At 42.4% G+C, this 144179-nt stretch overlaps 4 protein-coding genes and 1 long non-coding RNA gene across 16 annotated transcripts in view; 1 reads left to right on the top strand and 4 right to left on the bottom strand.

The window, feature by feature from the left end:
* Positions 1-10776: 10776 nt before the first annotated feature.
* Positions 10777-38332, bottom strand: tnr14 (Tumor necrosis factor receptor superfamily member 14). Of its 5 annotated transcripts, none has more exon segments than NM_001141866.1 (9): positions 10777-11066; positions 11164-11199; positions 15968-15987; positions 16276-16427; positions 17784-17868; positions 17994-18152; positions 23567-23692; positions 23890-23976; positions 37836-37928. In NM_001141866.1, coding segments are annotated over 9 exon segments (720 nt in total). In that variant the 5' UTR covers positions 37867-37928; the 3' UTR covers positions 10777-11042.
* Positions 38333-67500: 29168 nt separating this feature from the next.
* Positions 67501-114422, bottom strand: LOC106572813 (tumor necrosis factor receptor superfamily member 14). 3 transcript variants are annotated; one of them, XM_045696417.1, is made up of 9 exons: positions 114280-114422; positions 104795-104948; positions 103875-103971; positions 103502-103783; positions 103303-103390; positions 68864-69048; positions 68351-68385; positions 68159-68207; positions 67501-68017 (listed from the first exon to the last, which is right to left on the bottom strand). In XM_045696417.1, the coding sequence occupies exons 2-9, from the start codon at positions 104822-104824 to the stop codon at positions 67965-67967; spliced, it is 819 nt and encodes a 272-aa protein (XP_045552373.1). In that variant the 5' UTR covers positions 104825-104948; positions 114280-114422; the 3' UTR covers positions 67501-67964. The 3 variants fall into 3 exon arrangements, with proteins under 3 accessions (XP_045552373.1, XP_045552374.1, XP_045552375.1); XM_045696418.1 differs by lacking the exons at positions 103303-103390; positions 103502-103783; positions 103875-103971; positions 104795-104948; positions 114280-114422 and adding exons at positions 69185-69272; positions 69384-69665; positions 69757-69862; positions 70369-70485; positions 74859-74990; XM_045696419.1 differs by lacking the exons at positions 67501-68017; positions 68159-68207; positions 68351-68385; positions 68864-69048 and adding an exon at positions 102948-103174 and having other exon boundaries at positions 114280-114418.
* LOC123727362 (uncharacterized) lies at positions 72034-74852 on the bottom strand. Its single transcript, XR_006759340.1, has 2 exons — positions 73974-74852; positions 72034-72978 (listed from the first exon to the last, which is right to left on the bottom strand). It is a non-coding gene; the product is annotated as an uncharacterized lncRNA (long non-coding RNA).
* A 4771-nt stretch (positions 114423-119193) lies between the features above and the next one.
* On the top strand, positions 119194-126843 carry LOC106572811 (G2/M phase-specific E3 ubiquitin-protein ligase). 5 transcript variants are annotated; one of them, XR_006759339.1, is made up of 7 exons: positions 119194-120134; positions 120362-120477; positions 120596-120771; positions 120925-121041; positions 124176-124354; positions 124553-126023; positions 126378-126843. XR_006759339.1 is itself a non-coding variant. In XM_014147305.2 (4 exons), exons 1-4 carry the CDS (start codon positions 120062-120064, stop codon positions 120992-120994), a joined length of 495 nt encoding a protein of 164 aa, XP_014002780.1. In that variant the 5' UTR covers positions 119198-120061; the 3' UTR covers positions 120995-121717. The 5 variants fall into 5 exon arrangements, 2 of the variants coding, with proteins under 2 accessions (XP_014002780.1, XP_014002779.1); XR_006759338.1 differs by having other exon boundaries at positions 119199-120477; positions 124553-124739; positions 125919-126023; XR_006759337.1 differs by having other exon boundaries at positions 119194-120477.
* Positions 126844-142309: 15466 nt separating this feature from the next.
* LOC106572817 (tumor necrosis factor receptor superfamily member 14) overlaps positions 142310-144179 on the bottom strand; it is an 8906-nt gene continuing 7036 nt past the window's right edge. For both annotated transcript variants that reach the window (XM_014147321.2, XM_045696411.1), the window contains exons 3-7: positions 144054-144153; positions 143832-143957; positions 143546-143701; positions 143347-143434; positions 142310-143211 (exon numbers count right to left, since the gene is read on the bottom strand). In XM_014147321.2, coding sequence (XP_014002796.2) covers positions 143022-143211; positions 143347-143434; positions 143546-143701; positions 143832-143957; positions 144054-144153 — 660 coding nt within the window. In that variant the 3' untranslated portion in view covers positions 142310-143021. The remainder of the gene's footprint in view (positions 143212-143346; positions 143435-143545; positions 143702-143831; positions 143958-144053; positions 144154-144179) is intronic.

Raw genomic sequence — 144179 nt, 5'->3', positions numbered from 1 at the left:
TCTGGAAGATAGCATTTTAAACTAATAAAATCAAAAATGAAAACCTATGCTGTGTATTCATAAAACCTACAGAAGTAGTTAACAAAATTATAACCCAAATATTCACATTTCAAATAAAATTATAGTAATTATGTGGGACCATTTTGTGAGTAAGGTGGCGCCCCCTGGTGTGTTTTTAGTCTGTCTTTAAAGGTGTGACACCATACTCTAGATAATCTAGGTCAGCGATTCCCTGACTCGGTCCTGGGGACCCCAAGGGGTGCACATTTTGGTTGTCGCCCTAGCAATACATAGCTGACTAGAATTATCAAAGCTTGATGTTAATTATTTGAATCAGCTGTGTCGTGTCTTTGGCATCATTAAAACGTTAGACATGTTTATCAAATAACTCTCTGTAATTATTATTATGCGATTAAACTGATTCATCGTGTAACTGTAATTAACTAGGAGGTCGGGGCACCAAGGAAAATATTCAGATTACAAAGTTAAAATTTTCCTAAAATAACTTTCAGATATCATAATATCTGATCTCTGAGTCTTCTGATTTACCTCACGTCAATCTCATTCCAAACATCTTACATTTGTTGGTTATTTGCATGAACCCAGTCTTCACTATGAGTCATCCATACATCAATTGTCTTAAAATCATGTATTTACTAATCTAAGTAATTCACAGAAATGCATAAACAAACAGATATGGTTACAAGGAAATGATAGGAGAATGTGCCCTAGTGGGCTAAACCGGCATGGCAGCTTGTTAGACAAAAGGGGAGTGGGGGTCAGGTGAGAAGGCACTACAGAGTTGATAAATATTAACAATTGAAATGCTAACCCTTTGCACATGAACGCTCACTCATTCGGGAACAATTGCAATCAATATATATATATTTACGCTCAGTGTGTCGTCGGGATCTTTGTTGAAAAGTTCTGTTCTGTTGGAGAGTTTTGTCCTCGCGTTCTCTCTCATCCCAACATATTCCAAATAGCTTTATCCTTATTCATTAATTTTATACAACCATTAGATGTAAGTCTCACAACTGAGGCTTTTATATAAACAGAGCCATGGTAATGTGGCCGTATTGTCTCTCATGAGTTTCACAAAATTGTACCAAACGGACCAGTTCGTAGCTGGATTCTTCACCGATCTTTTATACCTTCTCCAGAACATAAATGTCGTTCGGTTCCCCAGTCCTGTGAGGTGGAAGAATTCCTTTGTCTCTCTATGAAAACATACTGTGGCCATGAGGCGGGACATTTTCTTAGGAATTTACGACCGATCAAACAGGGCCTGAGTAGGGGGAGGTAGGGGGATGGTACATAGAAAATCCAGAGGGCAACGTCATGACATACCCCCCCTGGTGGTTTGGATCTTGTTTGTCCTGCAAGTTACAAATCACCATAAAATCATGACCACGTGATGTCCTGTTTGTAGATCATCGTTGCAGTCCCCTCTGGTGGTTGAACTTGGTAGGCTCTCTGAAAGCGGAGCAGTCCACCACAAGGATGGACCACAAGGATGGGCAGTGATGTCCGGTTGGTGGTCGCTGTTGCGGTCCCCTCTAGTGGTGTACCTTGGTAGGTTCCCTGGAAGCTGCAAAGTACCCCAGGAAGGGCCAGGGGATGTCCTGGTTGGTGATCACGTCACCCCGCTCCTCCGCACACTCCACTGGCTTCCAGTTGAAGCTCGCATCTGCTACAAGACCATGGTGCTTGCCTATGGAGCTGTGAGTGGAACGGCACCTCCGTACCTTCAGGCTCTGATCAGGCCCTACACCCAAACAAGGGCACTGCGTTCATCCACCTCTGGCCTGCTGGCCCCCCTACCTCTGCGGAAGCACAGTTCCTGCTCAGCCCAGTCAAAACTGTTCGCTGCTCTGGCACCCCAATGGTGGAACAAGCTCCCTCACGACGCCAGGACAGCGGAGTCAATCACCACCTTCTGTAGACACCTGAAACCCCACCTCTTTAAGGAATACCTGGGATAGGATATAGTAATCCTTCTAACCCCCCCCCAAAAAAAAGATATAGATGTACTATTGTAAAGTGGTTGTTCCACTGGATATCTTAAGGTGAATGCACCAATTTGTAAGTTGCTCTGGATAAGAGCGTCTGCTAAATGACGTAAATGGAAATGTGATCGCCGGTGCGGTCCCCCCCTCTGGTGGTTTACCTTGGTAGGCTCTCTGACAGCGGGCATGCCGCCACAAGGATAGGCCGTGGGTGTCCGGATTTGGGGTCGCCGTTCCGGACCCGTCGTCCAGACTGGAAGATCTGGGCAGTAACTTAGGCAGATGTTAACAACGCACACACACTCATGAAATATATATAATTAAATTCATTCCCCAATGAGCGGCGTTGTGGCACTAAGTGATGGTTGTATGGGGACTTTGTTTATGGCTCTATCACTTCCTAAGTGTCAAAGGAACTGAACCGAAAAGGAATGAAAGCATAAACAAAAGATATACAAAATATAGTTCTCACACAAAAATCATCTAATTGGACTGTATTCTATATACGTCCAATGTTCTGACAAAATGATTATCATGGCATTGTCTCTAATGCCATATCTAGGGTTTTCCTACTTGGTGTGTTGCTTAGCCACTATCCTAAGTTGATAACTATATGATAAGTCTACAGCTGTAATCCACTAGTTTTGGGCAGTCTACAGGGATGACCTATGTACTTCTGGGAATAAAACTGGTGAGTGCTGTAGAGTCAAAGGCCTAGAAGTAAATGTTCAACTTTACTAAGGCTGGTATATTGCTTGGGCCCTTAAGTGGTCCTAGCATAAATCCTAATTGGATGTTCCGTTGTGCATGTGCGTTTATGCTTACACAATCGCGCATGTCAAGGGAAGAAAACCAAGTATCCTGGCAGATTACAATTTGTTCAGAATGAGTCTGACATAGTCAGGTAATTTTCAGGTCAATGCCTGGAGGTCAGTCAGAATTGATGTCAAGGGAGTCTGTAGTAGTTTTTCTACAAGTCACTCTGTCTTCCACTATTGTAGTGGCGATAAGTATGAAGTCTATGTTATCCACGGAGGAGCTAACCTCATGACGGAAGTAGTCTTTAAGTATTGGAAGAGTCATACGTGGTGTGATCATGGTTCATGACTTCTAATAATTTTCCTCCTGAATGGAGGGTCCTATTTATTAGTGACATGTGTTAACCATTGGAAGAGTGCACTGGAGATTCCCCTCCACGTGTTGCACTCTGAGTGACTCCTATGTCGCTGTTGTCAAGGGTAATTTGATTGGTTAGGTCTCTAACCTTCTTATTGATTGTTGCTGGACTGACTGTTGCTGGTATTGGTACTGGTACTCAAGGGGATCAGTTATCTTACTGATTTATTCTGAAATATTATCTAATGGAACACATGATTGGAGCATTTTACTAGTTGTATTGTAGTTGAACCTACACATGGCAAGGAATGATTATCGTTGCCATTTGTTTTGGAGGTGGACAAGTCCACTGGACTTCCTTTACGACCAGTGTGGTACACCTCAGTACTATCTTAGATGTGTTCTAAGATAATCCCTGTCTAGGGGCCTGTCTGGTCCTCACTGTTCTCATTGGGGAGTTTACAACTAGATTTGATTTATGCTCTGGCGGCCTCGTACGGTGTTGTCCGTAGTCTCGACCCCCCCACCGGCCTCGATGAGGCTCATCATGGGTCTGGGCTACTATTCCCCCCCTTTGCGTCTCGGGACCCCCCCACCAGCGGGTGGTGTTGGTGTCCGAGGCGCAAACAAAAAGTTCAGACCCTATGTACGAGTTGTCAGTGACCGTGTTATTATGAGAATGGCTGTAACCTTTCAACCAAATCTCCTGGTGTTTGTGCTTCAAAGCACTCAGTGGCTGTCGAGGCATGTCAGTCACCACCGCGTCCGCGTGTGGCAACCTCTTCAGTACCTGCAAACTGAGACGAGGATATCGGTCTGTGATATCGCAAAGTGTTTCACCAGTGGGAGTCATCGGGTCAGTTGCTGGACTGACGCCATTAGTGTCATTGTAAGGGTTGACAGTCCCCCACAAAGCGGAAGGTGTATCATCGGAAGCAGAGTATACTCTGCGCATCAATGTTTTTCTTGCTGAGACGGCCGCAGTGCTTGCGGAAGTGTCCGAAGGGCAAGAGAAGTTCATCTCAACTACCGTATTGCACGACTGCAAGGAGGAGTGAAGTTGCTCATTCACAGAGACAGCTGGCTCGAAATCATGAAAAGAATGGTCAATCAGATTGGCTGATGGAATGTGTCGAGATATCGTAATATCTCCTTGGATCGGATTCTGCACCAAGAGGTTTCTAAACGTCTTTTTCCCAAAGGGTGCTTTCGACAGATACCCTTCGTGAATGACTGCGTTGCAGCTAGCGTTAGGGGAAGACAGTGTGGTCAGTGGAGAAGGCACTGTGGCCTGTGACCATACCTGGTTGGTTTTCCAATCCATCAATGGGAGTAATCGATCCATCAAGTCTGCTCCAAGAAGCAGGGGTACAGTTTCAAGGCTGGTAACATACACAGGGTGAACGAGCGATACGTCCTTAAACTGTAGTTTCAGCATGACTCTCAATGTGAGAGGCGAGGTAGTCTGAGTGACCCCCCCGAAGTGTAGTTTCGCATCGTTCCACTTTTAACCAACGTTTAGTTGGCTTCAAAGCCCTTTTGAGATCATCAAACAATGTTTGAGAGATGAGTGATATTGTCGCACCCGAATCTATTAGCGCATGACAAGTTAAGCAGTCCTCCAGGACTGTTTCCAGGTATGGCCGTTTAGATTCGTGGTTAGTGGACATATTCCCCACAAAGTGGAGTGGTCGTTCGCAACGACGTGATGTGCCATTTCTGTTCAAGGTGGAAGCAGATTGACTTTTCCGATTTTGAGTGGGCTTGGCTTTAACGAAGCGTTTTACTTTTTTCTTCGCAACTTTTGTATCAGAGTCTACAGACAAAGCCCGGGGGCTTGTTTCTTGATCAAGTGGGCCCTGGATAGGGTCTTGAATGAGAGCGGGAGAAATTTGAACTTTAACGTCCTTGCTATGGGTGTTAATTTCTGCGGACCTGGTGTCCGGTAATTCCCCGTCTAGTCCTTGTGACTTATCTTTTACCCTTTTCTCAAATTGTTCTCGCTTTAGTTCTTCCCGTAGTGGGACTTCTGGAGAACATTGGTCTACGTTTTGATCGTCCTTCAACCCTTTGTTACCCTTGTGCTCTGACACTTTGTGTGGGTTAGGTGCAGGAACGTAGCGAACAGGTCGATTGTAGCGGTAGTCGTTTTGAAGGCGTTTTGAAGGCGTTTTGAATACTTTACAGTTATTTCGACCGCGGCGGTTATTGGAATCATGGTTTCGTGGTAGAAACTGTTGTTGTGCGTCATCTCTCGACGCTCCAATACCTGATAATGCACCCTCTAACTGGAGTGAGTGCTCCTGGTCAAACTTCAAAACCAAGTGGTCAGGGCTCTTAGTGTTGCGAGCTTTTGATGCCTCAAAAGCTGTGCTTGCAAGCTCTCTGAGTTGTAAGATAGGCAAGCCAACGTGGGCTGCAGGGCCCAAGTAGGTAATGAAGGTGGGGTACATGTTCGACAGAAACATATGTTTTAATGGTAACAGCTCTTCCATTCCTGTTTCCGTGAGTAGGCCAAAGTAAGCTGAAAGAAATCTATGATAGAAAGTTTGTGGGTGTTCGTTCCGAGCTTGTTTGACCGTGTTAGCCAGTGAGCTATCGTGTTTGCGAGTCGCAGAACCACTGAATTCTAATTTCAAAGCTGTGGCAAGTTTAGCGTAGTCATTTAGTACGTGTTGCTGTTGTAGGCGAATGAACCTCGTCACGTGTCTATTCGACGTTCGCTTCAACAGGTAAACCCTGTCAGAACCCGTAGCATTCGGGTAGCCACCCAACGCGTCCTCCATGTCAGCTAGGAACGTCTCAGTATCGTTTGGCTGACCTGGAACGGGGTCAAAGGTGGGGAAATTCTTGACTAGTTTGTCAAGGTATTCCGCGTCAAGCGGGCGGAGAGGGTTGGCTTCATCCTGTGGAGAGATTGGGGCTGAAAGGCCAAGAGGAGAAGCCAAGCTTTGGCTTTGTTGGCCAAGAGGCTCCATATTACTCAGTGCCGAATGGCCAAGAGGAGAAGACTGAGGGACACATGATGGAGGCAATGTCTGAAACCTATCGTCTTCACTCCTTTGAGTACCGGACTCCGGTTGCTTGGATGGATTGTCATACTGTAGAGCGTGACCATTCTGGACTTCCTCCAGATGGTACCTAAGGGTGGTATTCTGCTGCATTGCAGAGTCCACTTGAGCACTTAGAGTACCGATTTTGGACACGTGAGTGGCACACCTGCTCCTTTCGGTCTCAAACTTATCTGTCATGGTTTGCAGATAGAGGTCTCGAGTACGGAGCGAGAGATTCAGTGATGAGATTTCCTCTGCTTGCTTAGAAATCAATATTTCCATCCTCATCACCTGAGTTCTCTCATCATTCATTTGGTCAGCGACTTCAATAAGTTCTGCTGATTTGTCATCCAACTTAGTCATTGTGTTCATCAACTGATCGTCTTTGGTCTGCAGAATTTGGAGTAGAACATTGTTACCTTGAGTAATGTTCAACAAAACTGCCTGCATGTTATCAAATTGCGCGCTCCTGTTTGTAGATAACTCGACAGATTTATCTAGTTTGGAGTGGACTACATCGTATTTAGTTTTGGCTAAATCGAGTTGTTCCTGCAGATGACGATTTTGGTGGAGAGTTTGTGCTCGTTCATCGTCATAAGTATTTGCAATTACTTTTAATTCTTCCGATTTCAAACGCAGTTCCTCGGCTAGCAGAATGTTTTCATTTCCTGCTTTTGTCAATAGTTGCTCAGTTCTCTCCACCTTTGCCCTCATGTTAGCCATGTCTTGCACGTGCTTCAGCTCTGCACTGTGGTATTGGATCGATGCCAACCTTTGATGGCGATACATAAGTGCTAAAGTGGAGAGAACCGTCACAAAGCCTGTGTTTGATGGTTGATTTTGGAGAGCGTTCGCAATTTCGGCTGTGTTTTCGCTAATGTCATAATTAGGGTTGGTATCCCTGCTGAGGTCAGAGATCAATCCTTTTATGGGTGGAGGTTCACTAATTAACGGAGGAGTGGTGACCACCTCCTTTGGTAGCTTGCACATTATTGGAAAAATGTTCCTATTTTTTTTTCAATGTTTGGGTTTGGAATTCATTGGAAGCTGCAAAGACAAGTTTAATCTATTTATAGATGTTGACGAACCATCAGTACTGTACCAGTAATGTGGAAGTTGGACGTGAATGAATTTGCAAAAGCAAATTGAATTAATTAATCAATGCCAATGATTAATCCTACCTGGGTAGGCTATCTGGGTATTAAACTTGAATTAACCTGAGAGGTTGCTTCATCCAGGTTAATATGAGAAGTTTTAAAAGTGTCTCATTTGATTGGAAGAACATTAAGGTATGTTCAACAATTTAACTTATTCAATTAAATGAGACGATAATCCATACAATCTCCATTGATTGGATTTCATAAGTGTAAACAGTCGATCAAATGTTGGGAACACTCCCCACTACGGTACACTTCTTCCTTGGGCCCAAGCCACATGGGATTCCCGCTGGGGCGGGACTTCTGTCAGTACTGGATTACTGAATGGGTTTTGCAAAAACCAAATTTTACTGATTGATCAATTTTAATTATAAATCAAACCTGTATAGGCTATTTGGGATTTAAACTTTAATTAACCTGAGAGGTTTATTCATCTAGGTTAATGTGGGAAAAAGATTACAATGTCTCATTTAGAAAACTCATCAATTTGGATATTATTTAAAAGATCCACTTGAGAATGTAAATCTGGCAATTTCACTTATTAGTTCAATTGAATAAGACATCGATATCCGTCTGGATATCATGAGTAACGACTTGAGTGTCACCTGACTAATTCTTCTTGAAGTAAAGTACTGGTGACACTTCAGAGGACACTCCTGGCACACGCTGAAATCAAGCGGAAGGTTCCGCAAGGCGGAGGACTTACCATGTGGCACAAAACAAAATGGCTGTTTTCCCTTTTGTTAGTTTAGCATCTCGTGTAAACTAATCCTACTTTATGCCTGAAAAATGCACAACATAGGATTCCCTTGGCAAGGGAAAGGTTTTACGCATAACGAATTATGTTCAAACCCTTTTCGGCGATATTTGACGATGTTTTAACCGGAACTCGCGGCAAACAACGAAATGCACCGTGGTCTACTCGCGTGGAAACACGAGAGAGACAGAGAGATACTTATCACTGGTCAAGCAAATCTCTCCTAAATTTCAATCGGCTGGCTTTTTGTCCTCGCTCGAGAAATTAATAATAACCTAGCCAACACGCGTCTGAAACGTGCGAGGCAGAAATAGCCCAGCGTTTGGCCAAACACGCTATTTCTCAGATAGCTTTATCAGCCCTCATACAGAACTGTATAGCTTATGCTACCCACTGACTACGTCAGAGCACAACACGGAGGCGATTCTCCAGAGCACACACGCACCAATAATTCCGGTCTACAATTCCCATAATGTATATAATAAACTTGGTATATTATGTAATCTGCTTTTCAATTTTATATAGGCTGAATCAAAATGAAAGTGTCATCCTATTTTAGATTCCTCGCACGGGGGCTCCAAATGTCGTGTCTTTGGCTATGCCGGATTAAGTGATATGACATGCTAACCTATAAAATTCTTTCTCTGTAATTAATATTACCTGATTAAGCTAATCATGTAAATGTAATTAACTAGAAAGTCGGGACACCACGGAAGAGTGTTTATAGAGCCGTTATCTTCCGAATAAACTCTTAAAGACCTATTTATATTTTACATCGATAGCAGTCAATATTAACCCTTATCTTATTTTCAGTCTCATAATGAACGTTGTAAATTGTTGGCTATCTTCACGAACCCTGGCTAACAAGTTGAATCAGCAATACAAAATTGGGTTTAATTATTTATTTACTAAATACCTAAACTAATCACACAGAATTACAAATACACAGAATACAAATGATGTCATACAGAAAACGTCCCTGGTGGACGGAACCTGTATGATGGCTGGTTACACAAAGGAAAGGGGGTTGGGCTTGAATGAAAGAGCGGGAAGACTTAGGAACAAAGAAACAGCAGCTATGCTATCGTAAATACATTATCTTATGCATTACTAAATTACCGCCCATTTGGAAAAGGAAAATGCAATAAATATTTACTCTGAGCTGCGCTTCGGTATATTGGTTGTAGATGCTGGCCGGGTTGGCCAACAGATCTTCCTGTCCTCGGAAGAATGTCTCTGGTGGTAAATTGGATACGTGATCCGCCGTCCGTCCTTTCCTAGCCCACGTCTACAGCGGCCGCTGCTAACTCAACGGCTAGGAAGTATCACTTCTGTAGTGAATAAGCTCAAAGTTCATACCACTCGCCACCAAAGCTCATGCCGAGGTTGGCTTAGTTCTGTACTTGACATGTGTGTCCTTCTAACGTAGAGGCTGCAGACCTCACGTACTGGAACATGTGGTTATCTTTTCGTCAAAGGCTTATATAGTGGAGAGGGGGAAGGATGTGTTTCATCGTTTATAACCCCTGTCTCTTCACAGGGGCGGGCCACTGATCATGCAGGGCACTTTCCTTATGAAAACCCAATTCTCTTATTTGGAAGCTAAAATTACATTTAATCTCCTAACAAACAATTTCAATATCAAACATTTCAATTGCATAACAATTCCATGTGACTCTGATAACTAGGTGTATACTTTCCCAGGTACAGATTATGTCATCCTGTCATCAGTCATAATGTCTCAGATGACAACCGAACTGACATCCATACTCATTACGTTCCAAAGCATATTTCCAACTGGTTTTATTACCAAAATATGGTTCCTTTTCCCCATTTGTTTGATGTTCCCAGACTCTCTATATTTAACACAGGCTATTCAACAGTCCTTCAGTAGGGTCAGAAAGAGAGGGGAAGGGAGAAAGGTATTTATGGGGGGGTCATAAACCTTACCAACGTCATGACACTATAAAGGGCTATAAACACATCAATATAAACAAACTTAAACATTCACTTTGTGGAGAGAGAGAGACAGAAACCAATTACTTGGATTGACAAAGGGTCAAGATTTATGGCACACGCTCTCTATCCAGCTTTGTGTGAGAATCTTACAGGCTGAGGGGTGGTAAATTACTTTGTGCATGAGCAAGCTCCAAGAACTTTCTGCGATGACTCTAGCTTACCCATGGCAGTGCAACAAAACATCTTCATAAAGGCTACTTTGGAAAACGCTGTGGTAGAGTGTACATGCAAAAGACTGTTTACCAATAAAACAATTTAAGAAAAAGTAGAACTAAAGGACTCTCAGACCATGAGAAACAAGATTCTCTGGTCTGATGAAACCAAGATTGAACTATTTGGCCTGAATGCCAAGCGTCACGTCTGGAGGAAACCTGCCACCATCCCTACAGTGAAGCATGGTGGTGGCAGCATCAAGCTGTGGGGGTGTTTTTCAGTGGCAGGGACTGGGAGACTAGTCAGGATCAAGGGAAAGATGAACGGAGCTGTTAAGAAAACGCTCCCCATCCAGAGCTTGAGAGGATCTGCAGAGAAGAATGGGAGAAACTCCCCAAATACAGTTGTGCCAAGCTTGTAGTGTCATACCCAAGAAGACTTGAGGCTGTAATCGCTGCAAAAGGTGCTTCAACAAAGTACTGAGTAAAGGGTCTGAATACTTGTGAAAATGTGATTATTTCTGGGCTTTTATTTCATACATTTGCAAACATTTCTAAAAATGTATTTTTGCTTTGTAATTGTGGGGTATTGGTGTGGGGTAAAAACAATTTAATACATTATATAATAAGGCTGTAACGTAACAAAATGTGGAAAAAGTTGGCGGGGTCGGAATACTATCCGAAGAAACTGTAGCTAATTATGTTTTTAAATGATCTGGTCAATATTCTTCGTCAGACTCCTTGCTTTGTCGTCCTTGACCAGTTGAGGTATAGTTTCACTATGAAGCTCTTCGACCGCCACTCTGTTAATTTCAAAATATTAATGATGTTACTTTTTATGCATACTATGTCAGCATTAACATTATCATTTGGAAAAAGAAAGGCAAATGTTTAACTTACAGTGAATGTTTGAAAACCTGTTTCCTCTACAGGAAGCTACAATATAAATATAATTCATTAACCACTGCTATAAAATACATTTGGTACAAGGTGCACTATGGCAGTGATTTTCAACTGGTTTTGCCTCGGGACCCATATTGAACCAGGTTGTGTGAGACACAACCCAATATTCACATCGCCAAAATACAATCTGGAAAACTATTTGTGATGCTATATTGATAGTAAATGTAGAAATTACATTACGAGGGAACAAAAGTCCCACCTCTTTCATTTTGGCCATATTCTTGATGAAGAACTGTTAATAAACTCACTGGTTTGAGACACAAAATCAACCAACATAGCACTGCTAATAGCTCTAAATTGAAAATACTGTGTTTGAATAAACATTTCAGAGATTCAATTATATTTTATATCTACACACTTTCTACCTTGTTTAAGTTGTGTACATTCAGACTGGAGTGTGTGTGTATACATACACACGAAGTCGGAAGTTTACATACACCTTAGCCAAACACATTTAAACCCAGTTTTTCACAATTCCTGACATTTAATCCTAGTAAAAATTCCCTGTCTTAGGTCAGTTAGGATCACCACTTTAATTTAAGAATGTGAAATGTCAGAATAATAGTAGAGAGAATGATTTATTTCAGCTTTTATTTCTTTCATCACATTCCCAGTGGGTCAGAAGTTTACATACACTCAATTAGTATTTGGTAGTATTGCCTTTAAATTGTTTAACTTGGGTCAAACGTGTTGGGTAGCCTTCCACAAGCTTCCCACAATAAATTGGGTGAATTTTGGCCCATTCCTCCTGACAGAGCTGGTGTAACGGAGTCTGGTTTGTAGGCCTCCTTGCTTGCACACACTTTTCCAGTTCTGCACACAAATTTTCTATAGGATTGAGGTCAGTGCTTTGTGATGGCCACTCTAATACCTTGACTTTGTTGTCCTTAAGCCATTTTGCCACAACTTTGGAAGTATGCTTTGGGTAATTGTCCCTTTGGAAGACCCATTTGGGACCAAGCTTTAACTTCATGACTGATGTCTTGAGATGTTGCTTCAATATATCCACGTCATTTTCTTTCCTCATGATGCCATCTATTTTGTGAAGTGCAATTGTCCCTCCTGCAGCAAAGCACCCCCACAACATGATGCTGCCACCTCTGTGCTTCACGGTTGGAATGGTGTTCTTCGGCTTGCAAGCCTCCCCCTTTCTCCTCCAAGCATAACGATGGTCATTATGGTCAAACAGTTCTATTTTTGTTTCATCAGACCAGAGCACATTTCTCCAAAAAGTACAATCTTTGTCCCCATTGTTAGGATTGAACTGGCTATTTGTTTGCATAACCTATATAAAATATAACAGAAGCTATGCTACAATATTTTAAATGTACATACAAGGGGGTGTAGGGGTTTTAGAGAACTGTGCAGAATTGTGCAGTCACAAGATAAGTCAACTGCTAAAGACAATAACTACACCCGGCAACAGGAAGTGCGTCACGAGGTTGGGACCAACCTGCATGCTAACGATAGGATGAGTAAGGTTAAACCATGCTCATCCTCCCTCTGATAGGCCAGCAGTGAGCGGGAACTATCTCTGTCAGAGTATATAAGGGAGAACAAAGGATGTGTCGTTCTCTTCTCTGTTTTGCCCTGCGTGGTGTTACAGTGAGACCGTATATACGAACATCATATTTACCATTCAAGTGTTTGCATTAATTAAAGTACAAAGAAATCAGAAGTTACTCTGTGCTAACTATTTTGTTCTGATACCAGATTCGAATTGACACCATGTGCAGTTGCAAACCGTAGTCTAAGTGTATGTAAACTTTCGACTTCAACTGTAAGTATTCAGACCCTTTTCTATGAGACTCGAAATTGAGCAAATGGGCATCCTGTTTCCATTGACCATCCTTGATGTTTCTACAACTTCAATGAGTCCACCTGTGATAAACCTCCCTGAACAAGGCCCTTTTCCTCCGATTGCTCAGTTTGGCCGGGCGGCCAGCTCTAAGAAGTGTCAGGCGGTTCCAAACTTCTTCCATTTAAGAATGAAGGAGGCCACTGTGAACTTGGCAAATTTCAATGCTGCAGACATTTTTTGGTACCCTAATCCCAGATCTGTGCCTCGACACAATCCTGTCTCGGAGCTCTACGGACAATTCCTTTGACCTCATGTCTTGGTTTTTGCTCTGACATGCACTGTCAACTGTGTGACCTTATAAAAAAAGAGGTGTGTGCCTTTCTAAACCATGTCCAATCAATTGCATTTACCACAGGTGGACTCCAAGTTGTAGAAACATCTCAAGGATGATCATTGGAAACAGGATCCACCAGAGCTCAATTTCGAGTCTCATAGTAAAGGGTCTGAATACTTATGTAAATAAGGTATTTCAGTTTTGCAAAAAAATCTAAACCTGTTTTCGCTTTGATTATGGGGTATTGTGTGTAGATTGATTCAATTATTATTTTCCTCTTCAATTTTAGAATAAGGCTGTAACATAAAAAAGTGGAAAAAGTCAAGGGGTCTGAATACTTTCCAAATGCACTATGTATGTATGTATGTATGTATGTATGTATGTATGTATGTATGTATGTATGTATGTATGTATGTATGTATGTATGTATGTATGTATGTATGTATGTATGTAATTTCTCGATTTTCTTATACACATTGTTGGGTCAAACCCTAACAACATTCAAAACCTATTTGGGTCGCGACCCACCAGTTGAGAATCGCTGCACTATGCCAATTAAAGATTTAGTACAGGGCTCCCCAACCCTCTTCCTGGAGATCTACAGTCGTGGCCAAAAGTTTTGAGAATGACACAAATATTAAATTGTCACAAAGTCTGCTGCCTCAGTTTGTATGATGGCAATTTGCATATACTCCAGAATGTTATGAAGAGTGATCAGATGAATTGCAATTAATTGCAAAGTCCCTCTTTGCCATGCAAATTAACTGAATCCCCAAAAAACATTTCCACTGCATTTCAGCCCTGCCACAAAAGGACCAGCTGACATGTCAGTGATTCTCTCGTTAACACAGGTGGGAGTGTTGATGAGGACAAGGCTGGAGATCACTCTGCCATGCTGATTGAGTTCGAATAACAGACTGGAAGCTTCAAAAGGAGGGTGGTGCTTGGAATCATTGTTCTTCCTCTGTCAACCATGGTTACCTGCAAGGAAACACGTGCCGTCATCATTGCTTTGCACAAAAAGGGCTTCACAGGCAAGGATATTACTGCCAGTAAGATTGCACCTAAATCAACCATTTATCGCATCATCAAGAACTTCAAGGAGAGCGGTTCAATTGTTGTGAAGAAGGCTTCAGGGCGCCCAAGAAAGTCCAGCAAGCGCCAGGACCGTCTCCTAAAGTTGATTCAGCTGCGGGATCAGGGCACCACCAGTACAGAGCTTGCTCAGGAATGGCAGCAGGCAGGTGTGAGTACATCTGCATGCACAGTGAGGCGAAGACTTTTGGAGGATGGCCTGGTGTCAAGAAGGGCAGCAAAGAAGCCACTTCTCTCCAGGAAAAATATCAGGGACAGACTGATATTCTGCAAAAGGTACAGGACTGCTGAGGACTGGGGTAAAGTCATTTTCTCTGATGAATCCCCTTTCCGATTGTTTGGGGCATCCGGAAAAAAGCTTGTCCGGAGAAGACCAGGTGAGCGCTACCATCAGTCCTGTGTCATGCCAACAGTAAAGCATCCTGAGACCATTCATGTGTGGGGTTGCTTCTCAGCCAAGGGAGTGGGCTCACTCACAATTTTGCCTAAGAACACAGCCATGAATAAAGAATGGTATCAACATATCCTCAAAGAGCAACTTCTCCCAACCATCCAGGAACAGTTTGGTGACGAACAATGCCTTTTGCAGCATGATGGAGCACCTTGCCATAAGGCAAAAGTGATAACTAAGTGGCTTTGGGAACAAAACATCGATATTTTGGGTCCATGGCCAGGAAACTCCCCAGACCTTAATCCCATTGAGAACTTGTGGTCAATCCTCAAGAGGCGGGTGGACAAACAAAAACCCACAAATTCTGACAAACTCCAAGCATTGAATATGCAAGAATGGGCTGCCATCAATCAGGATGTGGCCCAGAAGTTAATTGACAGCATGCCAGGGCGGATTGCAGAGGTCTTGAAAAAGAAGGGTCAACACTGCAAATATTGACTCTTTGCATCAACTTCATGTAATTGTCAATAAAAGCCTTTGACACTTATGAAATGCTTGTAATTATACTTCAGTATTCCATAGTAACATCTGACAAAAATATCTAAAGACAATGAAGCAGCAAACCTTTATGGAAATTAATATTTGTGTCATTCTCAAATCTTCTGGCCACGACTGTACTGTCCTGTAGGTTTTCGGTTCAACCCTAATTTAGCATATCTGATTCAGCTAGTTAAGGTCTTGTTGAGCAGCTAATTAGTAGAATCAGTTGTGTTAAATTAGGGTTAGACTGAAAACCCACAGGATCGTAGATCTCCAGGAATAGGTTGTACTGAAAACCCACAGGACCGTAGATCTCCAGGAAGAGGGTTGGGCAGCTCTGATTAAGTACAATCACTAATCATGCCTTTACTATGACATTCAAATGATTTCAGTCATTCATTATTCAGTATAGTTACTGCAATGTGCATAATATGGAAAACTACTACAGTACTACTATAATTAAATGATATTCCACCAAATAAACCTACATTTGCTACAGTGCTGTACATGGTTCATAAGTCAAATCTAAGATTAAAGAATAGCCTACATTTGAAAGGAACTCAAATATATAGAAATTTACCTTAGGAGATGGTTGATTTTCTGAAAACATAGCAAAAGGAATTGGGTTAACAAAGTAATGCACAGTTAATAGCCTAGAGATCTGTAAGTAATAAATTATGTTAGAAAAGTGTGAGAGGGCCAGTAATGTACAGAATGTGGGGAGAAGGGTAGAACATGTTAAACTAATCTTTAGTTTCTTTACCTGAAAACAAATCAAAAGTTATCCGTTTGTTAGGAGCGAAGCAAAACCCACTCATTAACTTAATTATTCTAGTACACAGAAATGCAGAAGGAACCGAACATGGTAATAAATAATGAAAGACTAACCTTTAGTTACAGACAAAACAAAAATAATGACTACAAAAAGGAAAACTGAAGATGGAACTAAGACAATGACTCTATTCCTTAGTGATTTTCTGCAGACAACATCTCTTGTTTGACTTCCATCTTCAATCTTGTATTGTCCAATGGATTCACAACTAAAAAGGTGAACAAATAAAAGTTGTTTAAGGCAGTTGAACCATTATCATATTAGCGATCATCAAACATTGTTTCAAATGTGTATATATATAAAAATTACAGACAAATCTACGAAGGCCAAACGATAATATCGGTGAGTGTAAAGGCTAGAGGTATTTCATTTCAATACTATACATTACAAATGTTTCTCAAATAAAAATGTGTCACTATTCCTTAATTTGGGCATGTAAAACTCAGTGATTTAAATGATGGGGTAACAATGGTATTATTGATCATCCTCATAACAATTGTTGAATGCACTGTTTTCCCTAATACATTACATTTACGTCATTTATCAGACACTCTTATCCAGAGTGACTTACAGTAGTGAGTTCATACATTTTTCATACTGTTCCTCCATGGGAATCGAACCCACAACCCTGGCGTTGCAAGCGCCATGCTCTACCAATTGAGCCAACTGAACCAGTATTGACAAGTCAATCTAATGTATTCTTGAAGTAAATGGAGCAATAAATAATTGTTATTAATTATAAAGCCTTGTTCACATTGGCAGTTTGAAATGACTCAAATCTAATTTTTTGCATATCCGAATCTTTTTGTTGTTGTTGGTTATTATGCAGTCTGAACAACCAGAAAGCACATGGAATTGGATATTTCAAGCCACAATCGGCTTGATTGTAGGTGGTTTGAAGTCAGATCCAAATCTGATTTCTGTCCATGCGACATGTCTGAATGGTCAAATATGAGTTAATGCCCTCAAGTAGTTTTTAGACTTATTTGACATATTTTGTTGCTTAGATACTCTGTTGACAGTTTGACATGAATATGTGGTAGCTAAATAGTTAATTGTTTACAAACAAATGTTCTAGAAAGTTAAACAGCTACCTAGCTAGTTGACTGCTGTGACTAACCAAAAAGGACTAATTTTGAAAGTTTGATCATCTTGTCCTTTGAGGCTTTAAGTGTTTTTACACTATGATTTTGAATATTCAAAGCAACTGGGAAACGCCCATGGTGACGCATTGTTGTCACCTTAGGTTGTTACATAACTTCTGAGTGATGGGAAGCAGGAGCACCACCAATCAGACTGCACCACTGCGCAGTGTGCATACACCCGTCATTACGATGACAACTAGCTAGCCATGTCTGAACACACACACATCCGATTTGGTCACTTGTAACTTAGTTTGGACAGTCAGTATTCCAAAACAGATTTGAAAAACAAAACTGATTTAAGCATTAAGGCCTGCAGTGTGAACAAGGCTTAAAACCCCATATTTTTGCATAGTCATCCAGATGAAACCAGCCATTGTCAATGTCTCTAACAAATAGGAATGAAACCAGCCAAAACCTACTCAGTCCAAGCAGTGCAGTTCACACCATGTTGTGAGTAAGAACCATGCTGACACTCTTCACACATGGTATCTGTTGTTTTTGTTCCTGCACAGGAATAACATAGATTAACATGTAATATGCTGTGAGTAATTCCTATTGACAATAACAGTTATGAAAAATAAGGGTATTTTATTAACTTTACTTCATACTATATATACACACACACATACCCGGTACTTTAACTCTCTGTCCAGGTGAGCAAAGTGTATGTCTTAGTGCAAAGGTGCACTCGTTGCCAGCTGAGGAGCTGGTACAATAATATCCATTTTGAACATGACAAATGGAGTTACTTGTAGAAGTACACGTCATCAAAATGAACAGACCTTGTCCTGGAAAACATAAAAGTAAGGAAGTTTACAAGGGACTCTTTTTATTGCAAGGATTTGCCTTATGTGGTGCATGAAAGGAGTCTTGGGAAACTAGCCTGAAAAAGATCCTAATGAATAAACAAAGAAACATGCAGATATTGTGTACAAGCCTCATTAGCAAGGTTTCCATTGAATTGGAGACAGATTTTCATGTGAATATTGTAAAATCTGCATAAAGCAAATATGCGCATTTTCCCACCAGTGGTGTTTCCACCAAAAACGGACTTGTTGCAGATAAATATCAGTGCTTGATGCCGTAGTGCACATAAAATGTTTCTTTTTTTTGTTTTAATGTACTGAATAAAAATATAAAGTTGAATGGGTTTCCATTGCATTTTCAACTCTACCAATATTTTCGTCACAAAAGCTGTTGCGTTAAATAGCAAATGTGCTTTCTCTGGTCTTCACACTTGCGCTCTAGCTACAGCATGTAGATACAGTGCAGGAAGGCTGTGCAGGTAGGCTAGTCTACATAATGAGATTATTATGGATAAGAGCGAGAATAGGTGTATTTATCAAACAGCAGTCAAGCATTGATCATCATGTCACCAGAATCAGACCCTCATTATTTATTGGAAAGGTGCATCAAGATCACTATGCACTTTCACCACCCTGTGAAGTTCATCAGAACTTATTTAATCTGTATAAACTGCATGCTTTCCCAAGTCGTAGTGGGAGGACCACACACCATGTCATCACGTGACTCCAAGTTTACTTCAATATGATTATAAAAACAATTAATTTTACAGACACAAAAAGATCACACCATGTCAAACAAACAAATTATCTGTCAGTATTTATAAAATTGTACTGAAACTTCCTGTTTCCATCACAGCTTGTGATTTTTTTAAATTTATTCTGTGGATGGAAATGTGGTTAATGACATCCTGAGATGTGGTTTGGTCATGGTTTTGAATTTGCATACCATGTTTTGCAACATTTCTGTGATACATTCTGGTTGTTTAGCATGGAAGAGAAAATTACATGCAAGTTCACTGGTGACATTACATTTTTTTTGTCTAAAGAATCATCACAAAGAGGCTTCGACACAGGGCCGGTTCGAGGCATAAGCGGTCACTTAGGGTCCTAAGCCGCTAGGGGGCCCCCAACCCACCAAAAAATGTACAAAATATAGCTGACTGCAGTACTGTGTAGTGTAACCGACTGCAGTACTGTGTAGTTACTGCAGTACTGTGTAGTGTAACAGACTGCAGTACTGTGTAGTGTAACAGACTGTAGTACTGTGTAGTGTAACAGACTGCAGTACTGTGTAGTGTAACAGACTGCAGTACTGTGTAGTGTAACAGACTGCAGTACTGTGTAGTGTAACAGACTGCAGTACTGTGTAGTGTAACCGACTGCAGTACTGTGTAGTGTAACCGACTGTAGTACTGTGTAGTGTAACAGACTGCAGGTCTGTGTAGTGTAACAGACTGCAGTACTGTGTAGTGTAACAGACTGCAGTACTGTGTAGCGTAACAGACTGCAGTACTGTGTAGCGTAACAGACTATATATATATATATATATATATATATATATTTCTCAGCTGCTCATATTAAACACAGCTCCGCTATAAAACCAAAGTAGCCTACCAGGCATCACTGAAAAACAGACCAGCGGGAAAGCGCACGGCCTCCATTCACTATTGGAGTGCATAGATTTTTTTCCACTGCCCCTGTTCCTTCCCATTTGATAATGGGCCATTACATAGCACAACTAATTTGACATATTAGTAAAGACAAGATTAAATTGAGAATAGTCTGATGGGTGAAAATATGATCACTTGATGAGAGAACGGCTGTGCAGCCTGAGGCAAGAAACAGCACAAGCTTTTTATTTGCTACTTTCTCAAATCATCAATAGCCTATAGTCGCATCATCCAGTCCATATGTTTTAAGGTTTGTATCATTCACAACTAAAGTTGCCAAATAACTCTAAATCTAGCATATAGGACCTGTTTCAAATGATCACTTTTACGCTCAACATAGCCACTTCATACGCACACTCTCTCCGGAATGGGAAAATGATTCATTCCATTTTATTCAGCTAAGTTCAATTATATTCTTCTTACTATAAAATAATATAATCTAAAACAATGGCATGGGACGTATAAGCATATCTTGTCAGCTAAATGAACAAGCCTAAAGCCTATGGTATGGAGCATAGCCAGCCAGATAACGTACAGTGCCTTTGGAAAGTATTCAGACCCCTTCCATTTTTCCACATTTTGTTACATTACAGCCTTATTCTAAAATGGATTAAATAAATTTAAAAAATCCTCAATCTACACACAATACCGCATAATAACAGGTTTCTAGACACCCTTGAGATGTTTCTACAACTTGTTTGGAGTCCACTTGTGGTAAATTCAATTGATTGTACATGATTATATAAGGTCCCACAGTTGGCAGTGCATGTCAGAGCAAAAACCAAGCCATGAGGTCGAAGGAATTGTTCGTAGAGCTCCGAGACAGGATTGTGTCGAGGCACAGATCTGGGGAAGGGTCCCAAAACATTTCTGCACCATTGAAGGTCCAAAGAACACAGTGGCCTCCATCATTCTTAAATTGAAGAAGTTTGGAACCCCCAAGACTCTTCCTAGAGCTGGCCGCCCAGCCAAACTGAGCAATCAGGGGAGAAGGGCCTTGGTCAGGGAGGTGATCAATAATCCAATGGTCACTGACAGAGCTCCAGAGTTCCTTTGTGGAGATGGGAGAACCTTCCAGAAGGACAACCATCTCTGCAGGACTCCACCAATCAGGCCTTTATGGTAGAGTGGCCAGTCGGAAGCCATTCCTCAGTAAAAGGTACATGACAGCCAGCTTGGAGATTGCCAAAAGGCACCTAAAGGACTCTCAGACCATGAGAAACAAGATTATCTGGTCTGATGAAATCAAGATTGAACTCTCTGGTCTGAATGCCAAGCGTCACGTCTGGAGGAAACCTGGCACAATCCCTATGGTGAAGCATGGTGGTCGCAGCATCATGCTGTGGGGATGCTTTTCAGCGGCAGGGACTGGAGACAAGTCAGGATCGAGGGAAAGATGAACGGAGCAAAGTACAGAGAGGTCCTTGATGAAAACCTGCTCCAGTGTTCTCATGACCTCAGACTGGGGCGAAGGTTCACCTTCCATTAGGACAACAACCCTAAGCACACAGCCAAAACAACACAGGAATGGCTGAAAATAGCTGTGCAGCGACACTTACCATCCAACCTGACAGAGCTTGAGAGGATCTGCAGTGAAGAATGGGAGAAACTCCCCAAATACAGGTGTGCTAAGCTTGTAGCGTCATACCCAAGAAGACTCAAGGCTGTAATCGCCGCCAAAGGTGCTTCAACAAAGTACTGAGTGAAGAGTCTGAATGCTTACAGTGGGGGAAAAAAGTATTTGATCCCCTGCTGATTTTGTACGTTTGCCCACGGACAAAGAAAGGATCAGTCTATAATTTTAATAGTAGGTTTATTTGAACAGTGAGAGACAGAATAACAACAAAAATCTCCAGAAAAACGCATGTGAAATGTTATAAATTGATTTGCATTTTAATGAGGGAAATAAGTATTTGACCCCCTCTCAATCAGAAAGATTTCTGGCTCCCAGGTGTCTTTTATACAGGTAACGAGCTGAGATTAGGAGCACACTTTTAAAGGGAGTGCTCCTAACCGCAGCTTGTTATCTATAAAAAAATACACCTGTCCACAGAAGCAATCAATCAATCAGATTCCAAACTCTCCACCATGGCCAAGACCAAAGAGCTTTCCAAGGATGTCAGGGACAAGATTGTAGACCTACACAAGGCTGGACTGGGCTACAAGACCATTGCCAAGCAGCTTGGTGAGAAGGTGACAACATTTGGTGTGATTATTCGCAAATGGAAGAAACACAAAAGAACTGTCAATATCCCTCGGCCTGGGGCTCCATGCAAGATCTCACCTTGTGGAGTTGCAATGATCATGAGAACGGTGAGGAATCAGCCCAGAATTACACGGGAGGAGCTTGTCAATGATCTCAAGGCAGCTGGGACCATAGTCACCAAGAAAACAATTGGTAACACACTACGCCGTGAAGGACTTAAATCCTGCAGTGCCCGCAAGGTCCCCCTGCTCAAGAATACATATACATGCCCGTCTGAAGTTTGCCAATGAACATCTGAATGACTCAGAGGACAACTGGTGAAAGTGTTGTGGTCAGATGAGACCAAAATGGAGCTCTTTGACATCAACTCAACTCGCCGTATTTGGAGGAATGCTGCCTATGACCCCAAGAACACCATCTCCACCGTCAAACATGGAGGTGGAAACATTATGCTTTGGGGGTGTTTTTCTGCTAAGGGGACAGGACAACTTCATCGCATCATTTGACGGGGCCATGTACCGTCAAATCTTGGGTGAGAACCTCCTTCCCTCAGCCAGGGCATTGAAAATGGGTCGTGGATGGGTATTCCAGCATGACAATGACCCAAAACATACGGCCAAGGCAACAAAGGAGTGGCTCAAGAAGAAGCACATTAAGGTTCTGGAGTGGCCTAGCCAGTCTCCAGACCTTAATCCCATAGAAAATCTGGGGAGGGAGTTGAAGGTTCGAGTTGCCAAACGTCAGCCTCGAAACCTTAATGACTTGGAGAAGATCTGCAAAGAGGAGTGGGACAAAATCCCTCCTGAGATGTGTGCAAACCTGGTGGCCAACTACAAGAAACGTCTGACCTCTGTGATTGCCAACAAGGGTTTTGCCACCAAGTACTAAGTCATGTTTTGCAGAGGGGTCAAATACTTATTTCCCTCATTAAAATGCAAATCAATTTATAACATTTTTGACATGCGTTTTTTCTGGATTTTTTGTTGTTGTTATTCTGTCTCTCACTTTTCAAATAAACCTACCATTAAAATTATAGACTGATCATTTCTTTGTAAGTGGGCAAACGTACAAAATCAGCAGGGGATCAAATACTTTTTTCCCCCACTGTATGTAAATGTTTTTTTGCAACAATTTCTAAAAACCTATTTTTGCTTTGTCATAATGGGGTATTGTGTGTAGATTGATGAGGGGGGAAAACGATTGAATCCATTTTAGAATAAGGCTGTACCGTAACAAAATGTGGAAAAAGTCAAGGGTTGTGAAAACTTTCCGAATGCACTGTACAATAGGCCAGCTAATATTCTGTTCTTCCAAAATACATTTTCTTCATATCATAATGACATCATTAACATGACACAGGCCATGGCAAAATGTGTAGAATTGTAGGAAATTAGCTTTAAACTGCAATTTTTGTCCAATAGCAAAATGAATAGAATTTCATGGCAACCAAATCTCACTTAGGGCCCCCAAAATACCTGAAATATTATGGGCCCCAAAAATGTTAGGGTCCCTCATAATACCTGGATCACAAGGACTGCAGGGAAAGCACTTGGCCAAGCCGTTAGCTGCATTCATGTAGGTCTGTCCTGTACAGGGTATGCAGGACGTGCTGGACTCCAATGTACAGTCCTTGCGGACAACTAAACCTAATAAAATAAAACAAAACATGCCAGTACATTCTACATGCATTTACAATTTAGTGTATTGTTTATAGTTTGATAACAAACTATGTTTAATTCCTTAACAATGTAATATAATTGTGTGAAGTTTAATTTGCATACAATAGAACTAAAATAAATGTATATTATGTACAGTAGTGTAAACAAGTCCTTGATGCCCTTACCTTTTCCACACATTGGACAGCACTGACCAGTGTTAGATTTGTACTCTGCAGGGCCACACTTGTTTCCAGATGCAGGTATGATCATGTCTGGGTTAGAAAGTAGAAAAATTAAAGAAAAATCATATCTTAGCTTTGTTTAAGCAATTATCTACCATTACTTCCATATATTTAGAATTTATTAAAAAATTGAATAGGGGAGGGTCATGTAATTTGTAAATCGATGAAATGTCATATTGCTCAGGGTTTGAGAATTAGTTTATTATTATAGTCTCTCATGTGTGCCTCATGATGCCCATCTTCCCTGATTCTCTGCTGGGCAATATCAAGTGTGCCTAGTGTGGTCTCAATCAAATGTTCCATAGCCTATACTATAGGCTATATACCTAGGCTATAGAAAGAGCTTGCTCGGTGAAGCACAGGGCAAAGTGATATTTCCAAGAAAATGTACTTCCTTCCTGAGTTTTTGCACTGCTGGGATGGTGTATATAAAACTAGGCTACACTGCATTACACACTGCAATGGATAGGAGTTCCCTGGCCTGCCCTGCTCTTGCTGATGTAAACCTTTTTCTGATGCCTAACCAATGACTGTGCTGTGTACAGTGGAACTTCAGGAGGCGAGTCAACATCTGTGTGCGCAGACTAGACGACAGATGTCCCGCTCAGTTTGAGACAGAGCGTGAAGATGACAAGGAGGATTTGAGTTTATTTTTACAGGGACAGTGCACATTAATGTTTCAGTAAAAGTGCCGGTTTTAGCCAGCCGGCTAATTCTCAACCGCAGTCCCTGGGCAGGTTATTAAAAACAATTACAATACAGACAATCATTGAGCAGTGAGCACACGCAGAGCAACATAGGACAAGCAAGACGTAGCATGCAGACAGAGCAACATAGCACAAAAAGCAACAAGACAAAATCCATAAAAGCAACAGTGTCTGCAGCAATACACAGCTAGGGATTATGTTCACAAATCTGATTGAGCTTTAGCCATGTCTTCATGTTTTTGTGAAAGTGTGATAAGTGGTGCAGTTACAGTTGAAGTCGGAAGTTTACATACACCTTAGCCAAATACATTTAAACTCAGTTTTCACAATTCCTGACATTTAATCCTAGTAAAAATTAGGTCAGTTAGGATCACCACTTTATTTTAAGAATGTGAAATGTCAGAATAACAGGAGAGAGAATGATTTATTTCAGCTTTTATTTCTTTCATCACATTCCCAGTGGTCAGAAGTTTACATATACTAATTAAGTGTTTGGTAGAATTGCCTTTAAATTGTTTAACTTGGGTCAAACATTTCAGGTAGCCTTCCACAAGCTTCCCACAATAATTTGGGTGAATTCTGACCCATTCCTCCTGACAGAGCTGGTGTAACTGAGTCAGGTTTGTAGGCCTCCTTGCTCGCACACACTTTTCCAGTTCTGCACACAAATTTTCCATGGGATTGAGGTCAGGGCTTTGTGATGGCCACTCCAATACCTTGACTTTGTCCTTAAGCCATTTTGCCACAACTTTGAAAATATGCTTGAGGTCAATGTCCATTTTGAAGACCCATTTGCGACCAAGCTTTAAATTCTTGACTGATGTCTTGAGATGTTGCTTCAGTATATCCACATAATTTTCCCGCCTCATGATGCCATCTATTTTGAAGTGCACCAGTCCCTCCTGCAGCAAAGCACCCCCACAACATGATGCTGCTACCCCCGTGTTTCACGGTTGGGATGGTGTTCTTCAGCTTGCAAGCATCCCCCTTTTTCCTCCAAACATAATGATGGTCATTATGGCCAAACAGTTCTATTTTTGTTTCATCAGATCAGCAGACATTTCTCCAAAAAGCACAATCTTTGTCCCCGTGTGCAGTTGCAAACCATTGTCTGGCTTTTTTATGGCGGTTTTGGAGCAGTGGCTTCTTCCTTGCTGAGCGGCCTTTCAGGTTATGTCGATATAGGACTCATTTTACTGTGGATATAGATACTTTTGTACCCGTTTCCTCCAGCATCTTCACAAGGTCCTCAAAAGCCTTCCTTAGGTCCAGAAACACAGCCCCAACAACGCCCCCTTTGTCCATCTTGGACTTCACATTTTGCAGAAGAAAGCAGTTGGCCCTTTCTGTGGAGCGTTTTGCTCTGAAGCCAAACTGCATGGAGTGTAATGTGAAGGGGCTGTTGTTGAGGTGGGCAATCAGTTGCTCTGCTACACACTTTTCAACAACCTTCGACAGCACAGGATCGGAGGTAGCTTTTAAAAATGTTATTCCCAATCCCAATCCCAAAGGGGGCGTTGTTACTGTTAACCATGAGGTTCTCATCACAAAATTGTCCAAGTTCAACTTTTCCCCCGATGCCTTGAGATGGATGAAATCATACCTTGAAGGCAGAACTCAGTGTGTCAGAGTGAGCAATGAGCTGTCGCCCACTCTTAGCTATGATGTGGGCGTGCCCCAAGGGTCAATACTGGGGCCCCTCATGTTCAGCTGCCAAGCTACTCTTCCTGGGGTCCAAAGCTTACTACTGATGTAATGGATTTTAATACAAATTAAATGGACTTGATTATATAAAACAATCTATAATGACGCTTTAGTCCGCAATGCTTTGTGCTAGAAACAAGCTGTAAAATGACGGAAAGACGTGACACTGATGCATATGGGATATGTTTAGTTTGTCTCTGACATTCAGAGGCTGCACTACAACTTGATATACCCGAGGAGCAGTGGTGTAGTGCAATTTCTTTTTAGGTGAGGGAGCACCCAAAAAAATATGTTTATACCGACAGATTGAATATCATAATAGGTGTATAAAATGCCTCTTCCAATTGCAACATCTGCTATACTGTATGCCCACACATCTTGTCAAGATGTTATATTTTTAATACTCTCAATAACAAAGTTAGACATACCTAATTTCAAAGTAGGCCATTATCACTGTCAATCGTGAATTCAATTCTTCACGTTTTACTGGTGAAATGTCCAAACTGCATGCCAATCATTTGATCTCAAATCAGTTTCATTTGAATATGCATTTTGATCTTCTTGAATAACTTTACGAGCAAATTAAAGCAGATGGTGTTAAACTATTAGCATTTCTTGTAGGCCTATTTTGTTTCAACCAAAGCTTGCATGGATCACGCTGTTGAGTTTTGGCCGCATGAGGAAAATATTTGATTATTCAGCTTCAGATAAGAAATGACTGGGGAGGTGTGTTTGGTGTAACGTATTATAGGTGTACCATGCTACAGTAGGTTTATATGCTAGTCAGATCTGCTATGTAAAATACTAATTAGTCATTGTGTTCTTGTCAGACATTGATTCAGCTTTGATCTAACTTCACTAAACAAGCACCATTGTGAGAAGTGATTATCTTCTATTTGTAATAATAATAATAATAATAATGTGATGAATAGGACTATTAGATGTAGGCAACAAATTGATGAGGGTTATTTTGAGCAATTTGAGTGCCCTTTGAATCGTGGTGCTGAAAGGACAGGAATGGTCAAGTATTGTTCTGGGTTTCACTGCGCAAGGAGTTTTATGAACATCATGGCAGACATGCGGTGAATTTGGATCCTAGATCTCGTTGGTGTGATGATAAGGTTGATGCGGTAGATCAGTTTCAACTTTCTATCGATGGTTTCGAACAACCTTCGGAATCAGAGGTTCAGAACTAGACATTCATCCATGTTTCTCAAACGTCAAATTTCGAAGTTGTTCCAAATGTCAAATTTTGAAAAGCAACTTTCTATCGTTGGATTTGAACCTTTGTCTTGCTCACATTGAGGGAGAGGTTGTTCCGGGATGCCTACAAGGCCCTCCCCCGCCCTCTGTTCGGCAAATCTGATCATGACTCAATTTTGCTCCTCCCTTCCTATAGGCAGAAACTCAAACAGGAAGTACCCGTGCTAAGGACTATTCAATGCTGGTCTGACAAATCTGAAGATTGTTTTGATCACACAGACTGGGATATGTTCCGGGTAGCTTCCAAGAATAATATCGACGAATACACCGATACGGTGACTGAGTTTATCAGGAAGTGTATAGGAGATGTTGTACTCACTATATTAAAACCTACCCTAACCAGAAACCGTAGATAGATGGCAGCATTCACGCAAAACTGAAAGTGCAGACCGCATTTAACCATGGCAAGGTAACTGGGAATATGGCCGAATACAAACAGTTTAGTTATTCCGTAAGGCAATCAAACAGGCAAAATGTCAGTATAGAGACAAAGTGGAGTTACAATTCAACAGCTCAGACACGATATGTATGTGGCAGGGTCTACAGACAATCACAAACTACAAAGGGAAAACCAGCCACATCGCAGACACCGACTTCTTGCTTCCGGACAAGCTAAACACCTTCTTCGCCCGCTTTGAGGATAACACAGTGCCACCGACGGGGCCCGCTACCAAGGACTGTGGGCTCTCCTTCTCCGTGGCTAATGTAACGGGAAGGGTACCTGGGGAAGGGTACCAAAACATGTCTGCACCATTGAAGGTCCCCAAGAACACAGTGGCCTCCATCATTCTTAAATGGAACCACCAAGACTCTTCCAAGAGCTGACAGCCCGGCCAAACTGAGCAATCGGGGGAGAAGGGCCTTGTTCGGGAGGTGACCAAGAACCCAATGGTCTCTGACAGAGCTCCAGAGTTCCTCTGTGGAGATTGAAGAACCTTCCAGAAGGACAACCATCTCTGCAGCACTCCACCAATCAGGCCTTTATGGTAGAGTGGCCAAACAGAAGCCACTCCTCAGTAAAAGGCACATGACAGCCCTGAATGCCAAGAATCACATCTGGAAGAAACCTGACACCATCCCTACGGTGAAGAATGGCGGTGGCAGCATATGCTGTGGGGATGTTTTTCAGTGGCAGGGACTGGGTGTAAAGATTCTGAATACATATGTAAATGTGATGTTTTGTATTTTTTATACATTTGCAAAGATTTCTAAAAAACTGTTTTTGTTTTGTCATTATGGGGTATTGTGTGTAAATTGATGAAGGAAAAAAAACAATTGGAATCAATTTTAGAATAAGGCTGTAATGTAACAAAATGTGGAAAAAGTCAAGGGATCTGAATACTTTCCGAATGCACTGTAAGCATCTGCCTCTGATTCCGGAGGTTGCAAATTTGAATCCAGCGATAGAAAGTTGTTTTTCGGAATTAGACGTTTGGAGCAACTTAAAAATTCTGTTTGACAAACATTAATGAATGTCTAATTCTGACGCGAGACTAAGCCTCTGCATTTGTGAAAAACAACTTTAGTCGCTGGATTCTAACCTTCGGAATCAAACCACAACACCCTAGCAAAACCGAAACCCAATTGAAGGTAACAGCACTCACTGTTGCCCCTAGTGGCCAGTTTCCACGTCATCTGCCGACGTCCTCAGAAATGGCTGGATGTCGAATACTGACTTGTAATCACGTGTGACCTGGCTGATTAAACAACATAGTAACTCTAAATCAGCCAGGTAGCCTATACTATTATTATTTCAATGCTATTTAAGAAATCAATTGTGAAGCATTTTGTGCCACACAACAACCGCACTTCAACAACATGCCTATAAAAAAATGTAGCATTTAGGCTGTATACATAAAAAATTACTTAGAATGAAATAATGAAACGAAAAAATGCCTTAGTAGGCTGTACAGTCATTCTACAGTGCCTTTGAATTCACTTTTAGAAACACGAAATTAGTCAGTCTTTGGTTTGTAGATCATGTGGTGAGCTACACTACCGGTCAAAAGTTTTAGAACACCTACTCATTCAAGGGTTTTAATTTATTTTTACTATTTTATACATTGTAGAATAATAGTGAAGACATCAAAACTATGAAATAACACATATAGAATGATGATCAAAGAAATGTTAAATAAATCAAAATATATTTTATATTTGAGATTCTTCAAATAGCGACATTTTGCCTTGATGACAGCTTTGCACAAAGGACAGTTTCTAAAACTGCATATCTAAGGCTCTGGTCTGTCCTAGGAGTGAGGGTAAACAGTAGGCATGTCCTCTGCTATCCACTTTATGTTATTATAATTTTGGGTATAAGGGAGTGTCACTTTTTTCAAGTGCTCAGGGAGGGTCAGGTAAAAATATATTTTACTGAAGGGGGGGCCATCCATTTTAATTTCAGGGAGATGTGACTTTCTCCAGGTATCCTTCATTGTAAATGCAGTACCCTTCAAGCATTTGGACAGAGAAGTATAAATTGTTTGGTTATTTACTATATATAGTGAATTCGGAAAGTTTTCAGACCCCTTGACTTTTTCCACATTTTGTTAGGTTACAGCCTTATTCTAAAATGGATTATAAAACATGTTCCCTCAAACTACACACAATACCCCATAATGACAAAGCAAAAACGTTTTTTTTATTTTTTAAATATATAAAACTGAAATATCACATTTACATAAGTATTCAGACCCTTTACTCAGTACTTTGTTGAATCACCTTTGGCAGCGATTACAGCCTTGAATCTTCTTGGGTATGACGTTACAAGCGTGGCACACCTGTATTTGGAGAGTTTCTCCCATTATTATCTGTAGATCCTCTCAAGCTCTGTCAGGTTGGATGGGGAGCGTTGCTGCACAGCTATTTTCAGGTCTCTCCAAGATGATAAGATGACGCCGAAGAGGGTGGCTGACGTTTTACATGCTCCTAACCAACTGTGCTATTTCATTCGTTTTCACGTTGTTCGTAACTTATTTTGTACATAATGTTGCTGCTACCGACTCTTATGACCAAAAAAAAAAAACTTCTGGACATCAGAACAACGATTACTCACAACAAACTGGAAGAAACTTTTTCCTTTAACGAGAAAGTAATATCTTATGTTTTACCGAGTCGTGGCTGAACGACGACATTAAGAACATACAGCTGGCAGGTTATACATGCAAGAGGAGAAAACAGCAGCCTCTGGTAAGACACGGGGCGGGGGCCTGTGCATATAAACTCAACAAAAAAAAGAAATGTCCCTTTTTCAGGACCCTGTCTTTCAAAGATAATTCGTAAAATCCAAATAACTTCACAGATCTTCATTGTAAAGGGTTTAAACACTGTTTCCCATGCTTGTTCAATGAACCGTAAACAATTAATGAACATGCACCTGTGGAACGGTCGTTAAGACACTAACAGCTCTTCAGGCGGTAGGCAATTAAGGTCACAGTTATGAAAACTTAGGACACTAAAGAGGCCTTTCTATTGCCTCTGAAAAACACCAAAAGAAAGATGCCCAGGGTCCCTGCTCATCTGCGTGAACATGCCTTAGGCATGCTGCAAGGAGGCATGAGGACTGCAGATGTGGCCAGGGCAATAAATTGCAATGTCCGTAACGTGAGACGCCTAAGACAGTGCTACAGGGAGACAGGACGGACAGCTGATCAACCTCTCAGTGGCAGACCACATGTAACACCTGCACAGCATCGGTACATCCGAACATCATACCTGCGAGACAGGTACAGGAGGGCAACAACAACTGCCTGAGTTACGCCAGGAACGCACAATCCCTCCATCAGTGCTCAGACTGTCCGCAATAGGCTGAGAGAGGCTGGACTGAGGGCTTGTAGGCCTGTTGTAAGGCAGGTCCTCATCAGACATCACCGACAACAACGCCGCCTATGGGCACAAACCCACTGTCGCTGGACCTGATAGGACTGGCAAAAAGTGCTCTTCACTGATGAGTCGTGGTTTTGTCTCACCAGGGGTGATGGTTGGATTCGCGTTTATCGTCGAAGGAATAAGCGTTACACCGAGGCCTGTACTCAGGAGCGGGATCGATTTGGAGGTGGAGGGTCCGTCATGGTCTGGGGCGGTGTGTCACAGCATCATCGGATTGAGCTTGTTGTCATTACATGCAATCTCAACGCTGTGCGGAAGACATCCTCCTCCCTCATGTGGTACCCTTCTTGCAGGCTCATCCTGACATGACCCTCCAGTATGACAATGCCACCAGCCATACTGCTCGTTCTGTGCGTGATTTCCTGCAAGACAGGAATGTCAGTGTTCTGCCATGGCCAGCGAACAGCCCAGATCTCAATCCCATTGAGCACATCTGGGACCTGTTGGATTGGAGGGTGAGGGCTAGGGCCATTCCTCACAGAAATGTCCGGCAACTTGCAGATGGCTTGGTGGAAGAATGCGGTAACATCTCACAGCAAGAACTGGCAAATCTGGTGCAGTCCATGAGGAGGAGATGCACTGCAGTACTTAATGCAGCTGGTGGACACACCAGATACTGACTGTTACTTTTGATGTTCACCCCCTCTTTGTTCAGGGACACATTATAAAATTTCTGTTAGTCACATCAAATCAAATGCATTTATAAAGCCCTTCTTACATCAGCTGATATCGCAAAGTGCTGTACAGAAACCCAGCCTAAAACCCCAAACAGCAAGCAATGCAGGTGTATAAACACGGTGGCTAGGAAAAACTTCCTAGAAAGGCCAGAACCTAGGAAGAAACCTAGAGAGGAACCAGGCTATGAGGGGTGGCCAGTCCTCTTCTGGCTGTGCCGGGTGGAGATTATAACAGAACATGGCCAAGGTGTTCAAATGTTCATAGATGACCAGCAGGGTCAAATAATAATGATCACAGTGGTTGTCAGGGGTGCAACAGGTCAGCACGTCAGGAGTAAATGTCAGTTGGCTTTTCATAGCCGATCATTGAGAGTATCTCTACCGCTCCTGCTGTCTCTAGAGAGTTGAAAACAGCAGGTCTGGTACAGGTAGCATGTCTGTGGAACTTGTTCAGTTTATGTCTCAGTTGTTGAATCTTGTTATGGTCATACAAATATTTACACATGTTAAGTTTGCTGAAAATAAACTCAGTTGACAGTGAGAGGACGTTTCTTTTTTTGCTGAGTTTATGTGAGAAACAGCTGGTGCACGATATCTAAGGAAGTCTCGAGGTTTTGCTCGCCTGAGGTAGTGTGGTCAACATCTTATCATGAGATACTCTATCTACCTAGAGAGTTCTATATTTTTCGTAGCTGTCTACATACCACCACAAACCGATGCTGGCACTAAAACCGCACTCAATGTATAAGGAAATAAGCAAACAGGAAAACACTCATCCAGAGGCGGTGCTACTAGTGGCTGGGGACTTGAATGCAGGGAAACTTAAATCAGTTATACCGAATTTCTATCAACACGTTAAATGTGTAACCAAAGGAAAAAAATATTCTAGACCACCTTTACTCCACACACAGAGACACATACAAAGCTCTCCCTCGCACTCCATTTGGCAAATCTGACCATAATTCTATCCTCCTGATTCCTGCTTACAAGCAAAAATTAGCAGGAAGCACCAGTGACTCGGTCTATAAAAAAATGTGGTCAGATGAAGCAGATGCTACACTACAGGACTGCTTTGCTAGCACAGACTGAAATATGTTCTGGGATTCCTCCGATGGCATTGAGGAGTACACCACATAAGTCACTGGCTTTATCAATAAGTGCATTGAGGACGTGGTCCCCACAGTGACTGTACGTACAGCACATACCCCAACCAGAAGCCATGGATTAGAGGCAACATTCACACTGAACTAAAGGGTAGAGCTGCCGCTTTCAAGGAGCGGGACTCTAGCCCGGAAAGCGTATAAGAAATCCCACTATGCCCTCAGACGACCCATCAAACAAGCAAAGCGTCAATACAGGATTAAGATTGAATCCTACAACACCGGTTCTGACGCTTGAAGGATGTGGCAGGGCTTGAAAACTATTACAGACTACAAAGGGAAACCCAGACGTGAGCTGCCCAGTGATGCGAGCCTACCAGACAAGCTAAATGCCTTTTATGCTCGCGTCGAGGCAAGCAACACTAAAGCATACACGAGAGCACCAGCTGTTCTGGATGATTGTGTGATAACGCTCTCGGTAGCTGATGTGAGTAAGACCTTTAAACAGGTCAACATTCACAAAGCCGCGGCACCAGACGGATTACCAGGATGTGTACTCAAAGCATGCGCGGCTCAATTGGCAAGTGTCTTCACTGATATTTTCAACCTCTTCCTGACCGAGTCTGTAATACCTACATGTTTCAAGCACACCACCATAGTCCCTGTGCCCAAGGAGGCGAAGGTAACCTACCTAAATGATTGCCGCCACGTAGCACTCACATCGGTAGCCATGAAATGCTTTGAAAGGCTGATCATGTCTCACGTCAAACGCATCCTCCAGGATACACTAGACGCGATGCCAGGAAAACAACCTTTCCCTCAATGTGAGCAAGACAAAAGGAGCTGATCGTGGACTACAGGAAAAGGCAGGTCGAACAGGCCCCAACTAACATTGATGGGGCTGCAGTGGAGCGGATCGAGAGTTTCAAGTTCCTTGGTGTCCACATCCCCAACGAACTAGCATGGTCCAAACACACCAAGACAGGCGTAAAGAGAGCACATCAAAACCTTTTCCCCCTCAGGCGACAAAATATTTGGCATGGGTCCCCAGATCCTCAAAAAGCTCTACAGCTGCACCATTGAGAGCATCCTGACCGGTTGCATCACCGCCTGGTATGGCAACTGCTCAGCATCCGACCGTAAGGCGCTACAGAGGGTAGTGCGTACGGCCCAACGCATCACTGGGGCCAAACTTCCTGCCATCCAGGACCTATATAATAGGCGGTGTCAGAGGAAAGCCCATAAAATTGTCGGAGACTCCAGTCACCCAAGTCATAGAATGTTTTCTCTGCTACCGCACGGCAAGCGGTACTGGAGCGCCAAGTCTAGGACCAAAAGGCTCCTTAACAGCTTCTAACCCCAAGCCATAAGACTGCTGAACAATTCATCCAATGGCCACCGGACTATTTACATTGGACACCCCCTCCATTTGTTTTGTACACTGCTGCTACCTACATGTACAAATTACCTCAACTAACCTGTTCCCCAGCACACTGACTCAGTACTGGTACCCTCTGTATATAGCCTCGTTATTGTTATTTTCTTACTTTTTAACTTTAGTTTATTTGGTAAATATTTTCTTAACTCTTCTTGAACTGCACTGTTGGTTAAGGGCTTGTGAGTAAGCATTTCACGGTAAGGTCTACACTTGTTGTATTCAGCGCATGTGACAAATAGTTTGATTTTAATTGTTCGATCGGGTTCAAGTCCAGGCTCTGGCTGAGCCACTCAAGGACATTCAGAGACTTGTCCCAAACCCACTCCTGCGCTGTCTTGGCTGTGTGCTTAGGGTTGTTGTCCTGTTGGAAAGTGAACCGTCGATCCTGACAAGTCTCCCAGTCCCTGCCGCTGAAAAACACCCCCACAGCATGTTGCTGCCACCCCTATGGTAAAGCATGGTGGTGGCAGCAACATGCTGCCAGGTTTCCTCCAGACGTAACGCTTGGCATTCAGGCCAAAGAGTTCAATCTTGGTTTAATCAGACCAGAGAATCTTGTTTCTCATGGTCTGAAAGTCTTTATGTGCCTTTTGGCAAACTCCAAGCAGGCTGTCCTTTGCCTTTGACTGAGGAGTGGCTTCTGTCTACAATAAAAGCCTGATTGGTAGAGTGCTGCAGAGATGGTTGTCCTTCTGGAAGGTTCTCCCATCTCCACAGAGGAACTGTAGAGCTCTTTCAGAGTGACCATCAGGTTCTTGGTCACCTTCCTGACCAAGGCCCTTCTCCCCCGATTGCTCCGTTTGGCCGGGCGGCCAGCTCTAGGAAGAGTTTTGGTGGTTCCAAACTGCTTCCATTTAAGAATGATGGAGGACACTGTCTTCTTAGGGAACTTCAATGTTGCACAAATGTTTTGGTACCCTTCCTTAGGTCTGTGCATCGACAAAATCCTGTCTCGGAGCTCTACTGCCAATTCCTTCAACCTCATGGCTTGGTTTTTCTATGACATGCCCGGTCAGCTGTGAGACCTTATATAGACAGGTGTGTGCCTTTCCAAATCATGTCCAATCAATTGAATTTACCCCAGGTGGACTCCAATCAAGTTGTAAAAACATCTCAAGGATGATCAATAGAAACAGGATGCACCGGAGCTCAATTTCAAGTCTCATAGCAAAGGGTCTGAATACTTATGTAAATAAGGTATCTGTTTTTAATACATTTGCTAAAATGTCTAAAAGCCATCATGACAAAAATGAAAAGAGGTTGTGTGTAGATTGCTGACGTAATTGTTTTATTTAATCAATTTTAGAATAAGGCAGTAATGTCACAAAATGTGGGAAATGTCAAGGGGTCTGAATACTTTCCGAAGGCACTGTATAGTTCCTTATATCGTTCCATGCTGTTCCCAATAATAACATTTAATGGACACAGCAATTTAATATAAAGATAAATAATCTCCGCAATAATTTACCAAATGGCCCTTTTCCTATAATAATAACTCAATCACTGGTCCTCAGTGCTGAAATAGCAGCTGCATCTGCTGATTACATGGGACAAGGGGTACCTGATCAGTAATCGTAAATCCATCAATGCTACTCTGAGACACTTTGAATACAGGCCTACAGTAGATCTTTCCTAAATTGTAGGTGTCTAAGTGGTGGCCTGGCCTGTCATTTGGTCTCTGTAGCCTCAGGACTTTCGCTCTTAATCTGAATGTTTCACCCTGCTCTCTACCTCTTCATTGTCACCCTGTCAAATGATGTCATTCTCTGACCCCTCCTTCCCTGAGCCCATGCCCACAACAGACAGAACAGCAACAGCAGAATTAGCATAATCAAACATTGTATACAAAATAGCAGGGGGAAACACTTAGAATATATAACACATGGCAAACATATATTAGAACAAATTAAATACATAATAGGCTACAGAACATTTATCTTGATGGGAAAACAGCAATGTGTAAAGTGGTTTAAAAAAAAAAAAGATGACTTTGAATACATTTAAGATCTACAGCGAGCTCTTTTCAGTGGTTTCACTTTGTAACGGGTCCACTGCTTGGCGTTTGAGGAAACTGTGACATCTTCGGACGTATTTTTGTTTTTACCATGCATCATTGGGTGTAGCTCTGCATGACAGCTAACCTGTAGTAACCTCAACCGGTCATCCGGTAGGTGGACGAGAATAGCCAACTCTAAGGTGTCATAGTTGTATAACGACTGACGAAATCATGTGATGTGATTGAAGTTTTCAGATACAGCCTAGCAAGACGTATCCAGTCTAGATGCTATTACTTTCACTTACCGAGTTGGAGCAGTACAGCACAGTACAAAAGCCATACACGTGATATTGACATTGTTCACGTAATCGGACTAGTCGTCGCTCTCTTGCGTGCCGTTAGACACTTTATAAATATTTAACACAAGTCTGAAACTATCACGTACTGAGTAGCTACAAGCTAACGTTAGATAGATACGTGTATTAATTAGTATGTGCCTTTCGTGTATGCCTAATAGCAAATATGTTTAATGAGCGCATAGATTGTTTCCTTATGTTTGAACTTTTTTATATATATACATTTATATAACGACAGAATATTTGCCGTCCACGTTTAGACTAGTGTCTTGTCAAATCTATAAAACAAGGTGTTCACTGCTCAGGCAAACGCATGGCTACTATTTCAATCTCCTTCCGCCCATATTCTTCAGACCAGTCACGAGTCACACCCGAGAGACAAAACGTTTACGAGGGTGCGCTCTGCACGTTCGTAAATTCAGGGCGTTGTCAGATCACCCCATACCATTGCAATCAGTCGACATAATCGTCAACTATCATCAGAAATCAAGCGATATGAATCAGACGTTTCATATTGCAATCAGTCGACATAATCGTCAACTATCATCAGATATCAAGCGATATGAATCAGACGGTTCATATATTGGTACTGTATTGAGAATGACACAATAACGCGAGATCACATTTCCAGCATGTCCGACAACCAGAACTCCATTGCCCGCCATAGGACGCAAAATGGTAATTAATCAATAATAAGTGAGCATTGCATTTGCAACTCCTAAATTAATAAAAACATTTAAAACATAGTTTTAAAGGTCACCTCTGAACGAGCTCCGGAAACTGACAGGCATGATACACTAGCGCAGGATGCTGCGCGGTGAAACAACGCTTGACATTCATTTCGATGGAAGGGAAGCGGGGGACCTTTGGGCGGTGCGAAGGTGGGGTGGGAGGCGGTGAAAAATATCAACTTTTCCAAACTTTATGCAAATGACCAGGCGATCGCTGGGCGATGACCAATCATATCGAGTGGTTCCCATAACGAAATTATACTATGCCACCTAAGGCTGGAGACGTTCTTCAGCAAAGATGGCTAACAAAAATACTAGGATGGAAGCAAAAGTGAATATAATGTCATAACTACTCATGCAAATGTACAGTTGACAGGAATATGTTAGTTTATGTAGAGACAAATGGTTATGCATATTTTTTTATCATAAAGTTAATTTACAAAATCGGGATTTTGCAAGATAGCTGGCTAGCTTGATGGGTGTTGTGACATGAGTATTACATTGTAATTCTGGTTGTTTAATGTTTTAGTGACTCCTGAAACAACCAGCAAACCAGGCAGTCATCTTGTGAAACAGTGGATGTAAAGAATCTAGCTGGCTAAATCATTTACTGCAAATTGAATGTACAATTTTGTATGCTTGCCTTGCAGATATTTGCCATGCAATGCAGATAGATGAAATAACGTAGCTAGCTATGTTCTTGCTTATTGTGCAGTGAAGGATAACAATACCTGTATGCCTATGGATGTGCAGCTAGCTATCTAGCTAGAAATCAAAGGGAGACAAACTGGGAATTGAATAACTGCAGTTGACATAGCTAAGTAAATGGAAGACTACTTTTATTGCAATGTGGATGGCTCTTAAAAGAGCCTTTGGTTGTGCATAGTGTAGTCTATGGTGTTGCCAGGGAACAGCACCCTCTTCGAAGAAGTAGGAGGTGAAGATCTCCCGCACACGGATTGCCTCTCTTGCTGCGTTGTTGGACCCCATCCTTGAAACATCCTGCAGAGTAGCAGGCTTCTCCTTTGGCAGACTGCGGCGAGCTGCAGATCCCCTCCTGGTCCTCGTGTCCATCCTCATGAAGTTATGCAGGACACAGGTAGCCTTCACACACCTGAATTCCTCCAGGAGGCAGTCCCAGATGGCCCTGATCACCCAACCTTGCAGTGCCCTACACGTTATCTGTAGGCAATCATTTTGAAGAAATCTCCAGTTAGAAGGTATCTGTAGGAATATGGAAGACAATGTAATTAGACTTTTACATCACCAGGTCATTGTGTATTACTAAAGTATAATATCCCTGATAAGAAATCATGATAACATTTTATTGATAGATGCATGTACACACATATGTGCATGTGTAGCATGTGACAATAACAGTATCATATCAAGGATAGCAACACAAATGAATACATAAATACCACTTGAAGCTTGATGATGAGTTGATCATTTGAATCAGATGTGCAGTGCTAAGGCAAAAACAAAAATGTGCACCCCTTTGAGTCCCCAGGACTGAGAATCACGCTCTTCATATGTAGACAGGCTTTCATAGCTCTCTTTATCTGAGGACAGAAAACATCACAAGAAACAGACTTCATTATATTCAAATTACACCGCACAGAATATTATGTTACTATTATGTCTGTCCTCACTACTAGAGACAGTAACTACACAAAAGTACCTGCCCTATCCAGAACAGTCTACTCTCTCACTTTGACAGTTGGGGCTGTTTTCCTTTCACCCTCCTCCATGGCTGTTAGCTAGCTAACTACAAATGCATTTGGAGCTTGTTTTTTACAGTGATAAATACATCAAGATTTTATTTTATTTCACCTTTATTTAACCACGTAGGCCAGTTGAGAACAAGTTCTCATTTACAACTGCAACCTGGCCAAGATAAAGCAAAGCAGGGCGACAAAAACAACAACACAGAGTTGCACATGGAATAAACAAACATACAGTCAATAACACAATAGAAAAGTCTATATACAGTGTGTGCAAATGAGGTAAGATTAGGGAGGAAGGCAATAAATAGTCCATAGTGGCGAAGTAATTACAATTTAGCAATTAAACACTGGAGTGATAGATGTGCAGAAGATGAATGTGCAAGGAGAGATACTGGGGTGCAAAGGAGCAACAAAAAAAAAACAATATGGGGATGAGGTAGTTGGATGGGCTATTTACAGATGGGCTATGTACAGGTGCAATGATCTGTAAACTGCTATGACAGCTGATGCTTAAAGTTAGTGAGGGAGATATGAGTCACCAGCTTCACTGATTTTTGCAATTCGTTCCAGTCACTGGCAACAGAGAACTGGAAGGAAAGGTGGCCAAAGGAGGAATTGGCTTTGGGGGTGACCAGTGAAATATACCTGCTGGAGCGAGTGCTACGGGTGGGTGCTGCTATGCTGACCAGTGAGCTGAGATAAGGCGGGGCTTTACCTAGCAAAGACATATAGATGACCTGGAGCCAGTGGGTTTGGCGAAGAATATGAAGAGAGGGCCAGCCAACAAGAGCATACAGGTCGCAGTGGTGGGTAGTATATGGGGCTTTGGTGACAAAACGGATGGCACTGTGATAGACTGCATCCAATTTGCTGAGTAGAGTGTTGGAGGCTATTTTGTAAATGACATCGCCAAAGTCAAGGATCGGTAGGATGGTCAGTTTTACGAGAGTATGTTTGGCAGCATGAGTGAAGGATGCTTTGTTGCGAAATAGGAAGCCGATTCTAGATGTCATTTTGGATTGGAGATGCTTAATGTAAGTCTGGAAGGAGAGTTTACAGTCTAACCAGACACCTAGGTACACCACATATTCTAAGTCAGAACCGTCCAGAGTAGTGATGCTAGACGGGTGGGCAGGTGCGGGTTGAAGAGCATGCATTTAGTTGTACTTGCATATAAGAGCAGTTGGGAAGCCATGGAAGGAGAGTTGTATGGCATTGAAGCTCGTTTGGAGGTTAGTTAACACAGTGTCCAAAGAAGGGCCAGAAGTATACAGAATGGTGTCGTCTGCGTAGAGGTGGCTCAGAGAATCACCAGCAGCAAGAGCGACATCATTGATGTATACAGAGAAAAGAGTCGGCCCGAGAATTGAACCCTGTGGCACCCCCATAAAGACTGCCAGAGGTCCAGACAAAAGGCCCTCCGATTTGACACACTGAACTCTGTCTGAGAAGTAGTTGGTGAACCAGGCGAGGCAGTCATTTGAGAAACCATGGCTGTTGAGTCTGCCGATAAGAATGTGGTGATTGACAGAGTCGAAAGGCTTGGCCAGGTCGATGAATACGGCTGCACAGTATTGTCTTTTATCGATGGCGGTTATGATATCGTTTAGGACCTTGAGCGTGGCTGAGGTGCACCCATAACCAGCTCGGAAACCAGATTGCATAGCGGAGAAGGTACGGTGGGATTCAAAATGGTCGGTGATCTGTTTGTTAACTTGGCTATCGAAGACCTTAGAAAGGCACGGTAGGATAGATATAGGTCTGTAACAGTTTGGGTCTAGAGTGTCTCCCCCTTGGAAGAGGGGGATGACTGCGGCAGCTTTCCAATCTTTGGGGATCTCAGATGATACGAAAGAGAGGTTGAACAGGCTAGTAATAGGGGTTGCAACAATTGCTGCAGATAATTTTAGAAAGAGAGGGTCCAGATTGTCTAGCCCAGCTGATTTGTAGTGGTCCAGATTTTGCAGCTCTTTCAGAACATCAGCTATCTGGATTTGGGTGAAGGAGAAATGGGGGAGGCTTGGGCAAGTTGCTGTGGGGTGTGCAGAGCTGTTGACCGGGGTAGGGGTAGCCAGGTGGAAAGCATGGCCAGCTGTAGAAAAATGCTTATTGAAATGATCAATTATCGTTGATTTATCAGTGGTGACAGTGTTTCCTAGCCTCAGTGCAGTGGGCAGCTGGGAGGAGCTGCTCTTATTCTCCCTGGACTTTACAGTGTCCCAGAACGTTTTGGAGTTTGTGCTACAGGATGCAGATTTCTGTTTGAAAAAGCTAGCCTTAGCTTTCCTAACTGCCTGTGTATATTGGTTCCTAACTTCCCTGAAAAGTTGCATATCGCGGGGGCTATTCGATGCTAATGCAGTACACCACAGGATGTTTTTGTGCTGGTCAAGGGCAGTCAGGTCTGAAGTGAACCAAGAGCTATATCTGTTCCTGGTTCAACATTTTTTGAAAGGGGCATGCTTATTTAAGATGGTGAGGAAAGCACTTTTAAAGAATAACCTGGCATCCTCTACTGATGGAATGAGGTCAATATCCTTCCAGGGTACCCGGGCCAGGTCGATTAGAAAGTCCTGCTCGTTGAAGTGTTTTAGGGAGCATTTAACAGTGATGAGGGGTGGTCGTTTGACCGCAGACCCGTTACGGACACAGGCAATGAGGCAGTGATCGCTGAGATCCTGGTTGAAGACAGCAGAGGTGTATTTAGAGGGAAGGTTGATCAGGATGATATCTATGAGGATGCCCGTGTTTACGGATTTGGGGTTGTACCTGGTAGGTTCATTGATAATTTGTGTGAGATTGAGGGCATCTAGCGTAGATTGTAGGACGGCCGGGGTGTTAAGCATGTCCCAGTTTAGGTCACCTAACAGTACGAGCTCTGAACATAGATGGGGGGGCAATCAATTCACATATGGTGTCCACACATATGGTGTCCAGGGCACAGCTGGGGGCTGAAGGTGGTCTATAACAAGCGGCAACGGTGAGAGACTTGTTTTTGTAAAGGTGGATTTTTAAAAGTAGAAGCTCGAATTGTTTGGGCACAGACCTGGATAGTATGACAGAACTCTGCAGGCTGTCTCTGCAGTAGATTGCAACTCTGCCCCCTTTGGCAGTTCTATCTTGTCAGAAAATGTTATAGTTAGGGATGGAAATTTCAGGATTTTTGGTGGCCTTCCTAAACCAGGATTCAGACACGGCTAGGACATTCGGGTTGGCAGAGTGTGCTAAAGCAGTGAATAAAACAAACTTAGGGAGGAGGCTTCTAATGTTAGCATGCATGAAACCAAAGGATTTTACGGTTACAGAAGTCAACAAATGAGAGAGCCTGGGGTGGGGAATGGGAGTGGAGCTAGGCGCTGCAGGGCCTGGAGTAACCTATACATCACCAAAGGAACAGAGGAGGAGTAGGATAAGGGTACGGCTAAAGGCTATAAGAACTGGTTGTCTAGTGCGTTCGGAACAGAGAATAAAAGGAGCAGGTTTCTGGGCGCGGAAGAATAAATTCAAGGCATAATGTACAGACAAGGGTATGGTAGGATGTGAATACAGTGGAGGTAAACCTAGGCATTGAGTGACGATGAGAGAGGCTTTGTCTCTAGAGACACCATTTAAACCAGCTGAGGTCACCGCATGTGTGGGAGGTGGAACAAAAGGGCTAGCTAAGGCACATTGAGCAGGGCTGAAGGCTCTACAGTGAAATAAGACAATAATCACTAACAAAAACAGCAATGGACAAGGCATATTGACATTAGGGGGTGGCATGCGTAGCCGAGTTATCATAGGGTCCAGTGAGTAGCTAGGCGAGCTGGAGACACGGTGATTCAGACAGCTAGCGGGCCGGGGCTAGCAGGCTAGCAGAAGGGCCTTAGGGGGACGTCGCGACGTAAGAGTTTGTTGTAGCCCCCTCGGACGGTTACGCCGGCAGACCAGTCGTGATGGATCGGCAGGGCTCCGTGTAGGCAGTAAAAGGGTCCAGGCCAATTGGCAAAATAGGTATTGTAGCCCAAGAAATTGGCTGATGGACCTCTTCAGCTAGCCGGGAGCTCTGGGCTAGCTCCAGGCTAACTGGTGTTTGCTTCGGGACAGGGATGTTAGCCAGGAGTAGCCACTCAGATAGCAGCTAGCTAGCTGCGATGATCCAGTAGCGGGCCGCAGCTAGCAGATGGGCCTTCAGGGGACGTCACGACAGAGGAGCCTGTTGAAACCCACTCGGGCGGATTATGACGGTAGACCAGTCGTGATGGATCGGCGGGGCTCCGTGTCAGCAGTAAAAGGGGTCCAGGCCAATTGGCTAAATAGGTACTGTTGCCCAAGGAGTGGCTGATGGACCTCTTCAGCTAGCCGGGGGATGGGTCTAGCACGAGGCTAGCTCAAGGCTAACTGGTGCTTGCTTCGGGACAGAGACGTTAGCCAGGAGTAGCCATTCGGATAGCAGCTAGCTAGCTGCGATGATCCAGGTGAAAAGGTTCAGATCTGAGGTAGGAATCTGGAGATGTGGAGATGTGGTAGAGAGGAAGCAGTCCGATATGCTCTGGGTTGAATCGCACTGTGCAGACTGGCAGGAGTTGACTGGGCTGAGGTTAGCTGATGACCGCTAGCAGTGGCTAACTTACTACTAGCTAATAGCTAGTTAGCTGGCTAGCTTCTGTTGGGGGTTCCGGTTCTAAAGTATAGAAAATAGCAGATCCATACCAAATTGGGTGAGGCGGGTTGCAGGAGAGTATGTTGAAATTGAGGTTAAAAATATGAAAAATATATACGAACTATATACGAAGACAAAAAAAAGATATATACACGGGACACGACAAGACAAAGACGTCTGGACTGCTACGCCATCTTGGAGATTGACAGATAGCTAGCTAATATGAAGTTAGGTAGCTGGTGATATTCAATTCACTTAGCTAGCTATCTATACAGTATGTGAAGTTGGCTTGATAGCTAGCTAGCCAACTAGCTAGCTCATTTAGAAGCTCATTTGAGTTAGCCTGCACTGTATCTAGTTAGCTAATAATACTTTTTTTTTACATTTTCGAAATGTATTTACTTACTTGAATAGGTTCTCCCAGCCATGTGGACAATTGGAAACAGGGCAGCAAAGTTTGTTTGTCACCAGAGCGTTTTAGAGTATATTACTATTGAACTATGTACCCATTTAATAACCTGACCATACAAACTTGCTATGCTGAATTCTTGACGCACAATCAAACATGCTGATATATGCTGCCAGCACACCCACAAGTGAGTCACAACTAAGCAACACACGGCAATTTACCGCTATCTAGTGTATTTGACACTGATACCCCGTGGTCGCGTTGCTAGCCCGTGGGCGCGTTCCAGGAGCGTCGCAGGTCTACACGGGTGTGTTCCAGGTGGTCTTCATTGCTTCATAATTTCTGGGTGTATTACAACGGATACTTAACATAACAGATTACCATAATTGATTCAGATTATTTGATGATTTATTGGCCTCTACTTTTATTTTTTACAAATCCCAAATCACTATTGCAGGGCTGACAAACTCTGTTCCTGTTCCTGGAGAGCTATCATCCTGTAGGTTTTCGCTCCAAACCCAGTAGTAACTAACGTGATTCAACTTATCAACGAGTTAGTTAGGTGCGCTAGATAAGAGTTTGAACAAAAACCTCCACTCCCATTCAAACCCAGAATTTCTCCAGACTTCCAAGATGAGATTTGGAAGGATGGCCCGCGAGGGAAGTGTTGAACATATCACCTTGCCACATACTGGTTGTGTTCCTGCCTGATTACGTTGAAGACGTTGCATTGCATCAACCAATGGCTGTGTGTCACATTATCGACTGTCGGTCATTACATTCCTATATCATATGAGGTGGTTAGCTGATATGTTAAACACCTATCCAAGCTTTCAACCTCAGGAGGCTGAAGACGTTTGACTTGTCACCTAAAACTCTCACAAACTTTTACAGATGCACAATTGAGAGCATCCTGTCGGGCTGTATCACCGCCTGGTACGGCAACTGGACCACCCACAACCGCAGGGCTCTCCAGAGGGTGGTGCGGTCTGCACAACGCATCACCGGGGGCAAACTACTTGCCCTCCAGGACACCTACAGCAGCCGATGTCACTTGAAGTCCAAAAAGATCATCAAGGACAACAACCACCCGAGCCACTGCCTATTCACCCCGCTACCATCCAGAAGGTGAGGTCAGTACAGGTGCATCAAAGCTAGGGCCGAGAGACTAAAAATAGCTTCTATCTCAAGGCCATCAGACTGTTAAACAGCCATCACTAACACAGAGAGGCTGCTGCCTACATACAAACTTGAAATCATTGGCCACTAGGGTTGCAAAGGGTCGGAAACTTTCCGGTAAATTTCCGGAATTTTCCTGAAAATTGTCCATGGGAAGTTAAGCCCTGGAATTTGGGGAATTTTGCTTTAATTCATCAAAAAAGTTAGCTTATAACAGTGAACCTTTTTTGTGGGATACTCATAAGGCAATTCTAGGTCATATTTTGGTTAAACTTTCCCAAATTCAATGGAATTGCAACCCTCTGCATGCACAGTGCATTCTTCCATCACATGTACAGCTGATTCTTAAGATCTTGCACACTAATGAGATGCTATTGAGCCCACACTACTACGCTGTCTGAGCCAAGGACTACATGCTTTCTGGTAAGTTTTAATTACAATACTGGGTGGGGTGAATATATTTTATATGACATACATTATTTTTTGTTAACTAGTAAATAGTAGCCTACAGCAAAGTGTGTTTAAATCATTTTTAACTTGTTAACAATTTCTGCTGGTTAGTTTTTGCTGCAATGTGGGTTTTAGCTTGCTTGAGCCTGCTAGCTGAGGAGTGTTAATTCACGTTTCCATACATGTTTCAATTTGGTCATTGCTCATCCATATACACTGATCAAAAAAATAAAGGCAACACTTAAACAACACAATGTAACTCTAAGTCAATCACACTTCTGTGAAATCAAACTGTCCACTTAGGAAGCAACACTGATTGACAATACATTTCACATGCTGTTGTGCAAATGGAATAGACAACAGGTGGAAATTATAGGCAGTTAGCAAGACACCCCCAATAAAGGAGTGGTTCTGCAGGTGGGGACCACAGACCACTTCTCAGTTCCTATGCTTCCTGGCTGATGTTTTGGTCACTTTTGAATGCTGGCGGTGCTTTCACTCTAGTGGTAGCATGAGACGGAGTCTACAGCCCACACAAGTGGCTGAGGTAGTGCAGCTCATCCAGGATGGCACATCAATGCGAGCTGTGGCAAGAAGGTTTGCTGTGTCTGTCAGCGTAGTGTCCAGAGCATGGAAGCGCTACCAGGAGACAGGCCAGTACATCAGGAGACGTGGAGGAGGCCATAGGAGGGCAACAACCCAGCAGCAGGACCGCTACCTCCGCCTTTGTGCAAGGAGGAGCAGGAGAAGCACTGCCAGAGCCCTGCAAAATGACCTCCAGCAGGCCACAAATGTGCATGTGTCTGCTCAAACGGTCAGAAACAGACTCCATGAGGGTGGTATGAGGGCCCGACGTCCACAGGTGGGGGTTGTGCTTACAGCCCAACACCGTGCAGGACGTTTGGCATTTGCCAGAGAACACCAAGATTGGCAAATTCGCCACTGGCACTCTGTGCTCTTCACAGATGAAAGCAGGTTCACACTGAGCATGTGACAGACGTGACAGAGTCTGGAGATGCCGTGGAGAATGTTCTGCTGCCTGCAACATCCTCCAGCATGACCGGTTTGGCGGTGGGTCAGTCATGGTGTGGGGTGGCATTTCTTTGGGGGGCCGCACAGCCCGCCATGTGCTCGCCAGAGGTAGCCTGACTGCCATTAGGTACCGAGATGAGATCCTCAGACCCCTTGTGAGACCAATTGCTGGTGCGGTTGGCCCTGGGTTCCTCCTAATGCAAGACAATGCTAGACCTCATGTGGCTGGAGTGAGTCAGCAGTTCCTGCAAGAGGAAGACATTGATGCTATGGACTGGCCCGTTCCCCAGACCTGAATCCAATTGAGCACATCTGGGACATCATGTCTCGCTCCATCCACCAACGCCACGTTGCACCACAGACTGTCCAGGAGTTGGCGGATGCTTTAGTCCAGGTCTGGGAGGAGATCCCTCAGGAGACCATCCGCCACCCCATCAGGAGCATGCCCAGGCATTGTAGGGAGGTCATACAGGCACGTGGAGGCCACACACACTACTGAGCGTCATTTTGACTTGTTTTATGGACATTACATCAAAGTTGGATCAGCCTGTAGTGTGGTTTTCCACTTTAATTTTGAGTGTGACTCCAAATCCAGACCTCCATGGGTTGATATATTGGATTTTCATTGATTATTTTTGTGTGATTTTGTTGTCAGCACATTCAACTATGTAAAGAAAAAAGTATTTAACACGATTATTTCTTTCATTCAGCTCTAGGATATGTTGTTTAAGTGTTCCCTTTATTTTTTGAGCAGTATATTTATATGTACATATTCTTATTCCTTCCCTTTACTTAGATTTGTGTGTATTAGGTAGTTGTTGTGGAAATGTTACATTACTTGTTAGATATTACTGCACTGTTGGAAATAGAAGCACAAGCATTTCACTACACTCGCAATAACATCTGCTAACCATGTGTATGTGACCAATAACATTTGATTTGATCTGATTTGAGATCTGGTAGGTGTCTGCAATGTAGTCAGGCAGGAATGCCACCCACATGATATAGCGGAGCGGTATAGCAATCTAATGCCCGACTACGCAGTCGATGACGTGGCATGCTAATTACATGCTATGCAACTATTGGTTGATGCAATGCATTATCTGCAATTTGGTCAGGGCCTGGAACATGACTCTCAACTAGCTGACTCAGGTATGTTCGGTTAAGGTTCGACTGAATACCCACAGGATGGTAGATCTCCAGGAAGAGATTTAGGTAGATCTGTTGTAATCTATGTAAGTATTAGGTCGTATTTATTGTTGCGGACCGTAACAGACTTCCCTTTCTCAATGGAAAACTAAAAACATGCGTTTCTTATAGGTAATATTCATTCTGTTTGGTGCCTATTGAATACGACCCTGCACTGCCTCCAAACAAGTCCCAGGCTTTTGTGGGCACACTGCCCCACGACGGCTTGTTTGCACTTCAATAGTTTCAGTTTTGTTTTTGTGTAGAGAGAAGTCTCACGCATTGGCCGACCCAGATTCTACTTTATTAATTAAGAAAGACTGCCACTGCTCACAGGAAAGATCAAAAGGAATGATGTACTGGTCGTAGTCTCCCATTTCATCTGTGTGTAGTGTCTTTAGATTGGTCTGTTACACTGGTCGCAGCAAGACTCTTTATTGCCACACAATCAGAGTTGGTGGTAATTGCTTTTGGTACAACATGATAGGCAAGAACTCTCACAAGGTTTTAGTTTGAATGTATTTGTAGACAAGTAGAACATTTTAATGCACAGTGTGAATTGCATTGACTCTTGAATTCCAAGAGAATTATACAGCTGTGCCAGGAAAATAACCTCTCCCTCAACGTCAACAAAACGAAAGGGCTGATCGTGGACTTTAGGAGACAGTAGAGGGAGCACGCCCCCATCCACATCGACGGGATCGCAGTGGAGAAGTTCCTCGGGGTACACATCACTGACAATCTGAAATGACCCACCCTCATAAACAGTGTGGTGAAGAAGGCACAATATCGCCTCTTCAACCTCAGGAGGCTGAAGAAATTTGTCTTGGCCCCCAAGTCCCTCACAAACTTTTACAGATGCACCATTGAGAGCATCCTGTCGGGCTGTATCACCACCTGGTACGGCAACTGCACCACCCGCAACCGCAGGTCTCTCCAAAGGGTGGTGCGATCTGCCAAACCCATCACCGGGGGTAAACTACCTGAAGGCTGTCTAGGGTTGTAATTGGTAGATAACCTCTGTGCACGTGTTGTCACGCAACTGGGACATGATTCGACATTGGGCTGACAGAGAAGAGACAGTGAGATGCTGCATTTGTAAAACGTTACAACATAACAGAACCTTGATTCTTGATTTTCCATATCGCGCTAAAGCAAACTCGAATATACACTGCGTGCACAATTATTAGGCAAGTGAGTATTCTGATCTTATCATTATTTCTATTCACATTTTCGAACTCCAAACCATATAAACTTGAATGCTTATTGGATTTAATCATTTTCAGGTGATATGTATTTGTGTAATGAGGGAGGGTGTGGCGAAAGTGAATTACTATAAGGTGTGCATAATTATTAGGCAGCCTCATTACCTCTGGTAAAATGGGCCAAAAAAGAGATTTAACTGACACTGAAAAGCCAAAAATGTAAAATGCCTTTCAGACGGATGCGACGCTCTTTAAATAGCTAAACTATTGAGGCGTGACCACCGGACAATCAAACGTTTTGTTGCGAATAGTCAACTGGGGCGCAAAAAAACGCATGGGGAAGAAAAGGCGCAAATTAACTGCAAAAGACTTGAGAATAATTAAACGTCAAACTACTAGGAACCCATTATCCTTCAGTGCCACCGTATTCCAGAACTGCAACCTACCTGGAGTGTTCAAAAGTACAAGGTGTCAAGTGCTCAGTGACATGGCCAAGGTCAAGAAGACTGAAACAAGACCACCACTGATTAAGATTCACAAGTTGAAGCGTCAAGATTGGGCAAAGAAATACCTGAAGACAGATTTCTCAAAGGTTTTATGGACAGATTAAATGAAAGTGACTCTAGATGGACCAAATGGATGGGCCCGTGGCTGGATCAGTAATGGACACAGGGCACCACTTTGAGTCAGGTGCCAGCAAGGTGAATGAGGGGTACTGGTATGGGCTGCTATCATTGAGGATGAGGTAGTTGGACCTTTTCGGGTTGAAGATGGACTGAAACTCAACTCCCAAACCTACTGCCAGTTTCTGGAAGATTCTTTTGTCAAACAGTGGTACAGGAAGAGGTCCTCAGCATTCTAGAAGGCCATGATCTTTACACAGGACAATGCTCCATCATATGCATCCAAGTACTCCACTGCTTGGCTAGCCAGCAAAGGCCTCAAAGATGCCTGAATAACAACCTGGCCCCCTTCCTCACCTGACTTAAATCCTATTGAGAACTTGTGGGCCCTTCTCAAACGTGAGATTTACAGTGAGGGAAGACAATACACATTTACATTTTACATTTTAGTCATTTAGCAAACACTCTTATCCAGAGCGACTTACAGTAGTGAATACATACATTTCATAATTTGTATATATATTTTTTTTTCCGTACTGGTCCCCCGTGGGAATCGAACCCACAACCCTGGCGTTGCAAACACCATGCTCTACCAACTGAGCCACACCTCTTTGAACAGCATTTGGGAGGCTGTGGTTGCTGCTTCACCGAAAATTGATTGTGAACAGATCAAGAAACTGACAGACTCCATGGATGGAAGCCTCATGGCAGTTCTTGAAAATAAGTAAACAATGGGATAAATACACTGGGGAAAATCAGCGACACCTGGAGGGGGTGAAGACAATCACAAGGACAGGTGAAATAGATCAGGGTGTGACATAATGAGCATTACAATGGCTAATTATTAATTAACCTATAGGGGCTAGGGGGCAGTATTTGCACGGCCGGATGAAAAACGTACCCAATTTAAACAGGTTACTACTCTGGCCCAGAAAATGGCATATGCATATTATTAGTAGATTTGAATAGAAAACACTCTGAAGTTTCTAAAACTGTTTGAATGGTGTCTGTGAGTATAACAAAACTCATATGGCAGGCAAAAAAACTGAGAAAAATTGAATCAGGAAGTGGGAGAATTTAGAAATGTAGTTTTTGTTTAGAATCCCTTGGAAAACTACAGTGACATAGGATTTACGTTACACCTCCTAACTCTTCCATTGGCTGTCAACAATCTTTATGAACAGGTTTCAATCGTCATCTGTTACCGGGCAGATCATTTTCGCTCAGTCAATCACAGGCCAGTCTGAGGAGAGGTGTCTTATGATGCGCGTACACGTGACGTCATCATCTTTTTATTTTTCCTCTGGGATGAATAGCTATTGCCCGGTTGTAAAATTATCGCAATTTTACGTAAAAAAATACCCTAAAGGATTGATTGTAAACATCGTTTGACGTGTTTCTACAAACGGTAATGGAACTTTTGAACATTTCGTCTATGGATTTGCGTCCACGCCACATGGCATTGTAAGGTGTTCTGGGTGGGTCAACAAAACGGACGTATTTGGACATAAATGATGGACTTTGCAGAACAAATGAACATTTCTTGTGGAAGTGGGTGCCCATCCGAGTGCATTCCGCCGAAGATCAGCAAAGGTAAGTAAATATTTAGAACATATTGTTACAGATTTGTCGACGCCGTGGTTGTAGGCTAACTGTATAGCTTAGCATTGAAGGCTAACTGTATAGCTTAGCATTGAAGGCTAAGTTCTGTAATCAGAATATTGAACAATGTGCTTTTTCCGTAACATTATTTTGAAATCTGACAAAGTGGTTGCATAAAGGAGTAGATTATCTCTAATTCTTTAAATAATTGTTATAAAAATGTTCAACGTTTATGAGTTCTTCCGTAAATTAAATGTGCCTATTCACCGGAAGATATGGGGAGAAAACATTTTCTGAACGCCACGCGCCAATGTAAAAATTGGGTTTTTGGATATAAATATAAACTTGATCGAACAAAAAATGCATGTATTGTCTAACATGATGTCCTAGGAGTGTCGTCTGATGAAGATTGTCAAAGGTTAGTGCTTCATTTTAGCTGTATATCTGGTTTTGTGATGGCTATCGTGCTTCGAAAATGGCTTCTTTTTTTTTCTTTGCTGAGGTGCTATGCTAAAATAATCTAATGTTTTTCTTTCACCGTAAAGCCTTTTTGAAATAAGACAATGTGATTGGATTAACGAGTTGAGTATCTTTAAAATGCCGTATAATACTTGAATTTTAATTTTGAGATTATTTTGTTTTGAATATCGCGCCGTGCTATCTCACTGGTTGTTGTTCAACCAATCCCATTAGCGGGATTGTAGCCTCAAGGACAAATTACAACTAGCTGTTTATTAATACTGTTAGGGAAAACTGTCTGCAACTACAAAGAATTAGTGTTTAACAGAATAAATGAGAAATAAATTGTTTTATTCATTACCTTACAGTCAGCATCGTGAGCATAGGCATGAACGGCTGGCACTGCAAATGTGGTGTCCACCATCAGATCGGGACTGTTTTTCTAAATGTCAAAATAATCGAGTGTAGGAGCAGTTATTTTGTGCATTTTTGTGTAAAATATTACTCATGGTTACAAAGCAGGTATGGAGCAATCCATTTCAAGCCATTCATAAAAACGTATCAAGCGATTCATGAATCTCTTACTACAGGGTGATGGTTAAATATTAGATACATTATAATAGCTAACATAGATTGATTTATCAATTTTACCTGTAAATGAGGCTTCAGCCCGCATGCAATGTCATAGTGAAGAAACATTGTGATGTTTTGTCCCTGCATTGCTTTCAGGTCCCCCAGCAGGAACACAGCATTTGCAAGCCTGAAATGGCAGTTCAACATCAGTCATTGTAGCCAATGTTATATATAACTAAAATACATCAGCTACACATCTGAAGCATCCATCCAATGACACATGGGATGAACTGCCCTGACTAAGACAGACACAAAGTTGTTGTAGAACAGACTTCTGTAGCTGCAGATTTGAAACTAAACTATTAGGGAGATATTTCATTGCACAAGTTGTTAGAAAACACAAAATCAACTCTGTGCTTGGCATGACAGATTTTGCCACATTTACCTTTCCACTGCAGGGAACTGTAACTTTTATAGAAACTGAACTGTATGTACATGATCAACATTTTTGAGCGAGAAGCAATTTTTTTAAGCCAGAAGTTGACAGGTTTGTTGACATAATATAAAATACATTACCTTCCATAACTCCAACTGGTGGATAATGTTGGGAGTGCTGTGTGTTCTCATAGCACAGGTGGCACAGAAATATTTATCTGAGCCACAATCCCCACAGCGCCATAGCTCAGCCTCCTCCAAAACTCTACACACACTGCAGATGGCGTTGGAAGGAAGGCATTCCAGCTCCACTGCAGGCATGTGGAGTAACTCCCTCGACCCCTTCCAGGCCTCAACATCCGCTGCCTTTTTTTTAATGCTGGTGGAGGTGGTGCATCACTGCAGCTGGGCACATCTTCGACTGCAGAGGGAAACAGCTCTGTTCTCCCAGTACTCCCTAAAAATTGTTGCTGAGTGGACTATCCTGGTTAAATGAAGTTGAACAGAACTGAACAGAGCAACTTTCTCACCAATCCAAGTTGATGGCAGTGGTGTACGCGCTATCACGCCTCTAGTCAGGTCTCTGTAAACCAGCGTGGCACTTTTTCTTCTGAAAGATGGCATCTGTAATGAAAAACAAGACAATGACAACTAAGTTTGATTTATCTAAATTAAGATATAATATTAATTACATTTAAATTATCTGATACATAGGACACAATTATCTACTGTATCAAAATGCATGACTAGTGGAGTTACTTTGGTTACACTAAATTATTTTCTTATAGGGAATCTAAAAACAGTTATTGGTAGGAAGTTGTGCTTCGCATGGACATTAAGTGATCTGAAATGGCTCCAGAGACAGGTGATGACACATCTTTGAGCTTTAACAAGCACGGGACAGGAATATTTTGGGCATCTTGGCTAATGGATGATTATTGTTGGAATTGTTTTTAATTTACCATCTAATACTTGCCTAGTGCAGTGGTTCTCAACCTTCTTTGATCATTGTAAACCCAATCACATCTTGCTCTGCCCATAGTGCCCCCAAAGTACCCTCTCATATGCATTTTAAAATGTAGGCATATCATATGAAATGAGTCTAAGTACCCACTTTGGATATTGGTTCCTGGTTATATGAATGGTGTAAGCAATGGCTAGAAAGAGTTTAAATCCATGCGAGAAAGTGTACTAGTGCACATTTCGGGAAAAAATATGGAGATTTAAGACCGAGACAGGAGATGCAGCCAAATAAATAAAACAGGAGATGACACCATGCCATGGTTCCCGGGAAATTTAAGCCAAAAGGAATGCTAATGCAAAATGTAAAATATTTTCAGATCAAATTGCACTCAATAAATACTCTTCCCTACTATGGGTCATATTAGCGCACTATCCCAGGGTAAAAACACTTTTTAAAATCCATTACATTAGCTTTGTAAATCACAGTTTAAAAAATAATGTGATTATGTACCTTATATGAAGGGAAAGGACGTCTTAACAATAAAGACGAAAATTACCACCACCAATGTACATGGGGTGTAATAACAGCTGTGGTTGATGCTTCAAATAAAATACAATTTTATGTCACATGCGCCTAATTATTTTTTAATTTTTTAATTGCGCCGAATACAACAGGTGTAGACCTTACAGTGAAATGCTTACTTACAAACCTTTAACCAACAATGCAGTTTTAAGAAAAGTAAGTGTTAAGTAAAAAATTGAAAATAAAAGTAACAAATAATTAAACAGCTGCAGTAAAATAACAATAGCGAGGCTATATACAAGGGGTACCGGTACAGAGTCAATGTGCGGGGGCACCGGTTAGTCGGGCTAATTGAGGTAATATGTACATGTAGGTGTTAGGGACAGATGTTCCGCTAGCGGAACGCCTCACCAATATCCAATGGTATAGAGTGGCGCGAATTACAAATACCTCAAAAATGCAAAAATTTCAATTTTTCAAACATATGACTATTTTACACCATTTTAAAGACAAGACTCTCCTTTATCTAACCAGATTGTCTGATTTCAAAAAGGCTTTACAACGAAAGCAAAACATTAGATTATGTCAGGAGAGTACCCAGACAGAAATAATCACACACCCATTTTTCAAGCTAGCATATATGTCACAAAAACCAAAACCACAGCTAAATGCAGCACTAACCTTTGATGATCTTCATCAGATGACACCACTAGGACATTATGTTATACAATACATGCATGTTTTGTTCAATCAAGTTCATATTTATATCAAAAACCAGCTTTTTACATTAGCATGTTTTGTTCAGAACTAGCATACCCACCGAAAACTTCCGGTGAATTTACTAAATAACTCACGATAAACGTTGACAAAAAACATAACAATTATTTTAAGAATTATAGATACAGAACTCCTTTATGCAATCGCGGTGTCCGATTTTAAAATAGCTTTTCGGTGAAAGCACATTTTGCAATATTCTGAGTAGATATGCTAGCTATTTTGACACCCACCAAGTTTGGCACTCACCAAACTCAGAATTACTATTAGAGAAATTGGATTACCTTTGCTGTTCTTCATCAGAATGCACTCCCAGGACTTCTACTTCAACACCCAATGTTGTTTTGGTTACAAATAATCCATAGTTATATCCAAATAGCTGCGTTTTGTTCGTGCGTTCAAATCACTATCCGAAGGGTGACGCACCGGCACGTTTCGTGACAAAAAAATTCAAAATATTCCATTACCGTACTTCGAAGCATGTCAAACGCTGTTTAAAATCAATTTTTATGCGATTTTTCTCGTAAAATAGCGATAATATTCCAACCGGGAGATGTTGTATCCGTTCAAACACTGAAAGAAGAAAAATGGAGTCGTCAGATGCACGCGCGCGACAGTGTCATTGTTCTCAGAGGTACCACTCTCCAAAACCCCTACTGTTTTTCGCCCAGAGACTGCAGAGTTATCATTCCACGTTCTGGCGCCTTCTGAGAGCCAATTAAAGCCTTAGAAAATGTCACGTTACAGCAGAGATCCTGTATTTTCGATAAAGAGGCTACAAAAGGCCAAGAAATGGTCAGACAGGGCACTTCCCATATAGAATCTTCTCAGGTTTTGTCCTGCAACCTGTTGGGGCTAGGGGGCAGTATTTGCACGGCAGGATAAAAAACGTACCCGATTTAATCTGGTTACTACTCCTGCCCAGAAATGAGAATATGCATATAATTAGTAGATTTGGATAGAAAACACTCTAAAGTTTCTAAAACTGTTTGAATGGTGTCTGTGAGTATAACAGAACTTATATGGCAGGCCAAAACCTGAGAAGATTCCATACAGGAAGTGCCCTGTCTTCCTCTGACACCACCTGGTGAAGAGGTCCTGGATGGCAGGCAACTTGGCCCCAGTGATGTACTGGGCCATACGCGCTACCCTCTGTAGTGCCTTGCGGTCAGAGGCAGAGCAGTTGCCATACCAGGCAGTGATGCAACCAGTCAGGATGCTCTCGATGGTGCAGCTGTAGAACCTTTAGAGGATCTGAGGACCCATGCCAAATATTTTGTCTCCTGTGGGGGAATAGGCTTTGTCGTGCCCTCTTCACGACTGTCTTGGTGTGTTTGAACCGTTATAGTTTGTTGGTGATGTGGAACCAAGGAACTTGAAGCTCTCAACCTGCTCCACTACAGCCCCATCGATTTAATGGGGGCGTGCTCGGTCCTCCTTTTCCTGTAGTGCACAATCATCTCCTTTGTCTTGATCACGCTGAGGGAGAGGTTGTTGTCCTGGCACCACACGGTCAGGTCTCTGACCTCCTCCCTATATGCCAAGCCTGGGCAATTATTTTCCATGTAGGGCCACATTAGAATATACACTGCTCAAAAAAATAAAGGGAACACTTAAACAACACAATGTAACTCCAAGTCAATCACACTTCTGTGAAATCAAACTGTCCACTTAGGAAGCAACACTGATTGACAATACATTTCACATGCTGTTGTGCAAATGGAATAGACAACAGGTGAAAATTATAGACAATTAGCAAGACACCACCAATAAAGGAGTGGTTCTGCAGGTGGGGACCACAGACCACTTCTCAGTTCCTATGCTTCCTGGCTGATGTTTTGGTCACTTTTGAATGCTGGCAGTGCTTTCACTCTAGTGGTAGCATGAGAAGGAGTCTACAACCCACACAAGTGGCTCAGGTAGTGCAGCTCATCCAGGATGGCACATCAATGCGAGCTGTGGCAAGAAGGTTTGCTGTGTCTGTCAGCGTAGTGTCCAGAGCATGGAGGCGCTACCAGGAGACAGGCCAGTACATCAGGAGACGTGGAGGAGGCCGTAGGAGGGCAACAACCCAGCAGCAGGACCGCTACCTCCGCCTTTGTGCAAGGAGGAGCAGGAGAAGCACTGCCAGAGCCCTGCAAAATGACCTCCAGCAGGCCACAAATGTGCATGTGTCTGCTCAAACGGTCAGAAACAGACTCCATGAGGGTGGTATGAGGGCCCGACATCCACAGGTGGGGGTTGTGCTTACAGCCCAACACCGTGCAGGACGTTTGGCATTTGCCAGAGAACACCAAGATTGGCAAATTCGCCACTGGCGCCCTGTGCTCTTCACAGATGAAAGCAGGTTCACACTGAGCACATGTGACAGACGTGACAGAGTCTGGAGACGCCGTGGAGAACGTTCTGCTGCCTGCAACATCCTCCAGCATGACCAGTTTGGCGGTGGGTCAGTCATGGTGTGGGGTGGCAATTCTTTGGGGGGCCGCACAGCCCTCCATGTGCTTGCCAGAGGTAGCCTGACTGCCATTAGGTACCGAGATGAGATCCTCAGACCCCTTGTGAGACCATATGCTGGTGCGGTTGGCCCTGGGTTCCTCCTAATGCAAGACAATGCTAGACCTCATGTGGCTGGTGTGTGTCAGCAGTTCCTGCAAGAGGAAGGCATTGATGCTATGGACTGGCCTGCCCGTTCCCCAGACCTGAATCCAATTGAGCACATCTGGGACATCATGTCTCGCTCCATCCACCAACGCCACGTTGCACCACAGACTGTCCTGGAGTTGGCGGATGCTTTAGTCCAGGTCTGGGAGGAGATCCCTCAGGAGACCATCCGCCACCTCATCAGGAGCTACTGAGCCTCATTTTGACTTGTTTTAAGGACATTACATCAAAGTTGGATCAGCCTGTAGTATGGTTTTCCACTTTACTTTTGAGTGTGACTCCAAATCCAGACCTCCATGGGTTGATAAATTGGATTTCCATTGATTATTTTTGTGTGATTTTGTTGTCAGCACATTCAACTATGTAAAGAAAAAACGATTTAATAAGATTATTTCTTTCATTCAGATCTAGGATGTGTTGTTTAAGTGTTCCCTTTATTTTTTTTAGCAGTATATTTTTTCCATCGCAGGCCAGAATCATATTACAGGATTATACATCATGTGTATGACTGTGTTGACAGATATATCTACTGTAAATCACATCCAGATATGCTACTTATTTAACTTTTTTAACATGCACAGAAATAAACCACATCCATGGGACCAGTACGGGAAACAAATGTATGAAATGTATGCATTCACTACTGTAAGTCGCTCTGGATAAGAGCGTCTGCTAAATGACTAAAATGTAAATGTAATGTTCTCCTTTTGGTAGGTATTTTCATTATTAAACATGCAATGAACTACACAGAGGTAAAAGTACACTGTTCATTCAGCACCACGGACAGAACTCTTGTTAATGGGTATGCACACAGAACAATGCAAAAAAATGCCAGTGGATGGTCTTTGAACAGCAGGAGGGGGTTTCAAAGACTCATGCAACTTGTTGGGCCCAAAGGCCTTGACACCGTTCACTTCACACCTCAGTACTAATTGAAGTTGTATCTGTTCTGCCCTAGCAAGCCTGGCAGCCTTAACTCAGCATTCAGTCCCCATAAAGTAAAATACATCTTTGTAATGTACTTTATTTGTAATGTCAGTGAAGACACCTGCCAGTTGGTCAGCACATGCCCAGAGCACACGTCCTGGTAATCCTTCTGGCCCCGTGGCCTTGTGAATGTTGAGCTTTTGAAAGGTCTTACTCACGTCGGCTACGGAGAGCGTGATCACACTGTCGTCCGGAACAGCTGATGCTCTCATGCATGCCTCAGTGTTGCTTGCCTCGAAGTGAGCATAAAAGTGATTTAGCTCATCTGGTAGGCTCGTGTCACTGGGCAGCTCGCGGCTGTGCTTCCTTTGTGGTCTGTAATAGTTTGCAAGCCCTGCCACATATGACGAGCGTCGGAGCCGGTGTAGTACGATTCAATCTTAGCCCTGTATTGGCGCTTTGCCTGTTTGATGGTTCGTCGGAGGGCATAGCAGGATTTCTTATAAGCTTCCGGGTTAGAGTCCCGCACCTTGAAAGTGGCAGCTCTACCCTTTAGCTCAGTGTGAATGTTGCCTGTAATCCATGGCTTCTGGTTGGGGTATGTACGTACAGTCACTGTGGGGACGACGTCCTCAATTCACTTATTGATAAAGCCAGTGACTGATGTGGTGTACTCCTCAATGCAATCGGTAGAATCCCGGAACATGTTCCAGTCTGTGATAGCAAAACAGTCCTGTAGTTTAGCATCTGCTTCATCTGACCACTTTTTTATAGACCAAGTCACTGGTGCTTCCTGCTTTAATTTTTGCTTGTAAGCAGGAATCAGGAGGATAGAATTGTGGTAGATTTAACAAATGGAGGGCAAGGGAGAGCTTCGTACGCATCTCTGTTTGTGGAGTATAGATGATCTAGAATTTTTCTCCCTCTGGTTGCGCATTTAACATGTTGATAGAGATTAGGTAAAACTGATTTAAGTTTCCCTGCATTAAAGCCTCCGGCCACTAGAAGCGCCACTTCTGGATGAGCGGTTTCCTGTTTGTTTATTTCCTTATACAGCTGATGGAGTGTGGTCTTAGTGCCAGCATCCGTCTGTGGTAGTAAATAAACAGTTTTTGATGTCTCGTTGGTAGGATATTCGTGATCGTGCCGTGTCTAATTTATTGTCCAATGATTGTACGTTGGCGAGTAATATTGACGGTAACGGCAGCTTTCCCACTCGCCTTCTGCGGATCCTTATGAGGCACCCCGCTCTGTGTCCTCTGTACCTGCATCTCTTTCTCTTGCCAATAACAGGGATGTTGGCCTTATCGGGTGTTAGCAGTATATCCTGTGCGTCCTGCTTGTTGAATAAAAAATCTTTGTCTAATCCGAGGTGAGTGGTCGTTGTCCTGATATCCAGAAGCTCTTTTTTGCCATAAGATATGGTGGCAGAAACATTATGTACAAAATAAGTTACAAATAACGCGAGAAAAAACACATGCCTGCTTGTTGTAGTACAGTATCACGTGTGTGTGTGTGTGTGTGTGTGTGTGTGTGTCTCTGTGTGTCATCTCCCCTCATCCATTCCTCAACTGTTTCTGGGTCCATTGTCATTGCTGAGGCTGCTTCCTAGTTCTACCAGTGTCTCTAGGGAGGGCAGAACAGAGCGGCTCAGCTGCCATCTACTCGGCCCTCTCCGGCCCCCCAGGCATGGCCTGGTACGGGCAGCAACTCAAAACCCACAGCCACTCCTCCACTGCAGGCTACTCCTGCCTCTGCCTTGCCGCCTAGACCAGCACCCAGCACCCAGAGTCCACCACCACCACCTCACAGCCCGGCCCAACGCAGCCAGGCCACTGGGGGAAATAACAGAAGACAATGTCGTCAATAAAACAATAACATGCCACTACAGAGACGGACAGAGAAGAAGTCAATAAAGGACCGGGTAATGTTCAGAAGGCACAACATGTAAGAAAACACAGTGAAACAGAAGTTAGAATACTATCTGAACTTGTGCAATATAAATTGCTTGTTTCGCTTTTTTTTCCCGTTGTAACACATTTTGTTATGGTGTGTGCTCTAATGAACACAATCCAGCTTCAATAAAGAACATCAATAGATGACTGCATCAAGAGGGTTGAGTTCAGGTGGATGACAATGTACACATTGAAGATAGTGGTAAGCCTAATGTAATGAATACAGATATGATTAATTGCTTGACCTTCTTGGCAGAGAGACACAAGATAATATCTAGACAATTAATTTCTATCTGAACTTCCGACAATGTTGTTCTCTGCTGAACACACACTCACGCTTTACAATGACAGACAGGTGAGCGACTACACCCACATAGAACAAGAAAAAACCAAACCAGGTTATCCCAATCCTTTGGTGTGTGTGTGTGAATGTATGGACAGTGGAGGAGGTATATATATAAAACCAATTCTAACACCATTTCCCCTGTTTAACAATGTAAATATGTGTCATTACCCATATATCTAGCTATTAGCTAACCAAGCTAGCCAGGTTAGCTAGCTTATCATCATGTGAACAGAACTAGTGAGCATTGCATTTTGATGAGCTTTTTTATTTAATTGAAAAATATATATTATTTGTTGCAAACTGACTAAGTAGATATCTATTCAGCTATCTATCTATACCCATTTCGGAGGATCCATTGATCTCATCAACCATGTCTTGACAGCTGTGTCACAAGCTAAATGCCAAACATGTAAACAAAGAGAGCTACTGATTTCGGTCACACACACACACGCGTCCATATATGGCATTGCGTTGGCAGCCTTATTGGATTTTCTGAGAAGCCCCTGACTGCAGTGTGCAGTTTAGGGCCGGGCTCAATGTGTGCAGAGTCAAACGCGTTTAACCCAAACCCTTCTCGTCTCCTTCAAGGTCACCCAAGTTGAAGTTCACGTCGAAGGTATCAACGTCAACGAAAGCGAATCTTAATCGAACCTAACCTACATAGAAAAAAATATAAACCATGGAAGTAAGTGAGACTGTCATTATGCATAATGTACTTTGTAATATTCATGTTATACCAGTGCAGTGGTATATTTTTATATAACCAACTACCGCACCGATGTTAGCATAGTGTTAATTAGCACCCATTTGCACGTGACCTAGGTAATTAGCAATTGCACCCTTTTGCACGTGACCTAGCTAATTGCTTAGAATGAGGGAATCTTATTTGGACAAATTTGCCTACTTGAGCAGTAGGCAAATTTAACATGTACAGTTATTAAAATAAAATAACATGTACGTTATGTAATCGATTTGATCGTTGATTTTCTGTGTTTCTTCAATGTATGCCTTGTTGTGTTTGGCTGGCTCTAAATGTGTATCGTTAATGCCGACAGCCATTCCCTTAGTTACACATAGCGAGTCTACACAGCCTATATGTACAATAATGAAATGAAATGCCTATTGCTTATTTTATGCCTTTATTATTATCATACCTTTTCATGTCTATGCTCACATAGAGACACGGTAGTGTGTTATTGGAGGGCGAGAGTCCCAAAATTAATAAATGCAGCAGCAGTCAACTTCATCACTGCCCCTTCTGCACATATAAGGCTGAACAATATACGATCAACAACCACATCAAAGGTCATGCTTCAGTCAGGCACAGAGGTACTATTTCTTTCTTTGTTTATTGAATATATTTGACGTTCACGTTTTTTGATTTGCCCTATTTTTTCAGTTACATCAGTGAATTTAATGTAATTGTATAACTTGTTACTTTACTGTTATTCCTCTCTTTCTGAGTTCACAATCATAAAGTGTGGCTTCAGTTGTAGAAATGCGACACACTTTCATTGTTGCTATTGCTACAGCAACAATAATCAACAGAGCACCGTTTCTGAAGCACCAGACATACTATCAGCATCCAGAGGCCCCTCAAGAGCACCCAGAGGCCCTTAAACAGTCCCCAGAGGCCCCTCAAGAGCACCCAGAGGCCCTTAAACCATCCCCAGAGGCCCCTCAAAAGCACCCAGAGGCCCTTAAACAGTCCCCAGAGGCCCCTCAAGAGCACCCAGAGGCCCTTAAACAGTCCCCAGAGGCCCCTCAAGAGCACCCAGAGGCCCTTAAACCATCCCCAGAGGCCCTTAAACCATCCCCAGAGGCCCTTAAACAGTCCCCAGAGGCCCCTCAAGAGCACCCAGAGGCCCCTCAAGAGCACCAAGAGGCCCTTAAACAGTCCCCAGAGGCCCCTCAAGAGCACCCAGAGGCCCTTAAAGAGCAACCAGTAGCATCCTCTGCATTCCATATACCTCTAAATCACCTGGTCCCAACATACATGGAAAGTCAAGAAAAGTAATTGTTACTTGTCCACACTGCAAACTGAAGTTAAATAAGAAAAACACATTTACGAAGAAAGCATACAGTACACATTGCTTTGAAACAGTGTCCAATAAAATATTTTTGGCATGTGAGTGCATTGATGTGAGAAATATTGTGTTTGCAGTTGAAAATAAATGTTCTGGTTCAGAAACATGTTGTGAAACATACTTGGGCTAATTCAGTTCCAACTGTGTTCAAAACTGTTATGCATGCTGGAGTATTAAAAGCTGTTGAATTGTACTTTTTATTTACTTTCACATACACTGTGTTCACAGAAACATTGCTCGGATCTTGTCCCCTGGACCTTGGACCTTAAATTATTCCACTGAACTGTACCATTTGATTGTCATTCCTTTATTGAAAATTGTACCTTGTTTACACCACAGGATCTACCAAAGCAAGATTTCTCAAACAACTGTGGGGTGTTTGTTTTGATGGTAAGATGCTGGCTATTCAGTATATCATATTAGTCCTATTTTCTGTTATAACATATGAAAAGTTTCTGTGCTTGCAGCATGCAAAGCACACTATTGTTATTGCTCATACTTTTTCTTGTTTATTATTCTTGACACTTTTCTGGACCTATTTCCTAAAGTTTTTACACTACATACACAATGGGGATCCATAATAAATACAAAAATTGAGCCTGGCCCCCATGTTAGACTCCGCCTACATTGAGCCCGGCCCCCACGTTAGACTCCGCCCACATTGAGCCCGGCCCGAACTGCACACTGCAGTCAGGGATACTTGGATTTTCTAGCCGGTGTTGTCCCTGGAACCGGGACCACATTATACCTCATATCCGGTATGGTAAGATCGACCACCAGATGGTGTCAAAAGTGTTTATTAAGACCTAATTTTGAAGAGATTGGTGTTCTTTTATATTTTGATCGTGTACATACACGTTACCAGAGGGTTATTCCAGAAAGCCGGATTAGAGATCTGTCAAACCAGAACTTGTGCAACCTCAGAATTTCTGGCTCCATCCAGAAAGAGAGCCTGATCAGAAACCATAGCAACAAATGCTCTGAAGCAAACCTGCTAAGCACTAGAGATTTGTTAATGTCTCTGTTGCATTCCCTGGCCATCAAGCTGTCCATATAATCAAATAGGATTTTTAGAGAATTGCAGGTACAGTAGGCTATGGTCAGTGACTGCCAGCGATTCTTTGCTAATCTTAAATGAATAAACCTAGACAACATGATAAAAATGATATATTGCCTAATTCATCCCGCAGATGATTTTCCAAATGTCATTGGGGATATATGTCCCATCTATAGCACCATTCAAAGACCCTCTGGGCCAAATGAAGGAGACTACGTGATCAGAAAATATTTTCACAGCATAAACAAAGAAGCAGCTATTGAATACTGTAGCCTACGCTTTCACCAAACCAAATCATTTTCAAAAACAGTCATTCAATTCAATGATCTTCCTTACTTCTTTTGTCAGATGATCTGTGACTCCCATTGGTTTAGAACTAAACAGTGAACACATTGTTGCCCGTGTTGTCATGAAAAGCACTATGAATTCAATACATTATTATTAATTCTACATAGGCTATGGAATAGGCCTACCATTGCAATTGTGACATAGGCTACTACCACTTACATATTAGGCCATCGCCTTGACACTTAATATCACCAGCATTGCAATAGAGGTACTTTATAAAATGAAAGCATTATTACTAAATCACCCATGTGTGTAAACTAGGTCTATTAGTTATTGTGCATTTACTCTGTTTGCAATTTTCTGCCAGGCAGATGTATTATTGTGTTTACCCCCCCCCCAAGTATGTTGTTACAATTGAGTCTTTTGACTCCATATCTATTATTTTTTCTGTCATCGACATGAGGACCTTTTGTTCATGTTGCGTGCCAATTGTCAAATCAATCAATCTGCGCTTCGTTTAGCCTAATAACTTAAACGAGAAGCTGCTGTTCTGGAACCAAGAAATCCTGGACTCCCTAATCTGGTTAAAACAAGCCGGATATGTTTAAGAAATCCTGAATTTGTTAAACCATCTTCCTGGATACCCTTCTGGTATCCAGAATATGGACTTGGTCTTTTACTAAATAGGGCTATTTTCTGTATACCACCCCTACCTTGTCACAACACAACTGATTGGCTCAAACTCATTAAGAAGGAAAGACATTCCACAAAATTAACAAGGCACACCTGTTATTTGAAATGCATTCCAGGTGACTACCTCATGAGGCTGGTTGAGAGAATGCCAAGAGTGAGGCAAGGCAAAGGGTGGCAACTTGAAAGAATCTCAAATATAAAATATATTTTGATTTGTTTAACACTTTTTTAGTTACCACATGATTTCATAGTTTTGATGTCTTCACTATTATTCTACAATGTAGAAAATAGTAAAAATTAAGAAAACCCCTTTAATGATAGGTGTGTCCAAACTTTTGACTGGTACTGTACGTTTTTCCAACAGTACACTATGATCGATAATGTCAAAAGCCTCACTGAAGTCTAACAAAACAGCTTCCACAATCTTTAATTATCAATTTCTCTCATCAAATCATCAGTCATTTGTGTAAGGGCCGTGCTTGTTGAATGCCCTTCTCTATAAGCGTGCTTAAAGTCTTAATTTATTTTCTGTAAAATACCATTGTATCTGCTCAAAAAACTGTTTTACAAAAGTTTACTAGGGTTGGTGACAGGCTGATTGGTCGGCTATTTGAGCCACTAAAGGGTGGTTTACTATTACTATATAACTTTTGCTTCCCTCCAGGCCTGAGGGCACACACTTTTTTGTAAGCTTAGATTGAAGAGTTGGAAAATAGGAGTGGCAATACTGTCCGCTATAATCCTCAGTAATTTTCCCTCCAAGTTGTAAGACCCAGGTGGCTTGTCATTGTTCATATACAACAGTTTTTTCACCTCTTCCACACTCACTTTACAGAATTCTAAATTACAATGCTTCTCTTTCATCATTTGATCAGTTATACTTGGATGTGTAGGTTTGGTGTTTGTTGCTGGCATGTCATGCCTAAGTTTGCTACTCTTGCCAATGAAAAGATTATTGAATTAGTTGGCAATATCAGTGGGTTTTGTGAATGAGCCATCTGATTCAATGAATGATGGAGCTGAGTTTAACTCCAAAGCTTTTTACTGTCATTCTTTATATCATTTCTATTTGTTTCATAGTATAGTTTCTTCTTCTTTTTGTTGTGTTTAGTCACATGATTTCTCAATATGTAGTAGGTTTGCCAATCGGTTGTGGAGACAGACTTATTTGCCATTCCTTTTGCCTCATCTCTCTCAACCATAACATTTTTTAATTCCTCATCAATCCACCGGGATGTAAACATTTTTACAGTCATTTTCTTAATGGGTGAGTAAGTGGAGTAAGAGATTTCATAAATGTGTCAAGTGCAGCATCTGGTTGCTCCTCATTACATCAGGCATAAGGGTTAACCTAATTCTCTTAACCTGCTGCATGAATTCTTCTAAACTGCTTCCAGTCGTAGCTGTGTCGAAGTGGCATGTTTTTAGGGAATCTCAAGTGCATTTGCATTCACAAACGGTTGTCTACAATCAGCAGAGTTAGAAGAGGAAGCGCAACACCCAACTTCCTCATTTTCTCTTTACATTACAGTTAATGATCTAAGCAGCCCAGACCCAGCTGCTATTGCATTGGTGTCTCAGGGAGAACCACCCAATTAAGCAGACCCGAACTAACCATTTTGCTGTCAGTGTCAACTATTGGCCCAGTTGAAATTCTTTCAATGTGCATCCTTCCAGGAAACACATGTGGAGACAATGCACCTGTCCAATCAGTGAGTCTTCAAGGAAGGATGCACTTTTTAAAGGAATGTCAACATAATCCTTCTCATTTGGAATCTCTAAAGAAATTTCAACATTTTGGGAATTTAGTCAATAATACACATCTGAAATATCACATTTTGCTTTCTTCAATTGCATTTGTACAATGTAATAATGTCATTGGGCCTAATTCTATTAATTTTATTGCAATTTTATTAATCCCAAGAGGGGACATTAGATCAGTCACCAGCAATACACTTACAGCAACAATAGGCTGAGCACTGATGGCTGGTGCACCACCATCCAAAGACCAGGTGCAGTGTCTTACAAAATCTCCTTTGTGTTTTAGTTCTTCAACTGACTTGGACTGACCATTGAAAATATGGACATACCTGACCTTTCCTGGACAGAACAGACCTGGCTTGTAAAGTTTCCATCTTCGTCCACAGTATTGGAAGATAAAAAATTAAATAAAAAGTTACGTTTTAGGGTTTCAGGTTGTCTATCGAGGTCATGGGCTTTTTAATCTGTACACCACAAAACAAATGTGCCAACCTCCAACATTTATTTAAAAATGGAGTCTAGATCACATTTACTATGTAGTGGACAGAAATGGTGCCCTAATGCCTAGTCTAGTTTTCAAGCCAATGAACCACATATTAGACTGGATTGTTTTGATGAATGTCCTGATGACTGTCCTGGAGGCTTGAATCTGGTAAGAATAATATTAATAAGAAGTCAAGTTTATGAAAAAATATGTAAAGTAATAAATAATAAATATTTTTGGTTCAAATCTGTCTGAAATTCATGAACTCAAGCTACTGCCATTCTGATAAGTTATAGGCTACCTTACCTGTTCTTGTTCCCACAAACAGCATTGATGTTCCCTCTGTGTCTGATACCTAGTAAAAGGAAACCTCAACTCAATAAAACATTTAAAAAAGTGCTACCCTCGGGGTAATACAAATTCCTGTCAGCCATCTCCTTACCACATTGAGTATGATAGAAAATGCTGTGGGTATTGGGGGGTTATTTATTGACATACCTGTGTAGGGCTTTGTATCTCTGGAAAGGTCCTCTCTGTAAAGGTACAAGAATTAACATTGAGACAAAAATAACTTTAGAAATGGATAACATACACTGTATGGCATTTTCATCTTGTGTGCTCTTGTATTTATTTGAGTAATTTAGCAGATGCTCTTTTCCAGAGCGACTCAATGAGTGCATACATTTTCATACTGGTCCCCCGTCGGAATCGAACCCACAACCCTAGCGCCATGCTCTACCAGCTGAGGAACACGGGAACTGTACCAGCACACCCTGTATATAGCTACATTCTTGTGTATTTGATTTGAATCCTCGTGTTACTATTTTGTATTTGTTTTTTAACTGCATCGTTTGGAAGGGCTCGTAAGCAAGCATTTCACTGTAAAGTCCGTTGTATTCGGTGCATGTGACAAATAAAATGTGAGTTGATTCAGTGTTGAATGTTTCTCACTTGTTCATCTGGGCAATTAAAACAATAAATGAAACTGTACAATTCCCAAAATAATCTCACCAGATACAGGAGCTTTTATTTTTCTTCTAATAGCTACTGCCGTCACTGCTGATATCACAGCTAGTACCACCAACCCCACTACAGCAGGTATTATTACAGTCATGGAAAGGGAGGTCTGTGGTCCACATTCAGAGTCGGACCAATGAGTTCCAGGTTTAATTTGCTGACGCTTCAAGGTATCACATCTATAATAAGAGAAATAGACCACTGGTAAATCAACAATGTGGTCATCCAACTTTCAGTTTCACATTTCTATGTTAATATTGTAGTGTTTAGCTTATATTTTGAAGGAAATAACCATTATACATGAGCCATACTTACTGTGTGTGTGTCTGGCAGGATGTTAATGATCCATCTGAATAGGTATCACCAGTACAGTCAGAACACACAGTATCTGTAGATGTTGTTCCTGCACCAACACAGGGTGAAACTCATTAAGGATCCTGACTTGAGATGTGCTTAACTCACGACTGCATAAATCATGTACTGATGTCAATGGAAGATTTGCATGAAGACATACCTGTGTGGCTGATGTATTGACCAGGTTTACAGCTGCTGTGTCTCTGGGCTGCTCTACAACCATCCTTAGTTGGGTCTAGACAGTAGAACTCCTCCAGTGTCCCACAGATTGTGTCTGATGAAGGTGTACATGACTGCTTTACCTTCAAACCAAATCCAGGGTCACAGTTTGTACACGGTACGCATGCCGTAAGACCATTGGGTTCATCAAGGAAAGTGGAGTCGGTACAGGGGACACAGGAAGTACTTGTAAATTCTGTACAGTGTTTATGTACCCGGTTTCCTGTGGGATAAAGGTCAGTGTCATGGATTGATTGATATTGGAATTTATTTTCTTCATAATAATCCATATAGTATACAGAGCTGGTCCTTACCTGGAGAACACATAGGACAGCATTCATCACCTGTTCTGTACTCTGCTCTACCACATGCAATAGAGCGCTCAATGGTTAGAAACACCAAAATGATTGGTAGCTCTATCTGTAAATAGAGAACATGAAAACATATCATCACTGTTTAAAAATATGTTTCAGTCTATTTTGTACAGCAATGGTTTCATAAAACCAGTACATTAGAGTCAATGCGGCAGGGTGGGGGGGGTCACACATAGGAAAAGCGGGGTTGAAGAGTTTGGGGTTAGGGTGGAGATGAGAGTTGAGATTGAGGAGCGATTGACAGTTTCAAGTTGAGATAAATCATATTTAATGTTTTCCATGTTTCCATTTGCTTTTTCAAGACCATCTCCCTTCTGGAAGATTTGACTATGTTCAAAGACCAAAAAAATCTAGACAATTTTCAAAACAGGGTTTATAATTAAAGTTAGAATTTGACAGAAATTGTGTATACTCTTGAGCATACTATCTGGTGCCAAGTGTGCCTACAGCTGTGGTATGAAAGGTTGCCAAGCCACTAGGTGTACACAACCGAAATGTTTAACATACTATCCATTTCGCTTTGAAACTGCGCAGTGGTTCTCCAATCCTCACCATCTCACTGGAATAAGGGCCACCACCATGGATTCTTAGGAGTTTTGAATTATAACAATGGCACCATCCCTGTTGTCTTCAATCTTAACGTAGACCTTGAGTCACGGACTAATACAACTATTGGAAGACAAGGGAAAAGGTTTAATACACAATATTAAAATACACAGCACAACAAACGAATGGTAAGATCTGATTAATTCGATTGAATGCAATTTCATCTTTGATGGTAATATTATTGTATTTCAGTGTAATGTGAACCAACATTTTCAGCCTGGACAGCCTCTATTTACCTGTCTTTTGACGAATCACTATCGTCTGAACGAACATCGGCTAGCACACGCATTTCAACACTTGAGCCAGTGGGTACATTAAACATGCTACATTACAGTCAATGCAACATTCAGACTGCAGCAAAGGCGCCGGCTTCCTCCTTTACCAACTTTGAAAACGAGCAGGGTAAACTTTTATTCTTTTTTAAAATTAAAGACGGGTCAAATATGCCTACAGTAATAAAACAGTTTCCACAAACAGGCAGCATTTCGTAAGCAGTCTCACAAAAAGGAGGGCTTATTGTCCCTGTCTCAAAAACACAACTCTATCACAACGTAATAACAATATGACCTAACCTAATAACATGACCAGTCACCTTACATTTACATGTTCGTAATTTAGCAGACACTCTTATCCAGAGCGACTTAAATGTATGGCTGTCCCCAACTAAAAAAAATCTTGGTCGACCAAGAGTATTCTGTTCTTCGACCAATTGATTGGTTTGAATTTTAAAACGTGTATTTTTCCAAATATAGACATATCCTATGTGTTTAAATCACACATGTTTTATATTCACTGAGCTTGTCTGATCCTTTAAGCGCATTGTTTGATGAAATAATTAAGATGCAAATGACTAGAGAGAGTCCGACCAGCAATTGATTTGATTGTGCCGGGCCAGTATCAGACTTGCTGCTCTGTGGAAAAAAAAATTAAAAATCAGCGAGTGACTGTGTGACTAGCACCCTTCGTCTCCTTCTCCTCTCTGCTGCAGCAACCACCAGTGTCTATCGCACTGTTTGTGTTGCTGAAGCTGCAACATAATTACAGACATTTCTGAATGAAATGTTCTGTTACCGAAATCCTTTATTTGTTTAGGAAAAACCTTAAACCCTCGCTTAAACCCCTCGCCGTATGCTGTGTGATGACATAAAGAAATGAATGATACAGTAGCCTATATAAGTATTGAAATATAGGCCTAAGTAAGTTACGGTATTAAGACTAAACAGGAAGCGCTCTTAGGCCTACAGCTCAATGGTGGCTATACAAGGCTGCTATACTAAGCCTACTAATGATTTAAATATTTATTTAACCTTTTCTTTAACTAGGCAAGTCATTTAAGAACAAATTATTATTTACAATGACGGCCTGCCCCGGACGACGCTGAGCCAATTGTGCACCACCCTATGGGACTCCCAATCACGGGCGGATGTGATGCAGCCTGGATTCGAACCAGGTACTGCAGTGACGCCACTTGCAGTGAGATGCAGCGTCTTACTTATTATTATTATTATAATGATCATAACAATAGTAATAACAATAAGGAGATCAAGAAAAAAAGAGGGTTATTCTTTTTCTGACAATTTGGAACACTAAAAAAATTATACCAGAGGCTGGTCAAATGAAAAAAAGTGTAAAGCCTTTATTACAGCAAAGCAAAGATAAACAACAAACACTCAAACAGGCAACAAAAGCAGGATTTGTCTTATTTCTGTAGCTATACATGGATGATTTATAAAGCCAGACACATTTAACAGTTATGCTATTGATTATAGACCTAATTAATTTGGGGTTTCCTCTCTCCTCACTTTTCTCAGACAATAAGGCAAGGGCTGTTTCCTCTTCTCCTAACTCCGCTGCTGCCTCCGCCGCATTGTTCTCAACACCAATATGCTGGTTAACTTAGCTATTATGCACATAGCAAAATGGTCTAGGAAAAGGCGCCAATTCAACAGCGCACTGGTGTGTTTCAGAACACAGGACAGCGACCACTATCCAACGCAGGAGAAGACACATTTGTTATAAAGTAACATTATTTTTATTAGCATTGCACCATTGTTCTTAGGTAATGTAACCATGTACAATTTCAGTAGCAGATGTCTTAGAGTGATGGACTGTGCCATCCCCACGGCCTCCACAATGGATTAGTCCACTCAGACAAGCGTGAATCAGACAGGTGTCTTGTACACCATAATAAAGAAAATATTTTTGCTACTGTTCGACTAAAGAAATCTTGGTCGAGCAACAGCCTATCGACCAAACAATCGACCACACTGGGCAATGGTGTAGAGACTGGACAATACATATTTAGCACAATCCCCTCAAGTTGGCAGGTGCATTTCTTTCCTCAATGGCTTTACTTTTCATAATTGAACTGTATTTACAGGTTTTGACTTCAGGGTTGACGTACACGGGGGAATGTGCCATGTTTGAGGCAAGGATGTGTAGCCCATTTTAATGTAATGAGCTATGGTTTACAGTAAACCGATGGCATGGTTGCACTGTCCCTGGCCAGCTGTGCATTGCATTTAGTCTCAATGATGGACTTTCAGAGAACTCCACCTGGGGAAAAAGTCAAAAGAGAAGTGAGTTGGACAACACAAGTAGACCTAATATGTATTTCAATACACCATAAGGGACACAAAGAAAAGCTAATGAAATGGATTGTCCATACAATTCCATAATGTATTAATTTTGGCTAAAACAAAGCAGAACAATGCAAAAAAGGCACCGTAACGATATTAAAAACAAAACTTGGAGGTTTGATTATTGCATGGATTTTCAGTAGTGATTCGTTGTTTTTTTAATACTACAAAGTATTTGTATTATAAGACGGGCCCAAATTATGCCATTTGGGTCTATTAAATTAACTGAAAATCCATAAACCATTTGCATTTCATCAGTGCGTTTAGCAAGCCGATTTGAAATCATGTCGCTAACTGAAACAGGCTGAACTTGAAAATAAAGGGATGTCATTTCAGAGAAAGTGGCTTGATTATTGTAACGTTACTATTCTGGATGAAAATGGCAATTGTGTACATTTTATACACATATACAGTACCTTCCATTTGTGGATTGCGCGGTCGTGGCATCCTAGAGCACTACTAGAACGCATACTACCACACTTGCCATTTGAGTCGTGCATTCAAGCGCATTTCTAGCTTTTTCAAAAGTAGTCATCCAAATTTGCACTAGAAGCAGCCATACTCAATTGATACCCCTACTTACCTAACTGACCAGCAAACTACCTGAATTATGTAAGGATCATTCTTTCAAATTGAGCAAAACGATCTTGCCCTCATACCCTACCTGCCTGCCTCACATTGAACCACGATGACAAACACAGCCACCACAACATGAAACATTGGCTAACTAACGATACTTGGCTACGAAGATTGTATGTAGCAAAAGCTGAAAGGATTCAGTAACATAGTTTATTTGACAATGTTAAAATAGCAACGTTACACCTTTGTCAACCTACGACGTTACGTTAGCTAACTAACAGTAGCTTAATTACCTAGCTAGAAATAAAACGCATACTGTATACATAATCTTACCTTGTACATCGTGAATGTAACCCTCGATCCAGTTACTGTAACCTTTTATTTGGACTGACTTGGACAGTGTGACTGGCGTCTTCATCTCCCCATTTATCGATATAAATTGTAGCCGGAAATTCCCTCATGTACTTTCTGTATTGATTTGTTGTTAATAAAAATTACAAATAAAAAAATATATAAAAAAATTGTAGCCGGAAAGAGGTCCACGGCATTGTTGTTTACACTGGCGATATTCGGGGGTTTCCCACCTCAGCCCCGCTCGCTTTCCTTTCAAAATGGCGCATATTCCACAGATATTTTTTTAAAATTTTAAATCTTAGTTTATACTCCGGGGTTTCCACAGCCACAAAATCAATATAAGAAACAACAGTTTTATTTAAGGTTAGGCATAAAGTTAGCAGTGTGGTTAAGGTTGTGTACAATCACATTTTATGATACATATAAGATCGGCACTAGTAACTATAACTACACGGTAACTATTCACGAACATACTCGATCGCCATATTGGGCTGCAGCTACCCATAGTAGTTCCTGCTATACGCAGACACATAAACATTGTTGTATACGCGGGTTCATCTGACTCGGGTAGTAGATAAAGGGGCTTCATTGTCAAAATCCCTAAGTATCCCTTTACCATTTTGAGTTAAAACATTCTCTCAAACACAATTTAAGGCGCTCTAGAGTATAGCCTCCATAGTTATACTGTAGTTAACAGTGAAGGGCGTTCACTCACTGCTGGTCGTTCGACGTCCCTAAATCCAGTCAACTCACACAATTATTGCATGGCGGTGTTTGACGACATAACAAAAATCATGTTGCAAAATACGACACTATGCACATGCAATCAGTATTGAATAATGTTACCACACACTGCAGTCTTACCTGATTACCGACTAGTTTGCGATCACTTTCGTGTGAGGGCAGGTTGCCAGGTCTAGCAAAAATGTATAATTGTATTTATTTATTTCACCAGTAGGCCAGTTGAGAACAAGTTCTCATTTACACCTGCCAAGATAAAGCAAAGCAGTACGACCTAAACAACACAGAGTTGCACATGGGATAAACAATCATACAGTCTATAACACAGTAGAAAAATCTGTATACAGTGTGCAAATTAAGTAAGGTGGTAAGGCAATAAATAGTCCAATAATGGTGAAGTAATTACAATTTAGCAATTTACACTGGAGTGATATATGTGCAGATGAGGATGTGCAAGTAGAAAAACTGGTGTGCAAAAGAGCAGAAAAACAAATATGGGGATTAGGTAGGTAGTTGGTTGGTTGGATGTGCTATTTACAGTGGATTTAAAAAGTCTACACACCCTGTTAAAATGCCAGGTTTTTGTGATGTAAAATAATGAGACAAAGATAAATCATGTCAGAACATTTTCCTCCTTTAATGTGACCTATAACGTGAACAATTCAATTGAAAAACAAACTGAAATATTTGAGGGGGAAAAATAAAAACTCATAATAACCTGGTTGCATAAGTGTGCACACCCTCTTATAACTGGGGATGTGGCTGTGTTCAGAATTAACCAATCACATTCAAACTCATGTTAAATAGAAGTTATTACACACCCGCCATCATTTAAAGTGACTCTGATTAATCACAAATAAAGTTCAGCTGTTCTTGTAAGATTTTCCTGACATTTTCTTAGTTGCATCTCAGAGCAAAAGCCATGGTCCGCAGAGAGCTTCCAAAGCATCAGAGGGATCTCATTGTTGAAAGATATCAGTCAGGAGAAGGGTAGAAAAGAATTTCCAAAGCATTACATCACAAAAACCTGCCATTTTAACAGGGGTGTGTAGACTTTTTATATCCACTGTACAGATGGGCTGTAAAAAAGAAAATATAATTTGCCCTTATTAAACTCGCCAGATAATTTTCCATCAATTGATGTCGATTTAACTTGTTTGATTGCAATGATTAAGCAATAAGGTCTGAGGAGGTGTGGTAGGCTATATGGCAACTAGTGGTATATTGGCCATATACCACAAACCCCTGAGGTGCCTTATTGCTATTGAAGTTATTAGCAATGTAAATAGAACAGTAAAAAGGTTTTTTTTTGTCATACCAGTGGTACACAGTATGATATATCACAGCTTACAACCAATCAGCATTCAGGGCTCAAATCACCCAGTTTATAATTGTAACTATAAACTGGGTAGTTCGAGCCCTAAATGCTAATTGGCTGATAGCCGTGGTATATCAGACCGTATACCATGGGTATGACAAAACATTTATTTTTACATCTCTAATTACGTCAGTAACCAGTTTATAATAGCAATAAGGCACCTCAGGGGTTTGTGGTATATGGCCAATATACCACGACTAAGGGCTGTATACAGGCACTCCGCGTTGCATCTAATTTCAGGGAAAAGTCCACAATGAAACTGATATTAAATTTGGAGAATGATACATTTGCAATAGACCTGTGACCATTATCACAATTGATAACTATCAATTTAATTAACTTAACATGGCCGTTAATAATTGCATAATAACACAAGGCTACAACAACAATACACTGAAGTTATAGGCTATTATTTTAAATCTGTTTGCCAGCTGCAGGTAGGCTACACAAGTGGCACAAATTGATTTGCAATGACTCCAGCCATATCGTCATTTCAACATATTAATTGCAACAGTAGCCTACAATGGCATATAAATGAATAAGCTACTTGATTGCCAACAGATGCAAATTAATGTATCATTCTCCACATTTAATGTCTATTTCATCGTGTAATTTTGCCCATAACAGAAGCATGCGAGGGAGTTCCATAGCTTCCATTTCAAATGTCCACTTGCACAGTGCTCGGGAACCAATAACTGAGCATATGTAAAACCCTTTTCGCTTGATACATATTCCATATGAAAAAAGTCAACGTTAGTTTAAAGTAAACCGCATTCTATCTGAGTGAATTTATCTTGAGCTCTAGTGCGCCTAAAGTCATTTCCCAGTGCTTTACCGCGGTTACGTCAGTTCTAGCGCGTTAATATGTTTTATGGAAAAAGTGTTCGAAATAGGTGTCTCCATAATGACAATCTAAATAGCCTACCTACAACCAATGTTGACCTCTAATTTTATTGGGCACCGAGCAAATGTTTGGTCTTGTGAGCAACTTCCAGCGTGCTTTTAGAGCAAACACGGAGGCTGAACCCTTACAGTTTTAGACAGTAACCAGAAGGCTATTGTGGATATCTGAGCATAATGTAGGTCCACCAACAAAACCAATGGAGCAAATTCCATAACATTTTCACAAGGAAATTGCTTTTGATTTCTATGATATAGCCTACAGTATCCTATGTGTGATGTTCAATGCAGGCCTACATTGCATAAGACTTTTAAAAAGTTTTTACATTATGAAGGGCTTGACATTAATTCATCATTGTTGGCCTCCTGAGTGGTGCAGCGGTCTAAGTCAATGCATTGCAGTGCTAGAGGCATCACTACAGACCTGGTTTCGATCCCGGGCTGTATCACAACTGGCCGTGATCGGGAGTCCCATAGGGCGGCACACAATTGGCCCAGTGTTGGGAGGGTTTGGCCGGGGTAGGCCGTCATTGTAAATAAGAATATGTTCTTAACTGACTTGCCTAGTTTAATAAAAAACGTTTTGTTTTACTATGTCTGTAACATCATGGGCCAAATAGGTGCATGTAAATTGCATTGTATTGTGTTGTATGATGCAAGAAACCACAACAAAATACAATTAATTATTACCATACAATGAATTAGACAATGTAGACTACACTACCCCTCTGCCTATTGGCCTATTTGCATAGTCAAGCCCGTCTCAAAATATAACACTGCCGCTTTAATGAAGACGTAAGCTTTTTACCGGACGGACTTTTCAAAGACAGTAAGAAATGTAGCCTACACGGTTTGTGCTCTTGTGGGAAGCAGTAACTCCGCATTGCTGACCTATACTTATCTACAACTGGGATAATAACGCGATAACAAAAAATATCAACAAATGTGCACACGTGCGGCTCTGCGCTCTGATCTGAAAAGCGCATTCACTCGCGAGTGACTGAAAGATCGCTCGTGGGCTACCCCTGCCCATACAATTCTACTCCATTGATCTCTGGCTGTGCCTACAACAATATCACAGACTCAATATTGTAAAGTTAGATTTGGTTTGGTTTGTTGCAATGAAAAGCGACTGATATGTTTATTCGATCACAGAAAAAAAACATTGATCTATAAAGTGCAAACTAATGGGGAAAACTCAGTGAAATGCAATCTCTTGCGTCTTTGCACAGCATGGCATTTCAGTTCAGGAGGAGGTGCGTGACTGCGCAGTTTAGAGGGAACATTGCCTACATCTGGTAAAACGTTGTCACCACGTGCGCGCGTGCTGCTCTGTCTTCGTGACTCAGCTGCAGCACTCACTCAACCAGTGCTCTCAACACATGTGCGCACACTCCAGCCCAGCCCATCACTCACTCACTCACTCACTCACTCAGTAACAGCCTGGTCACAGTGAAATATATTCACGGATAATGGTAACTTATTTTGTACATAATATTGATGCTATCATCTCTTATGAGGAGCTTCTGGATATCAGAACAGTGATTACTCACCTCGAACTGGATGAAGATTTATTTATTTAATGAGTCTGACAGAAAGGATATAATGTTGCTCCCAGACAAGGCCCAAATCCACATAATTCGCATCAAGAAAAGAAGGAAATACAGGGGGAGGAGATCGGGGTGCCTTGTTACAATTCGTTGGCGAGTGGGTAACCCGCCTCTACCATCCGTTCTATTGGCCAATGTGCAATCACTGGAGAATAAACTGGATGAGCTCCATTCGAGCCTATCTTATCAACGGGACATTAAAAAAAGTAACATCTTATGTTCCACCGGGTTGTGGCTGAACAACGACATGGATAACTTACAGCTGGCTTGGTTTTCTGTGCATCGGCAAGAAAGAATAGCTGCCTCCGGTAAGACAAGGGGTCGATGTGTGGGTGTGTCTATTTGTCAATAACAGCTGGTGCACGAAATTGAATATTAAGGAAGTCTCGAGGTTTTGCTCGCCTGAGGTAGAGTATCTCATAATAATCTGTAGACCACACTATTTACCAAGAGAGTTTATCTATATTTTTCTATTTACCACCACAAACCAATGCGGCACTAAGACCGCACTCAACAAACAGTATTAGGCCATAACCAAACAAGAAAATTCTCATCCAGGGGCGGCGCTCCTAGTGGCCGGGGACTTTAATGCAGGGAAACAAACCCGTTTTATGTAATTTCTTCCAGCATGTTACATGTGCAACCAGAGGGGAAAAAACTCTAGACAACCTTTACTCCACACACAGAGACGCATACAAAGCTCTCCCTCGCCCTGAATTTGGCAAATCTGACCATAATGCTATCCTCCCGATTCCTGCTTACAAGCAAAAACTAAAGCAGGAAGTACCAGTGACTTGCTCAATACGGAAGTGGTCAGATGATGCAGATGCTACACTACAGGACTGTTTTGCTAGCACAGACTGGAATATGTTCCGGGATTCATCCAATGGCATTGACGAGTACACCACATCAATAAGTGCATCAATGATGTCGTCCCCACAGTGACCGTACATACATACCCCAACCAGACGCCATGGATGACAGGCAACATCCGCACTGAGCTAAAGGTTAGAGCTACTGCTTTCAAGGAGCGGGACTCTAACCCAGATGCTTATACGAAATCCAAGAACACCAATGTAACCTGCCTAAATGACTACTGACCCGTAGCACTCACGTCTGTAGCCATGAAGTGCTTTGAAAGGCTGGTAATGGCTCACATCAACACCATTATCCCAGAAACCCTAGACCCAATACAATTTGCATACCGACTCCAACAAATCCACAGATGATGGAATCTTTATTGCACTCCACATTGCCCTTTCCCACCTGGACAAAAGGAACACCTACATGTGAATGCTATTCGTAGACTACAGCTCAGCGTTCAATACCATAGTGCCCTCAAAGCTCATCACTAAGCTAAGGACCCTGGGACTAAACACCTCCCTCTGCAACTGGATCCTGGACTTCCTGACGGGCCACCCCCAGGTGGTAAGGGTAGGTAACAACACATTTACCACGCTGATCCTCAACACAAGCACGCCCCAGGGGTGCGTGCTTAGTCCCCTCATGTACTCCTTGTTCACCCATGACTGCATGGCCAGGCACGACTCCAACACCATTATTAATTAATTAATATTGCTACTCCTACTGCTCTCTCTTCGTCTGCCCACGTGTTGTCGCATACCCCTAGAGCATCGAGCCAGCGGGGTGGTGGCACTGGAATCCTCATCTCTCCCAAGTGGACATTCTCTCTTTCTCCGCTGACCCATCTGTCTATCTCCTCATTTGAATTCCATGCTGTCACAGTTACCAGCCATTTCAAGCTTAACATCCTTATCATTTATCGCCCTCCAGGTTCCCTTGGAGAGTTCATCAATGAGCTTGACGCCTTGATAAGTTCCTTTCCTGAGGATGGCTCACCTCTCACAGTTCTGGGTGACTTTAACCTCCCCACGTCTACCTTTGACTCATTCCTCTCTGCCTCCTTCTTTCCACTCCTCTCCTCTTTTGACCTCACCCTCTCACCTTCCCCCCTACTCACAAGGCAGGCAATACGCTTGACCTCATCTATACTAGATGCTGTTCTTCCACTAATCTCATTGCAACTCCCCTCCAAATCTCCGACCACTACCTTGTATCCTTTTCCCTCTTGCTCTCATCCAACACTTCTCACTCTGCCCCTACTCGGATGGTATTGCGCCGTCCCAACCTTCGCTCTCTCTCTCCCGCTACTCTCTCCTCTTCCATCCTATCATCTCTTCCCTCTGCTCAAACCTTCTCCAACCTATCTCCTGATTCTGCCTCCTCAACCCTCCTCTCCTCCCTTTCTGCATCCTTTGATTTTCTCTGTCCCCTATCCTCCAGGCCGGCTCGGTCCTCCCCTCCTGCTCCGTGGCTCGACGACTCACTACGAGCTCACAGAACAAGGCTCCGGGCAGCCGAGCGGAAATGGAGGAAAACTCGCCTCCCCTGCGGACCTGGCATCCTTTCACTCACTCCTCTCTACATTCTCCTCTTCTGTCTCTGCTGCTAAAGCCACTTTCTACCACTCTAAATTCCAAGCATCTGCCTCTAACCCTAGGAAGCTCTTTGCTACCTTCTCCTCCCTCCTGAATCCTCCTCCCCCTCCCCCCCCTCCTCCCTCTCTACGGATGACTTCGTCAACCATTTTGAAAAGAAGGTTGACGATATCCGATCCTCGTTTGCTAAGTCAAACGACACCGCTGGTCCTGCTCACACTGCCCTACCCTGTGCTTTGACCTCTTTCTCCCCTCTCTCTCCAGATGAAATCTCGCGTCTTGTGACGGCCGGCCGCCCAACAACCTGCCCACTTGACCCTATCCCCTCCTCTCTTCTCCAGACCATTTCCGGAGACCTTCTCCCCTTCCTCACCTCGCTCATCAACTCATCCTTGACCGCTGGCTACGTCCCTTCCGTCTTCAAGAGAGCGAGAGTTGCACCCCTTCTGAAAAAACCTACACTCGATCCCTCCGATGTCAACAACTACAGTCCAGTATCCCTTCTTTCTTTTCTCTCCAAAACTCTTGAACGTGCCGTCCTTGGCCAGCTCTCCTGCTATCTCTCTCAGAATGACCTTCTTGATCCTAATCAGTCAGGTTTCAAGACTGGGCATTCAACTGAGACTGCTCTTCTCTGTGTCACGGAGGCTCTCCGCACTGCTAAAGCTAACTCTCTCTCCTCTGCTCTCATCCTTCTAGACCTATCTGCTGCCTTTGATACTGTGAACCATCAGATCCTCCTCTCCACCCTCTCCGAGTTGGGCATCTCCGGCGCGGCCCACGCTTGGATTGCGTCCTACCTGACAGGTCGCTCCTACCAGGTGGCGTGGCGAGAATCTGTCTCCGCACCATGCGCTCTCACCACTGGTGTCCCCCAGGGCTCTGTTCTAGGCCCTCTCCTATTCTCGCTATACACCAAGTCACTTGGCTCTGTCATATCCTCACATGGTCTCTCCTATCATTGCTATGCAGACGACACACAATTAATCTTCTCCTTTCCCCCTTCTGATAACCAGGCGGCGAATCGCATCTCTGCATGTCTGTCAGACATATCAGTGTGGATGACGGATCACCAGCTCAAGCTGAACCTCGGCAAGACGGAGCTGCTCTTCCTCCCGGGGAAGGACTGCCCGTTCCATGAACTCGCCATCACGGTTGACAACTCCCTTGTGTCCTCCTCCCAGAGTGCTAAGAACCTTGGCGTGATCCTGGACAACACCCTGTCGTTCTCCACTAACATCAAGGCGGTGACCCGATCCTGTAGGTTCATGCTCTACAACATTCGCAGAGTACGACCCTGCCTCACACAGGAAGCGGCGCAGGTCCTAATCCAGGCACTTGTCATCTCCCGTCTGGATTACTGCAACTCGCTGTTGGCTGGGCTCCCTGCCTGTGCCATTAAACCCCTACAACTCATCCAGAACGCCGCAGCCCGTCTGGTGTTCAACCTTCCCAAGTTCTCTCACGTCACCCCGCTCCTCCGCTCTCTCCACTGGCTTCCAGTTGAAGCTCGCATCCGCTACAAGACCATGGTGATTGCCTACGGAGCTGTGAAGGGAACGGCACCTCCATACCTTCAGGCTCTGATCAGGCCCTACACCCAAACAAGGGCACTGCGTTCATCCACCACTGGCCTGCTGGCCCCCCTACCTCTGAGGAAGCACAGTTCCCGCTCAGCCCAGTCAAAACTGTTCGCTGCTCTGGCACCCCAATGGTGGAACAAGCTCCCTCACGACGCCAGGACAGCGGAGTCAATCACCACCTTCCGGAGACACCTGAAACCCCACCTCTTTAAGGAATACCTAGGATAGGATAAAGTAATCCTTCTAAACCCCCCCCCTTAAAAGATTTAGATGCACTATTGTAAAGTGGTTGTTCCACTGGATATCATAAGGTGAATGCACCATTTTGTAAGTCGCTCTGGATAAGAGCGTCTGCTAAATGACTTAAATGTAAATGTAAATGTAAATTAAGTTTGCAGACGACACACAGTGGTAGGCCTGATCACCGACAACAATGAGACAGCCAATAGGTAGGAGGTCAGAGACCTGGCAGTGTGGTGCCAGGCTAACAACCTCTCCGTCAACGTGATCAAGACGATCGTAGACTAAAGGAAAAGGAAGGCCGAGCACGCACCTATTCTCATCGACGGGACTGTCGTGGAGCAGGTTGAGAGCTTCAAGTTCCTTGGCATCCACATTACCAACTAACTATTATGTTCCAAACACACCAAGACAGTCGTGAAGAGGGCACAACAACACCTACTCAGGAGACTGAAAAGATTTGGCATGGGTCCTCAAATCCTCAAAAGGTTCTACAGCTGCACCATCGAGAGCATCCTGACTGGTTGCATCACCACTTGGTATGGTAACTGCTCGGTCTCCGACCGCAAGGCGCTACAGAGGGTAGTGTGTATGGCCCAGTACATCACTGCGGCCAAGCTTCCTGCCATCCAGGACCTCTATACCAGGCGGTGTCAGTGGAAGGCCCTAAAATTTGCCAAAGACTCCAGCCACCCTAGTCATAGACTGTTCTCTCTGCTACTGAACGGCGAGACAAGAGGAACCGGAGAGGCAAGTCTAGTTCCAAAAGGCTTCTTAACAGCTTCTACCCCACTCCTGAACAGCTAATCAAATGGCTACCTGGACTATTTGCATTGCCCCACCACTTTTATGCTGCTGCTATTCTGTTTATTATATATGTATAATTACTTTACCTCTACCTACATGTACATATTACCTGAATTATATCTGTATATAGCCTCGTTACTGTTATTTTATTGTTGCTCTTAATTTTTTATTTTTTTTATTTTTTTTACCTCAGTTTTAGTAAATACTTTCTTAACACTTATTTTTCTTAACTACATTGTTGGTTAAGGGCTTGTAAGTAAGCATTTCCCTGTAAGGTCTACTGCCACTGTTGTACTCGGCGCATGTGACAAATATACATTTATTTGATTGGTAATTTAGAAGTAGAACAAAAACCCGCGACCAATACATATTCACCTATAACATTGTTTTCAAATGACAGAATTTCACAAGAAAATGACGGACATGGCAACCGTTTGAGGGACTTTCCAAAGCAGCGGTGTTCTTCTTCGATGAGGTTTAACGGTGGTTGGCATCCAATAAATGTTGCATTACCGCCACCTACTAGACTGGAGTACAACTCCCTTATACTTTGCTTAAAAAAAAAAAAGGAAATGCATCAACAAATACCCTACCATCATTAAAAACCCACCACCCTACTCCGCTATTTAAATATATCGAGTACTACCTCTGGCCAACAGCCTGAAAGGACGGGACACCACCATTCAACACACCCAGTAACTCGTCAAGTCTCATACACCCAAATACTTCTCTGCAGCTGCCACCACAACCTCAATTTTCTGCGACTTACCTTCCATCCCTGCAGTACAGATGATAAGCATTGCTATAAACGCTCAAATTCCCCCCTACACACCGCTGCCACATGCCCATAAGCTTGATACCTGTAACAACGCAATGTATTCAGCACAAAAGCTCGTACGGGATAAATATCCTAACACCACTTTTGTCGGGCAAAGACAACATCAAAACTCAAAAGAACAGACAACAACTCTTCTGTTTCACCACTCACGCCCCCCTGTCTGCGTCGCACCAAACGACGAGCATCACAAACACCGGGAATCTTCCCCTTCAGTCGGTCAACTTTCACATTTACCGCTACCCAGGTAATCAACTCCTTTCAACGGCGTCCTTTTCTAGAGAGCAAAACGATTCACAGCTCTCGATGAAATCCCGGACATTACTTTCACTTCTAAAATCGCCAATGTCTCTTTTAAATTCGTTTTTTATTTTTCAATTTCAGCCAAGGGGAGGGTTTAGTATTTTTTAAATGTAATCCAGCGGAGGGTCATGATAATTGATTAATTTCTCAGTGTTTTAGAAATTGTCTATTTCTCAGTGTTTTAGAAATAGTTGCTTATTAGGCAATATATCGATGTGTGCCCTCATCTCGGATTCTCCGCTAGGCGCGCAATTTCAAGTGCGCCTATAGGCTATTTTAGTGTGGTCACAATCAAATGATCCACAGCCTATATGCTACTATGGGCATGCTCTAAGATAGCTACTGTGTGTGTGTAGCTACTGCTGCATTACACAGTGCAATGGATATTCCAAATCTGAGCCTCGACCTGCTCTGCTCTCGCTGATCAAGTACTTTGTGTGCTGCCTAACCAATGGCTGTGCTGTGTAGGCCTATGGTGGCAGTTCAAGAGGGGAGTCAAATGATTCTTCTGAAAATAATTTGATTAGGCCTAGTCCAAAAAGGACTAGCCTATGTTCACAATGGTGGAAAAACGACCTAATTGTCATACTGTAGTAAAAGTAAAGATAGCTTAATAGAAAATGACTCAAGTAAAAGTGAAAGTCATCCAGGAAAATACTACTTAAGGGAAAGTCTAAAAGTATGATGTGTTATTAATTTTTTTAAATATATTCTTGTACATTGTGGACAATTCTCTGACATGCTGTGATGTACACCACAGGTCAAATGTTTTAGAACACCTACTCATTCAAGGGTTTTTCTTTATTTTTACTATTTTCTACATTGTAGAATAATAGTGAAGACATCAAAACTATGAAATAACACGTATGGAATCATGTCGTAACCAAAAAAGTTAAACAAATCAAAATATATTTGATATTTTAGATTCTTCAAAGTAGCCACCCTTTGCCTTGATGACAGCTTTGCACACTCTTGGCATTCTCTCAACTAGCTTCACCTGGAATGCTTTTCCAACAGTCTTGAAGGAGTTCCCACATACAGCAACCTAGCGGTCAGGCTGATCTTAGGCTAAATTTGGACCAAAACGGACAGACTAAACAGCCCAAAATGGGCCGACTAATTTTGGGCAAAATATTGTAGCCAAATTCTAAGTTCTCTTGGTCCCTTATAATTATCTGTAAGTTGATTTTTGATCTGTTTTTGTGAGCGATGTGGCCACTTTTGTTTCCTGCCACTTCAATTGAAGGGTGTTGCTACTCTGTTGCGGTAAAACCACATGCGGTTATTATGAGGATGACAGCATCTAATGTTGGCTTCAACTTGGCTTTACATGCAAATCCTTCCATTAAAAAGGAACCTAGTTTTTGATCTCTTTCTCATTATAAAACAGCGATGGTGTGATTAATGCTACCACTATTCATGGATTTATTATGTGTGCCTGCATCGGCCACATACTGTAGGCTACAGAAGAATTGCCATGCATGCATCTCATCTATTTAGTCAGTCAATGTCCACATCATTCTCAAATATTTTATAATGTAACAATAATTGGTATATCAAGGCCTAACAAATAAATGAATCCTAAAGTGGTAATGGCCTACTTTTTAAAATATTCTTTCTTTATTTATTTATTTACACTTTGTGCATGATTGTTTTTGTGGGAGGGGTTCTATATTAGGCCCTATATGTACAAATACATAAATTATACAATTGTATAACATTGAGGTTCTTGACAATTACAATTTAAGTTATTGAAAAAGTCCCAAAAAGCCCTTGAATTTGACTTGCCAATGTCTGTATGAACATTTTCAATACATTTGCAAAAATGACAAACACGTTAACACTTTCTCTTTAAGGGATATTGTGTGTAGATGGGTGAGAGAAAAATATATATTTGATCCATTTTGAATTCAGGCTGTGAATTTTTGGGGAATAAGTCAAGGGGTGTGTGATCAGTAGCAAACATTCTGTGACATCAGTCAGAATACAGGATTAGTTGGGAGTTTTTTATTTTTTTTATTTAACATTTATTTAACTAGGCTAGTCAGTAAAGAACAAATTCTTATTTACAATACAAGTGTAAGTAAAAACGAATGCAAATAAGTTAGAAATTGTGCTACTAATGCGCATGACGGCACAAACATGTCTCGTAAATATGTTTTCGTTTGGTTATCTTTTGGAAATTGTAGAAATAAAACATTTTCCTTCTTCAGAAGTTCCAGCTAGGCAGGCTAACGTTAGTTAGCTAATTAATTTTCTATCTATCCTACAGTAGACATATATTAATTATATATTTCATATAAGTAGACATACACTCATAATCGACTGTAGCGCATATAAAGCACCCATATAAAGCTACCGGTGGCTAAAAACACAATCATCGGGGGATGAACGAGTGACGAATTTCCGGCCAAGGGTGGTCCATTGAACTTCCTACTGCCTGAGCTATGTTGTTGATGTAAATTGAGAAGAGCGTGGGGCCTAGGATTGAGCCTTGGGGTACTCCCTTCGTGACAGGCAGTGGCTGAGACAGCAGTTTTTCTGACTTTATACACTGCACTCTTTGAGAAAGGTAGTTAGCAAACCAGGCCAAAGACCCCTCAGAGACACCAATACTCCTTAGCCGGCCCACAAGAATGGAATGGTCAACCGTATCAAAAGCTTTGACCAAGTCAATAAAAATAGCAGCACAACACAGATGTTTTTTGGGGGGTCAAGGTTCAGTAGCTCCTTTAGCACCTCAGACTCAGTGATTGTCTGCAGGGAGAAACTTTGTAGCGGGGCAGGGGAAAGAGGGAGAAGCATTGGGGATAGTCGCATTAGAAGGGGTGGGAGATGAGGAAATGTTGGACGGGCAAGGAGGCATGACTGAGTCAAATAGGAATCCTGACTTAATGAAGTGGTGATTAAAGAGCTCAGCCATGTGCTTCTTGTCAGTAACAACCACATCATCAACATTAAGGGACATGGGCAGCTGTGAGAAGGAGGGTTTATTCTCCAGGTCTTTAACCGTTTTCCAGAACTTCTTGGGGATAGACGCACAGAGAGAGAACTGATCCTTAAAGTAACTAACTTTGGCCTTCCGGGTAGCCTCTGAGTGCACTTATTTCCCATTTGCTTGAACGAGAGCCAGTCAGCCTGAGTATGCGTGCCGAGCCTTTCGCCAAATGCAATTCGTGAGGTGGAGTAACTCTGCAAGATCACGATCAAACCAGGGGCTGAACCTGTTTTTAATTCTCATTTTCTTTATGGGGGTGTGTTTGTTAACAATACCACTGAAAATATACTGCTCAAAAAAATAAAGGGAACACTTAAACAACACATCCTAGATCTGAATGAAAGAAATCATCTTATTAAATACTTTTTTCTTTACATAGTTGAATGTGCTGACAACAAAATCACACAAAAAGAATCAATGGAAATCCAATTTATCAACCCATGGAGGTCTGGATTTGGAGTCACACTCAAAATTAAAGTGGAAAACCACACTACAGGCTGATCCAACTTTGATGTAATGTCCTTTAAAACAAGTCAAAATGAGGCTCAGTAGTGTGTGTGGCCTCCACGTGCCTGTATGATCTCCCTACAACGCCTGGGCATGCTCCTGATGAGGTGGCGGATGGTCTCCTGAGGGATCTCCTCCCAGATCTGGACTAAAGCATCCGCCAACTCCTGGACAGTCTGTGGTGCACTGTGGCGTTGGTGGATGGAGCGAGACATAATGTCCCAGATGTGCTCAATTGGATTCAGGTTTGGGGAACGGGCGGGCCAGTCCATAGCATCAATGCCTTCCTCTTGCAGGAACTGCTGACACACTCCAGCCACATGAGGTCTAGCATTGTCTTGCATTAGGAGGAACCCAGGGCCAACCGCACCAGCATATGGTCTCACAAGGGGTCTGAGGATCTCATCTCGGTACCTAATGGCAGTTAGGCTACCTCTGGCGAGCACATGGAGGGCTGTGCGGCCCCCCAAAGAAATGCCACCCCACACCATGACTGACCCACCGCCAAACCGGTCATCCTGGAGGATGTTGCAGGCAGCAGAACGTTCTCCACGGCGTCTCCAGACTCTGTCACGTCTGTCACGTGCTCAGTGTGAAACTGCTTTCATCTGTGAAGAGCACAGGGCGCCAGTAGCGAATTTGCCAATCTTGGTGTTCTCTGGCAAATGCCAAACGTCCTGCACGGTGTTGGGCTGTAAGCACAACCCCCACCTGTGGACGTCGGGCCCTCATACCACCCTCATGGAGTCTGTTTCTGACCGTTTGAGCAGACACATGCACATTTGTGGCCTGCTGGAGGTCATTTTGCAAGGCTCTGGCAGTGCTTCTCCTGCTCCTCCTTGCACAAAGGCAGAGGTAGCGGTCCTGCTGCTGGGTTGTTGCCCTCCTACGACCTCCTCCATGTCTCCTGATGTACTGGCCTGTCTCCTGGTAGCGCCTCCATGCTCTGGACACTACTCTGACAGACACAGCAAACCTTCTTGCCACAGCTCGCATTGATGTGCCATCCTGGATGAGCTGCACTACCTGAGCCACGTGTGTGGGTTGTAGACTCCGTCTCATGCTGCCACTAGAGTGAAAGCACCGCCAGCATTCAAAAGTGACCAAAACATCAGTCAGGAACATAGGAACTGAGAAGTGGTCTGTGGTCCCCACCTGCAGAACCACTCCTTTATTGGGGGTGTCTTGCTAATTGCCTATAATTTCCACCTGTTGTCTATTCCATTTGCACAACAGCATGTAAAATGTATTGTCAATCAGTGTTGCTTCCTAAGTGGACAGTTTGATTTCACAGAAGTGTGATTGACTTACATTTACATTTAAGTCATTTAGCAGACGCTCTTATCCAGAGCGACTTACAAATTGGTGCATTCACCTTATAATATCCAGTGGAACAAGCACTTTACAATAGTGCATCTAAATCTTTAAGGGGGGGTTAGAAGGATTACTTTATCCTATCCCAGGTATTCCTTAAAGAGGTGGGGTTTCAGGTGACTCCGGAAGGTGGTGATTGACTCCGCTGTCCTGGCGTCGTGAGGGAGCTTGTTCCACCATTGGGGTGCCAGAGCAGCGAACAGTTTTGACTGGGCTGAGCGGGAACTGTGCTTCCTCAGAGGTAGGGAGGCGAGCAGGCCAGAGGTGGATGAACGCAGTGCCCTTGTTTGGGTGTAGGGCCTGATCAGAGCCTGAAGGTACGGAGGTGCCGTTCCCCTCACAGCTCCATAGGCAAGCACCATGGTCTTGTAGCGGATGCGAGCTTCGACTGGAAGCCAGTGGAGAGAGCGGAGGAGCGGGGTGACGTGAGAGAACTTGGGAAGGTTGAACACCAGACGGGCTGCGGCGTTCTGGATGAGTTGTAGGGGTTTAATGGCACAGGCAGGGAGCCCAGCCAACAACGAGTTGCAGTAATCCAGACGGGAGATGACAAGTGCCTGGATTAGGACCTGCGCCGCTTCCTGTGTGAGGCAGGGTCGTACTCTGCGAATGTTGTAGAGCATGAACCTACAGGATCGGGTCACCGCCTTGATGTTAGTGGAGAACGACAGGGTGTTGTCCAGGGTCACGCCGAGGCTCTTAGCACTCTGGGAGGAGGACACAAGGGAGTTGTCAACCGTGATGGCGAGATCATGGAACGGGCAGTCCTTCCCCGGGAGGAAGAGCAGCTCCGTCTTGCCGAGGTTCAGCTTGAGGTGGTGATCCGTCATCCACACTGATATGTCTGCCAGACATGCAGAGATGCGATTCGCCACCTGGAGTTACATTGTGTTGTTTAAGTGTTCCCTTTATTTTTTTGAGCGGTGTATATAAAAAGAAGGTCCAAGCGTCTTCGACAGAGGGGATCAAGCTGATTCTATACTATTTTACAGAGGCCAGTTCATGAAGGAAGGCTTGCTCATTAAAGTTTTTTAGCAAGCGTCTATGAAAAATCAGGACAGGTCGTTTCACTGACACAGGCTGTAAAACAGTGATCACTACACACATTACAGAAACACCAGACTGATACCTATAAGGATTATTTGTGAGGATAACATCAAGGCGAGTAGCCTTTTCTGGAATGTTTGGTGTCATACCTTGTGGGATTGGTAATAATCTGAGAAAGATTTAGGGAGTCCCATTGCTTTAGGATTTGGTCAGGTGGTTTATGCATGTCCCAGTTTAGGTCACCTAGCAGGACAAATTCAGACTTAGTGTAAGGGGCCAGGAGAGAGCTTAGGGCAGGTAGGGTACAGGCTGATGGAAAACGATATCACCCAGCAACAGTCAACAAAGCTATTTGAAAGTTTAATGCTTAAAACCAGCAAATCAAATTGTTTGGGGACAGATTTGGTGGAGACAACCGAGCACAGAAGGTGATCATTGGTAAAGATTGCCACTCCCCCACCTTTGGAAGATCTATCTTGCCTTAAAAGGTTATAACCAGAAAGGTTAACATCATTATTCACAACACTCTTCCTTAACCACGTCTCAGTAATGACCAACACATCTGGAATGGAGCTGGGAACCCACACTTTCAATTGATCTATTTCAGGTAATAAGCTTCTAGTGTTAACGTGCAGAAAACCCAGGCAGACAGGCCAGGGCAGACGGTGAACAGATCGCCAGGTGGAATCCAAGCAGCAGTGAAGCAGGCAATGGGATTAGGTGTCACACCCAGTTGGGAGAAGCTTTTATTTCTAGAGGCAGATTTCTTGTAGAAAATGCCAGTGGATGGTCTTTGAACAGCAGGAGGGGGTTTCAAAGACTCATGCAACTTGTTGGGCCCAAAGGCGTCGACACCGTTCACTTCACACCTCAGTGCTAATTGAAGTTGTATCTGTTCAGTCCTAGCAAGCCTGGCAGCCTTAACTCAGCATTCAGTCCCCATAAAGTAAAATACATCTTTGTAATGTACTTTATTTGTAATTTTTCTCTTTCTTCTTGGCTTTCAAAATAGCATCAGACCAAACACTACTTACTCAGTTCCAGGTTAGATGGTGTCCTCAGGTCTCATGGTGTCCTCAGGTCTCTTGTTTGCTACAGCACCCTACGTATAGCTTGGAAACAGGAAACCTTGGTAGCAGTAATCTTTCCGGTTAATTTTGGCCAAAATGACTTGCTGTTTTGACTTGCTTCACTTAACCAACCACGTTCAGGTTCTCTCATTGAAGCAGGGATTCTGAGCCTCCAAAAGGTCTAACAAGCCAATCATATTTAATTTTGATCTCTTTTTGATAATGATTACTGAATGATTTCCTTTACAAGTCAGTGTTTAAGACAGCTCTGTGTCACCGTTCTTTTACACAACTTGTCAATCATCTTTTAGGTTTCATTAAAAGCTCTGCAAGACTTCTCATAAAGAATGACAAAAAAAATGACTGAAGCAGATAGCAGAGGCATAATCACACTGGAAGAGCTGTGTTTGTGGCCATGTTCCAAGACACAGACAAGGCCACCAAGCAAGATTAGATCCGTTTTACGTCTTATACCCTGTTAGGGCTAGGGGGCAGTATTGACACGGCTGGATAAAAAACGTACCCGATTTAATCTGGTTACTACTCCTGCCCAGTAACTAGAATATGCATATAATTATTGGCTTTGGATAGAAAACACCCTAAAGTTTCTAAAACTGTTTGAATGGTGTCTGTGAGTATAACAGAACTCATATGGCAGGCAAAAACCTGAGAAGATTTCATGCAGGAAGTGGCCTGTCTGACAAGGTGTCGTTCTTCTTGTCTCTGTTTATTGAAGAGTGAGGATCTTAGCTGTCCCGTGACACTTCCTACGGCTGCCATAGGTTCTCAGAAGGCGGCAAAATGCTGAATCGTGGCTTTGCAGGCTCTGGCTGAAACAAAGTAGCGCGTTTGGGTAGTGGCTGGTTACAGTACTGTGAGACTCAGGCTCGTGCCCGCGTCGACCGAAAGCTTTGTTTTCTTTCCTCTGTTTAGCTAAATGGACATTCCCGGTCGGAATATTATCGCTTTTTTACGAGAAAAATGGCATAAAAATGGATTTTAAACAGCGGTTGACATGCTTCGAAGTACGGTAATGGAATATTTAGATTTTTTTTTTGTCACGAATTGCGCCATGCGCACGACCCTGATTTACCATTCCGGATAGTTTCTGGAACGCACGAACAAAACGCCGCTATTCGGATATAACGATGGATTATTTTGGACCAAACCAACATTTGTTATTGAAGTAGCAGTCCTGGGAGTGCATTCTGACGAAGACAACAAAACTATTACTTTTGTAATAGTAAATCTGATATTGGTGAGTGCTAAACTTGCCGGGTGTCTAAATAGCTAGCCCGTGATGGCTGGGCTATGTACTTAGAATATTGCAAAATGTGCTTTCACCAAAAAGCTATTTTAAAATCGGACATATCGAGTGCATAGAGGAGTTCTGTATCTATAATTCTTAAAATAATTGTTATGCTTTTTGTGAACGTTTATCGTGAGTAATTTAGTAAATTGTTAGTGAATTCGCCGGAAGTTTGCTAGTTCTGAACGTCACATGCTAATGTAAAAAGCTGGTTTTTGATATAAATATGAACTTGATTGAACAAAACATGCATGTATTGTATAACATAATGTCCTAGGGTTGTCATCTGATGAAGATCATCAAAGGTTAGTGCTGCATTTAGCTGTCTTCTGGGTTTTTGTGACATTATATGCTAGCTTGAAAAATGGGTGTCTGATTATTTCTGGCTTGGTACTCTGCTGACATAATCTAATGTTTTGCTTTCGTTGTAAAGCCTTTTTGAAATCGGAGAGTGTGGTTAGATTAACGAGAGTCTTGTCTTTAAATAGCTGTAAAGTAGTCATATGTTTGAGAAATTGAAGTAATAGCATTTCAAAGGTTTTGAAAATCGCGCCACAGGATTCAACTGGCTTTACGTAGGTGGGACGAATTCGTCCCGCCTGCCCCAGAGAGGTTATACCAGACTATAACATTACATGCAGTGTTTATATACATTTCAAATGTTAACAAATGATTAACTCTGACCAAGTTAACTAAAAGTGATCCTCATGCTGTATGGCTTGGTGTCTGTCTCAGATTGAGTTGCTTCTCTGTCCAACAGGGCTAGGAACCCTCCATGTTCAGGACCCCACCCAGAGCTGGCATCTCTCAGCCTGTGGAGCTCCTCTTCTATCCTGGCTGTATGCTGGCTCTTCTCCTGCACCTCCTCCTCCACCTCCCTCAGATTCCTGACCTCCTCTGACAGACACACTATCAACTCCACCTTTAATACAAAGAAAAACAGAAAAGTATGTGAGTTGACCAAGGTTACTTCAGCTCCTCATTTTCACTATTTGTTTTCTATACAATTTTGACTTTTCATTAGTTTTATTTTCAAAGGTTTTATATTTAATTCTAGATGTGTGTTGTGCTCTGCTGGTTCTGGTATCAGTTTTAGTTTGAAAAGTGTAATTCTAGATCTCTGTTGGTTCTGGTATCAGTTTTAGTTTCAACAGTCTAATTCTAGATCTCTGTTGGTTCTGGTATTAGTCTTGTAACCTGAAGTTTCAAGGTTTTACTTTCTTTGTTTCTTTTAAAATGTTGTTTTAGTTTCAATTTTAGTCAAACTTTTATGGTTCAAAGGCAGAGGGATAGATGACATTGTTATAGTTAGATCACTTTTATACTGTAGTTAGTGTCAGAGATAGAGGGATAGATGACAGAGTTAGAGCACTGCTGTGGTAATCAGTAAATTGCTGTATACCCATTAAACCTTATCAAGTGAACAAATGTCACAACTTGTTGTTCAGTACATGTATGAGTACATGATTATTGTACACTCTCATAGCACTCAAATATACACAGTGTACAACCCCCCATGGACTCTAGAAGGTGTCGAAAGTATTCCACAGGGCTGCTGGTCCATGTTGACTCCAATACTTCCCACAGTTGTGTCAAGTTGGCTGGATGTCCTTTGGGTGGGGGACCATTTTTGATACATGGGAAACTGGTGTTGCAGTTCTTGACACAAAACTGTGCGCCTGACACCTACTACCATACCCCGTTCAAAGGCACTTAAACCTGGTCAATCTATGTCATGGAAAGAGCAGGTGTACTTAATGTTTTGTACACTCAGTGTACAGTATAGAAAGGTTCTTACTTCCTACCTGACCTCTGACCTCATTGCCAGCAATAGTCCGTCCTGTCAGCTTTTCCTGAAGCACACAGATCCCTTGGACTTTCTTCAAAAACTGTTTCTTCAAACACAGGTGTGTGATTTCCTCACCGAACAACTGTATATTCTCCTCCTGTAAAAAGATGGATTACAATATTACAACTACAGTCAATACCAACCTCTAATATGGGGCACACCCCACTGAGCCAACCATTGTGCTAACATCATCAGGTATTCTGACTGGGCCACATCAATCTGTATAAAATGATGAACCTTCTCACTAAACTCAGCATAAAAAGAAACATCCTTTTTTCAGGACCCTGTCTTTCAAAGATCATTTGTAAAAATCCAAATGACTTCACGATCTTCATTGTAAAGGGTTTAAACAGTGTTTCCCACGCTTGTTCAATGAACCATAAACAATTAATGAACATGCACCTGTGGAACGGTCGTTAAGACTAACAGCTTACAGACGGTAGGCAATTAAGGTCACAGTTATAAAAACTTAGGACACTAAAGAGGCCTTTCCACTGACTCTGAAAAACACCAAAAGAAAGATGCCCAGGGTCCCTGCTCATCTGCGTGAACGTGCCTTAGGCATGCTGCAAGGAGGCATGAGGACTGCAGATGTGGACAGGGAAATAAAGTGCTATGTCCGTACTGTGAGACGCCTAAGACAGCACTAGAGGGAGACAGGACGGACAGCTGATTGTCCTCGCAGTGGCAGACCACGTGTAACAATACCTGCACAGGATCGGTACATCCGAACATCACACCTGCGGGACAGGTACAGGATGGCAACAACAACTGCCTGAGTTACACCAGGAACGCACAATCCCTCCATCAGTGCTCAGACTGTCCGCAATAGGTTGAGAGAGGCTGGACTGAGGGCTTGTAAGCCTGTTGTAAGGCAGGTCCTCACCAGACATCACCGGCAACAACTTTGCCTATGCGCACAAACCCACCGTCAGACATCCTTCCTCCCTCATGTGGTACCCTTCCTGCAGGCTCATCCTGACATGACCCACCAGCATGACAATGCCACCAGCCATACTGCTCGTTCTGTGCGTGATTTCCTGCAAGACAGGAATGTCAGTGTTCTGCCATGGCCAGCGAAGACCCCGGATCTCAATCCCATTGAGCCCGTCTGGGACCTGTTGGATCGGAGGGTGAGGGCTAGGGCCATTCCCCCCAGAAATGTCCGGGAACTTGCAGGTGCCTTGGTGGAAGAGTGGGGTAACATCTCACAGCAAGAACTAGAAAATCTGGTGCAGTCCATGAGGAGGAGATGCACTGCAGTACTTAATGCAGCTGGTGGCCACACCAGATACTGACTGTTACTTTTGATTTTGACCCCCCCTTTGTTCAGGGACACATTATTCAATTTCTGTTAGTCATATGTCTGTGGAACTTGTTCAGTTTATGTCTCAGTTGTTGAATCTTGTTATGTTCATAAAAATATTTACACATGTTAAGTTTGCTGAAAATAAACGCAGTTGACAGTGAGAGGACTTCTTTTATTTTATATATACCAAAGTATGTGAACACTCCTTCAAATTAGTGGATTCGGCTATTTGAGCCACACACGTTGCTGGCAAGTGTATAAAATCAAGCACACAGCCTTGCAATCCCCATAGACAAATATTGGTAGTAGAATGGCCTTACTGCTAGAGCTGGCCCGGTCAACTGTAAGTGCTGTTATTGTGAAGTGGAAATGTCTAGGAGCAACAACAGCTCAGTCTCGAAGTGGTAGGCCACACAAGCTTACAGAACGGGACCGCCGAATGCTGAAGTGTGTAAAAAAACGTCTGTCCTTGGTTGCAACACTCACTACTGAGTTCCAAACTGTCTCTGGAAGCAACGTCAGCACAAGAACCATTAGTTAGTTGGGAGCTTCAGGAAATGGGTTTCCAAGACCAAGCAGCCTCATACAAGCCTAAGATCACCATGCACAATGCCAAGCGTCGGCTGGAGTGGTGTAAAGCTCACCGCCATTGGACTCTGGAGCAGTGGAAACGCATTCTCTGGAGTGATGAATCACGCTTCAAATCAAATGTTATTTGTCACATGCGCCGAATACAACCAGTGTAGACCTTACAGTGAAATGCTTACTTACAAGCCCTTGTGCCCTCTTCACAACTGTCTTGTGCTTGGACCATGTTAGTTTGTTGGTGATGTGGACGCCAAGGAACTTGAAGCTCCCAACCTGCTCCACTACAGCCCCGTCGATGAGAATGGGGCGTGCTCGGTCCTCCTTTTCCTGTAGTCCACAATCATCTCCTTTGTCTTCATCATGTTGAGGGAGCGGTTGTTATCCTCGCACCACACGGTCAGGTCTCTGACCTCCTCCCTATAGGCTGTCTCATCATTGTTGGTGATCAGGCCTATCACTGTTGTGTCATCAGCAAACTTAATAATGGTGTTGGAGTTGTGCCTGGCCGTGCAGCCATGAGTGAACAGGGAGTACAGAAGGGGACTGAGCACGCATCCCTGAGGGGCCCCCGTGTTGAGGATCAGCGTGGCAAATGTGTTGTTATCTACCCTTACCACCTGGGGGCGGCCCGTCAGGAAGTCCAGGTTCCAGTTGTAGAGGGAGGTGTTTAATCCCAGGGTCCTTAGCTTAGTGATGAGCTTTGAGGGCACTATGGTGTTGAACACTGAGCTGTAGGTAATGAATAGCATTCTCACATAGTTGTTCTTTTTGTCCAGGTGGGAAAGGGCAGTGTGGAGTGCAACAGAGATTGCATCATCTGTGGATCTGTTGGTGCGGTATGCAAATTGGAGTGGGTCTAGGGTTTCTGGGATAATGGTATTGATGTGAGCCATGACCAGCCTTTCAAAGCATTTCATGGCTACAGATGTGAGTCTACCGGGTCGGTAGTCATTTAGGCAGGTTACCTTAGTGTTCTTGGGCACAAGAACTATGGTGGTCTGCTTGAAACATGTTGTTATTACAGACTCAGACAGGGAGAGTTTGCAAATGTCAGTAAAGAGACTTGCCAGTTGGTCAGCTCATGCTCGGAGTACAAGTTCTGGTAATCCGTCTGGCCCTGTGGCCTTGTGAATGTTGACCTGTTTAAAGGTCTTACATCGGCTGCGGAGAGCATGATCACACAGTCATCCGGAACAGCTGATGCTCTCATGCATGTTTCACTGTTACTTGCCTCGAAGCGAGCATAGAAGTTATTTAGCTCATCTGGTAGGCTCATGTCACTGGGCAGCTCTCAGTTGTGTCTCCCTTTGTAGTCTGTAATAGTTTGCAAGCCCTGCCACATCCGACGAGCGTCGGTGCCGGTGTAGTACGATTCAATCTTAGTCCTGTTTTGACACTTTGCCTGTTTGATTGTTCGTTGGAAGGCAAATCAGTATTTCTTATAAGCTTCCGGGTTAGAGTCCCGCTCCTTGAAAGCGGCAGCTCTACTCTTTAGCTAAGTGCGAATGTTGCCTGTAATCCATGGCTTCTGGTTGGGGTATGTACATAGAGTCACTGTGGGGATGACGTCCTCAATGCACTTATTGATAAAGCAAGTGACTGATGTGGTGTACTCAATGCCATCGGAAGAATCCCGGAACATATTCCAGTCTTTGCTAGCAAAAGAGTCCTGTAGTTTAGCATCTACTTAATCTGACCACTTTTTTCACCATCTGACAGTCTGACGGACGAATCTGGGTTGGACGGATGCCAGGAGAACGCTACATGCCCCAATGCATAGTGCCAACTGTAAAGTTTGGTGGAGGAGGAATAATGGTCTGGGCTGTTTTTCATGGTGCAGCTAGATCCCCGCAGCAATGTTACAACATCTAGTGGAAAACCTTTCAATAAAGGGGGGACTAACTCCACATTAATGCCCATGATTTTGGAATGAGATGTTTGATGAGCAGGTGTCCACATACTTTGTCATTTTAATTAATTAAAATACACTGTTTTGCAATGGTCTACAGTACTTTCTGGGGTAGCAAGATTGTGTAGATGGAGGACAGCTAGTTTTCATCCTCCTCTGGGTACATTGACTTCAATACAGTGCATAAAATGTGGTGTGTAGTAAAACAAAAGGTCATGTGGTTCGGTAAGAAGAAGGCTCACTCCCCCCAATCTGAGATACTTATTGCAACCCTGAAACTCCACATACAAGACCCATTCTGCCAATTACATTCCGTTAAAGGTCCCCAAAGCGCACACATCCGTGTGTCGCTCCTCTTTTCGGTTCACTGCAGCTGACGGCTGGAACCTGGTGCAAAAAACACTGAAACTGGACAGTTTTATGTCCATCTCTACATTCAAAGACTCAATCATGGACACTCTTACTGACACTTGTGGCTGCTTCGTGTGATGTATTGTCTTTACCTTTATGCCCTTGTTGTCTGTTCTCAACAATGTTTGTGCAGCTACCATGTTGTGCTGCTGCCATGTTGTGTTGCTGCCATGCTGTGTCGTCATCTTTGGTCTCTCTTTAGTGTTGTGGTGTCTCTCTTGTCCTAAAGTGTGTTTTGTCTTTCATATAAAAAAAAAGAGACTTATGCCTCTTGGTAGGCCGTCATTGTAAATAATCATTTGTTCACATAAAGACAATAGTTGAACAGTTTAGAACAAAAATAATTTCAGCTAAACTGCTTGCTAAACACTGTACTGCATGATTGTAGTGTTTACTAACGCGTTAGTTCTAGTAGCTATGTTGACTATGACGTTAGCTAATATGATGACAACGATGTAGGCTGTGTGGAGCGGTTATGGAAGGAAGGTTTTGCTTGAAAAGGTTTTTTCGCCTGGTCACAGACAGCTGTTGAAATCCACAAGCGAAGGGAAAAGGTGAGAGGAGGTGAGCACGTAGATGCGAGAAGGAATTCTAAAACAAGCAAAGTGATCAGGCTGTATGTGGCTGCTATGAAAGTGAAGTGTGTTTGCGGGGGATCAGGGGTGTATTCAAAAATGTTTCTTAAAAACAGTAGCAAATGGAACAAAATGGGGATAAACATACCTGAATTTGTCCAATAGAAACTCTTGTTTGCAACTGTTTGGACTATTGATGACACCCTAGATCAGCTAGAAGCAGGTAAGAGTGTAAGGCCGTATTGAATGTGTCACTGTCACCTTGATTACTGAAATATTTCTCTCGATTTGCGCACCTATGTCGTAAACTTTAATTCGCAGGCATGATAGGTATAGGGAAAATTAGTATGTAGTAGCTTAAACCTAGCCTGTTACATTGAGCTGGGTGAATGGAAAATGACTGAGTGTCATCCAATATGCTGTAATGGGGGGGGGGGGGGGAAAGGCCATGCTCATAATTTTTTTTTTTTATAAATCGTCCTCCCTAATCTTAAACGGCACTGACCTCCACTGCCTTCCATCCTTCCTTGAGGTATAAATGACAGGTGAAACCCATGTGGAGCCAATTCACCTGTCCAATCAGTAAGTCTCCAAGGAAGGATGCACTTTTTAAAGGAATGTCAACATAATCCTTCTCATTTGGAGTCTCTGAAGAAATTAAGAATTGTTTTGGAATTTAGTCAATAATACACATCTGAAATATCAGGAAGTTCATCATACAGATTAACTAAACAGACCTACTCACACCCTTGCTGTTCACATTTTGCTTTATTCAATAGCATTTTTACAATGTAGCTAACATCATTGGGACAGTTGTACATAAGAACATTAAGAAAGTTAGCTGGTTTAATTGTATTCATTTTATTGCAGATCCTCTATTTATTAATCCCAAGAGAGGGACATTAGTCACCAGCAATACACTTACAGCAACAATAGGCTGAGCACTGATGGCTGGTGAAACAAGCATAACCCATGACTTACAGAGAAGCAAATGGATTCAATAGAATAGACTGTAAACCCATGGAATCAAAAACATCAAAACATTATTAATACAATGAATAATGGAATTGAATAATGTGCAACATATAATACAATATCTACAAAATACACATAAAACGCAAAGCTACAATACAAATAACTGTACAATCAAGGTGAAATCTGTCGATGTGTCCTTGAGCAAGGCACTTAATCCTAATTTACTCCAGGGCAGACCTTGCTGACCCTGTAAAACAACACATTTCACAGCACGTACCCCAGTGTGACAATAAAACATATATTTTAGGAGGATTGTAAGAATAGAACTGTATGCAAAACATTAGTCCCATTGCTTTGCATCAGGGCTCCCCAGTGGCGCAGGTCTAAGGCACTGCATCTCAGTGCAAGAGGAGTCACTACAGTCCCTGGTTCTAATCCAGGCTGTATCACATCCAGCTGTGATTGGGAGTCCCATAGGGCGGTGCACAATTGGCCCAGTGCCGTCCGGGTTTTAGCTGGGGTAGGGCGTCATTGTAAATAACAATTTGTTCTTAACTGACTTGCCTAGTTAAATAAAAGTTTAACAAAATAAAAAATTAAAATGGGTCACACTGGACATAGCCTGCACCATTGCCTCTTGATGTTTACTCTGTGGGATTATACAAATCCATGGTCACTCAACAAGTGGAGTCCATTTTTTCCCATACCAGTCCAGGAAATCTCATTCGTATGTCCTTTGCACAGTTTGTGTCAACAGAATCTACAGTACATCATCAACAGAAGCACAAGTTCCATAAGGTCCATGGTGATGTTGAGCGATCATCTGTAGATTTCCTCAGTTCAAGAGCAATTGCTCAATATAGCTGTATCCAACAACCAGGTGCAGTGTCTTACAAAAATCGCATTTGTGTTTTATTCCATTTACCGTCAACTGACTTGGACTGACCATTTGAAATCATGGACACACCTGACCTTTCCCTAGACAGACCGGGTTCCTACTAAGGTTTCCTTTATCCCCAGTATTGGAAGACGGGCTGTCTATCAAGGTCATGGCCTTTTTAATCTGTACACCACAAAACAAATGTGCCAGCCTCCAACTTTTATTTAAAAATGGAGTCTAGATCACATTCACCATGTTGTGGACAGAAATTGGGCCCTACTGCCTTGTCTCATTTTCAAGCCAATGAACCACACATTAGACTGATGAATGTCCTGGAAGCTTGAATCTGTATAATATTCATAAGAAGACACATTTTAGCTCAAATCTGTCTGAAATTCATGAACAAGCATACTGTACCATTCTGATGTTATAGGCTACCTTACCTGTTCTTGTTCCCACAAACAGTATTGATGTTCCCTGTGTCTGATACCTAGTAAAAGGAAACCTCAACTCAATAAAACATTTAAAAAGTGCAACCCTTGAGGTAATACAGATTCCTGTCAGCCATCTCCTTACCACATTGAGTATGATAGAGAATACTGCTGTATAAAGTGGGTATTGGGGGATTATTCATTAACATACCTCTGTAGGGCTTTGTGTCTCTGGAAAAGTCCTCTCTGGAAAAGTACAAGAATCAACATTGAGACAAAAACGAATTTAGAACTCAATAACATACTGTTTGACAGGAGCATTGTCATGATTTTCAGAACATTATTGTGCATTTCATTTTCTTCATCTAGTACTGGTACTTCCTGTATGTAGCACCATTCTTGTGTGATCTGGTACTGGTACTTCCTGTATGTAGCACCATTATTGTGTGACCTAGTACTTCCTGTATTTAATTGTATTCATCTTGTGTACTTTAGTATTTATTTTAATAATTTAGCAGACACTTTTCCAGAGCTACTTACACAGTAGTGAGTGCATTCATTTCCATACTGTTCCCCCATGGGAATTGAACCCACAACCCTAGCATTGCAAGCACCATGCTCTACCAACTGAGCCACACGGGAACTGTACTGGTACTCCCTGTATATAGCTGCATTCTTGTGTATTTGATTTGAATCCTCGTGTTACTAATTTGTATTTATTTTTTAATAACTGCATCATTTGGAAGGGCTCTTAAGCAAGCATTTCATGGTAAAGTCCGTTGTATTCGGCACATGTGACAAATAAAATGTGATTTGATTCAGTGTTGAATGTTTCTCACTTGTTCATCTGGGCAATTAAAACAATAAATGAAACTGTACAATTCCCCAAAATAATCTCACCAGATACAGGAGCTTTTAATTTTTCTTCTAATAGCTACTGCCGTCACTGCTGATATCACAGCTAGTACCACCACCACCACCACCACCACAGCAGATATTATTACAGCCATGGAAAGGGAGGTCTGTGGTCCACATTCAGAGTCTGACTGATGAGTTCCAGGTTTAATTTGCTGAAGCTTCAAGGTATCACATCTATAATAAGAGAAATAGACCACTGGTAAATCAACAATTGTCATCTAACTTTCAGTTTTACATTATGAAAACTGTTCTCATATTGCAGTATTTGAAGGAAATAACCATTATGCATGAGCCATACTTACTGTGTGTATGTCTGGCAGGATGTAAATGATCCATCTGAATAGGTATCACCAGTACAGTCAGAACACACAGTATCTGTAGATGTTGTTCCTGCACCAACACAGGGTGAAACTCATTAAGGATCCTAACTTGAGATGTGCTTAACTCACGACTGCATAAATCATGTACTGATGTCAATGGAAGATTTGCATGAATACATACCTGTGTGGCTGATGTATTGACCAGGTTTACAGCTGCTGTGTCTCTGGGCTGCTCTACAACCATCCTTAGTTGGGTCTAGACAGTAGAACCCCTCCAGTGTCCCACAGACAGTGTCTGATGAAGGTGTACATGGCTGCATTACCTTCAAACCAAATCCAGGGTCACAGTTTGTACACGGTATGCATGCCGTAAGACCATTGGGTTCATCAAGGAAAGTGGAGTCGGTACAGGGGACACAGGAAGTACTTGTAAATTCTGTACAGTGTTTATGTACCCGGTTTCCTGTGGGATAAAGGTCAGTGTCATGGGTTGATTGGTATTGAATTTGATTTTCTTCATAATAATCCATATAGTATACAGAGCTGGTCCTTACCTGGAGAACACATAGGACAGCATTCATCACCTGTTCTGTACTCTGCTCTACCACATGCAATAGAGCGCTGGATGTTTAGAAGTGTCAAAATGATCTTCTGTAAATAGAGAAAATGAACATATTACCACTGTTGAAAAATAGGGGGGGGGTCACACATTGGCAGAGCAGGGTTGAAGGGAGTTTGGGGTTAAGGTAGAGATGAGACAGAAGGAGAGTTCAGATTGACAGTTCCAAATAGAGAGAAAGCATAGTTAAGATTTCCATGTTTTTAATCATACATTCAGTAAATAAATGTAAGTGAAATTAGTAATTTACTCCGGTAGATTTTTTCATAGAGAAGATATTTATATTGATAATTTGTTTTTGAAAGGCCATGCCCACTACTAGAAGACGTGACTGTTAAAAGACTCAACAATTTTCAAAACAAGAATTCACTCAATAGTGCCATGTTCAAATACTCAGACTTGCATTTTAGGTATGCGAAAATATATTTTAGAGTATGTGACATTTTCTTGCTTTAAATTCCAGGATGTTATACTCATTTCGGCTTTTCATCTAGTCGAATTAGATGTACACTTTTGAAGAGTCTTTCCAGGCCTACGTGTTTGACAACAGTTGATAATGAGACATGATGTACCCAAATGAACAAAATGGCAGGAATCAGCACAATTGTGTATTAGATGGCACATTCTAGTATGTTGCTTACTGCATTCATTTTTACTAAACAGTACACTGTAAATAGTATGGAGTAAAATTAGGACACCTTATCTAGCCTAGTTTTAGTAAGTAGTAGTAGACAAGACATATTTCGGACAGGGTCAGTGTGTATACTCTGAGCATACTATCTGGTGCCAAGTTCTGCTGTAGCATGAAATGATGCCAAGCTACTAAGCATTACAAAACCAAAACGTTTAACTTACTATAAATATCAAGCTTTGAAACTTAACCATGTTTCTCCAATTCTCAACACGTCACCGGAAAAAGCTGGATTTTTTCGTTTTGAACTATCACAATGGCACCTTCCCTGTTGTCTTCAATCTTCATGTTGACCTTGAGAGAGTCAGACTAATAAAACTAGTGGAAGACAAGAGGAAAAGTTATCCTGTACAATATTCAAATATTCTTAGTACAATATTTAACAAACAGTAAATTAGATTTGATTAATTCAGTGCAATTTCATTGCAGGATTTAGTTAGTTAGAAAAACTTGTTTGTAAGCACTCCCCCAAAAAGGAGGGCTTGGTCTAGCTGGCACAAAAAAAAAGGTTGAGAATTCAAAATGTGCATAAGAATGCAATCACCTTATACTGGGTTCCATCATTGCTACTGCAATGATGCCTTTTCGTTGTCACAACCGGAATGCCAATCACCAAATGAAAGGACTCCCCTTCATCCACACTGATGGAAGTGGATTTAGAAAATTACATCATTAAGGGATCATAGCGTTCACCTGGTCAGTCTGTCATGGAAAGGGCAGGTGTTCCTAATGTTTTGTGTTCAGTGTAAACATTTTTGGTCATATTGCCAGAAGATTCCACCCAAACCCTACTGTTAAGCTCGTTTACACTAAGCTGCACTGGGGTCAGAACGCAACCATGGTCACATAGAGCCCCACAGTGGAGGTGTCATAAGGTGACTTTTATCAATATATTTGTCTCTATTTACTCTCAGATTCGAAAATGCTAAATTAGCATCAAAGTAGACATCATGCAAAACTACAAATCCCTGAAAGCTCCTGCACGTCATCTCTAGCTGATACCTTTGCTAACAGGTATTGTGTACATTTAAAACTTTCACAAGACCGTTCACAGAATTATCCATTTAAAGACATTTAGCCAATTTATTCCTTGCTACATTTAGCTAACATTACATAGTTAATCCAGAGATTCTTCCCTTTGCCTCAATTCGTCAGTCTCATCCAGATCATCATGGCATTTGTAGTTCTTAATGGTAGCCAAATTAGCAGCTAGTTAGCATTTCATTTTTGGGGGGTAAATACAGGTGAAGATATTGATAAAAGTCACCTTGTCCTAGAGAGATTTACAGTTATCAAAACGTCTCGTCAGGATAAGCCTACATGAAACACAGACGTTATTTTAAGTGTTTCTAAAATCTGCTATGGGAAAAATGAATGGTGGAAAAACAATTGGAACCATTTTCCTGTTTGACCGCTAGGTTTTATTTACATTTACATTTAAGTCATTTAGCAGACGCTCTTGTCCAGAGCGACTTACAAATTGGTGCATTCACCTTATAATATCCAGTGGAACAACCACTTTACAATAGTGCATCTAAATCTTTAAGGGGGGGTTAGAAGGATTACTTTATCCTATCCCAGGTATTCCTTAAAGAGGTGGGGTTTCAGGTGACTCCGGAAGGTGGTGATTGACTCCGCTGTCCTGGCGTCGTGAGGGAGCTTGTTCCACCATTGGGGTGCCAGAGCAGCGAACAGTTTTGACTGGGCTGAGCGGGAACTGTGCTTCCTCAGAGGTAGGGAGGCGAGCAGGCCAGAGGTGGATGAACGCAGTGCCCTTGTTTGGGTGTAGGGCCTGATCAGAGCCTGAAGGTACGGAGGTGCCGTTCCCCTCACAGCTCCATAGGCAAGCACCATGGTCTTGTAGCGGATGCGAGCTTCGACTGGAAGCCAGTGGAGAGAGCGGAGGAGCGGGGTGACGTGAGAGAACTTGGGAAGGTTGAACACCAGACGGGCTGCGGCGTTCTGGATGAGTTGTAGGGGTTTAATGGCACAGGCAGGGAGCCCAGCCAACAACGAGTTGCAGTAATCCAGACGGGAGATGACAAGTGCCTGGATTAGGACCTGCGCCGCTTCCTGTGTGAGGCAGGGTCGTACTCTGCGAATGTTGTAGAGCATGAACCTACAGGGTATTATGACTCATACGGTGGTACTCTATAAAAGACAATGTAGAGCAAGCCCGAGATATGGGTCAGAAAATTTACCTCAATGCAGGGATGGGATATGCCACTATACTCATTGCATTGAACAACAAAGGAGCTGATTGGCTGACACTGCCATTCCAAAATGCTACAGTGGCTGGCTACTGCTCGCTAGCATTAGGACGAAAAGGGCAGTTGAAAAGTATTTTAAATCTTCTCGATGTATCAGTGTGGATAAAAGTACAATTTGTAGTACAGTGGCATATCACATCCCTGCATCGAGGTATGTCTTCCAACCCTTGAGGTATGTCTTCCAACCCTTGCACCGGCTCCACGGTGTCTTAACATAACCATGATTGCGTTCTGACCCCAGTGCAGCTGTGTAAACAAGTGTTACTGCAGGGTTGGAATCTTCTGGCAAGATTACTAACAAAATGTACATTGAGTGTACAAAACATTAGGAAAACCTGCTCTTTCCATGACAGACTGACCAGGTAAAAGCTACTGTTTGATCCCTTATTGATGTAATCTGTTAAGTCCACTTCAAATAGTATAGATGAAGGGAAGGAGAGGTAAAATAATTATTTTTAAGCCTTGAGACAATTGAGACATGGATAGTGTGTGTGCACCATTCAGAGGGTGAATGGGCAAGACAAAATATTTATACTGAACAAAAATATTAAAACAACAATTCCAAAGATTCTACTGAGTTACAGTTCATATAATGAAATCAGTCAATTGAAATAAATTAATTAGGCCCTAGTCTATGGATTTCACATGGCTGTGAATACAGATATGCATCTGTTGGTCACAGATACCTTAAAAAAAGCAAGTGGATCAGTAAACCAGTCAGTATCTGATGTGACCACCATTTGCCTCATGCAGCCCGACACATCACCTTCGCATTGAGTTAATCAGGCTGTTGATTGTGGCCTGTGGAATGTTGTCCAACTCCTCTTCAATGGCTGTGCAAAGTTTCTGGATATTGGCGGGAACTGGACACGCTGTCATACACGTCGATCCAGAGCATCCGAAACATGCTGAATTGATGGGTATGTCTGATGTGTGTACAGGCCATGGAAGAACTGGGACATTGTCAGATTCCAGGAATTGTGTGCAGATCCTTGCGACATGGGCAGTGCATTATCATGCTGAAACATAAGGTGAAGGCGGTGGATGAATGGCACGACAATGGGCCTCAGGATCTTGTCACGGTGCCTCTGTGTATTTAAATTGCCATCGATAAAATGCAATTGTGTTCATTGCAGGGCTGGGCGATATGACCTAAAAATCATATCTACATTTTTTTTAAAACCTCTTGGCAATTGATAACATAAAAAAGAAATACAAAAAATATATATTATCTAAATAAACTTATAGTGTTGGTCCCATGTTTCATGAGCTGAAATAAAAGATCCCAGAAATGTTCTATATGCACAAAAAGCTTATTTCTCTAAAATTTTGCACACAAATTAGTTTACATCCTTGCTAGTGAGCATTTCTCCTTTGCTAAGATAATCCATCCACCTGACAGGTGTGGCATATCAAGAAGCTAATTAAACAGCATGATCATTACACAGGTGCACCTTGTGCTTGGGACAATAATAGGACACTAAAATGTGCAGTTTTTTCACACAATGCCACAGATGCCTTAAGTTTTGAGGGAGCGTGCAATTGGCATGCTGACTGCAGGATTGTCCAACAAAGCTGTTGCCAGATAGAGAAGTAAGCATTAAATTATCATAAACCACCAGCAACGTCATTTTAAACAATTTGTCAGTACGTCCATCTGGTCTCACAACCGCAGACCACATGTAACCACGCCAGCCCACTAGATGTTGGTACATTGCTGCAGGGACTTGCTTCCATTCAGCCACAACAGCATTAGTGAGGTCGGGCACTGATGTTTGGCGATTAGGCCTGGCTCGCAGTCGGCGTTCCAATTCATCCCAAAGGTTGAGGTCAGGGCTCTGTGCAGGCCAGTCAAGTTCTTCCACACCGATCTTGACAAACCATTTCTGTATGGACCTTGCATTGTGCACAGGGGCAATGTCATGCTGAAACTGTAAAGGGCCTTCCCCAAACTGTTGCCACAAAGTTGGAAACACAGAATCGTCTGGAATGTCATTGTATGCTGTAGCAGGGCCTAGCCCAAAGCATGAACAACAGCCCCAGAGCATTATTCCTCCTCCACCAAACTTTACACTTGGCACTATGCATTCGGGCAGGTAGCGTTCTCCTGGCATCTGCTAAACTCAGATTTGTCCGTCGGATTGCCAGATGGTGAAGCGTGTTTCATCAGTCCAGAGAACACGTTACCACTGCTCCAGTCCAATGGTGGTGAGCTTTACACCACTCCAGTCGACGCTTGGCATTGCGCATGGTGATCTTAGGCTTGTGTGCGGCTGCTCGGCCATAGAAATCCATTTCATGAAGCTCCCGACGCACAGTTCTTGTGCTGACATTGCTGCCAGATAGAGTTTGGAACACGGTAGTGAGTGTTGCAACTGAGGACAGATGCTCTGTGAGCTTGTGTGGCCTATCACTTCGCAGCTGAGCCTTTGTTGCTCTTAGACGTTTCCACTTCACAATAACAGCACTTACAGTTGACCTGGTTAGTTCTAGCAGGGCAGAAATTTGAGGAACTGACTTGTTGGAAAGGTGGCATCCTATGATGGTGCCTGATTGAAAGTCACTGAGCTCTTCAGTAAGGCCATTCTACTGCCAATGTTTGTCTACGGAGATTGCATGGCTGTGTGCCATGCAATCTCACACCCGTCAGTGACGGTCAGTGACGGTACATAAGTCGTTTTTTTGAGGTATCTGTACTTTACTTTACAATTTATATTTTTGGCAACTTTTACTTTAACTTCACTACATTCCTAAAGAAAATATTGTACTTTTTACCCCATACATTTTCCATGACAACCAAAAGTGCTCGTTACATTTTGAATGCTTAGTAGGACAGGAAAATTGTCAAATTCACGCACTTATCAAGATAACATTTGACCATCCCTACTGCCTCTGGGCTGGCGGACTCACTAAACACAAATGCATCTTTTGTGAATAATGTCCGAGTGTTGGAATGTGCCCCTGGCTATCCGTACATTTTAAAAACAAGAAAATGGTGCCGTCTTCATTGCTTAATATACTTTGAATTTTGATACTTAAGTATATTTTAGCAATTACATTTAATTTTGATACTGAAGTATATTTAAAACCAAATACTTTGACTTTTACTCAAGTAGTATTTTACTGTCTGACTCACTTTAACTTTCTATTAAGGTATCTATACTTTTACTCAAGTATGACAATTGGGTACTTTTTCCATCACTTCAAACGAGTTAAATCGACTTTCATTGATGGAAAATTATCTGGCGAGTTTAATGAGGGCAAATTTTTATTTCTATTGTGACATATTTAAATTCCTTTTAGACACATTAGTTCGTAAGAATTATTGTTTTGATGGAAAACCGAATTTAGCTTCTTACGTTGTTACAATTTACGTTGATATTCCTTCTAAATTCGCTCAATAACGTTATAGAAAAAGGGTTTATCGGCGAAATGTGGCAACTCGTCTATGCGAAAACACAAATTTGGGCTGGTTTTTAGGCCTTGTGGGTCAGGTTTTGAGTGGTAATTGTGCTACAAATTTTAGCTGGACCTGGCAACCCTGCCTGTACTAGGTAAAACAACACTGTCCATCCAGCCTCTTGGTGTTTGTCTTTCATCATACATGTAGATAGCCTAATAAAGTAGCTAGGCTAGCATAATGAAGGTACAATGTAGATAAGCTACAAAACGGCTTGCCCTATTTACTAACTTAAAATAATACTTTAGTTGGCAACGTAAGCCCCTTAACCCTCGTTTTTTGATCGAGTTTGTGAGTGTACAATTATGTTCAATCCGGGGCCTGAAATGCCCCATAATTCAATTATTGAAAACACTTTGCTCAGGTATATACAGTAGCTACATTAACCTGAAATTGATGTCCTCTTCTTTCTAAGTCAAATGAAAACGTTAAGAATTAGATAAATTACTTGAGTTAAGTTGGTCATTTTTACATTCACCCCATTTTATATCACCAGGTTTGTAAATGTGAAGATGGGTTCATTATATTGATCATACTGTAAATACCTCGGTTTAGGGTAGTCCAGTTCTTTCTCTAAGCTCAGGTTTCCTTATTAGCTCCCTAGTTTACTAGTGCATCTAGTTAACCAGTTATTCATATCACTACTGTATTTGTCTTCTTATTTTTATTCGATTTTTGTCAGGTTATGCAACGTTTTGAATTCAATGCACTACATATTGTATCTCTAAATGCCAGGGGTTTACGAAACATAACTACTATTTTTATTTTGTAAACACTCTAAATGCAGATTTCATTCTACTCCAGGAGACTCACTCCTGCGATTCAGATTCTAGTTTTTGTAAATCACAATGGGGAAATACTGTTTATTATAGTCATGGGTCTAACCACTCAGCTGGTACTATGATATTGCTTCATAAATTTAGAGGTGATATTTCAGTCCTGTATGTCCAGAGATGGGTTATATTGATCTCCAAACTAGATAATGATTGTTTTATTATATACAAATGTATATGGGTAGAACTCTTACTCCTCAAAGAATACTTTCTTTTTGGATCTTGCTAATAAGCTTACTGAGCTGCAAAACAAGTACACAAATGCATGGCTTATAATAGCTGGAGACTTTAATGCAACACCTGATAACTCTTTAGATAGATTTCCACCTAGAATAGTAGCTCAAGTCTCAGAATAGTGACATCATCACAGCATTTTGCACCTGTCACCATCATTACGCGCAACAGCGCATTATGACACTCACCTGGACTCCATCACCTCCTTTACTACCTACCCTATATATGTCAGACGTCATTATTTCTGTTCCTTGTCTGTGTGTTGTCCGTGTCTCTTGTTTTGGATTATGTTTAATTTATTGATTAAAACACTCACTCCCTGAACTTGTTTCCCGACTCTCAGCGTACATCGTTACAGAAACTTAATAATTCACTCCTAAATGATCCAGTCTTTAACAAGAGCATAAAGAACTTCATTGTAGACTCGTTTAACTCAAATGATTTAGAACCAAAGCATGGAAGTAACTGGGAAATATTTATATTCAAGGTAAGATCTATTGCCATTACACGCAGTAAGGAACTAAAGAAGCAAACATTTTTGAAAGAAGATGCTCATGTAATGTTCTTTTAGAAAAATATACCCTTTCAGCAGAGGAAGAAACAGATTTGAATACATATTGAATAGAACTAGATCAAATGTTCATTGATTTAGCTAAAGGGGCCTTTATTACATCTAGAGCAAAATGGGTCGACGAGGGTGAGAAAAACACAAGATATTTTTTTTCTCTTGAAAAAGGGAACTATAAGAGAATCTCTTTCTGCCTTAAATATTGACAATACCTTATGTAAATACCCAACTTTGTATTATTTCTATGAAAATGTATATAAATCTAATTTTAATGGGATTGAATGTGAACATTTTATAAAACATGTCCATGGTCATGTTCCAATTATTCTGATGAGTTCAAGTCCACATGTGAAGAAGAGTTTTCTATTGTAGAGATTAGAGACACTCTTAAATCTATGAAGAAGCGAAATACACCTGGAACAGATGGTCTTTCTGTGGAATTTTATTTCCACTTTTCGGAACGTTTAGAGGAACCAGTATTCAACATGTTCCAAGAATGCCTAGCTACGGGTGAGATGATTACTACCATGAAACAAGGGGTTATTTCCTTAATACCAAAACCTGACAAAGATCCCCTTTTCATAGATAAATGGAGACCTATTACATTATTAAATACAGATTATAAACTGATTAAAACAATTATTTTACCAGGTAAATTGACTGAACACATTCTCATTTACAGCAACGACCTGGGGAATAGTTACATGGGGGATGAATGAACCAATTGTAAGCTAGGGATGATTATGTGACCGTGATGGTATGAGGGCCAGATTGGGAATTTAGCCAGGACACCGGGGTTAACTCCCCTACTCTTACAACAAGTACCATGGGATTTTTAGTGACCACAGAGTCAGGACACCCTTTTTAACATCCCATCTGAAAGACAGCACCCTACACAGGGCAATGTCCCCATCACTGCCCTAGGGAAAAGGGTGCCTTCTACTGGCCCTCCAACACCACTTCCAGCAGCATTTGGTCTCCTATCCAGGGACTGACCAGGACCAACTGTGCTTAGCTTCAGAAGCAAGCCAGCAGTGGGATGCAGGGTGGTATGCTGCTGGCAAATCAGCTGTAACTTTAGGTTAGTTTTAGACTTGATTGATTACACTGATTCAGTTGACTCCAAGGCTATTATTTTATTCCTTGACATATTCCAAATACATTCGTTGTACACTTTTGGAGGATGCTTCCCTTTTGGAATGGAGCCTACGACTAGCTTTCACTTATTTTTTAGGGTATTTCCACCAGGGTCACCAGACCCAGGCTTTCCCCTAATGATTTTGTCTGCGTTCCATAAAATGAGTTGTTTTTCATAGAGCTGGCTTCACATGCGATTTATTTGTGATTGGCCAACATTTGTGTAATATTCATATGTGTAAACATACTGAATTATAATTGGATGCATTTTACCGCCGTATCATACTGTGCTATGATTGGTTAAGACCACCCAGATGGTTAGGTCAAGGTCAGTTGATCATGGTTGGAGATAAGTTAACATGCAAGTTGTAGCTAGCTAATAAAGAGCTACGTTAAGAAATATCCTGTAGTACTGCATTTTATTTTGTACAAAGCGTGCAAAACAAGACTATTTGCATATTGTTATTTAACGTTATTTGTATTGATTTCAGTCTCTAGAGTAAATGCGGGAGATACAATACTTATTTTTGCCACAGGAGATGAAACGTCGTTTTGAGGTGTGGGAAGCAGGCAGAAGAAGGTAAAGGATTTCACCAAGTTGATGCCATCTGTGTATTTTAAGGGATAAACGCAGACGTTCTGTATATTACCTTGGAAATAATGGACAACGCAGCGGGACAAGGTGGAGCCGAGTCACTTTGGGGAGTTAGTTTTTCCAAGGTAATGTACAGAAAGGAGGCGTTTATCCCGTTTATACCACAGTTGCCAAAGAGAACAATACTAAAGCACACATTTATCGGCAGAAATCCTACTGCTACTATGCGCTGGCTTCTTAGAAAAAATATACATGTTTGTATTGTAATTTGAAATGTTATAATACAAAATTAAAATAAAAAATTATCAAAAAATATAGATCTTAAAACCAACATTAATATGCACAAGTCAACATACAAATGTAAGTAAAAACAAATGTAAAAATGTAAATAAAAAACAAATGAGTAAATAAGTTATTGTGCTACAAATGCACATGACGGCTCAAACACCTATCATAAAAGTGATGTTCATGTTTGGTTAGCTTTTGGAAACGTTAGCTTGCGGACATTACTTTTCCTGACATCACACTTATACATTGTACTTTTCTATTTACCTCATATAGTAGGATGGCTAACATTCGATGTCTGCGGATGCGTTGTCTTCTTGCCGAAATAAGAAATGCAATCAAAATTGACTGTAGCGCTTATAAGGCGCACACACACACAACAGTTCCATGATGACTAAAAGCAAGATCGTGGGATGAAAGTGTTTGGAATAGTTCTCACTTTTTTAGCGTCTTTCCACCAGGTTGCCATATCCGTTGACGTCACCAGACCCAGGCTTTTCCCCTAATGATTTTGGCTGCGTTCCATAAAACGAGATGTTTTTCATAGAGCTGGCTTCACATGCGCTTTATTTGTGATTGGACAACATTTGCATATTATTTGTATATTGTTATTTAACGTTATTTGTATTGGTTTCAGTCTCTAGAGGAAATGCGGGAGATATGGCATCTTCAAGACAAGGCTTTCCATCTCTCTCTGGCTGCAGACCAGGAGAAAGTACGTATGTAATATAACTTAGTATATCTGTTCAAATCACACAAACACTTTTTCATACACATTAATTCAATACTTATTTTTGCCACAGGAGATGAAACGTCGTTTTGAGGTGTGGGAAAGCAGGCAGAAGAAGGTAAAGGATTTCACCAAGTTGATGCCATCTGTGTATTTTAAGGGATAAACGCAGACGTTCTGTATATTACCTTGGAAATAATGGACAACGCAGCGGGACAAGGTGGAGCCGAGTCACTTTGGGGAGTTAGTTTTTCCAAGGTAATGTACAGAAAGGAGGCGTTTATCCCGTTTATACCACAGTTGCCAAAGAGAACAATACTAAAGCACACATTTATCGGCAGAAATCCTGCTGCTACTATGCGCTGGCTTCTTGCTCCAACCACCACCCCAGCCTCCACCTGTTAGGTTCTTTATTCCTGCACTCACTGCCTGTAGGCTATTTTATATTGACGCTTTGCTTGGGCAGTGAGCTAACCTAAAGGAGCAGAGCCCATATCGCCAAGGCTTGCATTATTCATTGCTAAATAAATGGTTAAACGTATTTCTACGCGCAGTTCTTGTTCTGAACTGGTTTTAATGCCCATGTTACCGGTTCTGGACCGGTACCTTTCTGCGTTGGGTTCTGGTAAGGTGTAGGTGGAAGATAAGGCTCTGGACACAATTTAACCGGTTGTTTCTCTTTTCATGACTGCATGGAATGGATACAAATACAAGGCAAAAGTTATGCTGCAGTCTGGACTCCCATACAAGTATATTTACCTCTCCTCATCATGCTCTGAGTGAACTCAGTAGTAAAAGAATTAACAAAAAGACATTGTACATGTTGATATTTTCAAGACTCATTACATTTTATAAAATGTTGTACACTAATTTGCTAATAAGTACAAAATATTTCTTAGTGTACTATTGTAACATTATACCTGAAGCATACTAATGTTAGGTCGCGTCAATTCGAATCTGGTATCAGAACAAAATAGTCAGCACATAGTAACTTCTGATTTCTTTGTACTTTAATTAATGCAAACACTTGAATGGTAAATATGTGGTTCGTATATACGGGGTCGCTGTGTCACCACGCAGGGCAGACAGAGAACTGAGTTACACATCCTTTGCTTTTCATTAAATACTCTGACAGAGATAGTTCCTGCTGACCTGTCAGAGGGAGGATGAGCGTGGTTTAAACTTACTCATCCTACCGTTGGCGTGCAGGTTGGTCCCAACCTCGAGACGCCTCCTGTTGCCGGGCGTAGTTATTATCTTTGGCAGTCGATTTATCTTGTGACTGCACAATGCACAGTTCTCTAAAACCCCGACACCCCTCCGCATATACATTTCACCCATATACATGAAACCCTTATCTTTTAACAAGCTCTTCCACATCCCTGATTCACAGCATCTGCATTCTTTCCATATGACCCACCATCCCATGAGCCCCTTCCTCTCACACAGCAGTATGCTCTTATCATATAGAGTATAAACTTTATATTATAGCATAGCTTCTTTGTTATATTATATACGTTATGCAAACAAATAGTTGGTCAAACCCTAACAATAACGAAGCAACAACGCCATTTTTGACATGCCCGGGCAAGTAACAAAAAGAACGAAAGCTAACTAGGCACATTAAACATGAAATACAAAATCGTCACATTCACAACATACCTACATGGAATGGATACAAATACAAGGCAAAAGTTACTCCTGCAGCCTGGACTCTTTACAAGTATATTTGCCTGATAAATGACAAAAGACAGTGCAGAAAACCCATGAGAAAATAATAAAAATAACTCACGATGTCGGCACCTTAAAGAGACCCTCTACCGCAACAAAGCTAACGATAGTTGGGCTAGTCTTGCAAAGTTGCACTCGAACATTATCCCCATTCACATTAATATATATTCCTATAAACAGTAGTGCAACACTAAATCAGTGACAATATATATTTTGCTTGTCTTTTCTTGTGCACACGCTCTGAGCAAACTGAGGAGTAAGAGCATGGCTCCGGCTGATGACATCACAGCATTAACACAATTTAGAAATGAAATAAAATAATTCACGCTTGAAAGTAATATAATACATCTTAAAATAACCTTAACATAATAAATAAATATGAGGGATATTCAGTGAAATACATAAAGTATATTTTACACCTGTTACACCCATTCTAGAATTCAACAATGCCGTGGTATAAATACATTTATAACTTAACACTGACAGCAGGGGCGAAAATCTGATATCAACTTTGGAGGGGACAATTACATTACATTTTCTCAAGAGCAATTCCTGAGGGGGACACCAAAAGTAGTGCTCTAACACATAGCCTACATTGTAATATGGTAAATGTATATTGAGGAACCAAAGAAATAAGGTGTTTGCCGTACTCCTAACTACCGGTACCCAAAACTACACAACTAATCACAACAGCAATACCATTGCCTTTAACAAATCTTAGTTCAGTCACCAGTTTAAGTTGAGAGTGGGGGTATCCATGGCATTTTCCAATTATGTTCCTATTTTACAAGTAAATAAAATGGAGAACCTTTCATAATGTTGCCAAACAAAGACTCAACAAACTTACCTGAGACTCCCTGTCTCTGCCAGTCTGTCCCTGCATATCTGTCCCCAACTCTGCTGTCTGTGTGCCATCTGTTGCCTGCTCTGCCTAATGACATCATTGTGAAACATTTCCATTAGAATTTCATATCTTTCTTATGAACATTTTATCAACTAGTCTTTGAGATATTAGGCTACTAGGGTTCTTACTTTGCGTTTTGGTGTACTGAAAAATACTCTGATGTCCGTCTTTTATTTTTCTGCCATTTTTCTACCTGGCTGGCTGGCTGGCTACACACACACACAGCGTGTAGGTTATTTACAGTAGGAGATGGGCTTCTATCATCTTATCTTTTATCATTCTATTTGGGCTTCGATCTAAAAGGTAGCTAGCAAATGTGAAACGGATTAAAATGACAAGAGTTGACAGCTGTATGAGTTCATCATTTACACAACATATGCTGCAACCTTTTGTAATTTTAATAGTTTGTTTCATATTGGCTGGCTTCCAACAATAGCTGAATTTGCAAAGCTAGCGAGCACCAATTCCGTTTCAGTGGTGTTTGCTATAATCTTTGCTACCCGGGTTAAATAAAGGTGAAATAAAATAAATAAATAAAAGTTCCCTTGCGACAATTTAGCTTTTGCAACGAGACCATTATTAAATATATTTAAGACAATGGTAGAAGAGAGTGTAGTTCTGTTCAGTTTGGACTTCAGTTTATCGCTAACCTTATCGCAGGGACTTTGAAGCACTAACTTACATCATCTGCATGCTGATCTTGGAATAAATTGACGATAGCAAAGATTCCATCTTTGACGAGGCCACATAAATGGAATAGGTACTAGCTAGCTTAATAGTTAATATTTGCGCGCTAGCTCTGCATATTCAGCTAGTGTGTGTGCGCGATTGACTGGATTAACCTCACTTCAGTTACGTTCATTGAGTGCCTTTCAGACAGTAGATACGACCCCTCTGTTACCTTGCCAACTAAGGAACTGGCAGTGGATCAAAACATTGTGAGGCAAAGTGTGGGGGGGTCGCAATCTTTTGAAACTTAAAAACACGCTATTAAGTGTCTATAATCAGCACAATTGCTTTCATTGCGTATTATTAATGTTATTTAAATTACATAGTTATGTTTCAGTGATATATTGGGGGGGACAAATCATATTTTTCCAAGGATGGGGGGGTCGTGTCCCCCCCGTCCCACTCGGGATTTCCGCCCCTGACTGACAGTAATGCATATTGTAGTCAATAGAGGAGAGAAGGCAGAGGGTGGTCTCATTCAGAGCAGCCTGATGGAGTGCCCTTTAAGATCAAATACCAGGATGAGAGGGAGCGGATTAGGAGATTCCGGCTCTCTGAATTTATTCAGGCAAGTCATTCATTCACTTGTTGATAAACTCAGTACTATAGATGTGCATTTTCAGGCTGAATTACAATTGTTGATGTTGGTCTTTTGTTATTTAGATGATGTTTTATTTTGTGGGGGAGGATGATGCCTTGAGTGAGGTTTTTCCTCTCCAGGCAGCAGCGGGCTTTGTAACCCTGAAGAGCATGATTAACGGGTCATTGGAGGAGCATGACATCCGGGAGACCACAACACTGCAGGTTACTAGCATGACGCTACTTAATAATAATATATTTGATGTTTGTATCACACTACATTAGAACTACTTGATAGTTATAACATGTGTGTGGTTGTTTCTGTCCATTTACAGGCAATCCTATTGCCTTAACACCTCTCACCTGCCCCCTCTCAACACCTCTCACCTGCCCCCTCTCAACACCTCTCACCTGCCCCCTCTCAACACCTCTCACCTGCCCCCTCTCAACCCTCTCACCTGCCCCCCTCTCAACACCTCTCACCTGCCCCCTCTCAACACCTCTAACCTGCCCCCTCACCTGCCCCCTCTCAACACCGCTCACCTGCCCCCTCTCAACACCTCTCACCTGCCCCCTCTCAACACCTATTACCTGTCCTCTTCTCACCCTCTCCTGTCCTTCCTTCATACCTGTGCTCTCTTCACACCTGTCCTCTCTCCTCACCTCTCACCTGTGCTCTCTTCACACCTGTCCTCTCTCCTCACCTCTCGCCAGCCTCCTCTCCTCTCCACTCACCTCCTTCATCACCAAACGTTCCTTCTTATCACCCCTCACACTTAAAATCCTCAATATTTTCTTATTTTCATCCCTCACCTTATCACTTTCTCCTTCTCCCTCACCTCTCTCATCTAAAATGTCAATGTCAGTGTTTTCCCTCAGGATCAAGTGCCATTTGTGCGGGAGGTAGCCTAGTGGTTAGAGCGTTGGGCCAGTAACCGATTGAATCCCAGAGCTGATAAGGGAAGAATCTGTCGTTCTGCCCCTGAGCAAGGCAGTTAACCCACTGTTCCCCGTGCCCCGAAGACTCAAGAGTGGTTGGGTTAAATGCGGAAGACACATTTCAGTTGAAGGCATTCAGTTGTACAACTGACTAGGTAACCCCCTTTCCCCATTTTATGTACGCTCTGGAGCCGAGTGGACCAGGTCAACTGCCCCATTGCCAACATAATAAATATCCACAGGGGCAACGTCGTAAACAGTACCCTGCATGCGTTTCAACACAAAAACTTTAATGCAGGGGCTAAGATCGACGTTGCCTTTGTGGATGCTGAGTCCAATGTGGAGGGGGTAGTTGACCAATGGGGTCCCTCCAGGGAGTATTAGTGGAGGGGACAGTTGACCGATGGGGTCCCTCCAGGGAGTATTAGAGGCTCCTCATGTGGGACATCAGAGACTCAGCCATCTTCGAGGGTCCGGAAGGAGCGAAACGGCTGTCGCTTGATGTCCATGGTAAGACTTCTCGTTTCTTTTTACCCGTATTAAGGTCTGATTTTCATGTAAAGTACAGAATTTAAGCCAAAACATTTAGTGAAGAGTCTTTTTCAGGTGCTTTGTCCAGGGAAATATATCATAGGGATAGTAAAGCTGGCACACATTTGAAATAATCTTTTTAGCATCACATGAGGCCCTGTATAGAACCATTGGGAAAATGATCAGTGTGTGTGTGGTCCTTGGAGGGGTTGGGCCACACTTCTTCTCTGAGCGACTCTTTGCAGCAGTGTGTGGGAAGCCTGCTCCTCCACTCAATCTGGAGGAGGTGAGCCACACTACTCTGAAAGCACATTTGGAAAATGTGAGTTTTATGTCCTCCCTAACAGCAACAGGAAATAATAGATTTTTTACATGTATGGTTTCTTTTGCTGTGTTTAAAATTCTCGATTGCCTGTCATACATTTTTTTTTAAATTCTAGATAAAAAAAGCAGAGGACCTATCAGAGGTGAAGAACAAATTGGAGGAATCAGTAGACTGGCTGAGCCTACTGGGGCTGAAAAGGATTGTTGTCAAGACAATGGAGGACAGAGATGGTGTGGTTGAATTGGTGGCTCAACAATTTGTCCAAGGGAGCATGCAGGTGGCCTTGGAGCAGTAAGTCAACTCTGTCATAAATCCGTGAAGTACTTGTCATTACCTCCTCTAACATAAGTATTTTGAATCGGTCCACCCTCCTAAATCAATACACATCACTATATTGTCCTTAACACTTATTTGTTTAATATTCATACTGTCTCTAAATCACAGCAGGTTCAAATATGGTCTCAACTCTCTTGGGCTGCTGGAGGCATCGGGGAACCACCCAGACAGCTTCTGAGCTCTTTTTGTTGACCCCATAAAGCCTCCCACTGCCAGGGACCTGAGGTATATTATTAATCATTAGGTATATTTATTTATTTATTTTGCTCCTTTGCAACCCATTATTTCTACTTTGCACATTCTTCCACTGCAAATCTACCATTCTAGTGTTTTACTTGCTATATTGTATTTACTTCGCCACCATGGCCTTTTTTTGCCTTTACCTCCCTTATCTCACCTCATTTGCTCACATGGTATATAGACTTATTTTTCTACTGTATTGTTGACTGTATGTTTGTTTTACTCCATGTGTAACTCTGTGTTGTTGTATGTGTCGAACTGCTTTGCTTTATCTTGGCCAGGTCGCAATTGTAAATGAGAACTTGTTCTCAACCTGCCTACCTGGTTAAATAAAGGTGAAATAAAAATAAATAAATAAAAATATTATTAATCATTAGGTATAGTATTAATCATTAGGTATAATAGAGACATAAGGGGTGCCATAAATAAGCTTGGGAGGGGCTGAGTGCAGAAAAACAGTAACATGTGGCAGTACTGATAAGGGGAGGAACCGTGTATTGCTCATATCACTTAGCTTCCTGCTTAGCAATAACATGGAATGTTTAGCGATAAGGAGGAGACTCCACCCAAAGTGGGGTATGTATACTATCATGGGTGAAACCATTTCTTTGTTGATTCAGCTGTTCGATCTTTTGGGATGAATAAACTTGGTTTAAGCTTTCCTAGTGTCCGTCGAGTTCTTACTCTAATAATTAGAACCAAACACTACTTACCGTCTATGTATTGTTAGTACAGTGCACTCGGAAAGTATTCAGACCCCTTGACTTTTAATGTAACAAAATGTGGAAAATGTAAAGGGGTCTGAATACTTTCCGAATGCACTGTATATTCGTATTGGCTGTTCATTTTCACTTAATGATCAGCAATACTAAATTAATTATACAGTCCATATTGTTGTTTGTCTTAGTGTTTTATGGTTTCGTTTTTTAGAAACACTTTACTGACACTTCACTAATAACTGATGTTGACTGAAGTACTTCTGCCATATTGCAGCCAACTCTTCCAAAGCTGATTTAATTTAATATCCTACATTTTAAGAACTAATTAAACTTCAGCCATTATTATTTAATTAGAACTAGATGTAATGATAAGACTTCCCATCCATTGCATTAAGTGACAGCTCCACTTCTGGGAATTGCACCTTTGTAGTGACTTATCAAATTTCAAATGCATTGATCTGAGCACTAGATCCATTAGTCCTAGGCTCTCCAACCCTGTTCCTGGAGAGCTACCCACCTGTATGTTTTCAATCTAACCCTGTTCCTGGAGAGTTACCCTCCTGTATGTTTTCAATCTAACCCTGTTCCTGGAGAGCTACCCTCCTGTATGTTTTCAATCTAACCCTGTTCCTGGAGAGCTACTCTCCTGTATGTTTTCAATCCAACCCTGCTCCTGGAGAGTTACCCTCCTGTATGTTTTCAATCCAACCTCACTTGTAACTAACCTGATTAACTTATTAAGCAGGTAATTATTAAAATCAGATGCACGAGATTAGGGTTGGCGTGAACCTACAAGACAGGAGCAGGGTTAGAGTGAACCTACAAGACTGTAGCTCTCCAGGAACAGGGTTGGAGTGAACCTACAAGACTGTAGCTCTCCAGGAGCAGGATTGGAGTGAACCTACAAGACTGTAGCTCTCCAGGAGCAGGGTTGGAGTGAACCTACAAGACTGTAGCTCTCCAGGAGCAGGGTTGGAGTGAACCTACAAGACTGTAGCTCTCCAGGAGCAGGGTTGGAGTGAACCTACAAGACTGTAGCTCTCCAGGAACAGGGTTAGAGTGAACCTACAAGACTGTAGCTCTCCAGGAGCAGGGTTGGACTAAACCTACAAGACTGTAGCTCTCCAGGAACAGGGTTGGAGTGAACCTACAAGACTGTAGCTCTCCAGGAACAGGGTTGGAGTGAACCTACAAGACTGTATCTCTCCAGGAGCAGGGTTGGAGTGAACCTACAAGACTGTAGCTCTCCAGGAGCAGGGTTGGAGTGAACCTACAAGACTGTAGCTCTCCAGGAACAGGGTTGGAGAGCCCTGCACTAGTCCATCTTCAACCACATAATTTGAGCTGTCACATTGTGTCAACAATGTTATGTACTAACTGTAATAGGTTGGGAATGTTCTGTTGTTTTGCGAGGCCCCTCGCGCAGTCTGAGCAAGGTATAGCTAATCTAATACTTTTCAACACATTTTCCATGAAGCTGAGAGAAAATGTTGCTGTTTTAAAGCAAATTTCCTGCAATTCTATACATATTGCCTGGAACTAGGCACCAGAAGCTCAGTAAACAGAGAGTGCATAAAGGTGGGGAAAGCTGAACTGAAAGCTGAACTTCCCTGTGATATACCAGCGCAAGAGGTTTACTATATTTTCCAGTCCATGCTGAATTGGCTGTTGATACATTCATTACCTAGCATGCTGTGGGCTTGCTGCTGGAAAGAAACCCCCACACAATGTAGCCTAAAACAATACTGTCACTCTGACATTGTATTTCCGCTGAAAGCATGGAAAGAGTGATAGCTATATGTGGCTGTTTCTTTCCAGCAGCAAACAGTGGCAAAATAGTTCTGACGCTTTCAGTGGAAATCCGCTGTCAAAGTGCTATGACTGTATTGTTTTAGGCTACAAAATACTCAACAACAAGTTTTAACCTTTGATGTTTTTTTGTAATAGTTCATGTTTATAAAGCCATAATTATCACAGCAGCACTATAACTTGAGTAATGGCATATTTTAAGTTGCATAAAAGTTATTTTTTTTAAATTACTTTTCCATGCTTGCCTTGAATGATGTCCTCATCCAATTCTCTTTCACTTTGCCTAAAATGTAAACTAAAATAGAACATCTCTGATTGAAAGACAACCTGCTGTAAAATGTATACTGAAACTTGCGTGAATGAACTTCAAATGAAAGTGAACAAAATAATTTCTACATACAATTAACAGGCTGCACGTAATGTTAAGGTTGCACGTAATGTTATCGTCTGGTTTAAGACCTAAAACTGATCTAATCTTGCATGGTGGCCTTGTCTGTGTCGTGGAACATGACCACAAACACAGCTCTTCAGAGACGCAGAGAATGCTGTGGACAGTTTAAAAAAAATAATATTTCACCTTTATTTAACCAGGTAAGCTAGTTGAGAACAAGTTCTCATTTACAACTGCAACCTGGCCAAGATAAAGCAAAGCAGTGAGGAGGAAGACAACAGAGTATCACTTACTGAACAGATGAGAGAAGTGGAGAGAACCAATGAACAACTGATGCAGGAGTTAGAGGCGGCCAGGAAGAATAATGTGATATCCTCCGGTGTGTATGCATGCATCAAAAGGGTTTAGAACCCTAAACTGTGGGTGGATGAGCCCTCAATCCCAAATTGACCCCTAGCACTTACCCCCTAACCCCTATGTACTCTGAGGTCCAAAATGATTGGACAGGTGTGAATAAAAGTGGACAGACACTCATATTGTATGTTATCCCAATCAATACTGTATTTGTACTCTGCAGGTACAGTGAATTCCTTGTGTAGAACTCTGTCCATAAAGGAAGGAGTGCTGATCACTGCTAAAGGCCAGCAAGATGCATTGAGACAGCAGCTAAGGAACCAGTTGGACCAGCTACCGGCCATGTCCAGGAAAATAGTGAACAGGTTGGCCCAGCTACAGGCCATGTCCAGGAAGAAATTGAAGGACAGGTTGGTCCAGCTATAGGTCATGTCCAGGAAGTTAGTGAAGGACTGTTTGGACCAGCTACAGGCCATGTCCAGGAAGTTAGTGAAGAACCGGCCAAACCTGGACAACTGTGCACCACCCCATGAGTCTCCCGGTCGCGGTCGGCTGCGACAGAGCCTGGACTCGAACACAGAATCTCTAGTGGCACAGCTAGCACTGCAGAGCCTTAGACCACTTCACCACTCAGGAGGATTTATAGACATTTTTATATGAGAATTCATACTTTCTCATCTTTTGGTTGCTAGAGACCCAGTCGTTCGTTCGATTAGTTCTATATTTATGGATGTGACACAGTTGTTCATTCTATGTTCCGTTTCCATGCTCACTGGCATTGGTGGAGAAAGTACTCAATTGTCATACTTGAGTAAAAGTAATAGAAAATGACTCATGTAAAAGTGAAAGTCACCCAGTAAAATAGTAATTGAGTAAAAGTATAAAAGTATTTGGTTTTAAATATACTTAACTATCAAAAGTAAATGCACTCCAACACACATCATTTACAAGCACAGCATTTGTGTTTAGTGAGTCTGCCAGATCAGAGGCAGTAGGGATGTTCTCTTGATAAGTGTATGAATTGGACCATTTTCCTGTCAAAATGCAACAAGTACTTTTAGGTGTCAGGGGAAATGTATGGAGTACAAAGTACATTATTTTCTTTAGGAATGTAGTGAAGGTGAAAAATATATAAATAAAGTACAGATACCTCAAAAAACTACTTAAGTAGTACTTTAAAGTTTTTTTACTTAAGTACTTAGCACCACTGCTCGCTGGCAACGTTCTTGTCCCTTGCTTGCTAGCTAGCCAACTAGCTACGGCTAACACAGTCACGACCTCTGTGTTAGCCATAGCTAGCAAGCAAGGTATAAGAACATTGTTACTGAGCATGGCAACAGAAAATAAATATGTTTCGCGTCCATAAATATCGAACAAACGACAGCGCCTCTAGCAACCTAAAGATGAGAAATAATTATGTTATAAAAATGAAAATATCAACGAAATGTTATTTCTACCAGTAAATGTATGCTTTAATAATGTTTTCTTTGGCAACTGTGGTATAAGAGGAATAAATGCCTCTGTTTTTTACATTACCTCGGAAAAATGAACTCTCCGCAGGCGTTTATCCCTTACTACATGTCTTCCAGCATGAAAGGCTGACATTGAAGATCATCCAGGCTGTGTTATCTTCTCCTGGAGCCCAACACCCCCAGACTGAAGTCAGTGATCAGGCTCTTCTCCCCACCATGCAGGTACCTCTAGGGAGTTTAGGTCTGGGTACAGTTTGTGACAAATCACTGTGTAACAAGCTGGGTATATGTCCAGGTCATTTGTTTTCACCCTGTAGATATCAGATTCCTAAAAAGTAAAAACCCTTGGATATACTGAGTACCAGATAGGTGTTTCAACAATGGGTAGCCTATTTACAAAATACCCACGTTTTATGAAGCCCTGACTAATGGTTGCCTTTCCTAGCATGTAGACATAAACTGTGAACATAAGAATTTATAGGGTACATTTCTTTTATTGATGACCATTGAAAGTTTTACCAAAAACTGCAGCAGAAAGGGGAGAAAATCCCTCCTCTTACTCTCACTGATGTACAGGGAACTCAAGCTGAGACTGTGGGAGTGAAAGCAGCAGCTTCAACACCACAGAAGAAGATCTAATGAGAGAAAGCAGCAGCTCCAACACCACAGAAGAAGATCTAATGAGAGAAAGCAGCAGCTCCAACACCACAGAAGAAGATCTAATGAGAGAAAGCAGCAACTCCAACACCACAGAAGAAGATCTAATGAGAGAAAGCAGCAGCTCCAACACCACAGAAGAAGATCTAATGAGAGAAATCAGCAGCTCCAACACCACAGAAGAAGATCTAATGTCACACACAGAGGAGGGGCTAGTGACACAGCTGAAACTGGGACAATGTTTTTATATTATTCTTTATCTATTCAGGGCAAACCCATTGAGACCAGGGTCTCATTTCCAAGGTTACCCTGACCACAACAATACAACAACCAATACAATGTAAAAGAAAGCAGCAATCAATAAAAAAACTAAATGTATGAAAAACAGTGACATTCCTCAGCTACTACGTCATCAATTAACACCCTAAACTGCCTGAGCGGCACCAGAACATCTAATTGTAATGAGTTCTGCAAATCTTTCCAGCAGTGAGGTGCATTAAAACTAAACGTTGATTTACCTAATATGTTGGAGACCTGAGGAACCTCAAGAGATAACCAACCCTGTGAACGGGTTTGGTAACTGATGGTTTTATACTTCAACAATGAAGGTAAGTAAGTTGGAAGCTTGTGTAGTAGAGCTTTGTAAACAAAAAGGGAATAGTGAAGTGATCTACGGGACTTTAATGAGGAACAGCCAAACTTTGATACAGGATGCAGTGATGAATATTAAAACTGTCAACAGTGATAAAGCGAAGGAAGACATGCTATTTAGGGAGAGGCAAGATGTCCTCCATGCATTTCAAATAATAAACACAGCAGCTGTACTTTATTTTATCCAATTCTTCACTAACAAAATGTACCCCCATTACATGAATTTACTATGTACCACTATAGTCTCATATTTCCATTGTCTTATTTCTGATAGCGCAACTGTTGACCGATTTATTGGTGATGAGGTGATGAAGTCACACAGCTAAATATTTTTTCACAAACTAGTCTGACCACATCTTCATTGCCAGCAATAGTCCGTTGTGTCAGCTTCTCCTGATGCACACAGATCTCTTGGTCTTTTTTCAAATATTTTTTCTTCAAACACAGGTGAGTGATTTCTGTATATTCTGCTCCTGTAAAAAGAGGGGTTACAATACTACAACTACAGTCACTACCATCCTCCAATATGGTTTCCACCTCACTGAGCCAACCATAGTGCTAACAACCATCAGATCCTTCTAGATCTACTAGGGGCCATTTAAAGTGTCTACATGTAGGTTTTCAGACTGGGCCACACCAATCTGTATAAAATGATAAACCTTCTCATGTAGTAGGGTCATGTACCATGGTACCTTACCCCCTGCGTCCTCAGCCATTGTGCTACTGAGAGGCTGCTACCTACATACAGACTTGAAATCATTGGCCACTTTAATAAATTGATCACTAGTCACTTTAATAATGTCACTTTAATAATGTTTACATATCTTGCATTACTCATCTCATTTGTATGTACTGTATTTTATACCATCTATTGCATCTTGCCTATGCCACTCTGTCATTGCTCATTCATATATTTATATGTATTTATTCATATTCCATTCCTTTACTTAGTTTTGTGTGTATTAGGTAGTTGTTGCGGAATTGTTAGATTACATGTTAGATATTGCTGCACTGTCGGAACTAGAAGCACAAGCATTTCGCTACACTCGCAATAACATCTGCTAACCATGTGTATGTGACCAATAACATTTGATTTGATTTACTGGTGAAGTTGGGCTTGTTCTGATGTCCCTCTCTGGCTGCTCCGGGGTACAAGCAGACTAAGCTGGTCATTTCCCTTTCTGCCATTAGCCATTAACCTGCAGGCTTCAGAGAAAAACATTCCCAGCTGAGAAGCACAACACAATTATATGTGTAAATGCAATCTAAGGTCTTTGAGTACAGATTCATCCATTCAAAAAGTTAGTAACATAAGTAGGCCTGTCAACCTACAACAGAGGGAGGGTGCAGATTTAGGGAAGACTTTAGGATGCACTGCTGATGCTCATGGACACTTCTGATTGTCCTCATTCAAAGGCAGATGGATCTCTCTCTGACCTTTGACTGGATTTCTTGTAATTGACAGTGTCAGATCAGTCTGTCAAAAGAAAGTGATTGTAGTATGTTCACCTGGTTAACTCTTTGATCACTCCACTGGGCAGAGATGTCAGATTAACATTCAGTTTTGATTGATATTTCATTGAGTTGCCAACCAACATAATTTTTATGTGAATTGGGTTAAAGCTGCAATATGTAACTTTCTGGATGACCCGACCATATTCACATAGTACTATGAGTTATGGATCTGTCATTGTAATTGAAAGCAAGTCTAAGAAGCAGTAGATGTGTACTATTTGCGCTATTTCTATGCTTCCCGTTCTTAAATTTCCTTTTTGCGTCTTTAACTTTCTGTTTTGTACACCAGCTTCAAACAGCTGAAAATACAATACTTTTGGTTAATGAAAATATATTTCAAAGCGGTTTAGATGGTACAATGATTCTCTACATTATACATGGCTTGTTGTGTCACATATGCTGAAATTAAGCGAACTATTAGAATTTAAGCAACCAGGAAATTGCAAAGTGATTTCTGCATATTTCACATTTAAAAGTTGTATAAAGAGATGGTCTACGTTCATGACGGGCAAATCCAATTTGTTTTCCATGTATACTGAACAAAAATATAAACGCAACATGTAAAGTGTTGGTCCCATGTTTCATGAGCTGAAATAAAAGATTCCAGAAATATTCCATATGCACAAAAGCTTATTTATCTCAAATGTTGTCCACAAATTTGTTTACATCCCTGTATTACTCCTTTGCCAAGATAATCCATCCACCTGACAGCTGTGGCATATCAAGAAGCTGATAAACAGCATGATCATTACATGGGTGCATCTTGTGCTGGGGACAATAAAAGGCGACTCTAAAATGTGCAGTTTAGCTACAGGAATGTCCGCCAGAACGGTTGCCAGATCATTGAATATTAATTTCTCTACCATAAGCGACCTCCAACACCGTTTTAAAGAATTTGTACGTCCAACACGCCTCACAACCGCAGACCACGTGTAACCACGCCAGTCCAGGACCTCCACATCCGGCGGAGTATTTCTGTCTGTAATAAAGACATTTTATGGGGAAAAACTCATTCTGATTGTGTCGGCCTGGCTCCCAAGTGGGTGGGCCTATGCCCTCCCAGGCCCACGCCCCTGCCCAGTCATGTGAAATCCATAGATTAGGGCCTAATGAATTTATTTCAATTGACTGATTTCCTTACATGAACTGTAACTCAGTAAAACCTTTGAAATTGTTGCATATATTTTACATTTTAGTCATTTAGCAGATGCTCTTATCCAGAGCGACTTACAGTAGTGAACACATACATTTCATATTCATTTCATGCATTTATTTTTGCACTGGCCCCCCGTGGGAATCGAACCCACAACCCTGGCGTTGCAAACACCATACGCTACCAACTGAGCCACAGGGAAGGCATATATTCTTGTTAAGTATACTTCCAAGCTCCATCTCTTGTGATCTTTACTAGTCACACATGCATAGACTAGAGAGAGAGAGAGGATTCCTTATTTTCACTTTCAGGAACTTGCTGACAACATGATTTATGGTCTAATTAAACCAACACAATCACAAATAATTGTATTATTTCAGCATGCCGGCCAGCTCTAGAAACATGTCGCCGAATGCTGAAGCGCGTAAAAAACATCTGTCCTCGGTTGCAACACTCACTACCGAGTTCCAAACTGCCTCTGGAAGCAACTTCAGCACAAGAGTTTCATGAAATGGGTTTCCAAGGCCGAGCAGTCGCACAAGCCTAAGATCACCATGTGCAATGCTGAGCATCGCCATTGAACTCCTGAGCAATGGAAACGCGTTCTCTGGAGTGATGAATCACACTTAACCATCTGGCTGTCCGACGGACGAATCTGGGTTGGGCGGATGCCAGGAGAACGCTACCTGCCCCAATGCATAGTGCCAACTGTAAAGTTGGGTGGACGATGAATAATGGTCTGGGGCTGTTTTCATGGTTCGGGCTAGGCCGAAATCTTAACGCTACAGCATACAATGACGTTCTAGACAATTCTGTGCTTCCAACTTTGTGGCAAGTTTGGGGAAGACCCTTTCCTCTTTCAGCATGACAATGCCCCCGTGCACAAAGCGAGGTCCTTAAAGAAATGGTTTGTCGAGATCGGTGTGGTATAACTTGACTGGCCTGCACAGAGCCCATCCAACACCTTTGGGATGATTGGAACGCTGACTGCGAGCCAAGCCCAATCGCCCAACATCAGTGCCCGAACTCACTAATGCTCTTGTGGCTAAATGGAAGAAAGTCCCTGCAGCAATGTTCCAACATCTAGTGGAAAGCCTTCCCAGAAGAGTGGAGGCTGTTGTAGCAGCAAAGGGGGAACCAACTCCAAATGAATGCCCATGATTTTTGAATTAGGTGTTCCACGAGCGGGTGTCCACATACTTTTGGTCATGTAGTGTATGAGTCGTGTCACCAAATAATTGATTAAAATACACTGTTTTGCAATGAAGGTCTACAGTAGCCTCAACAGCACTCTCTGGGGTAGCACCATGGTGTAGCCGGAGGACAGCTAGTTTCCGTCCTCCTCTGGGTACATTGACTTCAATACAAAACCTAGGAGGCTAACGGTTCTCACCCCCTTCCATAGACTTACACAGTAATTATGACAACTTCCAGAGGACGTCCTCCAACCTATCAGAGCTCTTGCAGCATGAACTGACATGTTGTCCACCCAATCAAAAGATCAGAGAATGAATCTAGTACTGAAAGCATAAGCTACAGCTAGCTAGCTAGCTAGCTAGCACTGCAGTGCCTAAAATGTGGTGAGTAGTAAAACAAAGGTAATGTGGTTCGGTAAGAAGAATGCTCAATCCCCCATATCTGATATACATATGGCAACCCTCAAACTCCACATTCAACACCCGTTCTGCCAGTCACATTCTGTTAAAGTTCCCCAAAGCACACTGTCACGTAGAGTAGGCCAGAAGGCTAAACTGGAAAACCTAACCTCTATAAAAATAAAAAGATGGCGGAGCCGCAAAAGTTCTTCTGTGCAACGGTGTTTATTTACATAGTGATTCCGGAACAAAACAACAGTACTGCCATCAAACGTATACCTTATGGGACAGCTTAAAAACAAAGCTGCCCCACCCACAGCTCAATCCAAAATGCCTCCCCTTGAACTGAAAGAGAGGCTCCTTTTGTAGGGGTAGCCCCTCCCCTCAGAACAATTAACACTAATTAATTAAGCAATTACCTATTCAACATACAGTTTCCATTTATCTAAACATACCAAAATATATACATTGCAACACGTTTATGAAACAACATCACAATATAACATTTACAAAATTACATCACTACTGACAGTGTCTTCCAATATGCCCGTTTACATTAATGAGCCATTCCGGACAGGCACTACAAAGTAAGCCCAATTCCCTTAGCTCGGGTCCTTATCCAGCATACCTGGAAGCTACAGAGATGGAGAGAGAGAGGAACAGAACAAACAACCGCGCTCATCCATAACATCGATAAGTATACTAAATATTGCTTATATTAAATATGAACACCTGTCTTTATTTCTTTATACCCTAACTGGTTACTGAAGTAAGTGTGAAATGTATGTACTAAGATAGAGACGTTAACTTGTGTGTCGACCCACATTGTTAACTTATCTGATAACGGAGCAGGGAGGAGTGATGAATGTGTGCGTGCGTTAAAGTACCAAATGCTGCCCGCGGCCAGTGACGGACTTCTACCTTCCTCCTCTCCTGAACTGGGTCTTTCCTCTTTTCAGTTCGCTGCATCTAGCGACTGGAACGAGCTGCAAAAAACACTCAAGCTGGACAGTTTTATCTCAATCTCTACATTCAAAGACACACTCTGACACTTGAGGCTGCTTCGCATGATGTATTGTTGTCTTGACCTTTATTCACTTTGTGCTGCTGTCTGTGCCCAACAATGTTTGTACCATGTTTGTGCTGCTACCATGTTGTTCTGCAGCCATGCTGTGTTGTTGTCTTAGGGCCCTCTTTATGTAGTGTTATCTCTCTTGTCGTGATATGTGTTTTGTCCTAAATCTTATTTATTTATTTTTTAAACAGCCCACCGTCCGCCATGCACAAGGCTTTTTCCTCTTGGTAGGCCATCATTGTAAATAAGAATTTGTTCATAATTTACTTGCCTAGTTACATAAAGGTTAAATAAATAAAAATGACAACAAATTGATACAAAGAGAGACATTAGTTTAAAAGTTTTGAACAAATACATTTCTTCAAAAATGAAGAAGCAAGAGCGAGAGCTAGCTATATTTTGTTGCATTTTTTTCACTTACTTTGCTAGTGAATGCAGCTAGCTAGTTTAGCCTCCTCAAACACCCGGCTCAAAGAGAGAGGGATGCTTTGTTAGCTAGCTTGCTAATGGCTATCGAACACTGGTACTCTTCCAAGTCAGGCTAAGCTTTTGGTTTTATTAATTTATTGCCACCAGGGCCTGCCGGTGAAACTGCTAAACTTCAGTTCCAAGATGGCGTAGCAGTAGGACGTCTGTTTGTCTTGTCCTGTCCCATGTATATATATATATTTGTATATATTTTGTATATATTTCTATTTTTTTATCTCAATTTCCATCTACGGACTTAACATACTCTCCTGCAACGCGCCTCACCCAATGTGGTTCGGATCTGCTATTTTTTTACACTTTAGAACCGGAACCCCCATCAGAAGCTAGCCAGCTAACTAGCTACTAGCTAGTAGTCAGTTAGCCACTGCTAGCGGTCATCACCGTTAACTCGGACATCAGCCAGCCTCAGCCCGGTCAATTCCTGCCAGTCTGCACAGCACGATATCAACCCAGATAATATCGGACTGCTTTTTCTCTACCTCATCTCCGGATTCCTACCGCAAGCTCTGAACCTTTACACCGGATCATCGCAGCTAGCTAGGTGCTATCCGAGTTGCTATTCCTGGCTAACGTCTCTGTCCCGAAGCAAGCACCAGTTAGCCTGGAGCTAGCCTCGAACTAGGCCCGTCTCCCGGCTAGCTGAAGAGGTCCATCAGCCAATTATTGGGCTACAATACCTATTTTGCCAATTGGCCTGGACCCTTTTACTGCCGACACGGATCCCCGCCAATCCATCACGGCTGGTCTGCTGACGTAACCGTCCGAGGGGGTTTCAACATGCTCTTCCGTTGCGACATCCCCCGAAGGCTCATCTGCTAGCCCCGGCCTGCTAGCTGTCTGGATCGCCGTGTCTCCAGCTCGCCTAGCTACTCACTGGACCCTATGATCACTTGGCTATACAAGCCTCTCCTTAATGTCAAAATGCCTTGTCTATTGCTGTTTTGGTTAGTGATTATTGTCTTATTTCACTGTAGAGCCTCCAGCCCTGCTCAATATGCCTTAGCTAGCCCTTTTGTTCCACCCGCAACGCATGCAGTGACCTCACCTGGCTTAAATGGTGCCTCTCAAGACAAAACCTCTCATCGTCACTCAATGCCTAGGTTTATCTCCACTGTATTCACATCCTACCATACCCCTGCCTGTACATTATGCCTTGAATCTATTCTTCCGCGGCCAGAAATCTGCTCCTTTTACTCTCTGTTTCGAACGCACTAGACGACCAGTTCTTATAGCCTTTAGCCGCACCCTTATCCTACTCCTCCTCTGTTCCTCTGGTGATGAGGAGGTTGACCCAGGCCCTGCAGCCCTTAGCTCCACTCCCATTCCCCAGGCGCTCTCATTTGTTTACTTCTGTAACCATAAAATCCTTGGTTTCATGCATGTTAACATTAGAAGCCTCCTCCCTAAGTTTGTTTTATTCACTGCTTAAGCACACTCCGCCAACCCGGATGTCCTAGCCGTGTCTGAATCCTGGCTTAGGAAGGCTACCAAAAATCCTGTAATTTCCATCCCTAACTATAACATTTCCCGACAAGATAGAAATGCCAAAGGGGTTAGAGTTGCAATCGACTGCAGAGATAGCCTGCAGAGTTCTGTCATACTATCCAGGTCTGTGCCCAAACCATTCGAATTTCTACTTATAAAAATACACCTTTCCCGAAACAAGTCTCTCACAGTTGCCGCTTGTTATAAACCCCCTTCAGCCCCCAGCTGTGCCCTGGACACCATATGTGAATTGATTGCCCCCCATCTACCTTCAGAGTTCGTACTGTTAGGTGACCTAAACTGGGACATGCTTCACACCCCGGCCGTCCTGCAATCTAAGCTAGATGTCTTCAATCTCACACAAATGATCAAGGAACCTCCCAGGTACAACCCTAAATCCGTAACCAACCCTCTTAGATATCATCCTGACCAACTTGCCCTCTAAATACACCTCTGCAGTCTTTAACGAGGGTCTCAGCGATCACTGCCTCATTGCCTGCGTGAGTAATGGGTCCGCGGTCAAACGACCACCCCTCATCACTGTCAAACGCTCCCTAAAACACTTCAGCGAGCAGCCCTTTCTAATCGACCTGGCCGGGTGTCCTGGAAGGATATTGACCTCATCCCATCAGTAGAGGATGCCTGGTTGCTCTTTAAAAGTGCTTTCTTCACCGTCTTAAATAAGCATGCCCCATTAAAAGAAAATGTAGAAACTAAGAACATATATAGCCCTTGGTTCACCCCAGACTTGACTGCCCTTGACCAGCACAAAAACATCCTGTGGCGTTCTGCATTAGCATCGAATAGCCCCCGCGATATGCAACTTTTCAGGGAAGTCAGGAACCAACATACTCAATCAGTTAGGAAAGCTAAGGCTAGCTTTTTCAAACAGAAATTTGCATCCTGCAGCACAAATCCCCCTCCCCCCCCCCCTTCACCGAAATCCAGACAGCTGATGTTCTGAAAGAGCTGCAAAATCTGAATCGCTACTAATCAGCTGGGCTAGACAATCTGGACCCTCTCTTTCAAAAATTATCCGCCAAAATTGTTGCAACCCCTATTACTAGCCTATTCAACCTCTATTTTGTATCGTCTGAGATCCCCAAATATTGGAAAGCTACCGCGGTCATCCCCCTCTTCAAAGGGGAGACACTCTAGACCCAAACTGTTATAGACCTATATCCATCCTGGGTTCAATTCTCAGGCAGACTCTTTTCTCTGTATATATCAATGATGTCGCTCTTGCTGCTGGTAATCACTCTGATCTACCTCTACGCAGAAGACACCATTCTGTATACATCTGGCCCTTCTTTGGACACCGTGCTAACAAACCTCCAAACGAGCTTCAATGCCACACAACACTCCTTCCGAGGCCTCCAACTGCTTTTAAATGCTAGCTAAACTAAGTGTATGCTCTTCAAACGATCGCTGCCCGCACCCTCCCGCCCGACTAGCATCACTACTCTGGACAGTTCTGAATTAGAATATGTGGACAACTACAAATACCTAGGTGTCTAGTTAGACTGTAAACTCTCCTTCCAGACTCACATTAAGCATCTCCAATCCAAAACTAAATCTAGAATCGGCTTCCTATTTCGCAACAAAGCATCCTTCACTCATGCTGCAAACATACCTTCGTAAAACTGACTATCCTACCGATCCTTAACTTCAGCGATGTCATTTACCAAATAGCCTCCAACACTCTACTCAGCAAACTGGATGTATTCTATCACAGTGCCATCTGTTTTGTCACCAAAGCCCCATATACTACCCACCACTGCAACCTGTTTGCGCTCATTGGCTGACCCTCGCTTCATACTTGTTGCCAAACCCACTGGCTCCAGGTCATCTATAAGTCTATGCTAGGTGAAGCCCCGCCTTACCTCAGCTCACTGGTCACCATAGCAACACCCACCCGTAGCACGCGCTCCAGCAGGTATATGTCACTGGTAATCCCCAAAGCCAATACTTCCTTTGGCCACCTTTCCTTCCAGTTCTCTGCTGCCAATGACTGGAACGAATTGCAAAAATCACTGAAGCTGGAGTCATATCTCCATCTAACTTTAAGCATCAGCTGTCAGAACAGTTTACCGATCACTGTACCTGTACACAGCCTATCTGTAAATAGCACATCCAACTACCTCATCCACATTTTGTTATTTATCCTCTTGCTCTTTTGCACCCCAGTATCTCTACCTGCACATCATCATCTGCACATCTATCACAGTGTTAATGTTAAATTGTAATTATTTCGCCTCCATGGCCTATTTATTGCCTTACCTCTCTACTCTTCAGCATTTGCACACACTGTACATAGATTTTTCTATTGTGTTATTGACTATACGTTTGTTTGTGTAACTCTGTGTTGTTTAAGTCGCACTGCTTTGCTTTATTTACATTTAAGTCATTTAGCAGACGCTCTTATCCAGAGCGACTTACAAATTGGTGCATTCACCTTATGATATCCAGTGGAACAACCACTTTACAATAGTGCATCTAAATCTTTTAAGGGGGGGGTTAGAAGGATTACTTTATCCTATCCTAGGTATTCCTTAAAGAGGTGGGGTTTCAGGTGTCTCCGGAAGGTGGTGATTGACTCCGCTGTCCTGGCGTCGTGAGGGAGCTTGTTCCACCATTGGGGTGCCAGAACAGCGAACAGTTTTGACTGGGCTGAGCGGGAACTGTGCTTCCTCAGAGGTAGGGGGGCCAGCAGGCCAGAGGTGGATGAACGCAGTGCCCTTGTTTGGGTGTAGGGCCTGATCAGAGCCTGAAGGTACGGAGGTGCCGTTCTCTTCACAGCTCCGTAGGCAATCACCATGGTCTTGTAGCGGATGCGAGCATCAACTGGAAGCCAGTGGAGAGAGCGGAGGAGCGGGGTGACGTGAGAGAACTTGGGAAGGTTGAACACCAGACGGGCTGCGGCGTTCTGGATGAGTTGTAGGGGTTTAATGGCACAGGCAGGGAGCCCAGCCAACAGCGAGTTGCAGTAATCCAGACGGGAGATGACAAGTGCCTGGATTAGGACCTGCGCCGCTTCCTGTGTGAGGCAGGGTCGTACTCTGCGAATGTTGTAGAGCATGAACCTACAGGATCGGGTCACCGCCTTGATGTTAGTGGAGAACGACAGGGTGTTGTCCAGGATCACGCCAAGGTTCTTAGCACTCTGGGAGGAGGACACAAGGGAGTTGTCAACCATGATGGCGAGATCATGGAACGGGCAGTCCTTCCCCGGGAGGAAGAGCAGCTCCGTCTTGCCGAGGTTCAGCTTGAGGTGGTGATCCGTCATCCACACTGATATGTCTGACAGACATGCAGAGATGCGATTCGCCGCCTGGTTATCAGAAGGGGGAAAGGAGAAGATTAATTGTGTGTCGTCTGCATAGCAATGATAGGAGAGACCATGTGAGGATATGACAGAGCCAAGTGACTTGGTGTATAGCGAGAATAGGAGAGGGCCTAGAACAGAGCCCTGGGGGACACCAGTGGTGAGAGCGCATGGTGCGGAGACAGATTCTCGCCACGCCACCTGGTAGGAGCGACCTGTCAGGTAGGACGCAATCCAAGCGTGGGCCGCGCTGGAGATGCCCAACTCGGAAAGGGTGGAGAGGAGGATCTGATGGTTCACAGTATCAAAGGCAGCAGATAGGTCTAGAAGGATGAGAGCAGAGGAGAGAGAGTTAGCTTTAGCAGTGCGGAGAGCCTCCGTGACACAGAGAAGAGCAGTCTCAGTTGAATGCCCAGTCTTGAAACCTGACTGATTAGGATCAAGAAGGTCATTCTGAGAGAGATAGCAGGAGAGCTGGCCAAGGACGGCACGTTCAAGAGTTTTGGAGAGAAAAGAAAGAAGGGATACTGGTCTGTATTTGTTGACATCGGAGGGATCGAGTGTAGGTTTTTTCAGAAGGGGTGCAACTCTCGCTCTCTTGAAGACGGAAGGGACGTAGCCAGCGGTCAAGGATGAGTTGATGAGCGAGGTGAGAAGGTCTCCGGAAATGGTCTGGAGAAGAGAGGAGGGGATAGGGTCAAGTGGGCAGGTTGTTGGGCGGCCGGCCGTCACAAGACGCGAGATTTCATCTGGAGAGAGAGGGGAGAAAGAGGTCAAAGCACAGGGTAGGGCAGTGTGAGCAGGACCAGCGGTGTCGTTTGACTTAGCAAACGAGGATCAGATATCGTCAACCTTCTTTTCAAAATGGTTGACGAAGTCATCCGCAGAGAGGGAGGAGGGGGGGAGGGGGAGGAGGATTCAGGAGGGAGGAGAAGGTAGCAAAGAGCTTCCTAGGGTTAGAGGCAGATGCTTGGAATTTAGAGTGGTAGAAAGTGGCTTTAGCAGCAGAGACAGAAGAGGAGAATGTAGAGAGGAGGGAGTGAAAGGATGCCAGGTCCGCAGGGGAGGCGAGTTTTCCTCCATTTCCGCTCGGCTGCCCGGAGCCCTGTTCTGTGAGCTCGTAGTGAGTCGTCGAGCCACGGAGCAGGAGGGGAGGACCGAGCCGGCCTGGAGGATAGGGGACAGAGAAAATCAAAGGATGCAGAAAGGGAGGAGAGGAGGGTTGAGGAGGCAGAATCAGGAGATAGGTTGGAGAAGGTTTGAGCAGAGGGAAGAGATGATAGGATGGAAGAGGAGAGAGTAGCGGGAGAGAGAGAGCGAAGGTTGGGACGGCGCAATACCATCCGAGTAGGGGCAGAGTGAGAAGTGTTGGATGAGAGCAAGAGGGAAAAGGATACAAGGTAGTGGTCTGAGATTTGGAGGGGAGTTGCAATGAGATTAGTGGAAGAACAGCATCTAGTAAAGATGAGGTCAAGCGTATTGCCTGCCTTGTGAGTAGGGGGGGAAGGTGAGAGGGTGAGGTCAAAAGAGGAGAGGAGTGGAAAGAAGGAGGCAGAGAGGAATGAGTCAAAGGTAGACGTGGGGAGGTTAAAGTCACCCAGAACTGTGAGAGGTGAGCCATCTTCAGGAAAGGAACTTATCAAGGCATCAAGCTCATTGATGAACTCTCCAAGGGAGTTCTTTATCTTGGCCAGGTCGCAGTTGTAAATGAGTACTTGTTCTCAACTGGCCTACGTGGTAAAAAAATAAAAAGGTGAAATAAAATGTAAATTAAAAAAATAAAAACTGCTTGATAGTAAACCCGCTACAAACGCGTTAGTTACTATAACTATGTTGACTATGACGTTAGCTAATATGATGACAACGATGTAGGCTGTGTGTAGCGGTTATAGTAGGAAGGTTTGGCTTGGAAAAGTTTTTTTTCACCTGGTCACAGACAGCTGTTGAAGTCCACAAACAAAGGGAAAAGGTGAGAGGAGAGCACGTAGATGTGAGAAAGAATTATACACCAAGCAAAGTGATCATGCTGTTTATATGGGGCTGCTATGAAAGTGAACTGTGTTTGCGGGTGATCAGGGGTGTATTCATTCTGCTGACTTTGTTGAAAAACGTTTCTTAGAAGCAAACGGAATGGGGATAAACATTCTTGAACTTGTCCAATAGAAACTCTTGTTTGCAGCTGTTTGGACTATTGATTACACCCTAGATCAGCTGGATGCAGACAAGAGTGTGCAAGGTGGTATTGAATGTGTCATTGTCTGTCACCTTGATTTCTCGACTTGTGCACCTACTTTGTAAACTTTTAATCGTAGGCTAGGTTGTAGCAATCTCATGATGGGTATAGGGATAATTAGAGTATTATGTAGAAGCCTAAACCTAGCCTAGCCTGTTACATTGAGCTGGGTGAATGGAATATGAATGACAGTCATGAATATGCTGTAATATAAATAAGGCCATGCTCATTAAAATAAATCGTCCTCCCTAATCTTAAACGGCACTGACCACCACTGCCTTCCATCCTTCCATGAGGTATATGACAGGTGAAACCCATGTGGAGCCAGTTCACCTGTCCAATCAGTGAGTTTCCAAGGAAGGATGCACTTTTTAAAGGAATGTCAACATAATCCTTCTCGTTTGGAATCTCTAAAGAAATGAAGAATTGTTTTGGAATTTAGTCAATAATACACATCTGAAATATCAGGAGGTTCATCATACAGATTAACTAAACAGACCTACTCACACCCTTGCTGTTCACATTTTGCTTTATTCAATAGCATTTTTACAATGCAGCTAACATCATTGGGACAGTTGTACATAAGAACATTAAGAAAGTTAGCTGGTTTAATTGTATTCATTTTATTGCAGATCCTCTACTTATTAATCCCAAGAGAGGGACATTAGTCACCAGCAATACACTTACAGCAACATTAGGCTGAGCACTGATGGCTGGTGAAACAAGCATAACCCATGACTTACAGAGAAGCAAATGGATTCAATAGAATAGACTGTAAACCCATGGAATCAAAAACATCAATACATGATCAATAATGGCATGGAATAATGTGCAAAGTATAAAACAATATCTACAAAATACATATAAAAAGCAAAGGAACTGTACAAACAAGGTGAAAAATCTGTCGATGGCTGACCCTGTAAAACAACACATTTCACCGCACGTATCCCGGTGTATGTGACAATAAAATATATATTTTGGGAGGATTGTAAGAACAGAACAGTATACAAAACATTTGCATGAAATAGTTGTCCCATTGGTATTCATCATGAGTCACACTGGACATAGCCTACTACACTGCAACATTGCACCACCATCCAAAGACCAGGTGCAGTGTCTTACAAAAGTTTGGACATCTACACAGTCAAGGGTTATTCTTTATTTGAACTATTTTCTACATTGTAGAATAATAGCGAAGACATCAACACTATGAAATAACACATATGGAATCATGTAGTAACCAAAAAAAGTGTTAAACAAATCAAAATAGCAAGTTGAGATTATCCAAAGTAGCCACCCTTTGCCTTGACAGCTTTGCACACTCTTGGCATTCTCTCAACCAGCTTCTATTGGAATGCTTTTCCAACAGTCTTGAAGCAGTTCCCACATATGCTGAGCACTTATTGGCTGCTTTTCCTTCACTCTGCGGTCCAACTCATCCCAAACCATCTCAATTCGGTTGAGGTCGGGTGATTGTGGAGGCCAGGTCATCTGATGCAGCACTCCATCACTCTCCTTCTTGGTCAAATAGCCCTTACACAGCCTGGAGGTGTGTTGGGTCATTGTCCTGTTGAAAAACAAATTATAGTCCCACTAAGTGCAAACCAGATGGGATGGCGTATCGCAGCAGAATTCTGTGGTAGCCATGCTGGTTGTGTGCCTTGAATTCTAAATAAATCACAGACAGTGTAATCAGCAAAGCACCCCCTCACCTCCTCCATGCTTCACGGTGGGAACCACACATGCAGAGATCATCCGTTCACCGCGGCTCACAAAGAGGTTGGAACTAAAAATCTAATTTGGACTAATCAGACCAAAGGACAGATTTCCACCGGTCGAATGTCCATTGCTCGTGTTTCTTGGTCCAAGCTAGTCTCTTTTTCTTATTGGTGTCCTTTTAGTAGTGGTTTATTTGCAGCAATTTGACCATGAAAGCCTGATTCACGCAGTCTCCTCTGAACAGTTGATGTTGAGATGTGTCTGTTACTTGAACACTGTGAAGCATTTATTTGGGCTTCAATTTCTGAGGCTGGTAACTCTAATGAACTTATCCTCTGCAGCAGAGGTAACTCTGGGTCTTCCATTCCTGTGGCGGTCCTCATGAGAGCCAGTTTCATCATAGCGCTTGATGGTTTTTGTGACTGCACTTGAAGAAACTTTTCCAGATTGACTGACCTTCATGTCTTAATGTCATTTTTCTTTGCTTATTTGAGCTGTTCTTGCCATAATATGGACTTTGTGTTTTTTCAGATAGGGCTATCTTCTGTATACCACCCCTACCACAACACAACTGATTGGCTCAAACGCATTAAGGAAAGAAATTCCACAAATTAACTTTTAACAAGGCACACCTGTTAATTGATCGCTACGAATAATTTACATCTTGCAAAATATTATTTTTAGTTTAACAGGCAAAAATGACCTATCTGGTTAGCTACATTTACGATTCTCATATCTAGCTGATAATTATGAAGTAAATGTTTGCTTTGTTTAAAAAAATAATTTAAAAAACAAAAAAAACAGGTAAAGACAAACTGCATGTTCCATTCAAGTCTCGCTCTCCCTCTGACTCTCTCGCTCTCAAACATAAATTCATAAAAAATTCTACAATGTGATTTTCTGGATATTTTTTTCTCATTTTGTCTGTCATAGTTGACGTGTACCTATGATGAAAATTACAGGCCTCTCTCATCTTTTTAAGTGGGAGAACTTGCACAATTGGTGGCTGACTAAATACTTTTTTGCCCCACTGTATGTGTTATTTCATAGTTTTGATGTCTTCACCTATTATTGTACAATGTAGAACATAGTAAAAATAAAGAAAAACCCTGGAATGAGTAGGTAGCGCCGTTCTTGTGTATTTTATCTGAATCCTCGTGTTACTATTTGTATTTATTTTTTAACTGTATCGTTTGGAAGGGCTCGTTAGCAAGCATTACACCCGTTGTATTCGCCGCATGTGACAAATAACATTTCATTTCATTTAGCGCTATTTGATATTTCTCACTTAAACAATAAATGTACAATTCCCCCAAAATAATCTCACGTGTTATAGGATCTTTGGTGTTTTCTTCTTCTTTTCATAATAGCTGCCATCGTCACGGCTGCTATCACAGCGAGTACCACCACCACACCAAATATTAATGTAGCTATAGGTGAGGTTTGTGGTCCACATTCAGAGTCGGACCAATGAGTTCCAGGTTTAATTTGCTGAAGCTTCAAGGTATCACATCTATAATAAGAGAAATAGACCACTGATAATCAAGAATTTGGTCATCCAACATTTAGTTTCACATTTCTATGTTAATATTGTAGTGTTTAGCTTATATTTTGAGGGAAATAACCATTATACATGAGCCACACTTACTGTGTGTATGTCTGGCAGGATGTAAATGATCCATCTGAATAGGTATCACCAGTACAGTCAGAACACACAGTATCTGTAGATGTTGTTCCTGCACCAACACAGGGTGAAACTCATTAAGGATCCTAACTTGAGATGTGCTTAACTCACGATTGCATAAATCATGCACTGATGTCAATGGAAGATTTGCATGAAGACATACCTGTGTGGCTGATGTATTGACCAGGTTTACAGCTGCTGTGTCTCTGGGCTGCTCTACAACCATCCTTAGTTGGGTCTAGACAGTAGAACCCCTCCAGTGTCCCACAGACAGTGTCTGATGAAGGTCTACATGACTGCTTTACCATCAAACCCAAACCTATAGAGAAAACATGGCCTGTATTATCTGATGCAGATAAAACTGACATATCCACATAGCATAACAACGTAGACTAACATATCAGTGTTTGTGTCTGGGTTTCAGTACAGACACACACCACCACTCTTACCTGGATCACAGTTGGTACACACTTTGCATTTTATGAGACCATTGGGCTCATCAAGGAATGTAGAATCAACACAGGGCACACAGCTGGTACTGGTGAATTCAGTACAATGCTTATGTACATGATTTCCTGGGGAAGAGAGAATCACAATGTCATGTTTTTCTGTTAGTGTTGATGATGTATTAACATCTGGGGATTCATATGATGTAAAGAGAGGGTCCTTACCTGGTGAACACATGGGACAACATTCATCCCCTATTCTGTACTCAGCTCTACCACATGCAATACAGGACCCGATGCTTTCAAGCACCAATATAATAGGTATCTGGAAGTAGAGAACAGAATTCTAAC

Source organism: Salmo salar, chromosome ssa15 (assembly GCF_905237065.1).
Source record: "Salmo salar chromosome ssa15, Ssal_v3.1, whole genome shotgun sequence".
In the NCBI taxonomy this organism is placed as follows: domain Eukaryota; kingdom Metazoa; phylum Chordata; class Actinopteri; order Salmoniformes; family Salmonidae; genus Salmo; species Salmo salar.
This window is presented reverse-complemented; position numbering and strand designations above follow the sequence as displayed.

Coding starts and splice junctions, on each gene's coding strand:
- tnr14 (XM_014147291.2), bottom strand. CDS start 37,076: ATGTCAATATCACGTGTATGGCTTTTGTACTGTGCTGTACTGCTCCAA. Junction 17,869..17,993: donor ACAGAGAGTTAAAGTACCGG/GTATGTGTGTGT, acceptor ATTCCTGTGCAG/GAACAAAAACAACAGATACC. Junction 15,988..16,275: donor TGTTTTGTCTGTAACTAAAG/GTTAGTCTTTCA, acceptor CTATGTTTTCAG/AAAATCAACCATCTCCTAAG.
- LOC106572811 (XM_014147304.2), top strand. CDS start 120,062: ATGTGGGACATCAGAGACTCAGCCATCTTCGAGGGTCCGGAAGGAGCG. Junction 120,135..120,298: donor GCTGTCGCTTGATGTCCATG/GTAAGACTTCTC, acceptor TAATCTTTTTAG/CATCACATGAGGCCCTGTAT. Junction 120,772..120,924: donor ATGCAGGTGGCCTTGGAGCA/GTAAGTCAACTC, acceptor TCTAAATCACAG/CAGGTTCAAATATGGTCTCA.
- LOC106572813 (XM_045696417.1), bottom strand. CDS start 104,824: ATGGTTAAGTTTCAAAGCTTGATATTTATA. Junction 68,386..68,863: donor AATAAAAGCTCCTGTATCTG/GTGAGATTATTT, acceptor GTACCTTTACAG/AGAGGACCTTTCCAGAGATA. Junction 68,208..68,350: donor AGATACAAAGCCCTACACAG/GTATGTCAATAA, acceptor TCCTTTTACTAG/GTATCAGACACAGAGGGAAC.